Here is a 144,179-nt window from a genome sequence, read left to right as displayed (position 1 = left end):
AGAATGAAGCTGCTGAGAAAGAGCAGTTTAAAAGGCTGATCCTAAGCAAAAAGAACACAGGAACCTCATAATACTTAAATAACTTCTTAAATACAGCCATCAATCAAAACGCAAGTCTTTGTGGATCTTCATTGCATAGAAACCTACAAAAAAATGCACAGCACCTCCTATAAAAACATAGCACAGGCCTTGTAGAAAATGCTAAAAAGCTGAAGTCTTAAATAGGCACAGCTGAATTCACGAGACTGCAGCCCTGCTGGCAATGAAAGGAATCACCAAAGCTAACCCAATAAATGCCATTTTTATAACATCTTGGTTGTCAAAAACTACCTGCTGAAAGCTATGGTGGAAAACCACTAAGTCGGTGCTATTCAGCCTAAGGAGAAGCAAATGCTATCTCCCAGGTGGTCTGTCGGGGACTTGTCTAGAGCAGCAATTAGTTATTGAGTCTGCATTGTGACCTGCAGGGAACCCTGAAATACACAGAAGACTTAGAACATGACTGCAAAATTTCTAGTCAGATCAAAATTGAAAGATTAAAGTTGATCAAACCTCCTTGCTAATTGAGATGTTGGTTCAGTTCTTTATTTGGTGGTTGTCTCATCAGATGGGATTCTGTCAAACTAGATGCACATGATGTTAGAGATGACAATGTATCACAGCACCTGTGGACAAGCTCTGGATAGGCATTCTGCAGGTCAGTGCAATGATATTTCATCAGAAGCAAGGTAAAACTGGCTAATGCACTTGGCCTGAATTCTGCAAAAGATATTTGATTAAAAGGCACAGTGAGGCAGCAATGATGGACTCAGTTACCATGGAAATAACAAAATCAACAAAGCACTTTCATATCTATCATGCAATTTAATTCACACAGTGGACCAGGCATAGACATGCAGACTTGTCTTGGACACATTGTAGAGATGATCCCTACTGTGGCGAGAACTAAGAATGACCATTCTTCCCAAATCCTATGAACATCTTACCTCCCCCCCCCCAAATTCTATGGATGTCTTATGTGATTTTTTTTCATATCACTTCTAATTCAAGACTCTTCATTGGGGTTTCACTTGTCAGATTTTCTGTGTCATGATCTCCAATGTGTGCTCCATTATTTCTCCTATCCAATTACCAGAACTTCTTTCTCACAGTCCTTTGGATACATTCTTACCATGACTTGTCATCATACCTAAGTGCCATCCACGTGGCATAGACCCTCATAAATCTATACTTTTAGTTTTCCTGCCCTATGCCAGCTGTCTGTCCAAGGCTTAACACCAATTCCCCTTCCCCCAGGAGCATTTTTCTGAATCCTTGGTCCTTGCCTACCCTGTTTGCTAATGAGTAAGCCTTCATTCAGAAGCATCTAATGATTACATGTCCTTAGACGTGCTTTTAAATGTCTCGATGCTTTCATATGTGGTCACCTTTGCATTCTAAACTAGACCCAGCTTCAGGGTAGAGCAGTGTTTGAAGTTTCTTCATTACCCCTCAGGACGTTTCATTTTGTGTTGAGCTCACAATAGTGCTGAACACACTTGCTCACTCTTTGATTACTTCCCTCTTTCCATCAGGGGTGTGCACGAAGAAAAATTTGTGGTGTTTGATACAAAAGAAATTCAGGAGTAAGTTCCAGTATTCCCTTGACAACTGCCTGCATAATCTTTCCTTCATTATTTTTTAAAGTCAGTTTATATTTTAATCATTGATAGAATGTTGGACAGCTCCCAAGAGTAAAATTAACAGCACAGAGAAGTCCCTAACTTGAAGACTAAGGGGATGGTCTGGACACTGGCTCATACACCATGTGACTCAGCATGCTGCCTCCTTCTCCTGATGTTTTTGGCTTGACTTTCTCAAAGCATGAAGCTTGTGTTGATTTGGTTCCTTTGCAAGCTCCTAAGTTGTGGCAGATTAGAAGCAGAATGTGGAAACGGCCAGAGGTCTGGGAACCACACTGTAGGGAACAGTGCTTATTATGGGCCTCTGGCTCTCTATCCTATATCAGCACTGACCATCATTTAGAGGTGTTAGAAGCCCTTTTCCTGTCATTGTTAGTGCTTGCTCTTTCTTCAGCTCTTGGGTCTCTACCATCCCCCAAAGAGACCTTTCCTGACAGACCTATCACCCTCCAACCCAAAAATACTCGTCAATTTCTTTCAAAGTGTTTAGCTCAATGGGTCATTGTTTATTTTTAGTGTTTCTTTTACCAACTACGGCTATCTCCTTGCAGCCTCCATGAAAGTTCATAGAACATGATAGATACACACCCAAACAAAAGAATATATGTTGAATAGCATATTAAAAATTCCACAAAACAAGGGCTATAATTCCAGTTTTGTAGATGACAAAAATGAAACTCAAGAATTTTGGAGGGCTCTTGAGATCGTCTTTTGCAGCTCTGTTTTACCTTAAAATATAGAAAACACGTGCAGAAGTATGGGTTCTTAGTGATCCTCACTGAGCGGCCCAGTGTCTGTGCTCAGGATTTTGTTGTTGCCATTATTTTTGTCTTGTTTTGTTTCATTGGATGCTCATCCATTGTAGTATTTATTCAGAAGTTAGTAGAATGGAGATTTGAGTCATCAACTCGGGACTTTGTTAGAATGCTTAGTGCCTGTTTTTAGCAAGTGCTGAGACCTTCCATCACTGACAATGTCCAAAACCATTTTTTCTTGTTATGACTATGTGATTGAGAATGGACATTTCTCCATCTACTAAGTAAAAGCCAGGGATTCTATAAACATTCCTGAATCCAAAGGTCAGCCACTAACAGCAAAAGGATTATTCTGTTCAAAATGCCGAAAGGGTTGAAGTTGAGTGCCTCTAATACGTAGAGAAAATATTAAGAGAAAATATACACAGATTGCAAGTTGTTGATGCAGAAACAGTCTCCTCTCATGGGAAACACAAGACAGTTTACTATGGAACTCAGTATGAGTGCTCATAGCTGGGGAACACAGATATAGGTTATCTCAATACCATGTTCTGATGTGATAACAATTTCATGGTATTTTTATAGGAAGAGAAAAAAAGAAAGTCAGTCATAAATCAAAGCACATTTAAAATATGTTGATGGGAACCCTGAGCAGGTAGGATATGGCAGTGCAGCAGAATCTTAGTTGTAGGCTTCAAACATTATCTGATCAGTCTTAGTCTTTGTGCTGGTAGAAGGGAGCAGTGTCAATGAACTCTGAAATGGTTTATCTGATAGTCAACCAGGATGCTACATCAAACACAGAGGTTAATAATGGATGGCTGTTATGAGGCTAAAGACAAGCCATGATAATTTGCTCCAGAACCGCACCATCCCAACTCTCCACAATTACAGTTCCAATTAGTCAGTCACCCTTATACAATCTGCAAAATGGAGGTGAGGTGTGTTTTTTTTTTTTTTTCTAGAACCCTACTTCACAGTCACCCATGATTTTATGACTTCAATACATTTCAGCATTTTTTTTTTTTTGATTTTTCGAGACAGGGTTTCTCCATAGCTTTTTGGTTCCTGTCCTGGAACTAGTTCTTCTAGACCAGGCTGGCCTCGAACTAACAGAGATCCGCCTGCCTCTGCCTCCCGAGTGCTGGGATTAAAGGCGTGCGCCACCACCACCCGGCACATTTCAGCATTTGAAAGGATCTAGAGCAAACACTACCAAAAGAGAAAAACAATTAAAATTAAAAAATTGCCCTATTTAAAAAAAAAATAGTATGTAAGGAGGTCAGGTTGGATGCAAGTTGAGAAGTCAAGAAAGGGGTGGGCCAATGGAGCATGCATACAAATTCTCATGGGTTTTGTTTCCTTAGGAAGAATGAAAAAGTAAGTGTCTAACCCGCCTAGGGCTGAATGCAGAGCAGCAGGGTCCTGTGTGAGTCATCCTCATCTTTCTCAAGTGATGCAGAGGCAATCATAGCAGAGACAGGAAGGAAGGCCACCGAGCTGATTAAAAGGAATAACTAAACCAGTTTGGAACATTCTAATATCCCCAGGGAGCTGTGTCCTAGAATCCCTGAAGATTCAGCAATCAAAAACATATAGAATGGCCAGCTTGCACACCCCTCATCTGTTTTCCCTAGATGACACACCACAGCTGACACACTAAGACGAGAAATAGTGCAAATGTCTTTTTTGTTTCAATTGGTGAATTTTTTTAAGCTGATTCATGACAGAAACTTCTCTGTATTACTCCAAAAGGAGGAGCAGGGAGAAAAATGTTTCCTTTCCCAATAAGATCCACTCTCTCATATAAAGTTACCACATATCTATGCATAAACTGCAATTCTCAACAAGTAAGACTATTTAATTAGCGACTGAAGTCAGACACACATTGTTTTGACACATTTGCTGTCTTCATGCTTGAAAGCTTTCCCCTACATATTCATGTTTCCAGATTTAAATGTCCTTATTCTGAAATGCACAAATGATTAACAAAACCTATCCTAATGTGTCCCCAAAATCCCCACTACATTGTCTTGTCTTTTTTGTATTTTCTCTGTTTTCTAAATGGAATTCATAGAAAATAGTCTAGCAATTATACTTTAACATACTCACAGGAGTTGTTAGTTCAACAACACAAAAATGGCCAAGAGTCATCACAATTGATGCTGTTAATATTTCGCAGGATCATTACAATGGAAATATAATTCCTGATTATTTCCTGGGGCAGCTGGTTAGATAGTGGATTCAACAAGGTTTCATTCTTGGCATTTTGGCATGGTCATATTGACACTACCTATACCACCTTACCGTAGCAGATAGGCCTAAGTTATTATCATGACAAGATTAGAATATGTACTTTCAGTACATGTGTTCCAAATAAATCATCTTCTGCTCAATCAGCATAGAAATCTATGGTTCAAGAATCTGGTTTGTATTGGAACATGAACTTAATGGTTTTCATACTTGGTAGAGTATTTACTAAGATAGTGTATGTCCAACTGACAGTGACAATCTGTGTGCTGGATAGGCTGAGAACCTGACAGAAGCCAGTACACAAACCTGGATGCTTTCATGGTCCCATTAATGCTGAAAATCGAGAGGATTCCTGAAGAGCCACTGGTCTTCAGTCTGGCAGAAAAATATCCTGAATAAGTGTCATATAAATTTATGAAAAAATCCTTTGAAAATATACAGGTTCAAAATCCACCAAAAATGGCATATATGGTTATTGTAAATACAACGAGTCAGATCTCCCATACTTGGGTATGTACTCCTCTCCAGAGTGCCTTTCTGGGAACCCCTGTTCTTAAATATATTAGCAACACCTTTTTAATAACCTTGAACTCTGCTTCATACAGGTTCATCCTGAAATTCTAGCTTATTGCTATTTTAACATTTTATTTTAAGCCATTTCTATATAAAAGAACTACAGTATGTGGGGCATCCTTCACAATAGTTGTGAGTTGTGCTGGCATCATCAATTCTCAGCTGATGAATCTCTTCAGCTACACTCATGTGAGGAGCTTTTTTCTCTTCTTGTATCCCCATCATTGACCCTGTCTTTTTTTACCTTGCCTCATGTCTATATGAGAAAGCCGGAGTCAGTGAAGGACGGTGGCAGTAGCAGCACCATCAGAATTAGATGTTGCCCAGCTAGAAGTGAAGACAGGCAAACAAACAGCACCTATGTCTCTTCTGACTTCAGAACGTGATCCCCGCTATGGGAATGGCCTTCCCTCACTTAACCCCTCCCAGAAATGCCCAGCTCACTTACCCTGAAGCATGTCTTTTCCTTGAGTTCCTGAAATCAGCAGTCAAGCTCAACCCTCACACTTGACTGGCTTCACTTGGCTGAGTTCTCATCCCCCATCACACCTGAGCCTAGTTCCAACCTGATCCAGCCTTATTGGCTATCTTCTGTGTTCTGAGACTCTCCCAGGCACATTATGCCCACCATTCATGGCACACCTACTCTGTGCCATACCTCTTTAATGTTCCCAGCACATCTAAAGGAGGCATTTTAAATTTATTTTAAAGGTGAGAAAGCTAAAAGCAAATAAACACTAGAAGTACAACAATGTTTGAATTATTCTACAGAATCCAAAATCTTGCCTACCAAGACTGCAGCAGTAACAGCTCAATGATGTACTCGTAGGAAAAGCTGTAATGAGTCTTCTTTCATATAAACCCAGCTAAAGATGTCTTATTACCCCACAACTAGAAATGTGTTATTTTTAGCTCTGGAGTGATTCATTTTAATAAAAAAGGAAACTTCTAACCCTGGAAAACAATCTATTCAGTCACTTGTTAGGGTAAGGGACTAGACAATGAATTACTCTTAGTGATATTATCGTACCAGAGATGGCACACTGAAAGCATTACAGTAAATACTGATGATTGGTTCATCCCTTTATTCCCAGTACTTTAAGGGGTTGAGACATAAGATTTCTAGGAGTCTTAGGGCAACAGAAGCTGCAAAGTATTTTTCAGACTTTCTCTCAAAACAAAACACAATTTACAAAAAATTGAAACACACATACACACACAAGCATATGCACATAAAGGAAAAAGATCAAGCTGAAAAAAATGACAATTAAAACTATGAATTCAGGGACTGAGTCTGAAAAACACTGCTTACATGACCCTGAGCAAGCTATATAAACTCTATGAGTTTTAGGATCTTCATTGGTAAAATAATCACCACAACAGGAGCTAACGCATAAGTTTGATGGGAAAGCCATGCAAATTAAGGTTCTGTTTGATGTTCATAGAATCCTTCCAATTAGTTAGACATCACTAGTTAATAACAAATAATGGCTGAGAAAAATTTTAAGTCAATGGCCGAATTTACTCTTATTTGTATCCCTCCAACGCTCCACAATTATTCTTAAGCAGAACTAGAATGGGGGAAGAACCAGGCATAGGAAAGAACTCAGACAGTTGTGCAGAGTTCAAACACTTTTCCCAGGCAAAACAGAAACTCCCCTGCAGCAGTAAGAGAGCATCCATAATAAGGTTTCTGACACCCTGACCATCACAGATTCAGTTTTAATGACACCTATAATTATCTGCTGGAAATTCGCTCTGAGCTGAGAGTTTTTAGATATATGTGATGAGATTCAATCTCAAAGGGTTCTTTCTGCAGCTGTGCCAAATAAGCTGGTCGTTAAGAAACTGGGGATGGAGAGAAATTCATAGAAGTTAAAAAGCTTAGCAGTGGGCAATGATTCATAAAATGAATGAGAGAAACAGATATTGAACACGAACAGAAGATACTCTCCATGGGAAATTCATCTTACCTCCATAACAAAGTAAGAGTACACATTTAAGTGTACCAATTTGATAAGGCTAATAACTTGAGAGAAATTATAATAGTATTTTTTATTCTGATTAATATAATAACTAAATGAAAAGTAGGTGACTTGGTGACAGAATTTAATATATTAATTATGCCTGCGGTTTACAACATAGAAATATTGATCAAATTAATGTGACCTTAAACAATATACTAATTGCTAAATTCAAATTATTAGATGTTCTATGTTAAATATGTTTATATGTACAGTTATTTATAGGTACAAATGCATGTCTATGACAATGGAAAAGCCATTTCTCTAAACAGACTATATAATTTGATTTTTAACTCATTTGAATACTCTCCTTCTGGATAAAAAAGACATTTTAGGAACAGATACAGTGGTTCCCAAGGAAATGATAATTTTTCTTGTTAAGTAAATCTGAAAAACATCAGAGTCTAAGACTTCAAATATTTCAGAACAGATATCTAAAGTGCACACCCCAGACCTTAAGTCCAGTTCACTCCCACTGAGCAAATGACACCCAACTTGCAACAAGCAATTTACACATCGACCATTGGAAACTTTCTCCCGATCACAGTTCTGAACTCCCTGGTCTATTAAAATGAGAAATTTCCCTAATATTAAAACTAAATAAATTTGTGCTGTTAATATCAGTTCACCATTTTCTTACTTTTCGTTTCTCGGAAGTCAACAGAAAGTCTCAAGAATCTTTCATGACCATCTTGTGACAACCCACAGTGTCTCGAAGTAGTTTCCCCAGAAGTTTGTAGAACCCAAGACTGTCTCCACACTAAAGCATCTTTCAGAGACACCTTCTGATGAGGCCCCTCATCCCTGAGGTTCTCATGACAACCCATCACTCAAGAATCAATAAGAACCATTGTTGAAGCTAGGTGATGAGGAAGGACAGAATATTAACAAAATAACACATGAAAAAGGTGACAAAGCGAATTCTTTTTCTAGGTTCAACTATGTCTCAGTGTTTCCATTTTATAGTAGATAAATGAATTTAACCCCCTGGTCATTAAAGCAGCAAGAACTGGGAGGGGATGAGGGAGGGAAAAAGAGAGAACAAGGAGAGGAGAGAACAATTAATGGTGAAAGTGTCAACTCTAAGCAAAGCTCCGCTAGCTCAGAATAGCCAGTGCTGCCTGAATCCTTCATAAACCCAGAGACAGAATGACAGCTCTGTGGGTGACTGTCTAGGAAACAGGAATGCTGCAAGCAATTCTTAGTCTACATACATGCTAATTCCAAAAGGAGAGAAGAGAGAAAGTAATGATTTCAGTAAATGATGGGCTTCACCCTATTTTTTCATGAATTCAGCTCTATTTTACATTTTATGTTACACTAACTAGTATGTACTCCAGGCCTATCCTGTATCAAGGGCTGTACAAAGTACTTTGCATACCCTATCCCATTTGATCTTCTGAAAACTTGGTCATCTTGTGGGAGGTCCGTCTGATGGTAAAACTTGAGCTATCACCTTCGTTGTAGATGCTCCATTTCTAAGCCATTCTTAGATCAATCCTTCTAGTTCTGACTTTCTGTGTGTATTCTTAGTGCTTGTGCAGTGGATAAAAACATCAAAAATATCCCAAATGGTCTTCGGTATGTGCTTCTGTGTGTGTGTGTGTGTGTGTGTGTGTGTGTGTGTGTGTGTGTGTGTGTGTGTGGCTTTAGTCTAAACCTTGGGGCAGTTTCCCATGCGACAATGTTTTTCAGGCTTCCACTGGGAAGTACATTGATGTAACAACCATGAACCAGCATGAAGAAGCAACCCCTCTCTGCAGAGTAAATCCAGGTTTTTCAACAATATTTCTTGCCAGCCCCTTCTAGGCTTTTGAGGTTTAGAGCCGATTGCACGTGACATTTTGTTTTCTGGTTTAGCGTACTATTGGGGCACAGTGAAAATTCAAACAACTACTAACTAATGTATCATCGTCTTGTACAGAAATGGGGATTCATCAGTTGTATCTTTGCCACTGCCATGATTTGAAGGCTAACACTTCTACACACAAATCTTTGTAGTGAGTCATGTTTCATAAAGATACTGGGTATTAGGAGTAAGATCACCTTAAATAAAAGAACAGTGTTATCAAAAGTATGTAAGGCTTTATCAGGATAACAGATGTTACAATCCAGATGGCAAATTACATTAAGCCTGATGACTTTATCCACGCAATCTACTCCACAGTCTAAATTCCGCAACGCCAACTCAAAAAGTGGAAACACTGACCAGCCGTAAGATTGCCCATGATGGCTAGGAATCTTGATAATTAATTTCATCTGACAAGTAGTCAATTCCTTGAGCTTCAGTGTTGTGGTTCTTTTCTTTGGGGACTGCAACCTCTGGCTAGATCAAAGAAGCTAATTAATGAAAAACCTTGTTACAGGGAATTAGAACTGACAGCTTAATTCTGTACTCGGTTCTGACAGCTTCAGTGTTGAGAAATTTCACGGTGTCCCATCAGTAAATCTACAAGCACATCAGTTGATGTGTCCCCAATAATTGTCCTTAAGTACTTCACATGTCGCATATCACAGACTAGCCTAGAAATATAGTCATTTGTAGGTTATATCATCCATTGCATGGTTACTTATGAATGAGAAAAATAGAGATCTCCTAAATGTCTGTTCATTATCAGTGAAGATTAACCAAATTATAATGCAGTCCATCTGTTAAAAAATGTATACAAAGTGTGGATCTTGACTGTTTCTCTTGATGAACAGCAGGGGTTAGAATTTCCAAGGCGAGGTTCAAAGAATGAATGTTTAAGCTTACAGGCCATAGGATCTCTGCTTTTAACTAACTCATTCTTTCAATGTAGAAAGAAGTCGTGAGCAATGCCTACACAAATGAATATAACTATGGCCCAATAAAACTTTATTTACAAAAACATGGAGCAGCTTACTTTGCATCGAGGACCATAGTTTGCTAAACCTCTACCAACATGAGTAATAAATCATCAGTACAGCACTCATCCACAAGTGTCAATCTGTCTGCGTGACTTAGCAATGGCAGTTCACTCTTACTGAATATGTACTCTGAATCTTGTTAAACCTGTCATGGGCACTAGAGTGAATTCTATAATGAAGCAATGACGAGTTGGGTGCTGTTATTATTCCCGTTCTCCAAATGGGAAACTGAGAATTGAGTGTTACATAACTGCCCTTGTTTATGGAGCCAGGAAGGAACCAAGCACCACGCAGCTGTAAAAAGTTGGGTCATGAAAAGGGGCAGCTTTAAATCATTAAACACAATGCCAGCGTCAGTCAAATGTGAGCAATTGCTATTTTTCGTTGGAAAACAGAAACAAACGTGGAATTGGAAGATCTGTGAAGCCGATGGGTCTAGAGTGACTAAGAGACTCCTTCTCTAAACACTCCTGTCGTTCACTAACATCACAGCATCTTACAATTAAGTCACTGCTGGCCTCAAGTCAAACTACCAACTTCCAAAATTGTTCTTGGAGGGCATGACTTTGTCTTCAATGGAACAGGTCTACTCCTCAAGCCCTGGTGCCTGTTTGAGTACCACTCTCCCTTCCTCCTAACCCTGCAGATAATGCTTAGCTCTTTTAGGACAATGATGATTACACCATGGGGAGCAATGGTCATTAATCTATTAATCAAAGCTGCCAGCTCAGACCTGCCTACCTTAGTAATAAATGAAAACAGTAAGGAAAAAAAACCTAAGAACTAACTACTTAGTAAAGCTGAATTCGAAAAGAAGCTGAACTGACAAACTCCTCCTCCAAGATTCAGGCTAATTTTTCAGTGGCTATATATGTAGGAATCTACAAAATATCTCTGGATGATAATGGCCCATTAGAGGTACATTCAGAACAACTTCAGAGAGCCTCTCCCTGCTGCTGCTCTGCTACTCTCCTACAAGCCTCCCACTCAGAGCAAACCAGAACTGCTTGTGATGTCTGGAAATTAGCGAGCAATCCAAACTAGAGAATTCTCATACCAAACAGCAAATAAATCCAAGCATTCTCACAGAATCAATCCAGAGAATTTTAGAATTGGCTCATCTAGTATCCTACCTTGACTCCTAAGCACTGTGGACCTAAGATGCTCAGTTGCCAACATCCTCTTGCTCTAATTTATTTAAACTAATAATGGGAGAACCCCCTTTCCATATATATATATATATATATATATATATTCCTAGTGATGCAATCATCCTAACAAAGCTTGCATTGTCTCTGAGAGCTCAAGATGCATATAAAATTTATGATATCTTAAAATAAATATGCATTAAGACATTTATGTATTTGCAGCCATTGACTGCAATCAACAGAATCAAAGTCAGCTCCCAGGAAGGAAAGCATTTTGGACAACAAACTGTCACAGAGGTCCTCAGCCAATGGGAGATCCAGCTCCAGAGTGGGACCCCAAACAGGAAGAGGAATCCCATCCCTGTCTCATGAAGGGGCTGCTGTGAAATTGCACGACAACCATGTTTTTGCTGTGTTTGTTCCTTTTTTTTTTTCGCTGAGGGTTGGGTTCTAGAAGGAAACACTTACCTGATACCTTTAACTACCACTGGGAAGGCAGGGAGACCCTGATTTTCCAAAAGGAGAGTGTTTGCTGGCTTACTCCATCTTGTCTGCTTGCAGGGTATTGAGACCACTTTTCTTAGCATTCACAGCTTCCCTTGGGCCCTGTGGTTCTCTGTGGGAGAAAGCGCAGCGTCATTACCCCCACTTTCCATAAAAGAAAACATAAGCCCAGATGTGCTAAGGGACTGAGTGACCTAGTTTATCAGCTGCTAGGTGACAGAGTAGAGCTGGCCTCTGAGCTCTCTGACCTACTGTTCATATGAATTAAACTGAAGAGCAATGTGAGGGGAGAAAGGCTTCCTGTGGGGATTTCTTCTAACGTCTGTGGAAAGAGGAGAGTTTTTACCTTTATCACAAGTTCTACCACCACAGGAAATATTGTGGGCCTTCATGACTATGTCAGAATTAATAACAAAAGGGACCAGGGGGTTGATCACCTTCCCCTCATCATGGATCCTTGATGGAACATACAACACCTCTGGGCCTCGGTTTCCTGAGCTGGCATATAAGGGAACACTTTCCTTGCCGGTTCCTAAGTTTCAGAAGAGACAAGAAGTGCAAACGCACCTTGAGAACATGCCGGTTCTCTAACCAATCACCTGAATGATCGTTCACTGATCTATTAAGAACAGTTAGAATTCTCTAGGTCACACTCTAAATTTTCTTGTTTTTTTTTTTTTTAATCAGACAGCTTGTTTGTTTGGTAAATTGATGATTTGTTTGGTTGTCATTGTGCTTTAAGTAACATTTTCTAAGGATGAAGATAACACATATGCTTATTACTACAAAAATAAATATTTTCCCTCATAACTGCCCATGCTAAACTGTGAAATTCAAAATTTCTAGTTTGTGTAGATCTCATATACACTAAATCCTGCCATGAGTGTAACACTGTTAGATCCACCACAGCTAGCTGCACTAGCATAGAAGTAGAGGTTGCTAAGAAACCAAAGAAAATACCTAGAGACAGTATGTAAGACATAAGGGTCACTGGAACTGACAGGAAGAGTCCGGTGGTGACAGCCTAGACAAGATTGCTCACTCAATCGAGGGTCCAGAGGAGCTGTAATAGAGCATGTTGACAGGACATTCAACAGTGTCCCTTTTTGTCCTGAACTGCTAATTACATGGGGAGAGAGTTTCCAAGTAAATTAGAGGTAATGATGTCATTCATTTGCTCACTTGTACTATGGTATAATGCTCTTATACACTGTAAAGATTTGTCAGTCATAGTGGTTTAATAAAACACTGATTGGTCAACAGTAAGGCAGGAAGTATAGGTGAGGTGACCAGACTAGGAGAATTCTAGGAAGAGGAAAGACAGAGAGTCACCAGCCATACGTAGAGGAAGCAATATGAGAATGCCTCACTGAGAAAAGGTACCAAGACATGTGGCTAAACACAGACAAGAATTTTGGTTTAATTTAAGTTGTAAGAGCTAGTTAATAATAAGCCTGAGTTAATGGGCCAAACAGTTTATAATTAATATAAGCCTATGTGTGTTTATTTGGAACAGAATAGCCATGGGACCTGGCAGGACAGAAACTTCCATCTACACACTTGTTTTGTCTTTGTTCAACAGCATCCCAAGAAATACTTGATTTGTACATGCAGGAAATGAACTCCCTCTAAAGACTCACTAGTGTGTGTAGTTCCCCACTTACTTGTGATCTGTTAACCCTATCTGAACCTTGCAGTCTTGAATGACTCCCATTCTTTCCTAATGGGCACAGAAAGAGGCATTTTAGGAGTGTGCAGTTGACACAAATGCCTTAGTTTTATCTGCAATTGCACAAACATGGTCTTGATAGTCACAGGAAGTCAATGGTTTGAGGAAACATTTAGAATTTACTTAAGGTGAAGTCATTTTTCACGATCATTCAAAAACTTCCATTTCTCCCCTCAAAAAATAATATACAAGAAATCAGTCAGCATAGCAAAAGGTATGTGTTTTGGTTTTAGGCAAACCCTAACACAGCTTGTAGAAAGCTGTTTGAACTCGAGAAAGTCCTGTAACTTCTCCTGTCTTCTCATTCATAAGTTGCAAATACATAGTTCACATAACCATTACAAAGCTCAAAGAGAACCTGTAAAATGTCTGACGCTTAATACACATCTCAAGACAGCAGTCAGCGTACTTGTTAATCATCATCACAAGGATGACAAAACCAGTTCTCACAGTGTCACCTTATGAGACATGTGGTGACGATGTCTTGAAGAATTCAAATCATATGCTCAATGTTACTCACTGGGGAGTAGGCTTGAGATTAAAGCAAAGACTTATCAGAATACACACAACTAGCACTAACTTGTGCTAGCATTGCTACTGTTAATATCTTTGATTTTTTGCTAAATCCACTGTTGAATACCTATAGTAAAACTTGGCCAACACTTAATGCCATTCACAAATCTTCTGAGAGGCATTTAGTACCTGGGGAAAGAAACAACACAGGACATTCAATGATTTGGATTTAGTTCGACCTCTTCCAAGATATGTGACCTTAAATTAGTCTTTACCAAGCTTTGATTTGTTTCCCCTAAAATGAAGTTAAAAACACTCATCCATGGGATGACCTCAGATATCAAATATAAAAATGTAAATGACACATTTAATAGTGTGTAATGTTGTGAATATATACTAATTTTGTGGATTTTACTGCAATTACCAAGAACTCAGTTTTTTTAGAAGTCATTTTAATTGGGAGGGGGTTAGTCTTAATTTTAATTTCTTTTGTTTTTTTCTTTGCAATAATAATTACATCATTCTCCTTCCATTTTCTCTATCCAAACCCTCCATATACCTATTTCCTTACCCCTTTCTAATTCATGGCTTCATTTTTAATTAATTGTAATTGTAAATACAAGCATTTTATTTATATAGTTTATATATCTTCCTATATAGAGATATATGTAATATATTTTCCTATATACAATATATAAGTAGTACATTATCAATCATGTACTATACAGATATATAATATATTTTATATGTCATATCTTATATTCCTATATGTGTTTAAATATATTATATGAGCTTTATATGTATTATATTACTATATATACTATATTATATGTATCATATGTGTTGTATGATATATTTACATGGTATATATAAAACTTCATTAAGTTTATGATATATAAAATATATAACTATGTATCATATAAAGAAATATATTATTATATATCTATACCTATATATTCCTATATACATAAATACAACCTATATAGAGAAAGAAATATTACATATATTTGTACATATATTCCTTATATAGAAATAGTATACATTCATATATATACTATATTATATATGCATATATTTTGTATAATATATTATATTTATATATTTCTTTAGTAATATATAGGAATTTAAATATGTTTTATATGATATATTGTATATTTATATAGTCTATATAATATATTGCATTTTTATATAGAAATATATTATCATATCCATGCTTATACATATTTCTATATACATAAATATGACCTAATCACTCTGTACAATGTTACTTGTATGTAGTTATTTTCAGGGCTGACCACTTGATATCAGACAGCCAATTAGTGTGCTCTTCCCTGGGGATAACTACTTCACTCTAGCATTCCTTAGCTGCCTCTAGTCCTTTTTCTAGGGTTGAGGCCTAGTGAGCTTCTCCCCACTACCTCCATATCTACATTAGCATGCCTACTAGTATCATCCTTATTTAAGTCTTGTTTAAGCAGCCAAGTTGGTAAGAATTTATGAGCATAGATTCTGACATTCCCAAGAGACACTGCCACATGGTAAACTCCCTGTTTCTCTGACTTATACAAACTTTCCACCCGTCTTCCATAAGAATCCCTGAGTCTCAGGTGCAGGAGTTGGGCTGTAGAGGTACCCACTGGACTCTATCCACTTTGATAGGCTGTGGTTTTCCGTAATGGTCTTTTCTGTTACAAGGAGAAGTTTCCATGAGAGATGAGAACACTCTTACCTGTGGGCATAAGGACAAATGTTTAAAACACACTAGGGAATTGTGTTGGTTTAATAAAGTGTCAGTTGTAGGTCACCCTCTAAGATCCTTGATAAACTCAAAAAGTACCAAGAAAGACACAATGGGATAAGGGTGATGTAGGCTATTCCCTATTCCTTTAGTGGAACAAAAACTCTTTTCGTGGTACCTCTTGGAAGTAAGTTCCTAACATAAATGTTGTGTGTGCATAAAATGCCCCCTTGATGATGAGAACAAGTGCTGCAGGACCACCATCAACTGCTGACTCAGTTTACATCCCGTGAACACAGAGTCCAGCAGCGGCAGTGTGGGCTACATGGGGTGTGAGTACTGTGTAATTTTTAAAAATTGAAACATTACTTTAAACTTAACTTCATGCACTGTTCTTATGGCCTTAATATTGTATCAATTCTCTCTTCCTCATGATTATTTTACAAAACTGGAAAAGACTCTCCAAGCCTAGTCTTTAAAACCTTATCTCCCTATCAACGGAAATCTTACCGCTTAGGAATCTGGGTAATTAGAATAGATTTACCCAATTTTCATTAGCCATGATGACAGTCATTTGGCAGGTCTTGCAATTCACTGAACAGCTCTGCGTGAGCCCTTGTTCCTACAGAGCCTAGGCTCTCCAATGCGGGACAGTTACTCACACCAGCATTGACTGGTCCAATTATCATCCTAAGCATTACTGATCATAATTGCTACATGGCCTGATGGAATTCAGTAAACGGTTGAGGTCACAGATGGCCCATAGAGATAGACTTCCTGTTCCTAAAGTTATTGGGGGAGAGGTCAGTGTAAACATTTACACTTCTTCCTAATGAGAGAAATCAAATCATGCACACTGGAGGTTGGAGTAGTAACTTAGCAAAGGGCATGGTCATCTTGTGCTGTTTGTAAGGGTATTTTCTGCAAGACAGTGGGCTATGGTCGTGATAATTAATAGACTAAGGCATACATTCATGATGTAGGAACTTTTATGGGATTATATTTTATGGGAACTAAAATTACATTCTTAAAATTTCAAGAAAAGAAATTGTGGATCCCTCCACATAGGATCAAGGGGGGAAGTAGAGTAACCAATGATAGGCTAAATGAGGACAAACCTGTAGTGCAATGCCTGGAAATTACGAAAATTTTGTAAACTGAACTAATGTAATGGATAATATCAATAAAAATAAGAAAGTAAGTCAGTCAGAACTAGAGGCTAACATTTGAATGAACTAACAGTGTTCCCTAAAAAGAAAACATTCCACGGTCTCACTATTAGGCTTTGGCGTTTTATCCAAAGTGTGTAAGAAGATTACTGGGACCCATTAAGTGGACCCCATTACTGGGGCACAATAAACCTCTGTCTGGCCTTTAAACTTGGAAAAGAAGTATCTTAAGTGGCCAGTGTGGTTTGAGCATCTCTTTCAACCAGTTCTCCAGGTCATTGGTAGCTATGACTACATCACAGACTCTATTCTCCGCTGCAGCTTTCACTCATAGATCCACTGTTCTAATTACACTTGCAAAGCAAAAAAATTAAATAAATATCAGCACTCTTAATTTATGATAATGTGAAAGAACCTTTGCCAAATTGCTTCAAGATATTGCGTGAAATACATTTAAAAAAAAAAAAGAGCTTTGGAACAATATTTTTCTTGCTGTTCTTTAAAATATGTAACAGTAGCCCAGCCTTTCCAACCTAATATTGATTCACTATCCCCTCATTAGACAAAGGTCACATTCTATAATTAAATTTAATGACATTCATTAAAATCTACAGTGTTTATCTATGATAAATAACATTGTGTTCATACTTTAATATGCAAGTGAAGTTTAGAAAATGTTTCTTCTGTATAAAATGCTTATAATGATTAAAATTAATTCTTTACTATCAGGTATGTCAGAGAAGATAAATCATCTTTAAGTATGATCATCCATGTCTCAAAGCCAAGGCATGCTTTCCATAGATCATTGACACGGATTTTTCTACTAAGCAAGAACAAAATTCTAAAACTTTAGTATACATGTAATTCTCCAAGAGTTATGGTTAAAACATAAACTTTATATTACAAAAGACTGCAACTGACTGTGTGTGAACAAAAAGAGACCTGGACTGTTCTCTTAAGTAGTCATGCAATGGATTCAGTTGCACTAGGGGAGGTGTACATGTGAGCTTAGCCTTCAACTGCCTGTTTGTTCTGCCTGGTTATCTATCCTAGTCATAATTTTGAAAGAAAATATATTTGGCATTGATCCAAAATTGTAGCTAAAAAATTATGGAGAAAATTAATATGGGGTGTGTGTATGCATGTGTGTGTGTGTGTGTGTGTGTGATGACAAAACTGGGTGGCAAAAATTAATTGTGTCTTAAAGAGCACAGGACTTACACTTTGAAAAATGAGAACTTTTCAAATGAAATATCTCACATCTATTTTTATTTCTAGAATCTTCATTGTCCTGAGGATTAGTGGGAGTTTTTTATGATCCAAAAGACCATAGAAATGGAAGACCATCAGGTAAACAATTGTCACAAGTGTTAAAGCAGAGCAATACCTAATAAGCAAGGGTTTTATTTGCAATGAAAAGATGAAAAAAATGCCTTAATCAACAAACAAATAAGTATACTTCTTAAGATTAAATATATATTTAAATACATAGAATATTCGATTTAACCAAGTTTTTCTATAGTGCAATTCTGGGAACGATTCCATAAACTGTCTTAAGTTGACAATACGATACTTCGGACTTTTGCTAGAGATCTTTGCTTTGCAAAGTGGCAGAAGTTCCCGTCTCAAAGTCTTTAGTGAAAGAAATGCTCTACAGATGATGAAATTGGACTTCCAGGGCTCTATATTTCTATCTCAGGTATAGTTGAATCTGGAGCCACTAAAGATTTTCTTAAAGCTTTAGTTTTCTTATCTCTGTGCACAGCATCTGTCTGTGTTTGCTAACAATTGCGCAAGGCCTCCCCTTACTGTTATCAAGTAAATTCCACATTTCGTCCTACCAGTATCTTTACCAGTAGGAGAGAGACAAATAGAGAAGAGAAGAAGAAAGAGAGTGAAGGAGGGAGTGAGTGAGGGAGGGAGGGAGGGAGAGAGAGAGAGGGAGATTTGTATACTTAAAAGATAGTCTTTAAGCCTTCACTCTCTTACTGGACCTAATTCACACAGCTCATGCTTATCACAAAGCTACAGCGTGACCTTGCTTAAACCTAAGATATACCTGTCCTTGGACTCATGGTGTGTCAGCTACAACTAAACAATATGGGGGAGTGAGGAAGAGTTTCCTAGAAAAATAAAGTGGTGTGACCCACAGGAAAAAGGTATGCTGGAAATACCTTTAAGCAGACACTTTGCCAAATGAAACAGTAGCAATGAGCTTTAAAGAGAACCTGGTGTGAAACCAAGGGTCTGCAAAGGGAATGGCCACGCTCTTCCTAACTTCCTGGCCACCACAAGTCATCACAGTGTGAAAACATGTATGCCCTGCTCATCCTTCCTGATGTAAGTGAAGTCATCAAAAGACTGTCCCCGTGTGATGTCAATGAAAACTCATTTACCTTCGGAAGCCTCTGACCTCAAGACTCACATCTTTCTTATTTACTACTCTGCTCAGAACACTCTTCCATGCACACAGTAAATGCTCAATAAATATTGGCTGGGTTATTGTTGAATAATTGGGGATAAGTGTTTCTCTTAAGATTCCCCCAGAATCTCTTGTTTCCCCTCAACCCTCCAAGAATAAAAACTGGGTCTGTAATCAGATTTCTGAGCTTTCAGTGAGAAGACAACTATGAACAGATCAGAAAGCAGACTCTCCCTAGAGCCCATACAACTAAGATCCTGAGTTCACCAACCTCTAGAACTGTAAGAAATACGCTTTGATTATTTATTAAAGAATTAAAAGGAATATCAATCTCTGCCCTATGAGTTTCTGGAATTTACCTGCCCCACCTCATGAATGACAAGAATAGTGTACATTTTCTTCTTTGTAGGTGACACAGTGGAAGAGTTTCATCCCCCGAGAACTGAAAGAGCATCCTCTGATGGAGCTGCAGACACATCCTTCACTGCTAATGGGTATCTGCCATGAGAAGGCTTGGGATCCAAGCATCGAGATGGGCAGCTATCGCAACGTTTAAAACACACACTCTATTTACTTCCCAACTTTTTAATTATAAAATCAATGGAGTGTTAATGATTGCAGCATTAGCCTGCTCCTTGGGAATTCTAGAACTTCTCTTTTTGAGACATAAATTTGTAAGTTGCTCAATTTACCCAATTTGTGAGAACAGTTTCCATTAGTAAATATGAATATTTAATGACAAGTAAAACTGGCATAAGCCACTTCTCTTAAGTATCTAATGACTTACTGGAAGTAGTGACATTTATTAGTGAATCACCTCATTTACTGTTTTCTATCACGTAGCAAACATCTGCAGATGTCTTCAAATGCTGTCCCTTTGTTTTTGATATGGTATCTTGCTGAGATGTTATTATTTAGATATTTTCTTCTCATTTACTGGACAATGAAGAAATATTAGTAACGTGTGAGCTGTTTTTCTTTATATATGAGACATAAAAGAGTAAAGCTTTTATGTTTTATCAAAATATCCATTATTCTGTTTGTTCCTACCAGAATCCAATGTAGATGAAATAGTGGTGTATGAATGTGTGTGTGTGTGTGTGTATGTGTGTGTGTGTAAGTTAAAGAGGTTGATTTCAATATGTGCACTGTGTTTTCTGGCTTAAAAAATACCTTGTGTGTTTCATGTTCATATATACTCCAGAAAATGTACCATTGCTCCTACTTTTCTGGTGAATAAACCGAGCATTGAAAAGGCTGATACATTTCCATGCCATAACCAAGACTCAACCTGAGATCAGTGGGTAGTGAATATTTTCCTCTACCCAAAGCCTCTTCAAAATCTGTCGACCTTAAGAAAAAACAATTGCATCCACAGAATGTCTCATTTCAGCATGATTTTTTATTTATTTATATTTTTTTATTTATTTATTTTTTTATTGAAAAAAAAATTTCCGCCTCCCATTTCCCTCCCCCTCCTCCCGCCCCTCTCCCCCTCCCCCCACTCCTCTTCTCCTCCCTCTCCAGTCCCAGGAGCAGTCAGGGTTCCCTGCCCTGTGGAAAGTCCAAGGTCCTCCCCCCTCCATCCAGATCTAGGAAGGTGAACATCCAAACTGTCTAGGCTCCCACAAAGCCAGAACCTGAAGTAGGATCAAAACCCCGTGCCATTGTCCTTGGCCTCTCGTCAGCTCTCATTGTCTGCCATGTTCAGAGAGTCCGGTTTTATCCCATGCTTTTTCAGTCACAGTCCAGCTGGCCTTGGTGAGCTCCCAATAGATTGGCCCCACTGTCTCAGTGGGTGGGTGCACCCCTCGTGGTCCTGACTTCGTTGTACATGTTCTCCCTCCTTCTGCTCCTCATTAGGACCTTGGGAGCTCAGTCTGGTGCTCCAGTGTCTTAGTTAAGGGAGCCACTTAAGGGTTGGCAAGAGACTTGAACTTGGAGTGGCTACCAGATGCCCAGGGCAATGTCCCCAGTTAGTTCCTTGGGCACCTGAGGATAGGGAACCTGAAATGAACCTATTCTATAGCCATACTGATAAATATCTTGCATATCACCATAGAACCTTCATCTAGCGATGGATGGAGATAGATACAGCATGATTTTTATTATCACCATTTTCCATTTCAAGTTCAAGTGCCTGGCACAGAGTAAGTGTTCATTAAAGGATACCTACATTATTATTCTTTCTTTAAAAGTGGCTGAATAGAAATGGAAATTTACCAAAAGAAAAGTTCTATTTCCCTAAAATGTTTTTTATTGTTTTAGATATTTTCAGTCTATTATACAGATTACATAAAACCATTTTAATGTAAGTATATATCTTAATCACTGTTCTATCGCTATGAATAGACACCATGACAAAGACAATTTTTATAAAGAAAAAACATTTAATTGAGGGCTTGCTTACAATTTCAAAGGTTTAGTCCATTATCAGCATGGCAGAGAAATTTTGAAGAAATACCTAAGAGCTACATCCTGAGTCACAGGCCAAGAGAAAAAGACTGATCTTTATTAGTAGCCTGAAAGATCAGCTCTGAAGGCTACTTTCAGGGTTTAAAAAAAGTTCCACAATGTAACAACACTGAACTTAAGGTTTTTCTATCTGAGGGGTGTGGAATAAATTTACACACATGCTGTTCTGGTCATGCTTTTTATTTATTTGTATATTTTTCTGTACTCTAATTTTCTTCTAAGTTCTAATTCTTTTCTAGTTCTCCTTTGTTCCGATTCTCTCTAGTTTGAATTCTCTCTTGTTTTTTATTCACATAACTTTAAATATATATTTTACTAAAGGCTTGAGGCAATTAAAAATGTTAAAAGAGTTACATATTTTTCGGCATAGCACATTCCTTGAGTAAATGATAAGGAGCTGAGTCATTTACCATGGTAACATAAGGTTTCAAGATTCCATGTGTAAGACTGTGGCCAGAGGCTGGGGGCACAATGCCACGTGAGACAATTTGCAGAGAGATTTGCGCAGAGTCAGGTCTTTATCAGTCAGACTTGACAAGCAAGGAATTGACCTGATTGTTTAGGTTGCTTTGTGCTAATTTCTGCAACTCTGACCGTGTGCATATATGTAATGTTTTTTAACTTAAGATCCATTTACAAAAACATTCAGTGTAGTTTTCACTTGCTCTGAGGTAAAAATAAGCTAAATGTGTGCAGTTTAAGTGAAAGGAACAAAGCAGGCTTTCAAGTATCTTACATTCCTTGAGGGGCAATAGATCTAGTTATGAAGCATATCCTAATATTTTTAGTGAGAAGTCATCTTCCTAAACTCTCACAGATACATGTGCCCATAAGATTGAGTTGCAATGATGAGATGACACATACTTATCAGATGAAATTACACACTACAGTGCAGGTACTAGGGAGACACCATAGCTGCTTTAGCAAATGTGAAATGACAGACAGAAGCAACAATTTCCAGAGTCAATTGTCCCATATACCCTGCCTGGACAGGATTCTCCTCCATCAGAGAATCATTCCTTTGGTAAGTTGAGATCTGAACACTAGTTGCCACCTGCTATAATCCCCATAGCCTCAGTCGGGTCTTGACATGGGCTTTTGAAACCTCAGAGCCTACCCCCAATGACATACTTCATCCAACAAGGCCACACCTATATAATCTTTTGGGGGCCATTCTTATTCAAAGAACCACATTCCACTTCATGACCCTCTCAGGCTTGTAACCATCTCATAATTCAGTCCAGTTTCAAAGGTCCCCAAAGTCTCCCAGTCTCAAGACTGCCTCAAAATCCAGTTGCTTTGAAGACTCAGGACAATCTCTTAACTGTAACTCCCTATAAAATTGAAATCAAAAAGCAGATCGCATGCTTCTAATATACAATGGCACAGAATATGTATTACCTTCCAAAAGAGATGAAAGGGAGCAGAGGGAGGAAACACTGGCCCAAAACAAGATCAAAATTCAGCAAGGCAAACTACAAATTCGGCATCACCATGTGTAATGTCAAAACATTCCTCAGATCTCCAAATAGTTTTAACTTTGTCAACTGCAACACACTTCTCTTTCTTGGGCTGGTTCCACACCCAGTCTACAGCTTTCCTTGGCAGGTATCCCATGATTCAGAAATTTTCAGCATCTTGGGTCTCCAGCACAATCAAGGTTTCACCTTCACAGCTTTCTACAATGGCCCCATCTGGTCCTTAATGCAGGAATAACCCTGACAATTGCCTGGCCTCAGCAGCTGTCTTAGACACAGATGGGGAGATTCCACAAACCCTGTCTTGGATCCCTGACTCTAAAGCTAGAAAGACTCGACCAAAGCTGCCAAGTACTGCTGCTTGATGGGGCTTGAACTTGGTGCCCTCATTCAACTACCTTTTCATCAGCTTTTTGTTGTTGTTTTTTTTTTCCTTTACTGCTTCCTTTTTATAACTTGGAAGCTTGGCTGGATGGCCTTGCCATCAGCTCATCTTTATTCCATTTAGTATTAGGTTTTTCTTTAAACATTTTATCTCTTTGAGTGCTGGAGTTGGTTCTACTACATTTTCTTGTGCCCTTTCCTCCTCAAACTGTACATTTTGTATTTTTCTTTATTCAGCTTGTTCTTTTTCATTATAGATTCACATAAGAGTGATTACTAATAACCACACAGTGGAGTCAATAACAAGCTATCTTGAGTTCCTCTCTACCAATGCCATTAGCCCAAAACTTGCCAATTTATCCTCAGGAAAGATTTTAGAATAAAGGCAAAAAAAAAACAGTCACATTATTTGTCAAAATATCACAAGGGTCTCAGGACCACTTCCTGATATTCTTCCTCTCTGAAACTTCTTGAATTGGACTCTCAAGTTGTTGGCTGTTTTTTGGGGGGGGCGGAGGGTGGAGGAACACAAAATATTTTATTTAGTTTATGAATTGCATGTCATGTTGGTTATTTTTAACTCTTAGTTCTTTTACTCTTTGGGAGATCCACCACCCAGCTTCCAAATAAGTCACAGTCTTGTTCTTTCTTATGAATGCCCAGCCTTAGCTTGGCTTATTTCTATCCTGCTTTTCTTAAATTATCCTATCTATCTTTATCTTCCGGGCTTTTACCTTCCTCTTTTTCTGTATGCCTTTTCTTTTCTTCTTAGTCAGTGTCTGGCTGGGTGGCTGGTCCCTTCTTTTCTCTCTTCTCCTTTTCTCATTCCTTGATCTTTCTTCCCAGATGTCTCCTCCTATTTATTCTCTCTGCCTTCCTGCCCTGCCTGTCCTTTCTCCTATCTCGCTATTGGCCATTCAGCTTTTTATTAGACCCATCAGATGTTTTAGACAGGTAAGGTAATACAGCTTCCTGGAGTTAAACAAATGCAACATAAAAGAATGCAACACCTCTTTGAATCATTAAACATATGTTCCACAGCATAAATGTAACACATCTTAAAATAATATTCTAAAACAGTCTCACAGTTCAAATTACCCTTCATACTGCCTACTATGCCTATACTAGGATGGCTCATTAAACCCCACTTAAAGTATCCAACCTCTTTTGGAGTCCAAAGACCCAAAGTTTTCCATATTCCTCCAACAAATAGCATGGTCAGGTCTGTCACTACAATGCCCTACTCCTAGTATCTACTTCTGTTTTATTAGTATAAAGAGACACCATAACCATGATCTTTTATGAAAGATAGCATTTCATTGGATACGTGCTTACATTTTCTAAGGTTTAGCCCATTTTTTTTATCATGATGGGGAGCATGGCAGTATGTATAGCACTTAGCTGAGAGCTACATCTTGATCTACAGAGAGAGTATGACCCTGACTTGGGCTTTTGAAACCAAAATATTCACACATACCACAGAGACACAAGTCTTCCAACAAAGCCACACATATTGAGTCTATGGGCCCATTCATATCAAACCACAGTATAAAATGGACTTTAAGCATATGCCTTCCAATGCTCCATTACTCTCCTTATTCAAGTTCCTCTACTCCCTTTGCTCCTCTAGACATTTTTGTTTCTACTTTCATGCCATCTGTGCATAGAGGATTTTGTATATCTAAAATTCTAGGACTCACAAATGAAAGAAAATGGGTTATGTGTCTTTTAAAGACTGACTTAATTACATTAGTAAGAGTAATTCTAGTTACTTCCATTTTCTTCAAACAGGATAACTCCATTCTTCTTTATGGATGAAAAAAATGTGTGTATGAACCACATTCCCTTTGTCTGCTCTCCTTTTTATTATATGCAAATTATTTTTCTTTTAAGGAATGTAACTGGACCTCATATTCCATCACTCCAAATATATATAATTAGCCTTTCTGTGATCTGAGATTCTCTAAGTGGACTAAAAAGATTGTTGAATGATGCAGTGACAAAGACTTTATATAGACATAGTAAAGTAAAGGCTGTAATTGTGTTCAAAAGCTTCTGTAGTGCTGCCAATTATCCAGACTTCTCCTTGAGGCCAAAGAAAAGGGGTTACCTACATCCCATAACATTTGTTTTATTTCATATTTACTCAAGTTTATAATTTTCTTCACTTTCATTTTTAAGCTACTTTCTTTTCTTACATAAAAAAGCAATTTAAAGTTACTTTACATAATCATTTAAGAATTTCTGAACTTAAAGATCCTAAAAGGAATGATTTTCTTCAGTAGATAGAACTACTTTATCATTTTTCTTGAAAATATGATTTTATTTTTTTTTCATGTGTAAAGAATGCATACTAAAGTTAAGACTATAGAATTCGATCTTCTGGCCCATATTACCTCTATATTAGCCCTATACTCAATTTGGTTTGGACCAAAAGGAAAACATTTTTTTGAATAATAGGGAAGTGTGAAAGTCAAAGGTAGAGAACACAAGTAATGCATGATATTAAGTGAATAAAAACCTGGCTTGGTTGTAGAATTTCACAAATGACACAGTGTCCAATGTGATCAAATCATGTTTTGTGAGCATCATGACTATTCTGAGCTGCACAACATGGTGATTTAGAACACAAACTGTGAGTTTGAGATACTTAAAAGGAGGAAATGTATCAGACTTGAAGCAGAAATGAATGCATGAATTCCTACAGAGAAGGCCTCTGAAGGTCAACGTGGAAGTTCCTCGGGGCAGTTTATTCAGTAATCAATCACACAGCCACCGCCAATAGCAAGGTAAGCTAGCAAATATAGTCTACAAGAAGAAAAAGTAACAACACCAAATACACACACATACACATACACCACACATTCATGTCTGCTATAATCTTTGGAGTATAACAAAATTATTTGGATACAGGTTCCCACCTTGACAACAGGATATGAACAAGTAACTGAAGCTCTAACAACAATAATAAATTGTGAACATTTAACAATTATTTCAGAGAATCAAAGTAGTATCTCCACCTCTTTCCAAGTTACCTTATATAGTTTTTACATTCCATCCACAAAGTCTTATTTATCCTTGTTAGGTGACTACAAAATTATAATAAATTATAAAAGAAATGGACAATTTTTCATGCCCAGTGTGTTTACTCCTGTATATAGGATTTTGTAGCAGTTCCCATCAAAATACAGGCTCTATTTCCCCAACACATGAATCTGGGAAGTCCTTGTGATTTCTTTCAGTCAACAGAACTCAATAGTAATATTATGTTAATTTTTATCTTCCAGTAGCTGTTTGGGGCTACTGAACTACTATTCAAAGAAGAGTGGGTTTGCAGTGAAGGATGAGAGATCATGTGTAAAAGAGATGTCCTAGGTAATGTTATTTTAGACCAGTTCAGGCCCCAGGTAACTCAACAAGTTAGCCCAGACACAAGAACTAGCCAAACTGTGATGTGGGATTCCCGTCTGTATGCTATGAATATCATTGGTTAATAAAGGAACTGATTTGGGCCTATAGCAGAGCTATAAGGGAACAGAGCTAGGTGGGGAAAACTAAAATGTATGCTGGAAGGAAGAAGGCCGAGTCAGAGAGAAGCCATGTAGCCCCTGCCAGAGACAGACACTGGATGGAACTTTACCCGGTAAGCCACAGCCAAGTGGAAATAAACAGATTACTAGAAATGGATTAAATTAAGATGTGAGAGTTAGTCAATAAGAAACTAGAGCTAAAGTGCCAAGCAGTGTTTTAATTAATACAGTTTCTGTGTGATTATTTCAGGGCTGAGCAGTTGGGAAACAAACAAGTAGCCTCCTTAAAACAAAAATGAGAAAGGGCTATCCTGGTCCCGGTCAAAATACCCATCCGACCAACTCCCAGATAGATGAGCACACAGTGAGTTTTGTTTTAACCTAATTTGATATCTCTGACCCAGATTACACTAGCATACAATTAGTGAGTGACAAATCCAAGAGTAGACTCTTTATCTATGAATCAAAACCTACATCCCTAACTATACTGTATGCTCAGATTACTATTGACTGGTCAAATTGGCTGAAGTCCTCAACAACTAAAAGCCATCAAAGCTATGTTGTACTATTAAACTCTATAGGACAAAGTAGTGATTCTTTCCTCCATATCAGTTGATCGCACCTGTTTCTCAAAACCTAGTGCTGCGTCTGAAATGTGATATATCTTTTTTTATTGAAAAAAAAATTTTTCCCGCTTCCTCTCCGCCTCCCATTTCTCTCCCCCTCCTCCCGCCCCTCTCCCTCTCCCCCCAGTCCTCTTCTCCTCCCTCTCCAGTCCCAAGAGTGGTCAGGGTTCCCTGCCCTGTGGAAAGTCCAAGGTCCTCCCCCCTTCATCCAGGTCTAGGAAGGTGAACATCCAAACTGTCTAGGCTCCCACAAAGCCAGAACAATGTGATATATCTTTAAGAAGGGTTTCTTGAATAAATTATGCAGGATTACCTCCTCAGATAAAGCGTTAATGCAGCCTGCCCTTGAAGAGCTAAGAGTCTAAAATAAAAGACTACTCAGAGACATAAAGCATGGTAATTCAAAATAGGAAATCTAAATGCCACAGGGGGAAAAAATCAATAGAGCATTGGAGGAATGAAGAGGCAGAAAGGATTATATAAAGTGAGGCAGAAAAATGGAGCATTGAAGTGATAGCATCTGATTTTGTTTTCTATGCTTAGACTTTAAGCATAGGCTGACAATGAAAGGGAAACACAGGTGTGGGAGCTCAGGAACACTCCAGAGAAGTAGGAAATTGTGGTATTTATACACAAAAAAACTGCTTTCTTTGTGGTAAAAAATAAATGCCTTCCACATTACAAGTCAAAGATTCCAGGCAATGATACACCCCCAGCTACCACCTTTGTAACTCGGAATCTGACCCCTTGAGTCCCAGTTCTTCTCTTCTTTACCCAGTCAGTGATTCTTGCACTAACTCACATAATCATCCTTATAAACAGAATTATTGTATATGAGAAGATGGGCATCACTCCCATCAAAATTAGAAGGGAGAAGGCGTATTTACTCATCGTAAAACAGAACACATAATATTAAGAGAAAGGTTACTTATATTATCTCTTACAGTTTTTTTAATTCTTAGTGCATTTTAACTTTTTGTTCATTTAAAACATATTCACCGTTTTTTAACAGTTTCATGTGTTTATATGTGACTTTTAGTTCTTTTTGGACCCTGTTAATCTTTCTGGCCTACCCCTCCTTTTGTAAAACCATTTTCCCGAAAAGGATATCCCAGGGTTACTCTGTAACTTTTAAATCTACTGGCATTTGTTTCATGACATTAGATAAGCCTGTGTTTGGTGAATACCTATTTAGAATTGTAATTTCCTCTTGGTGAGCTATTTCCTTAATCAGTATGAAGTCATCTTCTTTATCTTGTCTCATAGATTAGATTTGAAGTTAATCTTATAAAATATTACAATAGCAATGGCTGCCTATTTCCTGGACCCATTTTATTTGAAATATTCTTTTCTGCCCTTTCTCCTAAGATAATGTTTAATGTTGACGATGAGATGCATTTTAGAAGACATGAAGAAAAAAAGATTTTGTATTAGGAGATAGGCTTTTGTGCTGGTTATTTTTAAATGTCAACATGAACAACCTAAAATCGCCTGAGAAGAGACTCTTGCTGAGGGGAGACTACAGGCATGGGACTTGAGGAGCATTCCATAGACATAAAAAACTGTGACATTAACAATAGGAAACCGGTTTTCTCTGGGTATGAAATAAATATCCAACATGGTAAGTGAGTGTTAAAGATGCCTGTTAACATGTAGGCCTCACTAATGAGACACACAAACAAACTTTGCATAGTATCAGATCTGAGCTGTTTGGCAGATAGAAAGGTCAATCTTATCTTAACTGTTAAATGATTTTAAAACAGGATAATTTGTATATTTGCGTAGTCAGTGGGCACTTGACTTAGGAAGTTGTCTGAAGAAATATGTTTGTCTTCAAGGAACAGAGGGTTAAAGTGCTAGGAGCTCCTCTAGACACCCAGGATCCAGTGGTGAAAGAGACAGCTTGTCATGTAGACTGGGAGGAAGCAAAATGAAAAAATACACAATTACAAAACTTTCCAGTTCTAACAAGTAATATATGATTGACAGAAGGCTACAATCTAGTTTCTTTAAATGGAGTTGAAGAAAGGCTTTCTGACAGTTCGAGAAAGGGGGTTCGAGCATGGAATAATCTGAGAACACTTGTTCTGGGCAGTGCAAACAGCCGGGCATAGGGCTTGAGCCTGGAATAAACCTGACTATCATATGTAAGGCCAGAAAAAATTAGATAAACACTTAAGAAGAACTTAGAAGGAGATACTGGCATACTATCCCATGGTTGAAATTTCAAGCCATCTAGATCTCTGTGGAGGTCACATCACTACAAACACTTGCAGAATGAGCATACATATAGAGTGAGTTTGCCTGCTCTGTTAGCCATGAATTATTTTAGGCTGTCAGCCATGAATAGCAGGCCACCTCTAACTAGCTTGGCTTCCTTTCTCACTATCTGTCATACTGTCAACTTTTTGGCATCCTGGATGCTTGTGCTGAAAATGAAGATCTTAATCACTGAAATCCATCCATCCACTCCCACCAAGTGTCTGTCCCTGGCCAGAGATCCCTGAGGTATAAAGTCATCAATGAACATACCTCTAGCCATATGGTGTGCACACATCCTTTTGTCTAAAGTCAACAATGAACATGCCTCTATCCATATGGTGTGCATGCATCCTTTTGTCAAAGTAAGGAACTGGTAGCCAAAACCCTGGAAGGTATTTTGTTAATGAAGAAAAACACAAACAATTCAATGTTAAAAGTTCAGCATTAAATGCATACAAAGGTTGTAATTGAGACTTTTAAGTTGTTCATTTAAAAAAAAATCTGTATGAATCTATCAATCTAAATCTGACTAAAACAAGGACTCCACAAGTTTTGTTTACCAATTACATGTCTAAGTCACATGCACATCTTTATATCACTGACATAGCTTTAAGGATTTCTATACATATTAAGAGATTTTAAAAGGCAAATGTGAATGGTCTTTTATTCCAAAAAGAATTAGCATGAAATGTCAATTTTTAATGACTGAAAATAAAGAATTTGTGGCTGAGAGACTCCAGTGGGACAGTCGCCTCCACATGATGAGTTGGTGAGGTGTATCTCTAGTCTTTAGGGTGGCACGTCCTCTACCTTCTTTCAATATCCCTTTTGGTCTTTGACATGGAAAACCCAATTTTTCCTTCAAACATCAATGGTATTTCATTCCATTTATTTGTTCTCCCACCCATTGGGAGATGAAGGCAGAATTAAAATGAATAGAAATGGGATTTCTAAAAACTGCCAATATATCTTCTCTGTTGGAAACAGAGTGTCAGGGGCCAGAAGGCTGAAGATGCCAGTGACCATCTAAACAGCACGTAGAGGTCTTTCTGTGCAGAGGGAAAAATCCCTAAATTATTAAACCCAAACAGGTGTTTCACCCAAAGAGAGATCAATAGATCTGGCAGTGCTTAATCTAAGGGAAACTCTCCCAGGATCCTTCTGACGCAGCAAGCAAGTCAGTGGAGACCAAGAGCCACTATATCCTTCCCACTGACTATTTCATCCTGAGGGTGGAGTCAGTTCAGTAGCAGTTGAATTTCTATTATTTGAAAGCAAAAGATTCCTGAGTAATTCAATAACTGTAACGAATAGTTACTGGATGGATTAGGACGGAAATAAAATGAAAGCTACAATTATCCATAAAATTTCCTAATTCAGAAAATTTGTAATTTGCCCATTAGTTGGCATTCATACTACATTTCACATATTTATGTATACTGTGCAATCTGCTTCCTGAATTTCACACAAGTCCTGGCATATAATAAGCACCAAGTAAATATTACAGTAATAACTTTCAGGCTTCTACATAATCAAGTTTTTTGCCTCATTATGCATAGTTCAGTGTTTTCTCACACACTTCTGACAGTTGACATAAAGGACTTGTTGCTATTTTTATTTGTTGGGGTTGAGAAATTTGTTTTTATAGTTTTCTGGACTGTGTCGTTCCCGTTTACTGTTTCTCACAGTGCTTCAATTTCCTTTAGGTAAACAAGATTGCCAAAAGAGAGAGACAGCAACCCAAAGGAGGCTGCTTCGTCATGTTTTCATTCTGGAAGCAGGAATATCCAAATCAATGAGACCAAGAGGCTTGTGTGAAAGATGGAGATGGTGGAGGACAGGAAGGGAAGGGGAAATTATACAATTATATTTTAATCTCAAAACATAAAAGAAGTAATAAAAAATTGGTTCCAGCTGGTCAATTGTAATGATGACAGGACCACCCAGAGGGAAGACACTACTGCCCTAAATTGTTCTGGTTTGTATGAATTCCTATGAGTAGACTCCCAGCCTCCTACTAAATATGTGTCATAGATAGCCTTTCAGTAATTACTTCATGATGTAGTTTATGGAGGTCAATCTGTTCTTGTTTCAATTAAAATCATTCTATATGTTTAGCAGATCATCTTAATCCATGTCGGATCCAGCTTCCAGTAATGAGTCATTTCAGACTGTCCAATAACAGCAAACCCTGTTTTCCTCAGTGACAGTAATGGCAGGGCTGTTGAGATGGAAAATTTTGCATCATACAGTTGTTTGTTTTACATACATGATCCCATCTAAGACTCGTGACAACTCTGAGGGATGTTTGTGTGATTCCCATGATACATTTGAGAAAGGTAAAGTTGCTCACATTAAAATAATTTTCACACAGACCATAAGCAGTAAATTAACAGAGGTGGAACTGTCATATTGTGTCCAGTATCCTTATGCCTAATTCTTTCTCTTGGACCTCTGAGCTGTCCCTATGCCTTATTCATCCTGAAAGGGAGAAGGAACTGGGTGCTCAGCCACCTTTGTACTCAGTGTTGCAATGTCATGTTCCCCTCAGAAAACCACCAAGTTACCAGGCAACCAGGATAAGATGAGTAGCACAATAAGAAGATGGAATACTTAAAAAGGGAATTAATTGATTCATTTTATCTTCAGATTTATGCTTCAGACTCTGTTCTCTGTCATTAACTTTCAATATTGATATGCATACATTTGTTTTCTGCAATATTAATATATATTCATAAAGGATTTGAATATATTTCATTAATACCAAATCTTACTATATAAAGATGATTTTTACATATTTTGCTTGTTTTATGATGATTACATCAAAATAGGAGTTTGGATTTCTCTGAAATGACTTCCATCCTGTCACAGGACATTCTTACTCTGTATTTCTTTAAAAGTATTGCTTGAAATAAATATTTTAGTTGTCATACACCTCCAGCTTGCTAATGTTCATTTAAAAGCAGATCTGCAAATCCTTCTGGGAAGGTGACTCACTTGGTAAAGTGCATGCCTTGCAAGCATTAGGACCTGACTTCAATGCCCAGAGACCATGTTTTTAAAAAAAGAAAAACTAGATAACATGGAAACCCCTGTCATCTCAGTGATAGTAAGACTGAAACAAGCAGATCTTTGCTTTGCTTTTCTGCTGGCTTAGCCATCTCGACAAAGCTTTCACCCAATGAGAGACCCTTTCTCAAATGAAAGGCAAAAGCCACCCAAGGGATACCACCCAAGACAATCCTCTGACCTCTGCCTGCATGTGTGCACATGGGCCTGCACACTGCATAAATTCTAAGACATACATACACATGAAAGCATACATACACATTCATATACACTGAATAAACAAAAGCAGATCTTTAGCTTTTACAAAGGCTTTTTAAGAAAACTTTCTTTATACTTTTATATTTTAAGTTTCAGCAGTTCATTATTTTTATTAACAATACTTCTGACCTTGTAATCCCAGTCTTAAGGGTGAATATAGATGAATGTCATAAACATGAGGCCAGCTTGAGCTACACAGCAAGACCCTATCACCAAACAAATTGCAACTGTTCAAAATTTCCTTGATTGAAAGCTACATAAGCATAGCACAATCACATAAAACTGTGTATATATTCTTTAAATAAATTAAAGCCTGATAATTTTCAAATACCAGTACATATAAAAGGAGTATAAAAGTAGAAAAATATGTAAAGTCTATAAAAATAAATTCCAAAATTTGAAAATGTTTGTAATTGAAAATCAGGACAAAGTGATAAATCTGAGACTTTTAATTATGTCATAATCAGTTGGTGATGGCTTAAATGAAAAATCATCAAGTGGATCGGAATCCCAACAAAGTTATAAAACAGCTGACAAGTCATAACCTACAAATGACAGAGTAAGCTCATCAAATACTCTAGAGGCCACCAGAGAAAGGAACTTATAACAAAGAAAAATGTCTATCAGAGAAAGGATAGGACATTCAAACCTACACTCTCATTAACTATATCAGCAGCAAATGAATATGTACTATGCACCACGAGATGAAATGACAAATAATAATAATCACACAGAAAATGCATTAATTAAATCATTGTGTGGTCTATTAGGTCTAACTTCTTATTGGATAACTCTTACATATTAATTTAACCCATCTCCATTAATCTGTGCATCACCATGAGGTCGTGGCCTACCATCAAAGTTTCAGCACATCTGTCTCTGGTAGTGGCTCCAAGGCTTCTCACTGACTCTGCCCTTCTTTCTCCCAGTATTCACTTTAGATTTCCCTGCCTAGCTCTTTCTGCCCTGCTCTGCTATAGGCTCAAAGCAGTACTTTATTAACCAATGATATTCACAGCATACAGAGGGGAATCCCACATCACCTCCCCTTTTCTGTTTAAATAAAAAGGAAGGTTTTAACTTTAACATAGTAAAATTACATATAAAAAACAGATATCAAGCAAGAATTACAGATACAATATTTATATCTACTTTATCTTTTATCAGAACTAAGGAAAACTAACTATAACTATAAATTCTTCAACTCCATCAAAGACTCCAGAAGGATAAAATATTACCTAAGTAAACAGGAAGTACATTGTAAGCAACTTCCAAAACTCTAGAATTGACAGAGACATCTCACTACCTACGTGATTTGGTTCCTATTCCCCATTCATGCAGAGGATTGTGATCTGTGAGTCTACCCCAAAATAAATAATCCTTTAATATACTCAATTCTGAGCTAGTGTGGGATTTCTTTTAGCGTCCTTCTTCAGTTAATAGAGCTGCAAACTAAAGAAAAACCAAATATTGTTAACTGATTTTCACACTTCTGCTTAGATGCCTTTATTCAGCCCAGGGGTAGAAAGTGAGCATGTCTGGAGCTAGACTAGAGAAAAAACTAATAGTTGAGTCTAGGAAGAGGAGTAAACAGATACTCTCTATTTCAACCCAATTTTTGAGTCAGGTGCTTGGTACAATATTGTCTTTCTCAGATTTGTCTTAAAATTACATTTAGTGACTTATTTTTGAATGATGAGTTTTACAATTCTGACTTTCTCTGTTATTGCCTCCTTCCTGTGTTGTCCTTAAAAGTTTCCAAAACTTCTTGAACAGCTTAAATTCAGGGGCTGCACTAAAAGCAACACATATACAGAAGGACTTCCCATGCCAGGCCACAGTAAACTGATGAGAGTTTATAGTTGGTGGGGCACTCACTGAAGGTCTGTGATAGCCACACTGTCCATAGCAGTCACAGAACAAAGTGATGTGAGGATGAAAAGTCTTTCTGACTACAGGAAGAAATCTCTTATAGTCAGTTGGTGGCCAGCCAATTTAGGAGTCCAATTTCCTGGAACTTGCAGGAATCAGACACTAGCTATTGACCCCAGCAACATCATCAAGTAAGAACAGGGAATGTGCTGATCCACATTGGAGTAGAAGGTTATCTGAGAGGACAGCAGCACCCACATGATGCAGATTTCGTACAGACAGGGCCTAGTTGGGACTTTCCCAGTAGGCAGAAGAAAGTCAAACCCGGGGGAAGACAGTCAGGAGGCCCCTCATGTTAAATAACCAAGGAACAGAAAATTGGGAGAGTTAGAGAAGCAGAATGGCTCCTATGCCACTGAAAGACACATAGAAGAAGAAAGGGAGATGTAGAGGGCTAGGCCAGTTTGGTGGAGGCCAGTTTGCCACCTGGGTCCAGGTGACAGCAATGAGAAGTATACTGCTTGTCCTTTCCCCACACCATGGCGATGTCTAGATCAGGTGGCTACCAAGAGTCACGGGTCTCTGGTACTACTGCAGCCAGGGTCTGTGTTTATATCCATGGCTCCTGTTGCTGCCAAGTGCCATGCTGATTCCAGTGTGCTAGGCTGTCTACTGGGACTGAGATCTGGGTCACAAGCTGTGCTGCTACTGGGACCATACTGATTAGGATGGCTTTTGTCACCACCTGGGACCATGGTGATATCTAGGCCTTGGCTGCTGCCGAGGACCCTGTCTGTACCCATGGTCTATACTGATACACCATGTCCCCAATGTGCCACCAAAGGCCACATGGAACCTGAGGTCTGAGCAGCATTCTGTGGCCTTGTTGATATCAAGGAGCCATGCTGCCATTAGAGCCATTCTGATCTGAGTGCCCAGAGTTACCACTCAGAACAAAGATGTTGACAAGACTAAGCTGCTTCCTGAGGCCATGTCTGGGTCTGTAGCCCAGCTGCAGCTGGGGTCTATGTTGAACTCTGTGGCAAAGAATACCACTAGGGTCCATACAGGGTGTATCTATATCTGAGTGGTCTGCACTGCTACTCAATGATATGGCAATGTCTGGGCCAAGCTGCAGCTGAGGACCATGTCAGGGTCCATGGTTCCACTGCAGTCAGGGTATAGCTAATGTCTGATTCTCCTGCTAGCATCGAAGGCCGTGCAGACACCCAAGATCAGTCTTTTGTCTTCTCTCCCCTTTTGGATTGGGGTATATAACGTGTATGTGTTGTGAGGAAGCTGCTAGTTAGTTCCCAGATGCTCAGCCCCAAATTTATCACACAGAAACCATATTATTTAAATCACTGCTTGGCCCATTAGCTCTAGCTTCTTATTGGCTAACTCTTTCATATTAATTTAACCCATCTCCATTAATCTATGTATCGCCACATGGCAGTGGCTTACTGGGTAAAGTTCCTCTGGCTCCAGCAGGATTACATACCTTCTCTCTGACTCCACCCTTCTTTTTCCCAGAATTCAGTTTAGTTTTCCCCGCATAGCTCTGCTCTTTCCTGCTCTACTCTAGGCTCAAAGCAGTTCTTTATTCATTAATGGTAGTCATAGTATACAAAGGGGAATCCCACATCACATATGGAAAAGAAACATAGGCAAATTCAGTATTCACTGGGTTGCCCTCCTGACTCTGTTCTGTGTCTCTGTCTTTTTCTTTTGTATCTCTGTTTTTTTTTTCCTGACTAACATTTCTAATCCACATGCAGTTACCCTGGAATGTACAAACCTGTCGAGACTGAACTCAGATAGATATCACCCCAACATGGGGTCACAAAGAAAACCAGAGGCCCTGAACCAGACCAGTGATTCATTGTAGTAGACAGTTGTCAATCAAGCTGATGCAACAAAGGGGTATATTATATGACACACTGAAGCCTCCAATACCATCAGGATTGATGAAGAGGTGATAGAGAGGCAGAAGAGAAGGAGAAGCAAAGATTTTGCTGTTTTGAGTGTGGTTTTTTTATTCTGTTTTGGTTTAATGCAGTTTTGGGGTTTTTTCTCTTCTTTTGTTCTTGTTTTTGTTTGCTTACTTTGTTTTGTTTTCTTTCAAGAGGGGATGCAACAGGGATGAGGAAGGATATGGGGGGACCAGAAGTTGAAAAGAATTGGGGTGCATAATGTGAAAGCCCCAGATTCAATAAAGAAGTAAAAAAAGGGGTGATCTGAGTGGCATGAGCATGAATCTAGCCTAGTGCCAGGAGACTCCACTCACCCAGCATGAAGAAAATTCCTTCCCCATGCTCTGCATAGTGATAAGCAGGCTCAGTGTATAGTCTGGGGATAAGAACATGCATAATGGGAAATTAATTCCTCATCCTCATCAGTTTTCCACAGAGGACTCCACATGATCTTATATGACTATCTCAGTGCTGGAGGACGGGAGGAACTCCAAACACAGTTTCCTAAGCACCAAAAAATGACAGAATCTGCTGATGCTAAGGGCATTTTCCATGCTTCTAAGTGCTCCTTGGTTCAAGGACTTGTCTGTGCCTGATTGCTTAAATGACCCTATTTTTTGTGCTACAGTCTAAGCCTGTGTAGATGACAAAGATGAGGTGTAGACCTCGTTTTTAAAAGTTTTTTTTTAAATCAACTACTAGCAAAATCTTAGTTATGCCTTTTTGTCCGGCCCCTAGTTCTGGATCATCTCCTCAAAGAATAGTTGCTGCTCTGATTGCTTATGCTTTTGTTGAGACACACTCCAGCTTTCCTTTCTCAGCTCTTTCTGAGAGGCACAATCAATCACATGTATTAGGGATGAAGGTACAATGTTAGGGTTTGCTGGAGTAGCTGACGCTGGGTGTATGTATCTAGTACAGAATGTGCAAGTCCCTAGTAGCTTGTGATGATTCAAATGTTTTAACAGTGACATGAAAACCCCAAGGTTCTTCAGGTGGTGACAGGTTCAGAAGAAGAATGATGCTATAAAGCAAGAGAGTAGCTAATAGGAATATCAAATTTCCAGCCTAAGATAGAAAAGCAGAAAGAATGGCAAGAGAGTTCACAGCCCTGACATCTGGGAAGTTGAAACCTAAATAAGACACAAGTGTTCTTCTTTACTCCTGGATTCTAGGCCAATCACCTAAACATTTCTGGTATTTATTAATAATCATTTATCATTTGCATATGGCATTTCACATTCTAATAGATAACATAATAATAGTATACATTGTAGTGGCATTTCATTTGTATTTTAATAAGTAAAGCTTGCCTGAAGATCTGAAATGTAAACAGCCACATTGGCCAGCCTTACAGACCAGGCAGCAATCACACACACCTTTAACTCTAGTAACACAATAACACACACCTTTAATCCCAGTAGCCACACTAGCTTGCCATAGAAACCAGGTGATAGTAGTGCACACCCTTAATCCCAGAACTAGAGAGGATTATAAAATGAAAGGAGACAGGCTCAGTCTCATTCTGAGGTTTCCTGGGGATAGGATCATCATTTTTAGACTGAGATCGAGGTATCAGTAACTGGCTGCTTTGCTTTTCTAGTCTTCATGTTGAACCCCAATATCTGTCTCTGAGTTTTTATTAATTGTGCTACAGTACATTTTATATATGTAGTCAATATCCTTAGGGGGAAAGGAAGAGACATATAGGTTGAGCAACTCTTAATTGTTCTGAAACCATTGATTGGCTGATGACTAAGGAACTTTTGAGAGTCTGGTTGAGTATCAGAGTGAAGGTCACAAGGGCACCCTCTAGGAGATGTGCTTCAAGACTTCTCTCTCAGCTTCTTGTCTTTGTTTCTGACCTTCTCTGGGCTCAAGAGTCAAGTTAGAGTCACATCTCTCTTCTGCTCTCACTTTGAGGGTTTGCTTGCTTGCTTGATTTTGTTTTGCCCTCACTGTGGAAATTGCTTCATGAGCAAGCTTTCCTTTTGCATCCTTGTACTCCTGGTTGTTGCTTCCTATCAGATTCCAGAAGACAGGGTCTTCTTTGCAGCATCAAGATGTTAAAAATAGGCCCTGCCAATTAGGAGACACAAACAACAGGCACGTAGAGTGTGCAACTGAATGTAGATTCTGTCTCCTCTAGACATTGGTCACCATCCTTATGACCATTCTCTGCTGACTTTTAATCCTTGGGACATGCAGACATCCCAACATCTTGCTCTTAAACATTCATGAGAACACTGAGAATATGTTCTGTCTTCTCTTCTTATTCTTTGCAGGTGCTAGAAACAAGGACTCGCTCTCTAACACTAACTTCTGAGTTACTGGTAGTTCTATCCAGAGAGTGCTTGCCTGCATCACTATCATCAAATGTCTTCTGTAACTTTGCCCTCTGCAGTTTTTAGTTTCATGACTTAATATTTGGATACACCTGGAGCTTATTTTGTTATGGGTTAAGAAAAAGTGGTCTGTCTTCCTTCTTTTCCATGTGAAGCACCACTGTGTGTTTACATTTGCCATTTAGTAGAATACAAACTTTTAAAGTATATCTTAAAGGCTTTCTGGTTTTCCGAAGTCTCCCTTACCATATCTCATTTTTAAAAGTAATTTATTTTTGTTTAACGTTCATTTGTGTTTTTCTTGTACGTATGTCTGTGTGAGGGTGTCAGAAGGCCGAGAACTGAAGCTCTGCTATGTGGGTTCTGGGACTTGAATCCCAGTCCTCAGAAGAACAGCCAGTGCTCCTACCTACCAAGCCATTTCTCAAGCCCCACCCAATCTTATTTTGATTATTCGAGTCTTTTTTTAGTAGTTTTGTTTATCTATTATATTATAATTTCATATATATATATATATTTCTTTGAACAAAGCCCCGCCCACATTATCTTCTCTTTTCCCTGTCACATTTACCAAGACCTTTCTCCTTCCCCAATTCCCCTCCTACTTTCATCTCTCTCTCTTTTTTTTTTTTAGTGGGAGTGGGCATACACACACTCAATTAAATTAGGGTTGCCTATATGAACATGAGTGGATTAATTTTCCTTCAGCGGGGGCAACATGACAGTGACTAAACCACTAATTTGGGTTTGATGGTCCTGTTTATATTTTTCAGGAACCAAGTCTTTGTTTCATTGATTCCATGAGCTTTTTCTTTACTTCCCATTTTATTGATTTCTACTCTGATTTTTATTTCTTTTCTTGTCCACAGATTTTCCTGTGTTTGTTAAGATTTGACTTGTGTCCTGTTTATATTTTAGAGAAAGTTCTGTACTGGGAGAATTGTGTATGCTAATCTATTTTGATGGAATGTTTGTAGATGTTGGCTCTATCCATTTGGAGGATTGTTTATCTCAAATGTTTTTCTATTACCAATCCAAATATTTTGGCTGAGAGAGCCTGTCTATTGGTGAGTACATGGTATTTAAGTAACCCTCTGTTATTGTCCTGAGGCTAACCAATGTCTTTACATGCAGCAGTGTTTGTTTTATGATATTGAGTGCACCAGTATTTTGTGAATATATGTTTAGAATTTTAATATCCTTTTGGAGGATTGCTGTATTTTTAAGTATGAAATAACTCTATCTTGTATGACTAGTTTTTGTTTGACCAGCTTTGTCATATATTAGATGAGCAATGCCTTCAAAATGGGGAAAGAATCTTGGAGGTAAATGCTAGGATAGTGTTAGGATCCACATATTTTAGAAATTGTTAGCTAAGGAAGCTGTGCTGGATAGTTTTATGTCAACTTGACACAAGTTAAAGTCATCTGAGAGGAGGAAACCTCAATTATGAAAATACCACCAAAATATCAAGTTATAGGCAAGCCTGTAAGGCATCTTCTTAATTAGTGAGGGCCCAGACCATTGTAGGTGGTAACATTTCTGGTCCGGTGGGTCCTGGCTTTCATAAGAAAGAAGACTGAGCAAGTCAAGGGAAGCAAATCAGTAAACAGCTCCCCTTTATGACTTCTGCATCAGCTCCTACCTCCAGAATCACACCCTGCTTGAGTTCTTATCCTGACTTTCTTCAATTACGGGCAGTGTTATGGAAGTGTAAATCAAATAAACCCTTACCTCCTTGGCTTGTTTTGTTTTTGTTGTGGTGGTCGTGGTGTTTCATCATAGCAATAAAAACCCTAACTAAGATAGAAAATTATAGTTAAGAAATATAGACAGAGTATGATATGGAAAAAAATAAGAATAAGAGGGAAAGTATATGGATTGTGCACGGGAAGAGGAATAGAAAGCACACAATAACAAGCTGGGTGGAGAAATGTAAGAGAACAATCCTAAAAATCTGGCTAAGCAATATAAAATTAAGTAAAAGTCCTATGAGATATCTATATGAGAGTAAAGATTAAAATTTAATACACTGTACATTTGGAGTTAGGTTCTGGCACAACTGTGGTGAACCAAATGATGTTGTTCATAGATCCCTCTAAGTATACTTTCAAAGTAACCTACTTTAGGGAAAGAATTAAATCATAGATGACTGAAGTCAGGGTGACAATACTCACCACACACACACACACACACACACACACACACACATATCATTGAGAAAATGGGAAATTATTTGCTCAACTTCATAATCTAGTCCCATTTTAGAAAGGTTGCTTGTTATTTCAAGCTCTTAATTTTTTTATTAACTCTTGGTTTTTCATTGAATAAAAATTCTTCATTTGTGTGCCCATTACCTCATCCCATGGGAGAGATTTACTTATCCAGTTACTGCATGTTCCTTAGGTAATGCTAAATGGTGTCACAGCTACAGCCCAGATTCTATTGTCGACCTCACATTTGCTTAGCCTAAGGCCAAAGGAATATCCTCTGCATTTGTCCATTTAAGCATATAGTAATGTGTACCATTTTGGGGGATGCAGAAGTTGAAAACTAAAGAAAAAAGATCTTTGTCTTTATGTCTTTCACAGGCATTATATTCAGAAATTGGTGAAAGATAAACACACAAATATGGACTTTATAATCACTTAAGTCTTTTATGACTGTATTTTGGACTTGTTGAACTTGAAACATATATTAGATATTCAAATAGATATTTACATATATGACTGGAGAAACCAGGTGCCGAGTCTGGAACAGAGTTATAGACATGTAATTCTTAGGTATGTTGATGATATTTAAAGTCAACACCAGTAAGAAATTTGGAAAGTGATGAATATACAGGAAATAAATCTTCCTGTAAATCCAGCACGTGAAGACCTGGAACCATAAGATAAGCCAGCAAAAGATGCTGAAAAGGGAATAGCCAGCAAGTTCAAAGCAAAATTGTGTTCTCGATCAAGAATAATCTTCACCTTACTTACCACACCAATAACTAGGTACAGTCAAGATACAAAATGTGACACCCCTCTTTTCTAAAGGGTTGTTCAGGCTTGTGGATACTCTACCTTCTAGTTGAGATTTTTCCAGATACTGTGCAATGGCCCAAGTTCACTCTTCCACATCCCCCCCTTCCTTTCTTTTTTCCAATTGTTCCAGCCCTGCCTCATGGTCTCCCTTGTCTCCCTTACTACTCCTGCTAGCTTTCTTCGATCTTGCTGTAGGTGTTGACTTCTATAAATTGGTCACAAGTCTGTTTCTACCATCATGGTTGTTTTCAAACAGAATGTCTCTCAGGCTTGAGTTTTCCTTCTGTTTCAGACTTTCCCCCAGAGCATTAAAGTTCTACCCATCCTAATATTCTGCCCTAATAATAATTTTACAAAGACTTTTTTTTTACAATCTTCCCTTTCTTGTACCATTTACACCAAAACAGCCTATCTCTCTTGAACCGTGTAGTAAACTTCCTGCATTTTAAATTTTACCTCTGGAGAAAACTACTGGGATAGACAGTATGAACAGGAAGAACAATACAATATGTGTTTAAAATATTTTCTGGCAATAATTTAGGAGGACTTGCAGGTAAATAGAAATGTCTTTATACTGATGAATAGAAATTGTCAAATGGCCACTAACCGGCGTGACTACCAAGTTAACTGTGTTCACAATGTCAGATTGCTCCACACTCCCAGTCTCAAGAGGTACTGGCACAGCAGATGGCTAGAATATTCTGGGGTTTATTGACATGCAGACACTATACCGTTAATGGGAAGAAACTTATCAAGTGAGCCAAATTCTAGAGTACACATCTGGATGAATGCTTTGGACAGCTGGGCATAGATCAAGAGGATTATTACTGTTGTCAAGAAATGAAGATTGTTTCATCATTCTCATAGGCATCCATGGCACTGTGATGCTTTTGAAAGTTTTAGCCCTGGCCTTGAAACCTGGGTTGTTGCTTGTCTATACTTCATTAGCATTTCCAGTCCCTGGTTAGGTTAAATTAAGTCCTAAAAGCTGTCTTCCCTGAACTTTGCTGATAACTCCATAAGACACTGAATTTTAGTCAGTTCTTCATAGTATATTCTTCAGAGTATCGAACTGTCTCATACTACTTGGCTCCATCTTGGCTTCCTTATTAAACTACAAAGCAAATTAATGAAAGTCGAGGAACCTCATTAGAAAATTGACTCTTCTAAAAGACTCAACATTTCTACTTTTAAGAATATATCTAAAGGAAATAAAAATCAAGTAGAGTAACATTATTTATGGAAGGAGGAAGGGGAACAGAAATGCTTAATAGTTTGATAGATGTTAACTGAATTACAGTGCATCCGAATGATCAAAATACTACACAGTCATTAGAAATCATGTAGGAATAATGACAATACATTATTGAGCAAAATATATAATTAAATAAGACATGAGATTTCAAATAATCATCTGTAGTTATAGGTATACATAAGTCTGCAGATAGAGAAAGGGACTAGAGAAGACCTACCCATGGTGGTTTCTACATTTAGCATTATTACTGATTATCTTCTACATATTTTTCCTGAGGTTCATAATTACTTGGCAATCAACTTGATTTATTTCAATACAAGTAAGTAAGTATGAATAAAATTAGCTTTAGTTATAAAAAATAATTTTTATAAACTTGTATACAACAATTTTATCTCAAAAACTGTGGGAAAACTACATTAGAGTTCTAAACCAAAAAACTCATAGGATATAATTTTCCTATGAAAATCATGTTTCCATCCTCCTGCAACTTCTCCCAGATCCTCTTCACCTCCTTACCCACCCTACTCCACCATAGTCTGTGCTCTTTCTCTTTCTGTCTCTCTTTCAAGGAAAAAAAAACCACAAAGAGTTACAAAAATTAAAATCAAAGCAAATAAGCAAAAGGCCAATGATACAAAAATATGCCAAAATGAAAGGAAAAGTACACACACACACACGTACACACACACTGGGGTGGTGCACTGGGATGGGGAGGAGCACATTCATTTTGTATTGGCCAACTACTTCTGGGCCTAGATCCTGCCCTGGAGTACTTGATATACCCAGTACACTCTGCTGGAGAAAGCAGATTTTCCTTTTGACAGCGGGTATCAGTTGAAAACAGCTCCTTGATTAATGATGTACATTTTCCCCTTTCAGAACTGGGATCCTGCCTGTCCTAAACTTGTGTATGTATTGTGTGCTGCTACAGTCTTTAGAACTAAGGCTTCCAAAGTCCCTCATTGTCAGTGACAATTCCCATCTACTGAAAGAAGATTCACCAATGTGGGTTGAGCAAGTATTGATCTACGGGTATAGCAGTGTATCAGTAGGACTCATTTCATTCCTGTATTCCTTTATCATAATAATAGAATTAGGTTTTCTCCTAGGTTCTTGATCTATCTAGTCTCAGGTTCATGGCCACTTTAGCAATGTCAAATAGGGCTTCCATCCCATGAAATCCATCAAATCCAATCAAAAAGTGGTTGGTGATAAAATAGTCTCTAAATAATAGGGGAGACAATGCCCCAACTAGACATCTCAAGTCACCAAGTAAAATCTCCTGTGCCAAGAATGGGTTATATCCTATTGAGTCACTGGCCAAGGGGATCCCATGAGACTCTGAAACATCACAGACTATTTCCAAGGATTTCAGTTGCTCCTCACAAAGTGATGCTGAAGCCCCATTGCAGAAGACATCACTTAGCTTATATCACTGACCATGAAGAAGTCAAGTTGTTCCCTAACCAGAACCTTCACCCCTACTGACTATCATTCATGCATGGTACTGGAAGGTAATCTGCATGCTTACCTCCAACGGGGAAAGACCATCATCAACATCACTCAGGTATAAATCCTCTGACCTACAATATCTACTCATGGAATAGTGACCTAAAAATTCTTTTTTTTTTTTTATTTTTTATTATTTTTTTGGTTTTTCGAGACAGGGCTTCTCTGTGGCTTTGGAGCCTGTCCTGGAACTAGCTCTGTAGACCAGGCTGGTCTCAAACTCACAGAGATCTGCCTGCCTCTGCCTCCCGAGTGCTGGGATTAAAGGCGTGCACCACCATCGCCCGGAGACCCAAAAATTCTTAATGGATTCCAAAGACACCATGTCATCAGGATGGGGTAGGGTGGGGGACTGGAAGAGCAGAAGTCGGATACATATTGAGACAGCCAAAAGAAAGAATTTTCATTCTTCCTTTTCTTTTCTTTTGTGTCCTAAAAACCTGCAGAGCCCTAGAAATTGTGGTCATCTGGCTCAGCAACCAAAGAATTAATGGCATAGGGAAGGAATCCTGAGGTGTCACCTAGGTTTTGAGAAAGAAGAAAAAAAGACTAAAGAGTATGTGTGTAAACTTCTGATCACAACAAAAGGACACTGGGAAGGAATTCTAGGCAGCTCCCCTGTCATTTTCTTCAGAGTAAAGGAGATTAAAATTCCTTTGAAGAAAGACCACCAAGAGCTTTGTGCCTCTATGAGGCTGAACCTTCTGCTCCCACACACTGGCAACCCAGACACTTGGTTTTAATCCCAGATTAAAAATGGACAAACTCCAGTGCCTTGGGCTAGTCACTTAACCTCCCAGGGCTTTCCATTGTGGTACTGGGGAAAGCGTGACAATTATCCTGCTTTAGCTTTGGAAGAAGTTATGTATGTGACAAGGTGAAAAACACAGCTATAAAAACATACAACCCTCTAAGTGAACACACTGGTTCCTGCAAGGAAAAGCTTGCTTTGTGATTGCTAGGCCTCTGAGCTAAGAGTTTCTGCTCACAGAGTGGTGAGGAGCACTTGGTCCCAGGGTCAGTTAAGGTTAGCAAGCAGAAAACGATCCTCTTCTGTTTACATGAGAAGGGTTTGTTGGAAATCGTTCAGAATAGGAGAGAGAAGGAAAAGTGGCTGGGGCATTAGTCGCAGAAGCAACAGGGGCTTTGTTAAATTTGCATTTTGGAGAAAAGTGACAACTGCCTTGTAGGTGGAAGAGCTATAAGGTGATGCCAGATCCACTGTATCTCAGGATACTGCACAATTGCGGGGACAATAAATCCTCTACAACGCTGCTGGTGTCCTTGGGTCATCCACGCAAGTCATAATGCTCCAAGTGGCAGAGCATACATCATGTGTTGTCTGGTAATTTTTATGAAGGCAAAAAAAGAGGACCTGGCCTCCTTAAATCCACTGTAGTGAAATCTGGTTCCCTGGCATTGTGCTACCAAGGTGCCCATGCATGGGAAGAGAATTTGTCTGAATGTGAGTGTAACTCTTTCTCACAATCGTACAAAAGACAAACTAATAGTCTAGGCATCCTTATCATCGATTCTCTGAAACATTTGATGGCGAATCGATGTATTAATTCACTGTCTTAATTTGGTTTCTATTGCTGTAATAAATTGCCACATCCAAAGGCAGTTTGGGAAGGGAAGGCTTTATTGGGCTTACATGTCACAGTTCTTCACTGAGAGAAGTCAAGGCAGGAACTAAGAATGCAAACTGAGGGTGGGCGCTGATGCAAAGGCCTTGGAAGATTGCTGCTTACTGACTTGATCACCATGACTTCCTCAGCCTGCTTTCTTACTTAATTCAGGACTATTTGCCCAGAGGTGGCAACACCCACAATGGGTTAGCCTTTTCACACCAATCATTAATCAAGAAAATTCCCTACAGGTGTGCTTATAGGAAACTTTATAAAGTTTTTTTTTTTTTTTCCTCAATTGACGTGTCTCTTTCTAGATATGTCTAAATTTGTGCCAGGCTAACAAAAAAAAAAAACAAAAAACAAAAAAAAAAAAAAAAAACCAGCATGTATACTGAATTCTGTCCTTCAGGCCTTATGTTATTACTGCCTATAAACCCCCAAACTACTTGCAACTATGAAGACAGATGCCACTATTCCATCTTGATACTTTTTTTTTTTTTTTTTTTTTTTGGTTTTTCGAGACAGGAGGTTTTGGTTCCTGTCCTGGAACTAGCTCTTGTAGACCAGGCTGGTCTCGAACTCACAGAGATCCGCCTGCCTCTGCCTCCCGAGTGCTGGGATTAAAGGCGTGAGCCACCACCACCCGGCTTTGATACTTTCTTTAAAAGGTGACCCATACCTAAATTATAATATCTCTCATTAATCCTTATATTTCAACAGCTGTCTGTTCTTTAACTTTTAATTCAAAAGCATTACCCTAGGTGACATTTTCCTTGGCCCTCTCTGCTTAATCGTCTTTATGTCTCCTCTGAATTCCTATGATTATCCAGATTTAAAACTCTCAGAAGACTGAAATGCATCAGTGATGTAACTTTTGAGGAACTCTGGCACACACAGGTAAGAAATTCTTTCCTACAATACACTCAATAGAATCAACCAGCAAACACATATTACATCGTGAAGCATCTTCTGCTTTACCCTGCAGCTTCCTTAGTTAGCATCTCTCTTTTGTCTAAGAAAACCGAAACTTTTCCTCTTGTGAAGGAAAACTTAAATCAATCAGAAAGTAGTTGGTCAACCCTATGATGTTCATACCACTATTACATCAGTGGGTGGGTCTTTCTGAGTCAGTTATGAAACCCATAGTTGGTACTATTATCAGGCCAAGAACCTGTGGCTAGAGAGAAACTTAGTCCCTCGGGTGGAATATACTACCATTATGCTTCTAAATGTTTGGATATAGTATTAAACTGATTTTAATGGCATTATTATACCAATAGGTTAATGTATATTTCAACTCCCATCACAGAAGCTTCTATTTTCAGTAGATGGCAATTAACACCAAGACCCACAACTTGCCAATCTACAGAGAATAAGAAACAGCAGAAAGCCTAGATCTAAATGGGATATCAATACCACACCCCCTCCTCCCAATTGTCAAGTATCCTTGCAGTTGAGGGGATAGAAAGAGTATAGGAGCTAGAGACAGTAACTAGCTACAAGGAAACAGTTACTTGTAGACACAGCAGACAGCTATACATATGAACTCACAGTGGGTTGCAACAGGATTCATAATATCTACGCAAGCCCAATCCAGACTCAACCCAAGCAGAGAGAGGAGTCAGGCAGGAAGTCCCACCGCTGCTGAGAGGCTGTTGGAAATTGCAAAGGTTGGGAGAAGAGTCAGTTTTCCCTCAGAGTGTGCTCCCCGCCCCCAGTATGTAGACTAGACTCCAGTAAAAGCTACACAAGCACAAATATTGAGCAGCATGAATTATTCTTGATGGTGGCTTTTTGTCTTGTTTTTTGTTTGTTTATTTGCTTTTGTTTTTAAGACACAAAGTCGGGTGGGCATGAAAGAAATAGTGGATCTTGGGAACAAAGTAAACACCATCAAACACATTGTATGGTATTCTCAAAGAATTAATAAAAGATATTTAAGTGAATTAAGTTTTCCAACAAGCCTTTTTTTTTATTTATTCTTTTCCTCTGTCCATTTGTTGGGTCTATCCCACTCTTCTATCTTCCTTCTGAAGTTATGTGGAAGAGGCAGACTCTCTGGGCCCTACATGTAGAGAAGTCACATTAAAGATGGCAGGAAGCTGTAAGAGAGGGGAGGGCATGCTATAACTACCAGCCCAACAAACGTTTTCCTGCCATATGTCCATTACCTACTTAAAAATTAATCAAGATTATTTGTACATGTCTGCTTCCTTCTTTGAACTTTGAGAGTTTCTTTAATGGCAGGAATCAAGTCTTGTGTGTTGGTTTTGCCCTTATATAGCTTGAATTGGTACTTGGTACCCAGCAACTTCTCAATATGAATATAATGAATTAATGTGCATGCTAATTAGTAAATTAATTAACAGTAATAGAGGGCTCTCAAGAGCTATGACTGTACTCTCCAATAGTTATGCAAGGAAACAAACTAATGATATCCTAAATCTTAATCCCCAGGAATTTTGTTTTTTGCGGTATCTGTCTGTCTAGTTATCATTTTAAAGCCTAATAAACATCTTTCTGAGGTACAGGCTCATGGCCTGGATACCAAAATCAATTCGGGTCTTTTTTCTGAAAGATGGGTAGATATGACTCACAGAGCATACTTTGGTAAAAATGCCTTGGGCACTAGCTTTTAGAAGTGGCAGAATGAATGACTGAAGGGGGGTTCACAGGGGTAAAGACTGAGAGACCACCAAAGATGGAGGTGAATGACGGCAGGCCCCTCACCAGAGGTGCTGACACAGCCCAACCCTCCTATCTCTTAGGACCTGAAAGTCCAGAGCAGAGTGAGTGATAATCTCCCTTTAATGGGCGTGGTGCTTTCTATGATCCTGTGTGCATCCCCATGTAATCCTCTGAGCCATTTTGGTGTTCTTCGCAATCTGTGTAATTTCACATACACTAACAAGCTGTACTCTGTAAGAGCAATGATAAAATAGAGAAACAGATACTTGGACCACAGAAAAACATACAGAGGATGATAGGATTGCTCAGGTTTTGTACAAAATACTTGTGGTAATAATGAGCTCACATTTACTAAAGACCTACTTAGTACATACATTTTCCATGCATTTCCTTCTCCACTCTACCCTGTGGGCATTCTTAACAATGTTCCTATTTTAGAGATAAGAAAACTAATAACTAGAGGCTGAGATCCAACCAAGGAAAAAGCATAAAGTATTAAAACCTTATGCTTTAAAGGTTTAATTTAAAACCAAGTTTAAAATTTAAAGTCAGTTTACAAACCAAGACTTTCCCTTTCCAGTGTGCAGAGCAACCATCTGGAATGTTCTATGGTCTAATCGCTTTAGGAAATAATGATGTAAATAATACTGAAGGGGTAGGAGGGGTCCCAGATTCAGAACTTTATGGCAACCAGAGGGCAAGGAGCTAGCAGTGGTGAACTGCATCTGACAGCATCCTGCCACGTTTAAGGGAAGGCTCCACCTGTCAGCAAAGTTGCAGCCAGGAACCAAACGTGAACATCCTGGCTCCACAGAGACTAATGGGAAAAGCCCCAAGCCCCAAGCCAAGTGGGACCAGGAACAGGCTTTAGACCTAGCCCACAAGGGTGGATAATCAAAGATTGAAGTGCCCTTCCTACAGTCATCCATTGGAGCCTAATGTTGACATCAGTGGGGCAGTTCCAGGCTGAGATCATTGCAGGAGCTCTACAAAGGTGATTGGACTGTCACCATAGCAAAAATAAATAAATAAATAAATAAATAAATAAATAAATAAATAAAACCAAGGGAAACTTCTGAGTGCAAACTGTCTTGCTAGCTGATTATCCCTACCACCATCATGGCGGGAAAGGAAGAACACTAACCTGATTAGGAACATTTTGGGGAGGTTCAGCTGTCACCCCAATCCCTTTTCAGACTTAACACACTTCTTTCTGATTGGTTCCAATTTGCACCTTATTTGCATGCATACATATTCAGTCACTCAGGGCCCACTTGGCTCTATATAAAAGGGTATGTAGGCTCCAGACATGTAGACTAGAAGGGTCCCTTCTCCAAGGGAGAAGAGAAGGAAAAAGGCTTTTGAAACTTTCTGGAGACAGACCCATTGGAGCTCACTTTGTCATAGATTTCTGTGTTATGCAAGTTACTTGCTTGGGCTCCCACTATTCGAACAACCAAGACTTCTCTTGAGTAAGTAAGGGGTATCATTTCTGCCCCAGACTCTAAGATCCCATATTCTGGTTGTAGACAGGAATTCACTCCTACTGCTTTTGCGCCCTTCCCAAGACCCACCAAGTTTTGAGACCTCTGGCTCCAGCCTCTCTGATCTGCTGCTCCCAAGACCCCCAGGAGTTGAAACAGTTCCCGAAAACTGTAACACTTCTAACTTATTGGCAAGCTCTCAGCTAGCATCCCACGGCTATCAAGAATTCAAATTTCTCACTTTTCATTCAAGGTGCATTCCCCCACAGTGACCTGTTTTCTCTTCTAAATTGTTAATTCCTGATTAATGAAGTTCTCATTTGTTTATGCTTTACTATCTGCTGATTTCATTCTGGGAGACAGAAAAATGAATCTAGCTGGAGACCGGAGAGTTAACCATCTCAATCCTTCTCAACTCCAACATTTATTTTAGTCTTTAACATGCTGGCTTGCATTACAATGCTATAAGAAATGCTCCCTAAATTTGTTTGATCATGATTACCTGTACTAGCTTGTGGAATATGCCATAGGTTTAGACTCTACCTTGAATTCAAAGTCTTTGCAAAACTGTTTGATGTTTCTAAGGAAGAATACGTGAGCCTTTTGACACATTGTAGAAAATTAGAAGAAAAAAAATCTCCTGTCATTACATTTATCAGACCGCACTAAGTTTTTATTCCATTTTGAAATGAAGAAACTGAGGCTCAAAGTGTCTTGTCCAGTTAACCTAGACTGTGGTGTCAGAATTAAAATCCAGGAAGACTGACCTCAGAAGCAATGCTTTGAACTAGCAGGCTATCGTGCCCCTCAGAACACTGAACAACCAAGAAGCTCTCAGCAGAGTGTTACCATGACAACAGTACTTGCTATCAGGACTGAGCCAGACTACGACCTTGGGCTAGACCAACTAAATATAACCAAACCTGGAATCTCCACACCTGGAAATTTCCACTTAGAAAATAGAAGCAGAACTGTTTACACTCTATAGGTTGGTGCAACGTTTTGAGTGGGTATATAGGTCCTAGAAGAGTTAGTAGCCCACAGAAAATGCTTAACAAACAGGAACTAATCCTTTTGACTTCACAGTAAAGAATGTCTTCTAGGAGTAACTTATTTTTCATCATAAGATATATCTGCCCAGAAATTTCTTTCAACGAACAGATGACAATAGGGCGATAGGTAAAGCCAACACAGAATCACAAACCCTGGATTCATTTACCTACTTGGGATAATTGCCATGGACAGACACATCTAACCCTGCTGGCTCCATACCTTTTTTTAATTTAGTATCTGAAGCCTTCATCGCCTGCTGTCTTTGGTTTCCTTCTAGGCTCTCTGTCAAAATTCCATGTAGACCCCATCAAAGAACAGGTGACTTTCCTTCATGCATTCTTAACTCTTCTCTTGATTATGGCTTACCTCATTTGGCTTATCTGCCTATTATCTAGGAGATTACCTGTAAAGTGAGCTACAGGCATTGTGACCTACCCAGTTAATAACCACCCAGACTCTGTCCAAATAGCCAAACTCCAAAATGTTATTTGTGTTTCCTATTTTGAATGTAAGAGCAGGCATACTCTTCAGCCTCTTTGGCCCTGACCTCCATCATCATGTATCTGAGCAAGCACAGCATAATCTCTCCAGTCCCTAATTTGATGTTTTATTCTCTTAAGAACATAATATCCTCACACACAACAGCAAACGCTGACCTTTGAAAACATGGCAGCTCTACACATCTTATCTGCTTAATCCTATACATTTTCTCCTCGGCAGCAGATTTCCTGGTTGATCAATAGAACCCATCAAAAAACCAGAAATGAGAAAGAAATAGATCAAATTTACTACCATTCAATAAATGAGACACTGCCAACACCAGTCCCTGTGGCGGTTTTGCACAGATTTCCCTCTGCAATGCCACAGACACATAGCAAAGCACAATGGCATAGCAAGTGTGGGTCCTCACAGCTTTGCTTTTCTGACAGTCTCCAGTGAAAATCCCTAATTTCTCCATGAGACCTTGATCACCTTTTCCTTGATTGTTGTAATAACTCTTATCTCTTCTCTCCTCTTTCTGTTCGTGACAACCCATGCTATTTCCAACATGACACTTTAACTGATCTTTTCAAAATGTGAACCAAATCATGTGACTCTTCGACTTGAGATCCTCACACTTGAAATAAAATACAAGTTCTACCATATGGTCCAGAAATCCCATTTCTGAATGTTTATCCAAAAGAATTAAAATCAAGATGTGGAAGAGATTATGCATTCTGTAGTCACTGCAACATTATTCCCAGTAGCAGAGATATGAGATGGCATAATATGTCCCTTAGTGGAAGAACAAATAAATCATATGTGGTACTTACATACGGTGTCTATTATTCACTCTTAAAAGGAAAGGAAAGCCTACAGTGTATGACAATATGGATGAAACTTGAGGGTGCTATATATAGTGGAAAAAGCCAATCACAGAAAGATGAAAGTTCTATAATTTCACTCATGTCTAGCAAATTAAACACCTAAAAACAGAAAGTAGAAAGAATAGCTACCGTCTGGACCTGGGAGGAGGATTGGGGAACTCATGTACACTCCAGAGATCGTCTGTATAGTATCTTATCTGTGGTTAACAATATGTTGTCGTACAAGGAAAAGCTTGCTACATATCCCTACTGCAATTACAAGTTTATAAAAATCCTGGTATAGCCCATGAGACTCTGCCTCATTCGTTCATCAATCTCTCTCCCAGACAGATCATTATTAGTATATCAAAATGCTGCCTGTTGATCTTGTGTTCTGCAACTGATTCAATTCTCGGTTTGAATAGGTTGTTGTATTGTTTTGTTGGTTATTGTTTTTGTTTGTTCTTTGTTTTTTTAATCTTGTTTTTCTTTGGTGGAGCCTAAAACTAGCATGTCATTTGCAAGCAAACAACTACTGACTTTCTCCTGCCCAATTTGGATTCTCTCTCTTTCTTCCTTTTTCCTTCTCCCCTTCTTCTCCTGCTCTGCTTCCTCCTTCTCTTTCTTCTTCCCTTCTCTCTCCTTTGTCTAATTCCTAAGGTTAGGATAACCCATACTGATTATCTTAGGCGCTTTTCTATTGCTGTGAAGAGACTCTATGACCCAGGTAACTTATAAAAGAAAGCATTTAATTGGGGGCTTGTTTACAGTTTCAGAGGATGAGCCAATGAGTCCATGAACATCATGGTGGGGAGCATGGCAGCAGGCAGGTATATATGGACCTGGAACTGGGGCTTAGAGCTTACACCCTGACCCACAGGCAGCAGCCAGAGAGAGGAAGACTGAGTCTGGTGTAGGCTAGTGAATGTCAAAGCCCACCCACAATGATACACCTGCTCCAACAAGGCCACACCTCCTGATCATTCTTAAACAACTCCACCAATTGGGAATCAAACATTCAAATATATGAACCTGGGAGATTCGGAAGAAGGTTAGGGGATTCTCATGCAAACCACTACAGTGGTAGAATCTTGATGACTCTTCCTTTTATTTTCACTTTTCTAAGCTTTGCTTCAGGTCTAAGAGACTGTATCCAAATTGTTTCTAAATGCTATGGCCATCCTTTCCAATTGGAGCCTGACAAAATTTCATTTTGAGACTATGGAGCCAGACCCAGTTCTTGTCTTGGTTCTCTGCCCATGATTTTTGAACAGACTGCTTCTTTAAAGAATTGTATCAGCTAATTAATTTCTCCAAACAACAACAACAAAAAAAGGTAAGACAACCCTGTTTGGAAGAGTAAATTAAAGGAAAGATCCAGCATTCATCCAAAAAGTGTCAGCCCTCACAGTCAGTATGGGCTTATTTTATTTTAGCACTGATATCATAATAGTCTTGGCCTCCTAGACAGTCAATCCTCCCAAGTGTATTAAGATCACCAAAATTTAGTAGACTAATAATGCTTTTGTGGCAAGAGTCTAAGGAAAGAATCATTGTTATTTATTGGTAATGAAGCTACAATCTCTCCCAAGAGTAGTTTGCTATTTCCATTTGAGCTCACGGAACACATTTCCTAGAGATGAGAAGTTCCCTTTCTAGAACTGTAGTCTACAGTTGCTCTTACGCAAGGTGTGTGTGTGTGTGTGTGTGTGTGTGTGTGTGTGTGTGTACAAAGGCAAAAGTAGGAAGATGCAGAGATTGAGTGATAAATGTTGTTTTCAGCAGTGCTTCAAGTTGACATCAATGAAAAAGCATAAATATGTGTGTATTCACTTAGACAAAAATGGTCAGCCCATAGACTGGAAGGGATTGCTCAGAGGTTAAGGCACTGGCTCCTCTACTAGAGAATCCAGGTTCAGTTCCCAACAACCACAGAGAGGTCCACAACTTTCTATAGCTCTAATTCCAGGTGATCCAATGCTCTCTTCTGACCTACTGAACAATGAATTCATGTTATGCACTGATAAATGCAAGTAAAACCACCATACACATAAAATGAGGTATGTTTTTAAGGTGAGGCCTGAAAGCATACATACAGGTAACATTATGTAGATTGAACAGAGTACATTTATGTATTTAGAAATATATGTACATAAGCATATATACATAATAACAATTAAAGTAAAAAGAGGTAATGAATTTGAGAGAGAGCAAGGAGAGGTATGTAAAGGGGCTCAGAAGGAGGAAAGGGAAGGGAAATATGATTTTATAACATTATAATATAAAAATAAAAGATCAAAAAATAAAAATTGGAAGCGTGCACAAATAAACTGCCTAGGAGTGGCTGCTGGGAGTTGAGATGCTGCAGCAGCAGAGCACAGATAAACCCCGCCCAGGAAGATAGATGTTGCTACTGTCGTCCCATGGGATAATAATTAAGGTTCTAAACAACGAACAGGTTTCACTTTCACTTCAAAATATATGATTAGTATAATAGGAAATGAAGAAAGTGCTGTGTCTGTCCGCATAAGACCGTATGACACCATCCCATTAGACACTACCTGGGGAACTACGAAGCATCCTTTGGGTCACATCCTTGGCTTATTTGCTTTCTTGTCACAGGAACAGCACATTCTCCTTAAAAGAAAAGACCTGACTGGTATTACAAGTTCACCCAGGGTCAATTAGTAAAATTCATGACCAGCATGCACAAAGCCACGGATTTGATCCCCAGCCCTGTACAAAACCCCATGTGGTGCAGGTGCCCATCAGGGAAACACCGGGGAGGTGCAGGTGGGGAAAAGACTGCAAGGCCAGCCTCTATGCTACAAGATTCTGACGCCAACCTGGCTACACAGGACTCTGTATTTCACACAAAAAGAAACGCAGTGTCACCTGACTGTAAGCGATCCAGGCTGGTCCTTAGATTATCTGTGTGCTGAGATCTGCCTCTTCTCACTGGAATTGTTGGGGCCTAACTATAATACTGAGTCCAGATTCATGGCTGGAGTCCAGCCAGTAGATAAGGTGAAATGAAGGCAGTCAGAATCAATTTTAATTTCTGTTTTAAATTTTATAATTTGTACTACTTCAAGCCATGGAGTAGATATTACCATAACCTACTGGAAAAAAAAATATGTGCATGTTCCAGGAAAATTGACTCTGAATATCCATGGTACAGATTGACCAAAACAACAAAAAATTAATAATGACTCCATGCTGAGTATGTACTGTGGACCAATTACACTAAGTGCTGCACATGCTTTCTCATGGAAACTGCAACAGATTACAGATTAAATGCATTTTACAGATTAAATGCAATTCACAAATGACCAAACCAGGAATGCCACCACATTGGCCTGATTTCCTGTGCATCAACTCCCTACGGTAAGAGGCTTTTATCTTTAACTTGGCACCCTATGTGGCTTCTGAAAGAGGCAAGATCACCACAGGTACCTCGATGACAAAAGGAAAATTCACACATCTGAATCTCCATTATCAAAGCCAACTGGGCCAGGGCTCAGGGTGGAAGTCAGGCTCTTTCCCCTTCATCATACTTGGTACCAGAGCTATGGCAGAAGCAGGAGTGTAATACCTCCTTGCAGAGTGCACAGTCAGCACTGCCAATCCTTCCCTCAGGTTGACTGGATTTTCCAAGGTTCTCAATACAGAAAAACTACTTTTGTTTTCCTTCACTCTTTCGTTTTAGTGCACGAGCTACCACGACACTAGAAAAGAGACCTGTGGCAGGTCACGCATCCTGTCCAGAGACACATAACTAATTCCTCCAGCTCTCAGAATCTTGGTTTCCCCACTTAACTGTGGAAATGGTACGAGCCAGCACTCACAGTGGTTGAGAGGGCATTCAGGATGTTGTAAGCACCAAAGCATTCTGTTGAGTTCCCCTAGCTTGTTGTTAAGTAATTATGTCACATTATGAGGAGCTGGGGAGCCGTATAAAACCTACCTGACCCTGCACATGTCACATGACTTCCCTACCCATCATTTGTCCACCAGGAATAGTATCTATCACCCAACAGGCATGGCTGTTTTGAGGACTGATTTTTCCACAAAGAATAGCTACACTAGTGCCCGTATCCCACTCAAAACAATAATCTCCTTCAGAAAGAAGGCTGCTACCTGTGGCCACCCCTAGAACACCAACAAAGCTAAGCTGTCGTGTGTTAAAGCAACATCTTCCCTCTCCTTTTTGTTCTCCAAACCCATTTCCCTCATTCTCCTCAGGAGGATGTAGAATATTAAATGGGAACTCCTCCCCGACTTCTTCCCACACACATACACTTAGCATTTCCTTCAAAGGGGTAAACATCCCGACAACAGGCCTCAGCTCTCACATCTTCCAGTCTTCCAGCCACAGATGGCTCCTCCCAGTGGCCTGCAGCTACATGCCTTAGAAGAGGCTGCATTTTCGTCCTGGGTCTTACTCAGAAACACTGCCGATGCAATTCTTGGTTCTAACCACATGCTTGATTGCTCTCCAGCACAGCATTTGATGTGAAAGGGGGGAAGGCAGACTCCCTCACACCCACAGCTAAAAATAATTTCAGAGGGCTGGAGGCGACGCAAAGGTGATGGCAGCCACCTCCCGGAACAGCTGATAACCCGGCAATTGCCCGCTAGTCAATTTCATGCTTTTTCTCTCCATCATTTCCTCCCTGTACATCCTTTTCCTTCCGTGCATGCTGAGGAGAGCTTGACAGATTAAACTAGGAAGACTCTAGGTATCCTGCCATCTAATCTCCAGCCCGGGGTTGTAATTGCCCTTTACAGAATCTCTACCGTGAGTCACCACAGATGGTTCTAAGATCTGTTGCCTTGTGCATGCAGCCTTCAGGTGACCAGCCCTGGAACTCAGCAGCTCCTCATGAAAATACGTCAGACTGGTGAATAAACAAGATGGCTCACAGACACCTGGAAGAATGAAGCAGTATGCTAGGGCATGTGGTGCAGGATCGACACAAATAATAGCAACAGGAGGCTGAGCAAACAAATTGTTTCTGCCATGTGGCCCTTGAAGCTGAAGGGCAATGGCTTCAGCCTCTAACTGCTGTGCTTCAGGCCAGTCAAGCAGAGGTCGTCCCAGACAGCAGCATGAGGTTCCTTCACGAGGTCACGGGAAACTCTTTCCATCTGCCATTTGTGCTGCCTTCGTTTTCATTAAATACATATGCACAGATCTAGCTGGATTCTAAACAGATAACATGCTCACATTCTCTAATAAGAAATTACCACTGAATATTTATTAATTGCCAGGCATTAACTTTTTAAACTTTCATGTAATCATGGCAGCTAAATATTAGAAGACTATCTTTTTATAAAGGAGAATATCAATGAATGGAGAGTCTTTGTAAACACCTATTCAAGATAACGAAGCTGCTTGGTGCACGCTAGTGGGAAGGTGATTCATTAAATCTTCTGTGGGAAGATAATGAACTGCTACTCGGAAGATCCCAGGCAGAGCCACACAGAGTGTAAGCATTCTCAAGGACCTGCTGGTCTTTTATCCCAAAAATATGAACATCCCTCTGCAGAATGAAGAAAGCAAAAGTAAGGATGTGTATACCAAGCTCTCTTTCAACCTATGCTATTTCCTCTGCTTAGGAAATAGGAAGGAACTATCACACAGAATTGTTGAGAAGAAGCTGTCTATCTATCCCGTCTGTGTGTCTCTGCCAGCGTCTCTCCTTCACGGGCAAGGCTGGGCAGTGGTCCTGCACGCAGGCAGCCCAGGGTCTCAGGAAGCACAGTGCAGTGGGAAAAAGCTGGGCTGAGGCCTAGGTATGCATGGTGTGGAAAGATTTTAGCCAGTCTGTGCTCAGCCTCGTTAGGAAACTCTCTCAGACTAGAGGTGGTTGGTCAAGAGTGCCCAATAGAAAGTAAGTATTCACCGTGTGCCAGCTCTTTGCTATTCAGATACTGGCTCGTTCCCTGCCCTCATGCCTCTTGCCTCAAGCCTAATCATTCAGGCTATGGCCTCTAGGGGAGGCCTGAGATGGCCCAGCTCCTCAACAGGGCCTAGGTTGGTAAGATAATTAAGATGAGGCAATAGAAATAAGAAGCCCATTTGGGATCTGGGACTAAACCGCATATTCCCACGTCACTTTACCAGAAAAACAGCTAATAGCTGAGTACCAGCGCCAACAAAAAGATCACGAAAGCAGTGACTCCGTGCTCAGTCAGAAGAGTGTCATGGAAGGACTTGAAAGCTGCTTCTGCTAACAAGGGTCATGCTTCTTATGTAAAAGCATGATAGACAGCAGCAGCTGTGGCAGGGAGTCTAGTGGTTAAGAAATGTCAGACTCGCACTCTGTGGACTCCAGTGGCCTTTTCTTCGGGGTTACAGGATGATTGTTTCTGTTCTCAGCGTGAACTCTGTCTTGGAGGCAGCTGGATGATTGCAAGGGACAATTTCAGCATCTCTGTGACTTCTATTAGATAATGGCATCCTTCAAAACCCCTCTGAAGGTGTCCTGGTAGAATCTCATTAGTCTGAAATGAGTCACACAGGGTACCCTCAGCGGCAGAAGGAGCTGGAAGCAAAATATGTAGCCTTTCCAGATTTTACAGTGGAGGCTCACAGAGAGATTATGCCAACTTGACCACAGCAGCAACAGCATTGGGAAGTATTTGAATTCAGGAGATATTTGATGGTAAGAATCACCAGTGTATTTTTTTCTGCATATATTTTATTGACGTATATCAATTATGCATGGTAATGTGTTCCATATATGCCTATTATGTGCTTTGGTCATGTCCATCCTTTCATGCCTCCCATCTTTTCTCCTCCCGCACCTCTAATCATCTTCATCTGACTTTTGAATCCTGTTCTCCCCACGAAAAAGCAAGAAAGACACATATTTGTGTGACTGGCTTATTTCATTTAATATGAAAATCTACAGTTTTGTCCATTATTATGAAACCCACATTATTGTACTCTTCCTTATGGCCATGAGCCAGGTCCTGATGACTGGGAATGAGGAAGGGGGAGCAGCCAAAACGAACTCTAATTTTCTAACTCGGTATAGTCACTGAGATCTGGAGTCCTGAAGGAAAGATATGTTTTGGAGATGGGAGGCCATCTTTGAGACTTCTCCACAGAGATGGCAGCAGCCCACAGCAGAATATGAAACCCAGAGAAGCTGTGTAGACTGATAATGCGGGAGATCCCCACGTGACCAGTCATTTGTATAAAGTTAGGGCTGTCTACCATTCTTTACCGATGACTCCATTCTCTTGTTTCTTGGTAAGAGTGGCTCTCAAACAGGAGCAGTTTTCTACTCTAGGAAATAACTTTTGGTGTCATGACTTGTGAAAGAGGGAAGCTCTTGGCATCTAGTGTCCACTGATGTCACTAAACATTCTACAGTGAAGAGGACAATCTCCCCCAATTACAGATTATCTATCCAGTCAATATTCAGTAGTATCGAGGTCAAGAAACTATGCTGTACGGTAAACTCATCTCTGATCTCAACTTTCCTCTTTCCAAAAGACCCCCATGTGTCCCACCTTCAAGGACCCCAAAGCTCCTGATGTCTAGCACAGTAGCCTTCTTTGCCTTCGCTGTCTATACTGTCATCAGTGGCTTTCACAGCAGTCCTTCCCACATGAGGTCCTTGGATGGTCTCACACAGAGAAAAAGACCACTTTTGGTTTGACTGATGCTGAAGTTAAAGTCATCCTTGGACCAGAATATGCCTGAACACTGCAATCTTACCAAACCTTCTTCTTACAAAGGAATTCAATTGCTATTTTTGAGGTCTGTATTTAAGACACATCTTTAATGGGTTCAAACTAACTTTTAGGACACACACAGAGACTTGCTATTTCTAGACACATTATGATTTAAAAAAAATAGCTAAGATCAAAAGTCTGCATAAATTACTGAAACCAATGCATTGATAACAGGAATCCGGAAATGGTTGAGCTTCGTTGCTCTGTTTCTGAGGCCGATCTCACCAGCCATGCATCCTATTAGTAATACTTGGTTGCTCACTGACAGCCATTTCATGGTTTTTTAACCATTTTAACACTAGCTTCCTTGGCCTATAAAAGCCATATGTTGTTTCTCTGAAGCTTTGTTAAACACCTTAACTTCAGAGATATACTTTCAGGATAAACTGATTAAAATACAAACTCTTTCTTTTTTAATATGAATCTGGTATAGCCTAAACAAAACTCTTAAGACCTTATTAAAAAGTTCAGCCACACATCTAAATTCATAGGTTCTGATCCAGTGACACAGAGACCAGCAGACCATTAAAATTAATTGAAAGTGCTAAACCATTCCTATATTGACTTTTTTTACTTTAAAAAATTAAGTAAGATGGGAGGTGTAAGTAAGGGCTAGGTTAGGCTCTGCCAAGAAGAACTAGTTTAAAATTACAATTGAAATACCTCAAATGAAATTATTGTAAAATTCATCCAAACATGCATTAGGTTTCCACACCCCAGATAATCACATTTTCAGATAACCTGCAACCCAGGACCAGCAGGTAGCATGGTTTCTAATCTACTTCAGTTCACAGTGAAAACGTGAAATATGTCACTCATTGAAAGTCATTAAGTCTTCTTCCTTGTAATTTGATTGAATTTAGAATTAACTAGAAAACAAACCTTCGGAAACATCTTCCAAGGAGTATCCAGAAAGGTTTAATTGAGGAGAGAAGACCCACCTCGAATGTGGATGATACCACATTCATGGCATGGGGTTCTGCACAGAATAAAAAAAGAGAACAGGCAAAACAAGCTAAGGACTGATATTCATCTCTCTCTGCAGATGAAGTGTGCGCAGCCTCCTTGTGTCCCTGCCAAGAGGATACCCTACCCCAATATACTATATCCCTCGCAGGCTAGGAGCCGAAATAAACCCTTACTCCCTTAAGTAGCTTTCATTCTGGGTTTTGTCACAGCAAATAGGACAGTAACTATTACAGATATCCATAATCTATACTATTTAACAGTTTTGTCAGTTATGGGCAGCATATATGATAGCATATATCAGACAGTCTATGTATATAGTAAGTTACATCACCTACTTTTTGCAATTATGTTTTTGTAACTATGCACTATGGCATTTGAGGGATGGTAAAATCGTCTGGGGATGTATTTTTCAGAATGAATCCCTATTGTGAAGTGACATACAGCTGTATTTAACTAAGGTTTTGCTGGTAGAGGAGGTAGAAACTGTTATAAAGCAGAAAGCAGTTTGGCCAGACTACAACCAGAATATTTTGCTGTTTTTAAGCATTAGTTTTGTTGTTTGGTGCTCAGGACAGGAAACTCAACAGGGCATTGGTGGCCCGGTCCACTCAGCAGAAAGTCAGAACATTTAGCCACATTTTTACTGACATACATAATGTGATTTCAAAAGCTTTCTTATCTCTTTTAAACTTATCATAAATACAAAGAAAGGCAGGGGAAGAAAAGTTTATGTAAGAAAAATGACAAGTTAGAACCCTTGTCCTTGCAAGGTCCACCTTGGTTACCTCTCAAGCTGTCTTTTCAGCCCCGCCCCATCCTCCCTGTGCCACAGACACACAGGCTTTTCTTCTTTGTCCCCAAACACAGTGCTTTGCATCTGATTGCCTCCACCTCCTCTTTTTTGTCAAACAGATTGCTTCCTGTTCAACTCTCTCAGAAGGCTGTCCTCTCAGAAACCTCCCTAGCTAGCTCACATTAACTTAACTCTTAGATATAACCTCTTAGCTCTCAGGAGAAAATGTAATCTTAAGTAATAGTTAACCATCCAAACGTGTTTGGAGACATCTTTTTTACTAGAACTGAAATCTCAAGCAAACAGGATTATCTTTGTATTATCACCTCATTCCTAAAAGATAGCACACATGCCTGGAACTTGGTACTCAGTGTGCACTGAATGAATTATTAAAGATAAGCTTTTGGGTTATGGATATATCCCAGTGATAAAATACTTGCCTAACATGCACAGGGCCTTAAGTTCATCCGCAACATCACATGGAAGATCAAACTTTGAATTATTCTTAACTATATCTTTACTGTACTCATTCCTTTCTTTTCTAAGTACCCATAATTGAACAGAGCTTGTGTTAAAAAGTGACTCCAGGATCACGCATAATAGGCTCAACGTCCCCTATTCATGGCTAGAAACCAAATATGAGTGAGTACATCCCATGTTCCTCTTTTTGGGTCTGGCTCACCTCACTCAGGATAGTGTTTTCTATTTCCGTCCATTTGCCTGCAAAATTCAGGAAGCTAATTAAGAAGGTGAACCCAAAGAAAAACATTTAGGCGATGAAAGGAGACAGAGACAAAGACCCACATTGGAGCACCGGACTGAAATCTCAAGGTCCAAATCAAGAGCAGGAGACAGAGCACGAGCAAGGAACTCAGGACCGCGAGGGGTGCACCCACACACTGAGACAATGGGGATGTTCTATCAGGAACTCACCAAGGCCAGCTGGCCTGGGTCTGAAAAAGCATGGGATAAAACCGGACTTGCTGAACATAATAGACAATGAGGTCTACTGAGAACTCAAGAACAATGGCAATGGGTTTTTGATCCTACTGCACGTACTGGCTTTGTGGGAGCCTAGGCAGTTTGGATGCTCACCTTACTAGACCTGGATGGAGGTGGGTGGTCCTTGGACTTCCCACAGAGCAGGGAACCAGGATTACTCTTAGGGATGATGAGGGAGGGGGACTTGGTGGGGGAGGGGGAGGGAAATGGGAGGTGGTGGCGGGGAGAAGGCAGAAATCTTAAATAAATAAATAAATAAATAAATAAATAAATAAATAAATAGTGACTCCACTGACGGTCAGGCAAAAGAGACACTCAGATTTCTCCCATGGGGCATAATTAGCTAATGTGCATATAAGTCCTAAGCTTTGGGGGAATTAACAAATATAAGCCTTCTTGGGTAAGGACAATGATTAATTTATGGAAATTAAAGATGAAGAATGTCAGTTAGTTAATCTAAAGTCAGAGAGGGGAGAATTGTGTGCTGCTGAGAGTCTAGTCATTCATTTGTGGCATGTTTAAATGTTCCAACCATTTATTTATAATTAGGCACAGTGGGGAACTAAAATGAATTTTCCTCTGCGATGCTTTGCTGGCATTTCTGTAAAAGATGGACACAGGCTATTGGAAAAGCTTAGCTATCCTGCTTGTCACATGACTAACTCGACATGAGGGAAGGATGCCCAGATTCCAACAGGCGCCAGTTAGCACCTGAGTGAAGTTGCCTGAAAGGGTATACTCTGCAGCCAACTGAAGAACCCACACCCCATCAGAAGCACGCTTGATGGAGCATCCATGAAAAATACACAGGGACCTAATGTAGCTATAAAATGTTCTCATTTATAAATGATGAGTCATTTTTTTAAAACTACAGTATATTTAAAACTCATGCTGTATACATATTACTTATATGTGTATGACACACATAAAAGCTGCCAATCCACTAATCTTTCTCTACAACCTAACTTTTGCTGGAGAGTGGGAGCTGACCACATTGAGAAATGCTTCCTGCAGCCCTAGCTGGGTAGACCAGAAGGATGAAGCACCACCAGGCATCTTCTTGGCTCCAAGTTCAAAGAAAATTGTTTTAGCTCTCCATTGCCAGCAACTTGTCAACATTCCCTCTCTCCCTGAAAACACAGCTGATAACATCAGTCTTAATTTATGATCTGGATGGAAAGCATTCATCCTAACACGAGGGTGTCCAAACAGAAGTACTTTGATGGAAAAAAAAAACATGGTGATTAATTTCTTCTCTTTCCCATATAGCTTATTTCTTGAGCAGAAGAAAGACAGTTATCATGCTGCTCTTGACCCTGTCTTTCATTTGTACATCAGACTCTTTAACTAGATTCAACATGTGAATGAGACAGGTGTATATCGCCACTTTTGTTTCATGTCTATTTTTTTTTTCAGATAAGTAAAATAACATAGATGTAGGTAAAAAAATCTCTCTGCCTAAATATCTAGTCCCTTAGACACCCCCTTTCTTCAAACCATGTTTTTGTTTTATAATTTAACTTTTATTTACAAATTTATAAAATATATTTTGATCATCTTCTTTTCCCACCCCAACTCTACCCAGATCCTCCCCCACTTCCCAACCTACCCAACTTTATGCTCTGCCTATCTCACTCTTCCTCCTTCTTCCCTTAAAAAAATCAAAAATAAAAATAACAAAAAGAAAATGAGACAATAAATGTCAAAAGCATACAAAATTAAGCACACACTAAAACAAGACATAGAATCTGTTTTCTGTTGGCTAGAAGCTCTTGGGCATGGCACATGCCCTAGAATGGGATTGAGATATCCAGTTATACTCTATTAAAAAAAATTGACCATCCCTTCCCCAACAGCTATGAATTGCAAAAAGGTTCTTGGTTCACAGTGAGGCTTTGTGTCCACTTTCCATTTGCCTTGCTGAGATTTTGTCTGGTTTGAGCCTGTACAGGTCTTGTGTGTGCTGTCAGTCTCTGTGAATTCATATGTTCATCAGTTCTGCTGTATCTGGAAGACACTGTTTCCTTGGCATTATCCACAACCTATGACTCTTACAATCTTCCACCGTCTTCTGCATAGACCCCTGAGTTTTGAAAGGTATGTGTTGGGGAGGGGGGTCAGTGGCTGATAAAGACATTCCAGTGGTCTGAGTGTTCCAAAGTCTCTCACTCTGCACATTGACTAGGGTATAATAGTCCAATCTTCCAATTACTTTATTTCAAACCACATATTCTAGGAAAGACGTATTTTTCCAAAATTGTTCTGTACACTAATGTTAGTTTCTGAAGGAGTAAGATGAGGAGATGAAGACGAGAGACAGAGAATCAAGAGAGAAATTTAACACAAACCAGGTAATTATGAGTGGAAGACATCATAATTGCAAGTGTTGTGGGCCATTACGTGGTAAAAATCACTTGGAAATAATGCAGGAATTAGCCGTGCTGTGGAGAGCAAGTGTATAATTACAGGACAAAGGGACAAGTCAGTCATTCTAATGTTAGGCACACAAGTTCCTACAGTCAGGCAAATTTTCCAGAAAAATCTATGAAAACCAATTCATAAACTGCCAATGATGACATGCCCTGGGGAGCGATCAGTGTCTCTCAGAAACGAGTTCTTCACTGAGGGTCAACCTTGCATTTAAGATGTCACTTGCTAAGATGCAAAAAGTAACATTTTAAATTGTTTCATGATTTTACACAGGCATATTTCACCTGTTCAGTGGATATTTGACTCCTTCGCATCCTTAAAAAGTTATATATTTAGTTTCACCCTGAACCTTTTTTTCCAGCATTCTTATTTAAATGGAAACACTATTGGTCAGCTCCAACTGCACTAAAGAGAGAAGTAATACCACAGGGCCAGCTGTTTAACTCAGTAGAGAGACAGTGCAACATGCACAAGGCACCAAACACATTGCAACATCATAAACAGCTGCCAAAGACAAGGTCGTTTAAACAAGAGATGTTTTCCTCACAAATCTAAAGGCTGTGAACTTCAACATAAAGATGCCAGCAAATCGCATGTTGTTCTGAGCTTCCCCGAGCTTGTCAGTGGTCAGTATCTTTCACATAGTGCCCTCCTGTTTACACGTTTATGTGTGCAAAGAGGCAATTCTGGCATAGTAGAGTCCACTCTGACCTCACTTAATGTTTAGCCCTTCCATAATGACTCTGTCTCCAAATATTGCAACACCGTGGGGTTCGGGTATGGTATGCGAATTTTGAGAAAGCACAAACATTCAGACTATGGCAGGGTGCCTATAGGTAGTCAAAGTTGTATTATCCTAAAGTTTGTGATAATGACTTTGATGGCATTTTTATTATAAACAATGCCGCTAACAAAAACGACTAACAAGAATTTCTCTAGTGTGAACACCTAGGAGGACCATATCCCTTCTTCCTCCAAGATGTCATTAAAATTCTGTGCTGATTCTGAAGGGGCTATTTGTTTTCTAGAGGTCAAAGGGACACCAAGGGACAGACTGAAATCCCATCTCATTTCCTCTCACCCAGTGTCATGGTGGCCCTCTCCTCTTTGTAGCTCCCTCACCCACCCTAATGAATTAGGACCTTGCCAGAGTCACCATCTCAAAGTGGCATTGACAAGAATGGATCATGAGTCTGATTCGTCCTCCAGCTTTCTGCATCAATGCCAAGCTGGTACCCTGTCTCAGTAGCATCAAAGACAAACTCTCAAGCAATTGGTCTGAGTGACTTTGCATACCTTGGCCAGGAAGTCTTTTGCCATTGTCTAACTCAGAGGTATCTCCAGAGGCAGAAGGACCCTAAATTGAGGCACCCCCATAATTAAATTAACCTGTGGAACTAACTGGGGACCTGCTGTGTAAGCAACCTTGAGTAACATGGAGAATCAATAGGCAGGGGCAAAGTAAAAAGGCTTCCATGCTCTGTGGTAACTCTTTAGGTCAGCTGCTTGATACAGTGAAAGTTCAAAATCTGGCATAGCTGAAGTACCAGTGACTTCATCCAATGTAGTAGAGGGTACATAAGCCCACATAATTAGCAACCTTCTACCCCAAAAGCCCAAATCTAAGTCCTTGGAATAACTCAGGGCCTATCAACCACTCAAGACTATAGTCATAGGATTTGAGCAGCAGATCTCAATAACTGTGAGAGAGGTTGCTTAGCCTCTGACCCTGGGTTTTCTCATCTACAAATTAGGAATAATATCTTTCATATGGGGTTGCATTGGGAGCTAAATGTTGTCATGCTGGGAACAAGCAATACTGGGGACATAAGTGTTTGGCAGAAGGTCTCTGTCATGTTTGGCTCTTCCTGCTTTAAACGTGACAAGAAAAAGTCTTCTCCAGGAAAAGCACACCAACTGGTAATCCGATACCAAATGATCAACCCTGAAATCACACATATGAGTGACATTATACAAACCAAGCAGGTTATATTTAGGAGCATATGTATATAGATATGCGTGTATGCATATGTGACAGCTAATGGAAAAAGAGGCCATGAGTCTGAAATAAAGAAAGGAGAAATATGCGGGAAGGTTTGGAGGGAGGGAAGGAAAGGGAGAAATAACGCAATTAAATTATAATATCAAAAATAAAATATAATTTCAAAGAGTGACAAGGACCAGCGCCGATTCTGGTATCATTCTAATTCTAAAGGTGTCAGCCATTTGTTTGGTACCTGAGCATGCTTTTTTCTCTGTCACTAGGGCTAATTCATCTCATTCAACCTCAGTCAGAATGTGAAAATTATTCATGTTCATTTTACAGAGGAAAAAAACTGTGACACAGAAGGTTAAATAATTTCCCTTAAACATAAATTAAGTTTTAGAAATTGGACGCAAACTAAATTAGACCAGTTCTGCTAACCCTTTCAGCGCCATGAGAGAGCCTCTTCCCAAGGCTCCTTCCAGGCAAATCAGGGTACAAGCCGCCTCTAGGAGAATCTAATGTGCATTCATGCACCTACTCCCCAGGACACTAGAAGTCCCCAATGACACGGGATTTTCATTTCCTTAATAGAGTGCCCTTTTTCTCACTTTGAGGCATTTGGAAAGTTGATTCACCTATTTCTTCTTTATCTGCAGATGTACCAGCAAACGCCCACTGAGAACTCTCTGCTCAAGCACCATCTTTCCTCATTCCCTCCCTCCCCCCAGTCTCTCTTCTTTCTTCTTCTTTCCATCCCTCTCTTTCTGGTTCTATTTCTCTCTCCCCTTCTCTCTCTCCCTGTTTTCCTCCCCCACACCCATTTCTGCCTGGTGTTTCCTCCCTCAGGCATAAAATTCAAGCTTTGGTTCAAAGGCTCAGAGGATTCAATGTGTTCTAAGTACAATCATACAAATATTTTTAAGTACTGTACAAAATTTAGTGATCATTTCTACTGAAACTTGAAGTTGATTAGGGGAGTGCACTCAGTCAGCGCATGTGTCTAACATTCTGAACTCTGTCTTGAGGCTGTGCACTGAGGGTTGGACTCTGAAAGGATGAATTGGAGCAACAGAGATCCTGACCTCTCCTCTCTCTTTTCCTGTTTTACTCTTTTCACCGACTGTGGATATTCCCATACTGAGGAATGTGCGGGAAACCTACTTTTATCGAATCAAACTCCCTAGGGAAAGTTGCCACTTGATGGACATTGCTCATTGCTCTGCCAGAAAGAAGCTTAGACACCAAACCAGTGACAAAAGTCACCAGCTCTGTTCCATGACAAGCCCAGTCCTTCATGTGTTATATTCTTCTATCCTAATGATATGATATGGACCTCGTTAATGCAAATACGGAAATGAAAACTCAACTGGAAAGCTTCAACTATGGCCATGCATTTATTAAGCGGCAGAATTGGGAGCTAAAGTCTACACACACCTGGCTATAATTTGTCCTAAGATCACGCAAATGCAAATATCACCATTGAAGGAACCAGACTGGAGGGAACACGAGATCTGTGTATTCTTTCATTTTTCTTACAGATCTTTACAAATTACTTCCTATAACATCATAAGAATATAAGGTTTATTTGCATTTACAAAGTTAAATTATACAGATATGTGATTAATGTTTTTTGTGAATCCTAGATCCCTTTGAGACTCTATTGGAAGTTAGCTGCTTTCATGCATTACAATTGCATACATTTTTTGTATGATTTTTACAAAGTGCCTTAGGTCCCTACAGTCTCTCCAAATCTCTACACTTTGCTGTAATACAAACCCATACAGTGACACCTGGAAAGCTGCTGCTGTGCCCTTCCAAATTGTGTGTTCAGAGTTTTTATTCTAGAGAAAGGCCATGTTCAAACCCCCCTCTATTACTGGCAGAAGTCTGCTTCTCTAAGTTCCTTACCCTCCCTGTACCTCGGGTTCCCAGTCAGGAAACAGATCTCCAAGGGCACCTGTTTCATGTCGCCCCATGATAATTAATCAAGCTAATATGATCAAATACTTAGAAGACTAAATAACACATAGCAAGCACCCAAAAGGTGTTACTTCTACTCTCAATGTGGAGGCTGCCAAGTCACCATTTCCTCTGGTTTTTCCAGCTTCTTCTCGCTTGTATCCCCATCCCCACACTCCGCTTAACACTAATCAGAACCTTGTCCTCAGCTGTTGCTCCTCCTGACCATCACCTCCTCACCTTCAGTACACATGCCAACACTTCTACTCGTCCATGCCAATCTCAACACAAGCACCGTCCCCTAGGGAAGACTTCTATGATCTTCCTGGTTGCTTGTGTAAGCTCCTGTAGAGCATGGCACATTCCTGTATTTATCCTGGATATAGTTCCCTTACATACTTAGAGAGCTATAAAATTGACATGAGTCTCTCCACCAGATTTTAACCTGGGGTGGGGGGTATTGATCCAGTTTTGATCTCCATGCTGTCCTCGGCGTTTATCACAGCTGCCAGCTCATCGCCATAGACCCTTGGCATCTGTGGAGTGCTAGAACACGAATGAGTACAGCCTATAATGGCAGAGCTGACAGACATGTAAAGAGGCTATTCACCCAATGAGAGCGGCTTTCTCTCTCCGTTCACAAGAGAGAGCACTTGTACTAAAGTGGATCTGATATTGAATGCTTGTCGCAGTTTGCAGCTTCAGCTTGTATCACAGTTAAACGAGATGCCAATTCAGTTACTCTCTGCAGGACACAGGCGAATCCTTTTTTTTTTTAAAGAGAACTGGTGGAGTTTCAAAAGCCCAGTCCTCACTAAACCATTCCACTTTGTTCTAAAACATATATAAACAGCGAGAGGGAGAGGAGAGAGAGAGAGAGAGAGAGAGAGATTCCCCATTCTTTTCAACATTCAAATCCACATCCCATCAAGGCATCTTCATTGTCCTACTGATTCTCAGGAAATATATGATATTTAATGAGAAAAAATAACTCAGAGCAAAGCTAGAGCTTGCTGTCAGGCTCTCCCCTATCCTGTCACACACCTAATCTTTCCAGACACTTTGCTCAACTTTGCCCAACCCTTGGGCTTTCCCTGCTGGGGCATATTAGCAAGGAAGTCCCCCCATTGGATTAATTAGATCTGTGTTGAAGTTTTCATTTGCTCCGTGAGTTTAACAAATTAATCTGGCATATAATGAAATGTTGTGAAACAGTTTTAGAGTGAATATTGCAAATGCTGCCTTGTTCAATTACTGTCAAAATGCACATACAAGAAAGATATGAAAGTCTGAACATATAATTGCAGACTTAATTACCACTCAGTACTAACCAGAGGTAATCATATCAAATTAGTCAAAGTATTTTAACTAAATCTAAACTTTTTAATTCCAAAGAAGTAGAAACATGTGACCAAATAGTACAAGGAGACAACTAGCTAGGTCTCCTTTATCTTTCTTGAATTAATAGGTAACTTATAATGGTCAATCCAGAGAATTTATAATGGACCACAATTATGAGTCAGTTTTTATAATGTATCAATGTCTAAGCTACTTTCATACACATTATCTATTTTGGATCATCTTGAGAGTTATATTATGTATGAAATTAATCCTCTGTTGTCCTCACAGATTATTTATTGATTTAATAAACATTTATTGAGGCTTTCTATGTCACATATGTTATTCCAGGCATTATTGTAGGTCCTAAACATAGCTATATTTTTTTTTCTAGAGAAGTAGATTCTTCTCTAGCAATACATGTATGTAAACCATAAAGAAAAACTAATATTTTGATAACAAACTGCTGCATGTCTATTTCAAAGATCTTCCCAGAGAAACAATTTTGAGTACAAACTTTCCCATGCATGCATGTCTAAGATATGTCGTAGCCCACACGCTTAGTATATCCTTGATTAAACTACTCATGTACGTTGGCACATATCTTATGCCATGGAGAGTGGTCCACAGGCCCAGCATCACTGTGTGGTTCAAGCTCCTTCATCTTCATACCTTGACATGAGGAAGTGCTACATCACACAGTGATAAGCTTAGCTAAACTGTGCTTCTGGGCTGTGCTGTTGCTTTTTCTTTGCATCTGCTTCCCTCTGACTTTGAGAAATGGGTATTGTCATCCCTTCCTTCAGGTGAGAAAGTTGTGGCTCATCTCAGGACATAGAACAGGTGAGTGATCCAGGATGATGAAGACCATTCAGGATAAGAAAGATACAACGTTCAACCTTACAAAGTTCCCTCTTGGTATAGCACTCACATAATAAAGTCATCCTGCGTCCTGGATATTTTTTTTCAGAATTTCGGTTTGGGTTTGAATCAACTGGAAAGAGCCCACTCAGCTCTGCTAGAGCGCCTTTTGGTCTGGCTCACAGTATGGGTGGTGGTCATTCGCTGCACAGCTCTATATTAATAAGTACAGACCATGTCAGGAGAGGTCTGAAAGGCATACGTGTGCAGCATCTCCCCTCTTCTGCCTGCTGCAGAGGTCTGGGCTGCGCAGCTCCTGAGTCCCACTTTACATTGTTATGCTGGCTCTCTGGCCTTACCCTGCTCTGACAGACAGAAAAGCATTGCCTATTTCTGCTGCTTTCTCTGCCCTGAAAGAGACTGGTTTGACAAGTGACGGGTAATTGTTGTTTACTTCTGGCTAGTGTCAAAAGCTGCATTTTACTGGTCACATATGGCTAAGGGCCTTGCTCCCGAAGGGTGAAGGTTCAGAGCCCTCACCTTGATAATTGAAGAAAGGGCCAATGAGTGGTCTGGCGTTTGGCCATTCTGTCACTTTCTGTGGGAAGCATGACTCGCCTTAAAGCACTCCTTGCTCACCTCAGACCAGGTGAAGGGAAAGGCCAAGAATCTGCAGCGCCCACTGCTCCAGAGAGCATCAGTTCCCTGAAGATGGGTGCATCAATACAGTCCTTTCCTCATGCTCCTCATAGCCACTGTGCTCAGATTGCAAATAGAGATTATTTGTTCTGATAAAATGTTTCACTGTGGGATTAGAGCAGAAGCTACCCCAAACTTCCTACCCAAGGCCTGCTGTATTTGTTCTATGATCTCATTGTGTGTACCATTAAAATAGCTTGATCTATAAAAGACTTGGAATTAATTCTAGCTCCGTCAGTTAGTAAGCATGGTGGTGGCCTTGAGGGAGATAGCATCTTTAAGTTAGTTTATTGCTAAGTAAAACATTGATGGTAATGGCAGCTATTATATAGAGACAGTGTAGAAATTAAATGACAAAATACATACAAAGCATTTGATAGTGTTTGGAGCATGGCAACCGTCTGTGAGTGTGACCACCAACATCATCATCACTATAATTATTCTTCCTTACCTTACCTTACACATTTAGTATGATTGTTAAAAACTTGGCCTTTGGAGAGGCAGGACAAATGTTACAATCCTATCCATTGTGTGTGTGATTTGGCTTCTCCATCCACAGACTAGAAATATTAGCAGCAATGATTTATGACTTTAGTACAGGACTGGGTAAATCTTGGTGGTCCAACTTTGGTCCAGACTATGCAAAGCTCTGGCTTCAGTTTTAGCACCAAAAAGAGAAGGGTGCAGTATTTGCTCATAGAGTTATGGAATAAATAATTAATTTCAAGAAATGTAAGGCTATCCGTTTCTTTGTTTTTCAACTAAGTTGTATATATTTATGTTATACAATGTGATAGTTTGATATACCATTGGAATGACTATGTGTAGCTAATTAGCAAGTCTATCACCTGACATCCTTGTCATTTCCCAGTGTGAGAACGTGTAAAATCTACAACCTTAGCTATTATCAAGAATAGAATAATTTACTATTACCTAGGTCCCCATGCTGCCAATAGATCTTCATAGCTTTATCACCTTCAACGGGTGTCTCCCCATGTCTTGAGATGAACGATGTGTAACTCAATGTTTCTCTTTCCATTTGCGTCAATCTATTCAGACTGACTTAGGGAAAACACTCAGCGAGCTGGATAGCCACAGAAGTGTCCAGCAAACCATTCAGTGATTCCATCCCTGAGGAAATTCCATATTAGATGTGGAAATTGACTTGAGTTTTAAGCTCTTCCTTTCTAATAGACATTTTTGTTGTTTTGTTGTGATAAAGGATATAATATAGCCAATTTTCATGAACAAGGTTACATAATTAGAGAAAGAAATCACCCCTCCCATACATCTGGTATCATGCTGAGATGGCAAGATCGTTCTAATGAACAAGTGCATGATACTGGAAGGGTAGGCACCTCTCATGACCTACGGGACATAGGATCTCTTCTTCAGTCATGATTCTTGGGAGTGCATGTGTTTCAGAAAAACACAAGGAACATTTACTTTATGATTATGTAAAGGAAGACTAGTTATAAAATGTCTTAGGAACTTTTTAACTTTATGAATTCACCAAGCCTTTTGCCCAAGAGGACAAATCTCTAGAAATGAGCTAGGCTATGCACCCTTTGCCCAAATTATTTGATCCCAGAGCCTTTCAACAGAACCGCTTATGAAAACATAGATGTTCTTAAAAGCTCATAAGTCTGGGAGAAAGACATAGCCAGGTTGCCTCACCTCTCACCAGAAGCTCACCTATAGAGCCCAGGGCCCTATTTCTTTATTTGTGAAAGGATGGGAAACTCACACAATAGCTGAACTTTTAGAACACTGGGAACACTATGGCAACTGTCTGCTATGTACTAGTTTCTTTTATTTATTTGTGTGTGTGTGTCTGTGTGTGTGTGCGCGCGTGCATGCACAAGCATGCAGGTGCACGTAGATATTGAGAAGAAAGATGACTCCCATCACACGAGTGCATCATGTAACTTTCTGTATAAGATAAGTCTCTGCTGAATGACAAAAATGTCTCCAGACTGTCCCTGGAGTCATCTCTTTATACAACTGACTCTGAAAGGCTTTCTGTCTATAGGAAACATCAGAGCGCTCACGTTTTACTATTTTAATGATCTAAGACTAATAGTGTCATTCTAAGCCCTGGTTTGTCTGGCAGATTTTTCAGTCTCCTTTGACATTAGGCTTCCACACCACACAGGGTATAACAAGCTCATCTTTGCAGCACCCCAGAGTTAAGGACACTACAGATCTTTAGGACTTTCACAGGCCCCATCTCTGGTATAGACAAACTTGCCTTCTCCCTTTTCTATTTCCGTCTGAAGCAGGTATCTCAACGTCACCTAAACTTCTAAGACATCTTTTTGCCTATTGAATGTTCCTCTGCATACCAGTTTTATTATTTTCATGTTGTTTTTATATTTTCAAGGAATTTGGGGTAATTGTGTTCTTGGATTGCCATGAAGCAGATAAGTTAACACTATTATATTGCTACTAGGAGCATTTTGTTGTTTTCTCAGAATCATACAGCTAGTTCTACAACACTGTGTAACTTGAGTCTGTGTCTTCCCAGCCTTGTCCCATTCCAGTAGTCAAAAGAATACAACTCAATTAAATAAATGTTTTGTTTACTATTTGTCCTGCCTGCTGCTGTTGTTGTCAACATAAGATAGGGTCATCTGGGAAAGGAACTTCAGCTGAGAAAATGCTTCCATCCGACTGGCCCGTAGGCAAGTCTTGGGAGGGCGTTTTCTTGATGAGTCATGGATGTTGAGACTCCTGGACCATTGTGGGTGTAGCCATCCCTGAGTAAGTTGTCCTGGGCTCTTTAAGAAAGCAGGTCGAGCAAGCCATGAGGAGCAAACCAGAAAGCAGCGCTCCTCCAAGTCTCTGCATCAGCTCCTGCTTCTAGGTTCCTGCTTTAGTGCCTGCCCTGACTTCCCTCAGTGATTGGCGTGACCTGAATCTGTAAACTGAAATAAACCCTTTTCTCCCCAACTTGCTTTGGTCATAGTGTCTATCACAGTAATTGAAACCTAACTAAGACTATAAAGTACACCAGAAATATATCAGGCTTTATGGGGTTCCCCAGTAGGAAGAGTCTGATGGTTTTCCCCCAAAGAGTAAGCTCCCTGAACCCATTTTGAAAGAGCTCTACTGACAATCAGCTTATTTTAGGAAAAGGAAGTCCTCTAGAGTATGGGAAGAAGTAGAGTGGAAGAAACAATGAGCCATGAGCATTACAGCCTCCATTGTTCTGAGAACTGCACATTGGCTGTGACTTTCAGGGAAAAGATGACCCTGCTCAGGAAAACCATGAGGTGACCTCATCCTCTCACGACATCTAATTGTTTCCATCATGTCCTGAGCAACAGTCCACTTCCCTCCCTACTTCTTGCTTCAGCTCTGACATTTTGGCACACTAGAATCTAAGAACGGGCAAAGTTACATCCGCAACCATATGCCTGTATGATATTTAAAGGTTCGATATTTAAAGGGTCTGACATTTCCATTACAACCAATTCCTCTGAAACCAATTTTAAGGGATATAAAATGGTGGACCAGCCCTCTGTTTCACATCTAATCGAGGGCGGTTATATGTTCAATGCAAAAACACCATAAAGTTTGTGTTGGCCTTGCTTCCACAGTTGTATGTCTCATTGACCAAAACAAAGCTCTTTAAAAATAAAGACAGGTTTGAAAAAAAAAAATGACCTGTGGTTCTCTCCACTGCTCTGTTAAGGGAGGCTGAGAAATGGCGCTACAAAAAGAAATGGGTTTGAAAATTGCTGATGCATCCTTTATCACTGCAATTTCCACACGGTTATAAAAGTCATGCTTGGATAAAACCTTGAAAGTGCCAAAGCAATGGTCTAGGAAATGAATGCAGATAAGCTTTCTCCACTGCAAACTACAAGCAGCGGACAGAGACTAGAAATGATATCGCTACCGAGGAATCTAAAATTAAAGACGCGATTTTGCTGGTCTGTAGACAACAGGAAGTAAATCATTTCGTGGACTTTGCGCAAGGAGTTTAAAAGGCAGCTGCAGAGTGCTCGACCCTCCCCGCGCCGTGCTTAGCTCTTGCCTGTAAAGGTCTTTATGCCTCCAAGCACTTGCAGTTCATTCTAAGAGCGTATTTCATGTGTGGGCTGGAAAGGCTGGTATTTGTGTTCTGCCTCTTTAAAATGGCAGGGGAGGGAGAAAGATACAGTGCCTCTCCCTGCTGGAACCCAAAGGGACCAAGACACTTCTATGCGGTTCAGAGCAATTAACTTGGTCCTGGCCCCTTGGAGGCTGTAATGAAATATCTGCTTTAACACCGTGTGAAAACAAAGACACAGCTCTTTTCCCAGGGCCTAAAAGATAATAAAGTGACTCAAAGGGTGAGCAACAGAATTTAATATACTTTCCACTTCTTTTCCAGTTTCTCCTGGAAAAGAAGAATTTCAAGAAACTCTGGATCCAATGGAGCCTTCGAAAGGAATTCACAGCACATCCAAATGAAAGCGAAGGAAGCCTAAGCTATAAGAACTTTGCTGTGGAAGACAGACTTGAAAAATCTCTATGTTTTTCTTCAAACTTTCCAAATTACAAGATGGCATGACTATTCTTGTGATTTGGTTTCCTTGGTTTTATTCAAGGATTTGCTTCAGGCACTATTTTAGAATCAAGCATTTTATAGGTCAAAACTTAAAAAAAAAAACTCACAAATATGGCACTGACAACAGAATGATTGTGTTAATAATGTAAATTATTATCCATTTCTTTTAACATTTACATCTATTATACAAAGAAAAAATTAAAAGAAACTAATTTGGCACCAAAAAAAAAAGGAAAGGAAATCTTACATCTATTGCCAGTCACCAGTTAAATGAGACCAAACTCGGGGCTTTACAAACTACACTCTCCCGTTAGTAATATATTTTGAAGCTAAAGAAATAAAAAGGTATAAAAATTCGGAAAAGGCCTTAGGAGGTGTGCTGGCTAATTCTTTGTCAACCTAGCATTAGCTAGACTCATTTTGATAGAGTGAAACTCAAATAAGAAAATGCCTCCACAGGACTGGCCGTAAATAACGTACGTGGGAGAGCTCAGCTCACTGTGGGAGGAGGCACCCCTGGGCTGGTGGTCCTGAGTGTTACAAAAAAGCAGGCTGAGCAAGTCATCGGAGCAAGCCAGTAAGCAGGGTTTTTCTATGGCCTCCACATTAGCTCCTGCCTCCAGTTTCCTGTCCTGACTTGCCTCAGTAATGGACTATACTGTAGAACTGCAAGCTGAATGGACCCTTTTCCCCAGGTTGCTTTTGGTCATGGTGTTTTTTTGTTTGTTTGTTTGTTTGTTTTTGTTTTTGTTTTTGTTTTTATCACAGGCTAAAACCTAAAGAGGGAGAAAGAGTATGGACACTATAAAGGATGATTAAACAGAAAATTAAACAACTCAGAACCATCTTTTAGAGGATGGATGTTAATTATTTTTATGAGTATTTTCCTGGGTAAATGTATGGTCCATGCACATAGATGGTGCACTTGCAGGTTAGAAGAGGATGTCGGATCTCCTGGAACTAGAGTTAGGGGATGGTTGTGAGCCACTATATGAGGGCTGGAATCCAAACCCTGCTCCTCTGTGAGAGCATCTCACCAGCCAAACCGTACTCTGGTTGATCTTGTCTCTAATTGATTCAAAGCTGTAGGGATGTCCACTGAACAGTTTAAAGAGTACAAGACCCCAGATAGCAATTACTAACTACATATAGTTACTTCTGCTTAAATTAAAATTTTAATTTCTAGGTCACAGTTAAGCACATTGTAAGCTGTAAATGGCTACAGGTGGGAACTTACTCCTGCACAGGACATACAGACTACAGAAGACGTCTGTCACCTTGAGGGTCTTCTATTAGACAGCATTAGTTTAAAGCATCCAGTTCCCAATGTGGCTATGGTCACAGAAGACTTCTTGCTATCTGTTAGCTGCTATATTCTTGAACCTTTTACATTCTGGATATAGCAGGTGTTGAATTATTGCTAATTCCAATTATTCTTGCTTCTGACTCACAGAGTCACCTGGGGAGACCTGAAAGCCCCTTCACATAACATAGATCAGCACTTTCTATGCCCAGTGATATCCAAAGTAGAGGAATGTTCCAAGCAGCCAGCCTTCCCTGCACAAAGTTTACTGATATGAGCTTCAACAAGTGAAATAAATCTTTGAAGTCCTTGTTAAAGACGAGATTTACTCTACAGAGGCAATTTCCTACTCAAAAGTACATTCTTCAGAAAGCCTCACTGAGTAACTGGCATCACTCAAATCATCGTGATCAATCAAATAAGAGCCTCCCGGTGGACCAAATAACAACTTTTCCTATGGAATTGACTGCTGGATGCTGAGCTTGTGAAGAGCATAGGAGCAATGAGACAGATGACTGAAGATTCTCCTTCAGGGGAAAAAGGAGGGACAGTCACTGTAGACGGCTAGCAGAGGAGAGGACTAACAGTGCCAGACTGGGTTAGTTCTCAGGTGGTCACTCCTATTCCCAACCAATCACCACATTCTAGGTTCCTGTGATCCTACAATCACAGGATCACTGGGACCCAGAGAAGCAATTTGGGCATCTTTTTCAAAGTGTGTGCCACAAACCACTTGTACCAGAAATTTGTGCGGATGCCAAGTCGGTCTATTGACTTTGTCCTATTTGCTGGAGGTAGAGCCCAAGAATCTGTGTTTTGTAAACCCAAGGATGCTTATGCACCTTGATATTTAACGTCCCCCCCTCCTACTTCACCATCTTCACCTCACTTCCTCCACTAATTCTTTCTCCTTCTTTCTTTACTTATGAAGAAAATACTGAAAAATAGGGAAAGTTTTATCTCTGGCATAAATATATTGTAATCACTAAAAAATTAATAAGGGATGTTGAGCCATAATTACATTTGTGAAAATGTTTATAACACTGAATTTATAGTAAATAGTAAACAAATATTTCATAATAACAGTTAGGTATTAAGTCAACTCTGTGGTGTTTTATGTATTTGTAAAATATATCTACAGAAACATCTTAATAATGAGAGAAAATATATTGTTAAGTAAAAACTTTTTCATCATCTGTATAAGGTATGACAGAACTATGAAAATATTAATATTAAATTAAAAACACTACAGCAAAATATTAATAAAAACGACTAGTGTTAAGCAATAAAATTATGGTGGTGGCTATTTATTCCTTATCTTATTTTCTCTTTCCAGTTGTTCATTGTTCTAGTTGGCTTTCTAATACTGTGATAAACACATGACCAAAGCGATGTGAGGAGAAATTCTGTTTACATCTCCAAGGTCACAGTTATTACGGAGGGAGGCCATGACAGGAACTCAAGGCAGGAGCCTAGAAGCATAAACTAAAGCTTTGTTTATAGGCTTGTTCTTCGTGGGGTGTGTGTGTGTGTGTGTGTTTATTCCTAAATGTACAAACACAACTCGTTTGTGTGTGAGAGAGCATGCACACATGAGTGTGCACGTGTGTATCTATTCCTAAATGTACAACTACAACCCGTTTATGAGCACACGCACATGTGTGTATGCACGTGTGTGTTTATTCATAAATATATAAACACAATTTGTTTTATGTGTGTGTCTGTGCATGTCTCTGTGTGTGTTTATTTCTAAATATACAAACACACCCTCTCTCTGTGTCTGTTTGTGTTTATTCCTAAGTACACAAATACAACCTGTTCAGTCTGTATGATATTATATATGTAGTTTTTCAGGACTGACCATTTGTTATTGGATAACCAGCTGGTATTCTCTTCTCTGCTACTTTTCTTATATTCCCGGATGTGGCAGCATAGCTCTACCCATAATGGGCCAAGCCCTCTCACATCAATTGACTATGAAGAAGCGCCCTTAACAGACTTGCACACAAGCCAGTGATGGAAACAGTTCTTCAGTTGAGGTTCTCTTTCCAGGTATCACTAGTTTATGCCAAATTGATAAACGTTAACCAGAACACTCATCTAGTATATAAAAACTATAATTAGGAAAAAAGCAGGCTAAAATACTGCTGCTGTAGATGTCTACCATGCCTCTGCTTTTACTGGACTGTGCATTTGGAGCTGGGACATGTGCAGTTCAGCCCTCATTTTCAATCTATTTGTATGTTCTTGGTTTGCAATTGGTAGGATTAGGCTCCTAGTTTTAACATTTGGGGATCTGAGCTCTACCCAGTCTGTTTACTTTTATTGTCCTCCAGTCATACCTAATTTAGAAAAGGAGTGGGAACCTATCAGGAGGAGGAGAATAAAAAGTGCCAGATTTACCGATCTTACATGTGCTGTCATTTGGCAGCATCTGTACTTCCAGGAACACCAAGGGTGCAAAGACACCTGCTCAGAACCCTTTGAGGGGACAACCCAAAGAGGAACAACTGCTACAGATATGGGGCACCCACTCCAAGGAACACTGTGTAGTGTTTGGAAAAGCGAGTATTTTCAGGAGACAGCAGGATGAATACGTCGGAAGTGTGCATTCTTGGGACCCCAGCTCTAACAAGTTACAGGAAGCATTGGGAGTGGAGCCACGCATTAAGGAAAACCAAGTGGTGGCCTTTGGCCATCTCCAAAATGTGGGTCTTCATATGAAGAAGTCAATGGGAAGGGAAGCAGGAGAGGGTAAACTCTTACAGGAAAAACTATGAAGTAAAGATGCACAGCAGCCAAGTGCAATGAGTTATATTTGAAGCATGATTTGAAGAAACAGAATGAAATAAATGATGCTTTTGAGGCAACTACAGGAATCTGGGTCAGATTTTGTTTTCAAAACCATTAAGGAATAAGATATAATAATGGAATAAATGTTATTTTAAAAATAAAACTGGAGCCGGGCGATGGTGGCGCACGCCTTTAATCCCAGCACTTGGGAGGCAGAGGCAGGTGGATCTCTGTGAGTTCGAGACCAGCCTGGTCTACAGAGCAAGTTCCAGGACAGGCTCCAAAGCCACAGAGAAACCCTGTCTCGAAAAACCAAAAAAAAAAATAAATAAATAAATAAAATAAATAAATAAAACTCCTTAAAAAAAAACAAAATAAAATTACTTACCTACAAAATAAATTAATGATTTGTATATGTATGTGTCCAAAATGGAAGATAAGGGTTGGAGAGACTATTTTGTTGGTCAACTGTTCTTGTACACAAGTCTAGGTTTACATGCCCAGCATCCATGTAAATAGCAGGCATGATGGTAAGCTCCCATGTCCACAGCACTGGGAAAGCTGAAAGCACTCTCTCTCTCTCTCTCTCTCTCTCTCTCTCTCTCTCTCTCGCACACACACACACACACACACCTCAGAGGCACTGAGGTACTCATGGGTTAAGTATTATTTAAAAAGTCTTGGAACTATTAAGCAGTAAAGCTGATATTTAAACTCAGGATACACAGAAGCAGAGTTCATGCAATAAAGTGCTGTACAACCTTTGCTTTTTAGGCTACAGAACTATCCCAGGATGCTTTGTGAAGGTAAATAAGCAGGGTGGAGACTACGGACAGCAGTATGGATATTTGCTGTCTATATACTTTATGTGACTTACACAGTTGTGGTTCGTGTGTGTGTGTGTGCGTGCGTGCGTGTGCGTATGTGTGTTTCACATATATATCTTAGTTAGGGTTTCTATTACTGTGAAGAGCCACCATGACTTCAGCAACTCTTATAAAGGAAAATATTTAATTGTAGCGGCTCACTTATAGTTCAGAGGGTTAGTCCATTATCATTATGGCAGGAATTAAGGTAGCACGAAGGTAGAAGTGTTGTTAAAGAAGGAGCTGAGACTTATTACATCTTGACTCACTGGCAGCAGGAAGTGGTTTGAGATAGTGAGTGTGACTTGAGCATATATAAGTCCTCAAAGCTTGCCTCCGCAGTGATACACTTCCTCTAACAAGGTCATACCTCCTAATAGTGCCCATTCCTTTTGGGGGCCATTTTCTTTTAAATAAGCGGTGTGTGTGTGTGTGTGTGTGTGTGTGTGTGTGTAAACTAAAAAGGTAGTTCTGAGAAGAGAAACTAAAGCTGAAGATGTTTGGTTTATAAATTTTATGAATTTCCATAGTTGGAGTGTATTTTTTACTACACATGAATGCCTTTTTAGACCAAAAAGACAATGTGAGTTTTGAGATAATAAACCATTCTATTTCTTTGTTTACTTTTTTATTAAAGAAAAAGAAAGGGCCTGTAAAATGTTGCTGAAATATTTATAAGTAAATAAATGGCCTTAACTTTTAGACCTATCTATTGCATGCGTGTGAGTGCTTTGCATGTTTGTATGTACACCAAATGTATGCTAGGTGCCTGATGAGTTCAGCAGCATGGTACCCCTAGAACTGGAGTTACAAATTGTTGAGAGCATCCATGTGGGTGCTAGGAATCGAACCCAGGTCCTCTGCAAGGGCAGCAAGTGCTCTGAACCACTGAGACATCTCCCCAGACCCTGTAAGTAAGTAAAACTGTAACTCTATACATGGCTGTGTATAAGTAGAAAAGAAGGATGAGAGGGATCATGATGTCACACATAAGAGGAATGTCTTGATAGGTAAAACATACATTTGTGTTATTGTTTAAGAAATCAATACACAACTATAAACGGGCCTTTTAAATGGTTTGGAAGATGTAGCAAGTGGATAACAGTAGTAATCCTGCCTTGGACCACTCATCTGATCCCTCCAGTCCTAACACCAAACCATCTAATAACCAAGTCTTCTTCCATCTCAAGACCTTTCCTACAACACGTTAGTGTGTCCACGGTGATAGCTGTCGGCAGACACAGCTTCCCTTGTGCTGGCATTGAATTGTTCTGAGTGGCAGGTGAAGACAGAGCCTCCTCTCCACATCTGTTCTCTATTTCCAGTTGTTTAAGAGTGCAAAGGTGAGCCAGGTGTACAAGGCATGCCTATGACCGGAGCCTCTCAGAGTGCTGAGGGAAGGTGATCACCCGAGTCCAGGAGCTTAACACCAGCCTGGAAAACAAATCGGCCCGAAAGCTTGCAGTGAGAACAAAGAGCGTACATTAGAGATGCATTGAATGTCACATATTTGGTTGATACTGGGCCTTTTCACTGATTGCAACTGGTCCACCATAGTGCTCAGTATTCTCAATTCCTCTGCTGGAAGAGGACATGACCTCCTTATCCCATGTCCTGAAAAAAACAAAACAAGTAAAGATTGATAACTTTGCCTAAGGAGCACATGAAGGACCAAAGTAACCGGAAAGCAGTGTGCCAGGTATTTTTGCTCGACTGAAAAGGATGTCTTGTCACTGTTTGTGATGCACTCATCCTCTTCTCTAGTGAAAACTGGCACTGTGTCAATAATCGATGCACATTTTATCTTCTCTTTTTCCGACCTCCTTAGTTATATATTAATTTATCTTTCAGACATGGCATGGCTTCGCTAAAGCACCTGTTTTATATCCTTTCATGCATGATGTGAATCCCATTAGGTCACTCACTAAGGCCCCAGCCTTCAGCCCTACTCACCATTCTTGGTCCCTTGAACTCTTGCCACCCTTGAGCTTGCACAGTTGGATTTTCCTTCCTGCTCACCTAATTCGCTGCCACTCACATCCCAAGTCTCAGCTTATTTCTTACTTCCTGGGATACATATTTCTTTGGCCTCCCTCCCTGACAGATACCCTTCGCAACACAGAACCCTTGAAATTTCACATGAGCGAGCGTGTGTGGTCATTTGAACACCGAACTCGCCTACTAGGCTGCACTCTCCATGAGGGCAATAATTTCTACTCACAGTATATCTCTAGGGTCAATCTGGCACCACTTCTCATAGCATTGAAATAAGAAGACATTTAATTTTATGTTGCTTTCCCTAAATTTTAACGTGTTCTATATTGGCCTCAGAGAACTTAATTAATTCCTGACAGACTTTGAATTATGTCTCTTCTTCTCTGTATAATAATTCCTGTCAGGCAGGCAGGCCTTTGACGCCTAAACATGCAGCATGTCTGTGTACTTGTCAGGGACTTGGATGGCTTCGTTCGAATTTCAGCAGTGCACTGCAATAATTTGAGGAAACTTTTTCTTTCTTTCTTAAACTTCCTTTCTCTTAGAAAGAATGGAAGTCAGTAAAACCCTAGAGAGGCTTCATGTAGCATCTGTGAAAAACACGGGGAGATTAATGAGGTCTCGAAAACAGTCACTGAGTTGAAATTGGCATTTTCGTCTTCTAACAGCCCTTCTATCTGAAGCCGTGACTATCAGTAATTGTCACATTTGGAGGCCATCTAGAGAGGGATGGGACAATAAGGCTTCACTTTTCTCCTAGAAGTTAAACAGTCCATAAAGTTGGCCATTGAGTTCTTTTATGGGACGAGAATTTTCCTGCCGACAACTGTCCTTTCTGAGAGCAGGTAAGGCAGTGAATTTTCAATTTGAAGTTTGAGTGGCTTGGAGGGGGTGGGAGTGACAGTGAGATGGACTCCGAAACCCAGGAAATAAAGAAGATTGGATTTTCTAGCGCAATTCCAAGTCTATAAAAAGAATAAAGCAGAGCAGAACAGGATTTTACAGAAGGTGAGGTCAGCGAATAAAGAAGGTGTGAGAAGCCACAGAGCTGTAAGTTGTCAAATGAGACTCTCATCTCAGATAGGCTGAGGGGAGAGGTCCCGTGCAGAGTCACTGAAGTGAGCTCTCATTTGGGTACACAAAGCCAGCTCACCACTTGCCCACAAAAGAGATGTCTCCACCATATTTGTTTAATTCATTGCCCTAAAACTCAAAACCAATCAACAAAATTCAGCTTTCTTATCCCACACTTGTCACTCAAACTGGGAACAGTATTTTTCTTTGAGTATTGCTCTTTGGTAAAGTACAGATGTGATACTTGCATATATACACATGGCGTTATCAGTCATATTTCTCTGTGAAAATTAATAGTTTGGCACAGTTCTCCTATACATCACTTTTTACTAAACTTAACTCTTGGTATATTCTGGAGACCCCTTGCTGGTTACTGTCAAGTTTAGGAAAAATTCTAAGGGACATCTGGCATCTTGAAGTGAATATGTATTCCTTTGTGTGGTTTGTATCTCATTAGTTGCCCACAAAATTAAATACAGTTCATTTTAAGTTCACAGACTCTATACTAAAGCCAGAGATAGGTCTTATTATGGGCATTAACGGAACTCAAATAGTTTAGAATGTTTCTCAATCATCTTCCTTGCCAAGGGCAAAGGGGTCAAGGAATGGCCAATTTGGAGGGTTTTTTAGCAGTCAGAGTTCACAGAAAGGCAATGTGAAACACAGAAAGATCAATATGCTTAATAAGGGTGACTCAGCCCTCAGCAAGTCTGTTGCACTAAATTCCATAATAGGTGTACAAGTCGAGTTGTTTTTGTTTTGTTTTGTTTTGGTTTTTAGTTTCGGCTTTTTTTTGTCTTGTTGTTGTTGCTGTTGTTGTTTCTTTCACAAACAGACATTCTGATAGTCATTTGCAAGTCCAAGTCAATTGGAGAGCAATGAATTCTTACAGAGCTCAAAGAGAGTTTAAAAAAATCACAAAGTATTTTGTGATTTAGGTCAATAAATTTTGCACTGGATAGCTTACATCAAAATGGCTGTCACCTTGCAGGTGAGTATTAACCTTCAGAACATTTTTTCAGTCTCCAGACATCAAAGACATCTGATTTGGAGGTGTAGGTCAGTGCATCAGATGGCAAATTTACTTAGTTTTCTTAAATCATAATTCAGAAACCAGAAAGGAATCTTTAGAAGCATCTACTCTATTTCAAACTCAAACATAAAGACTGTTAGAGCATGGTACATCAGGGATTGAAGCTATGGGAGTTTCCATTTTACTCAATAATATTTAATGTTAAATATTCCATCCACACCAAAGTTAGCCTCTATTATATGATGCATAGAAGAGCCCCTCCCCCCAAAAAGAATCTTGATTTTCAAAGTAAACTATGATACTTCCAAAAAATAACATTTAGAAGGCTACTTTAAGCTGTTGCTAAATATTTTTTAATAACCTAAATACTTCCTACATGCCATTGTGATTGGGATATGTAAAAGGTAGTACCATTCAAACCGAGTCTGAGATGAGAGCGCAGTCAATGCTACACAACCTGTACTTTGACAGAACCAGGGCTGCTGCTCACTCTCACTCATCCATTGGGCTCTCCAGGATCCAGAAGCTGCCTCTGTATCTCAGAAGGTTCTCCATTGCTGCTTAGTTCTCACGAACCTTAAGGAGAGCATTTCTCTAGACGGTCTTTCAAAAACAAGAAAACTTCAGTTTCAGGGTCATGATGAGTGACCATCCATTTTCAGAATTTCCCCTATTCTTTAAACTTCTTCAAAATTATTCACCAAAAAGTGAAAAATACATACAAATTTATCACAGTATAGATACTCAGGATTTAAATGAAATAAAAGCTATTCTTCTGTGAAATACGTAAGATTCATGAAAAGAGTGTTTTCCCAAATATGTTTCCTAGATCTCCTGGCTCATTTTCTGTGATGGTAGTTAAAAACACAGATGACTAGTTGACTTAGTCCATTTTGGTTGCTATAATAAAATACTTGAAGATTAAGAATGAGCAGTTTATAACAAAAATACATATATTTATATTTTACCTTTATTGTGGGGAGGGGTGGTCATGCCATGACCCATTTGTAGAGGGTCAGAAAACAGCATGTAGGAGTTGCTTTTCTCCTTCTACCAAAGACTGAATTCATCATCAAGCTTGGAAACAAGAACTTTTACCAGTTGGGTCAAATTGCCATTCTGAAAGAAGTAAATATTTGTAATTCAGAGCCCTTGGGGTTCAAGAGCTTAATGTCAGCATTGTGTTCTGGTGAAAGTCTGGTGGACAACATCACATGATAAGAAATCATATGAGAGAAGGAGAGATCTGGCAGGGGTCATATAGAAAGAAATGAAGAAAAACAAGTAATTAGAGAGGAGGTAACAATCAACTCTGAAGAGAATCATTGACTTCTGGAAGATCTAACACACTCTCACAAGATAGGCATTACTCCCTTCCAAGGTCATGCACCCGGACCTCACTGCATCCCACAATTCCTCACCACTTCCCAATTCTGTTAAAATTGGGAGCAAGCCCTCAGCTCATGAAACCTCAGAGGCAAATCATATTCCACCCAGAGAATAGAGCCTCATTTCTCTCACTACTCATAAGCCCTTGGGGACAGTGCCTAGTGACCTCTATGCTGACCCAGAAGACATGAAACCTTATATGCTATAAAGTTGGAAAACTGCCCCTTTGGAGGTGTCCCAGGAGAAGAGTGAATAGGAGTGGTTAAAATAATATTACAAAGATTTACATTTGCAGAACTGGTGTATCAAAAGATATCTATTTGTACATTCTACTTTGGTTCAAAACATGTATGTGAACCAAGGAACTTGTGTTGATTTCCTGAAGGAGGAATTTCCTGAAGTGAATGTCAGCTGATCAAACTGGTCTCAAAGCAAATACGAAAGTGGAAGAAAAACTCCCAACAAATACCACAAGAGGTGTACCAGCAAGAAGGTCAAGAGACAGGTGAGGTGCTTGACTTCCACTCATGCTCAGCCTCCTTCCCCTATGTATAAATTGAAACTCTCATTTATCACATTTGTAAAGACTGTTTCATAAAACATAAAACCATAGAAAGCACATGACAAAATTATTATCATTATCTTTCCAGTCTTGAAACCATCCTATAATTGCTGTGTTGGAATAACATCAAGGAGACAGCACAAGAGCATAAGAAAAGGTGATTTCTACAATAACCAAGGAATAAATAAGTTGACCACCATTATTTTAATATTTAATATCTCCAACAGATACAGATAAAAATTAATGAGAGTACTCAAAATTAAAACGACACAATTACAGTGCTCTCCAAGAACTGACCACAGTTTGAAGGGAAGAGCTTATTGTGTCCTGCAGCATGTAGTGATGTGGAGGAAAAGAAGCTGAGTGTGCCTTTTTCCAAGATATAGGCTATGACTACAAGAAAGTAGAAAGGCTTCATGGAAATCCATGAACTTAAGCAAGCAACACACAGAGGAGTGAATGTAGTAGACGGGGGTTTATGACATAAGCACATCCCAGACTACCTACACACCCTCAATGAAAACCTCTGCCTCAGGCCCTTCTGCTGGTGATGTGTACAGCTCAGGCCACTGACTTTGAAGGGAGTCTTTCTCATGCTGGATAGAAGAGTAGCAGAAGGAAAGGGGAGAGAGAAGGCTGTAGTGTGAAGGGGCCATGCTTTGCCCTCTGGAGGAAGTCTGCCTTTCTGTGCTAGTCTTGTATTCCGATCAAGAGTGGGGAACACTGCTGCGCTTTCCATAAGGACTGGACAAGCTTAGAAAAATGTCTCCCCTCCCCAAGGACTCAACATTCGGTGTTATGGGTAGACCTTGCCAAAGAAACATCTCCCAACATCTCCCCCTCCCCAAGGACTCAACATTCGGTGTTATGGGTAGACCTTGCCAAAGAAACATCTCCCAACATCTCCCCCTCCCCAAGGACTCAACATTCGGTGTTATGGGTAGACCTTGCCAAAGAAACATCTCCCAACATCTCCCCCTCCCCAAGGACTCAACATTCGGTGTTATGGGTAGACCTTGCCAAAGAAACACCTCCCAACAGGAAGATCATCTGCCTTGATCTGGTTCTCACAATTGGACAGCCAAGCCTGCTTTTGTCAGCTGATTAGGGAACTTTGCTTGACTGGAGTTATTTCTGGGAAGCCATTTTCTATGACCTGCCCCTCCCCAATCCTTATGAAGAAGTCCATCCAGATACAGGGACAGTTTTTATCTGGTACAAATCACAAAATAGGCTGAATGCAAAATCACCAGACTGGCCAGCCACGTTGTTTTCATGTCCAGTGCTCCACAGTCAAAAGACACCTGGAGCGCTCAGGCTTTGTCCTGAACTAACATAAATTGAGGTTAAAGAAATTGCTTTGTTTGGGGGCATTTCCATAAGAAAGAATAAAGGGTTGATTTAAAAGTTAACATAAGAAATGAAATAAAATCAGTTTCAAATAAAAGGGATATTTATCGCCTTTTGTACCTGTGCTCTCTTGAAAAGACCATCAAAGTGGATTTTTTTTCCCAATGGGTACAAGGTATGTCAAATAAGATTTTTATACTTATATGCAAGACTGCAAGAGAAGAAAATAAGACCATATAACAAGATGGAGGTAATTATCCACCAGAATCAATATCCACTCACAGCTGCAAATTCTGTTCCTCTCTTCCCTCCAGTGCCTTGCACTGGTTTGGCTTTATCCTTGCTTCTAGAAAGTTATCTGAATAAATTAGAAGAGCCAGGCAGTTCTTTCATCAGAGTGTAGTCACACGGAGATCATCTGCCAAGTGTGGTGTTTCTTTATCCGGATCCTGGAACGTTTTCACCATGCAAGAATCTTCACGCTTCTGACAATCAGTGTGGAGAGAATGCACCGTAATCAAGGAAAATGCCTAGCAAATTGACTCCCCTGCTAAAAGCCATCTGTGTGTAACGACTCCCCTGCAGCAACAGCAGAGCCATAAGCCGTCAGGAGAGTTGCTCAAGCCTAGAGAAAACGCACATCACAGAATTGAGAATTATAGAACAATAAAGCCAGCCTGACCACAGACGATCTACAATTACCCAAGTTAGAAAACTCAGAATAATAAAATTTATCTTATAAAATATAGTGTATATAGCAGCCGATGCTGGCTCACCTCATTTCCTTTTGCTTAAGTACTAAGGAATACAAAAGTGTCCTGTTCCTTAAGTTTAGTTAGTAAGTAAAGGCTAGAACAGTTAGATGGCTGAATTTTAGGAGAAAATGGAAAATATTTAGAGAATTGCTAAATTTGCCTAAATAGAAGTAAAATTGCTCTCTCTCGGAAGATAAGATAAGAAAGTCATAGGATTTTATTATTAAATCTAGCTTTTTCACTTAGCTCTCTTCTTTATTTTTTATTTGGGGTTTTGATGGTGATGATGGTTGGTTGGTTTTTTATTATGTTTTTATATATTCATTTATTTTGTGTGGGGGTGAGTGTGTGCCACGGAGTGTATATCAGGGTCAAAAGACAACCTGGGGGTTATGGTGCTGCCCTTCTACCATGTGCGAATCTAGAGTTGAGCTCAAGTCATTTTTACCAATGGAGCTACTTATTGGTCCATTGTTTCTTTTTGGTTTTGTTGTTTCTTGGTTTGATCCTTTTTGGTTCTATTTGGCTTATTTTAGTTTGGATTTCAGTGTAGATGACTGCACCTAGGACGTGTCCTTGCTCATTAGGTGTGCTCCCACTGAGCTAAACCTCAGTTTTTACCAATGGACAAACAGTTCCTCATCTGCCCTGCATCACTCCTACACCCCCCCACCCTGCCTCAACCTATGCATGTATCCTATCTTGGTGAGAAGCAATTGTCTGCCCCAGAGACATGGGCATCATCTTGGCTGAGTCCACTTGCAAGTCTCCTCCACTGGTGCTATTGAGAGGAACTGTTCATGCTACGGCACCCTCAAACACTAAGATGCTAAGATAAATCTATTTGAATTCATTATTTTCAGCTGGAGTCAAGAGAAAAAGCCAACTTTCAAATTAACATGTAAACTAAAAGGGAGAGGGACTACCAGGCATTATTAGAAAAAAGCACTCTGCCCTGCCACTGCTCATGTCCTGAGGTAGAGAGTCTCTGATAAGGCAGCTGAATCAGATTATCACATTGACAAAAGGAAGCTCTATTTCCTTCTAATTAAAGAACATTTACCTTTAGCAGTAATGGAATCATTCTAGCCTGGAAAAGAGGCCATGCAGTGATTGAAAGTGTGAGGAGAGAAATGGAGAAATGCTTGGCCGCTCCATCAGTAAGGGTCTTGGCAGAAAGCAGATGGCACACTCTGGTTAAGTAATTTGAGATGAGCTTACTGAAAACAAAAATCATTACAAAACTTTGGTGGAGTTTGGAGAAATCAGCAGTGCAGAGCCCCAGGAAGTGAGGGCCTGAGAAAGCAAAGCAGGCAAGGGGAGGAGTTATTTGGGACCCAGAAGGAGTAGGCATGGTGGGGGCAGGAGAGGGGAATGCCTACCAGAAGCAATGATAGGACACAACCAATCAGCCCAGCAGGAAGGGGGCCAAGGCATATGTATAAGGGGCATACTTTCTGGTCTCCCAACTGATAAACCCATCCTGGGTCTGCAAGGCTCATCAATTCTCACCATGGCCGTAATTAGACCGCCATGACAGAGAGTGGAGGGTTCAGCATCCCTCCCTGCTCAGATGCCATGATGACACAGCAAAGCGGTACAGTGTTCTGTGTGTCCTGCTCCTCCACAAAACCGAGTGTGGGTGTTTTGTGAGGAATGGCAGCAGCAACTGCAGGAGATTAGAGCCTCTCCATCTTTTATCGTAGGGATCACTCATGGTGTATTGGTTCCCCATCTTACATTTGCCCAGTGCTCTGTATCTGCACCCAGGTTTTTGCTAATGATTCTGACTTTCCTCTCTGCAGTCCAATTATTTAAGGAAAACTGACTCCACATCAAATTCATGAGCTAGATGGAGAATAAATAGGAATGCCTGGTGACTGCATTTGACACCTTTCAATACACCTGACCCAAATTGATCAAAACAGAGAGAGAGAGAGAGAGAGAGAGAGAGAGAGAGAGAGAGAGAGAGAGAGAGATGCATACACAGAGGGGGGGAGCAAGAGATGCATACACACATACACATGCACACACATAGAGAGACAGAGGGAGAAGAGAGAGATACATACACACACACACATACATACACACACACACACACACACATTTTGACAGAATGAAAGAGCCATTGTGTGGCCTTAGGGCTACCACAGGGAACACTTGCAATGCCAAGTGAGATCGCAGACCCTCACCAGGTCAAATTCTTCCCTGCTCTATTTCTATAATACAAAACAGAAAATACCCTTTAATGAACAGTAAATACCCTTTTGTGGGCTTTCTGTTGCTTAGCACTAAGAAGTGTCTCATTGAACACCAAATTTACTCATCACATCACTACCAAGACTCTATACTTTCTGTAGAGGTAACTACATTCAAGGTAGTTTCAATTAATGTTCTTGAAAACACCTGTCCGCAGTCTATCAGACACTCTGATGTGCCTGCTGAGAAGACTTAATGTTCAGGTGTTAACACCTAAAATTATTTTAATTAAAATAAGTGTTTAGATGAATCACTAACAATTTAATAAGAAATTGGAAATATCCCTGCTCTTCTGAACACATGGAAGATATAAATGATTAAAGCATGAGATCTTCACAGAGGTCCCAACCTAAGTTAAGTGGAGACCCATTGAGAAGCTTATCTTAGATTATGTGCTATAAGGTGGGGATAAAATGAGAGAGAAGATGCCCATGATGGAGAAACACTAATGAAGGCACCCTTGACTCTATTATGATGCAGCAAATCTGATAAAAAAAATTTTACAGACAGGAGAATTTTGTAGTAAGTTCTCATGGGCTGTTTAATAAGGAAATGTATCAATGAAAGCAGGGAAGGTAGCTTGAACCAGGGCACATTCATAGGCACGGGCTCAACATAGCATGTAAAAGAGAGTTTAGTTGAAGAGAGGGAGGAAGGGTTCTATGAGCAAAGGGGTCAAGATCATGATGGGAAAACCCACAGAAACAGTTGACCTGTGCTAGTGGGAGTTCACTGACTCTGGACTGACAGCTGGGAAACCTACATTGGACTGAATGGCAGTGATAGTTCTGTAACTCTGAGGCTACTGGCAGTGGGACCAGGATTTATTCCTAGTGTATGAACTGATTTTTCGGAGCCTATTCACTATAGAAGGATATCTTTCTCAGCCTTGATACAGGAGGCAGGACTTGGCCTTGCCTCAACTTGGCATGCCAGACTTTGTTGCCTCCCCATGGGAGGCCTTACCCTTTCTGAGAAATAGGTAGAAGAAGGTTAGGGGTAGAGGGAGGAGGGGTGAGGGAGAACTGTGGTTGATATGTAAAATTAAAAGAGAACTTTTAAATAAAAACTTTAAAAAAAAAAAAAGAAAGAACGTGGCAGCATGACTCAGCAGAGTGGGGATCCTCTTCCACCTGCTGACCTAAGCTTGGACAAGCCATACAACTTTTCTTAGTATCACTTTCTTCATGTTCAAACCTAATAATACTATCTTGTTTGTGCTTCGCTGTCTGAGGATGAAAGTCCTATCAGAAGTAAATGCCTTATTTATGTTTATATTGTTGTGATAAAACACGATGACCAAGGCAACTTACAAAAGAAAGCTTATGGCATCAGAGGGGGAGAATCTGTGACCATCAGGGCAGGGAGCATGGTGGCAGGCAGGCAAGCATGGCACTGGAGCAGTAGCTGAGAGCTCACAGCTTGAGACATAATCATGAAGCAGAGAGAGCTAACTGGGCATGACATGGGTTCTTGAAACCACAAAACCTCAAAGCCCTCCAACAAGGTCACATTTCCTAATCCTTCCCAAATAATTCCACCTACTAGGGACCAAGTATTCAAGTATATGAGGGTCATTCTCATTCAAACTACTGCAATAAAATACTCATCACTCAAGACCATGTTATAAGAGAGAAATCATTGCTTGAAGCTAGGAATGATAGATGGTGCCAAACTGTAAAAAAAAAAGGTTCTTAAGTTCTGCTAAATAATGGATTTTATATTATTGTATAAAATGTATCAGAATGCAGTTAAGGTATAACAGACATCAAAAGTTGTAAATAGGCATACGTAGGTTTGCATTTTGTACCAGTAATTGTGATAATGACATTACTCTGGAATTGAAACAAAGGATGATTGGAAAGAGAGAAACTGGGATATTGGAATACTCCATATCTAGAGTCTAAACTTGGCCATCAAAGGGGATACTGAGAAGAACTAACAGAAATGAAGAAAGACAGCCAAGTTTTCAGTGGCTACTGGTATGTTGAGTCATTAAATAATAGAAAGTAAGGATTAGGGTGGGCAAATAATACAAGCCCAAATTTTGTCCTGTTAGGTGTCAGTTGTCCATATGACAGATAAAGGAAAACTTCCAGATGTTGCTGAAACATTAGCTCAAGAGAAAGTCCATGACTGAGGAGAAGTGGGTGAGATCCCCTGCAGGTGCATGATAGCTAGATAAAGGGAGATGCTGAGCTGACCTACAAGGGAGAAGGACTCTAGAAATCACCAAAGAAGAGTCAGTGCAGGAACTCCATGATAACTGTCGGTGTGGGATAACATGGATCAGAAAAGAGGAGAGATTTCAACAACAATAAGAAAAGAACTTTGCAGAAATTTTAGTAAATGAAAGTCTCAGAGAGCTAGTCCTTAAAATGCATGATTCCAGGGACATTTCCATACTTAGCAAACAAGAATCATTTTCAGCTCAAGGAAGAATTTTGATAGAAGTGATAGACCTGCATCCTCATTACAGTGACCAAAAGCAAGAAGAAATGATAAGCAGTGAAGTCACAGGGACACACTTGTTGACGGCACTAGGCGGGGACCATTCCGGAGACCTCGCACACTGATATTCCGATGACCTAGAAGTTGGGCCCTGTTGTAATTGAGCAATATGTATACTCAAGCTGACATGTTGGGGGACACTCCTCAGAGATCAGAAATGCTTGTTTTTAAAAAGTCAGAAAGTTATAGACAGCATTTTGTTTGACTTTCTAAGAACTTACTTCCATTCTCCTTGAAAGAACTTTAGGAGGAACAAGTTACAGTGATTTAAGAGCTACAATTTCAATCCCTGAATGTAGACTATAAAATACTGATGAGATCTTGTTCATTTTGAGGTCATCATCAGGAAAGAGCGACTACAGGAAGAACTTGTAATCCAAGTATTATAGAAACTGCCTAGATATATATGTTTATTATAGTCATCATTCATGTTTATGGTTTTAGGAAAGAGAAGTCCAAGCTTATTTCCAAAGTCATCTTATTAGCCATCAGATTTACTTTTTTAAACAATATTTTTAGTTTTACAAATAATAATACGTCATCATTTTATCTCTTCTATTTCTTCCCTCCATGAACCCTCCTTTTTCTCTCTCAAATTTACAGCCTCCTTTTATTTAACTGCTGTTTTACACATATGACACACACATACATATTCACACACATGATGTGCATGAACCACGACAATGACCTGTGTGGCACAATAACTCTAGAGAACAATAGTGGTGTTCATGCTTGGCAGTAACCAATAGCTCTCCAATTGGACTTAAGGCCCACTCAACAAGAGGGATATCATGCCTGATACCGGAAACTTAATCAACAACCCAAGACTAATAAGGTCATTGATCTTGGGGGTGTCAGAAAATCTACCCACTGCCACTTTACTAAACATAATAATTCCTAACTGTATCTAAATAGTTATCTTTATACGTCCAGGTAAATCTGGTTCTCACCCCTCATCAAAGAAGCTTTTCTTTGCAGCAGAAAGAGATCATTGTTAAAAGCCCGCAGATTTGTCTTTGAATGAAAGACAGCTGACCCATTATATAAATGAAGAAATAAAGGGCCAGTATTCTAAAGGAGTTCAGTGCCAGAGTTCAAGCCAGAGATTGCTGGGTGTTTCCATAGTCTAGAAAAGTATCCATCAAAGGAAGAGCCAAGGACCAACTGTGTTAAATTCATGTTGTGTCACTTTTTTAAATGAATAAATATTCCCTTCTTCAAACGTACTGATTTGTTTTTTCTGGAGGTGGATTTGAGCTCTGAGTTTTTAAAATATAATCAACAATTCGTAAGAATTAGAAACTAGCCGGGTGCTGATGATGCACTCCTTTAATCCCAACTCTCAGGAAACAGAGGCAGGTGGATCTCTGTGAGTTTGAGGCCAGCCTGGTCTAGGAGAAACCATGTCTTGAAAAAAAAAAAACTTAGAAATCACTGTCATGGTCAGTCAGTGGTGACACATGACTTCAATCCCAGTACTCAGGAGGCAAAGCAGGTGGATCTCTGTGAGTTTGAGGCCAGCCTGGTCTACAAAGTGAGTTCCAGGACATCCAGGGCTGTTACACAGAGAAATCATCTAAAAAAGAAAAAGAAAAGAAAGAAAGGAAGGAAAAAAAAGAAGGAAGGAATAAAAGAAGGGAAAGGAAAAGAAAAGAGAAAAGAAAAAACAAACACTGATTGTTCAGCAAACAGTCCAGCTTATTAGTGCAGGAAACACTTTCCCTAACCCTACCACCTCTCTCTGAAGTGGGATATAGAAACTATAGACAGCTAGCTGCTGTGGTTCTAGTGAACCCTATACAAACAGAGCTGGCAAAAATTAACCAGAAAAACAACAATAACGGAATGTGACACAGGATAGAGAGAAGACATTAAGGTAAAGCCTGACAGCTACAGGAAGAACCTTCTCTTCCCAAATTTGTATTTTCTCCTGGTTCTTCTAATATAGCTTATGCAAGGGGACCTAAATAGTTACTTTAAATTTTTGAGAATTTCATACTTAAATTTTTTGAAAATTTCATACATTTACTTACATCATTTTCTGACCCCTTCAGACTCTGCCCATGGCCCCCTCGACTCCATCTCAAATTCATCACATATTTTTCTTTAGTTACTGTCATATATACACATACTCATATATACATATATATGCATACACACACACACACACACACACACACACATATATATATATATATATATATATATATATATATATATATATATCCTACTGAGTCCATTTAGTCTTTTTTAAGTTACTTTGAGTGGGCTTCTGCTCCCACTCAGAAGTTATAATAAAACCTTATTTGGAGCAATTAACTTAAAAACAAGCAAACTCTGGGAGAAGATCTTCACCAACCCTGCAACAGACAAAGGTCTGATCTCCAAAATATATAAAGAACTCAAGAAACTAGACTTTAAAATGCTAATTAACCCAATAAAAAAATCGGGCACTGAACTGAACAGAGAATTCTCAACAGAAGAAATTCAAATGGCCAAAAGACACTTAAGGTCATGCTCAACCTCCTTAGCGATAAGGGAAATGCAAATTAAAACAACGTTGAGATACCATCTTACACCTGTCAGAATGGCTAAAATCAAAAACACCAATGATAGCCTTTGCTGGAGAGGGTGTGGAGAAAGGGGCACACTCATTCATTGCTGGTGGGAATGCAAACTTGTGCAACCACTTTGGAAATCAGTGTGGCGATTTCTCAGGAAATTTGGGATCAACCTACCCCAAGATCCAGTAATACCACTCTTGGGAATATACCCAAGAGATACCCCATCAAATGACAAAAGTATCTGTTCAACTATGTTCATAGCAGCATTGTTTGTAATAGCCAAAACCTGGAAACAACCTAGATGCCCTTCAATGGAGGAATGGATGAAGAAAGTGTGGAATATATACATATTAGAGTACTACTCAGCGTTAAAAAACAATGACTTCTCGAATTTTGCGTGCAAATGGATGGAAATAGAAAACACTATCCTGAGTGAGGTATCCCAGACCCAAAAAGAGGAACATGGGATGTACTCACTCATAATCGGTTTCTAGCCATAAATAAAGGACATTGAGCATATAATTTGTGATCCTAGAGAAGCTAAATAAGAAAGTGAACCCAAAGAAAATCGTATAGTCATCCGCCTGGATAGGGGAAGTAGACAAGATTGCAGGGCAAAAACTGGGAACTTGAGGGTGAGGTGGCATGGGGCAAAGGGGAAATGGGATGAGAAACATGAGAAGGGGAGGATGGGAGGAGCTCGGGGTATTGGGATGGTTGGGATATAGGAAGGGTGGATACAGAAGCAGCGAAGTATATATCCTAACTAAGGGAGCCATCTTAGGGTTGGCAAGAGACTTGACTCTAGACGGGTTCGCAGGTGTCCAGGGAGATGTCCCCAGCTGGTACCTTGGGCAACTGAGGAGAGGGAACCTGAAATGACCCTATCCTATACTGATGAATATCTTACATATCACCTTAGAACCTTCATCTGGCGATGGATCGAGGTAGAGACAGAGACTCAATTTGGAGCAACGGTCTGAGCTCTTAAGGTCCAAATGAGGAGCAGAAGGAGGGAGAACATGAGCAAGGAAATCAGGACCACGAGGGATGCACCCACCCACTGTGACAGTGGAACTGATTTATTGGGAGCCCACCAAGGCCAGCTGGTCTGGGACTGAATAAGCATGGGTTGAAACTGGACTCTCTGAGCATGGCGGACAATGAAGGCTGATGAGAAGCCAAGGACAATGGCACTAGGTTTCGATCCTAATACATGAACTGGCTTTGTGGGAGCTTAGCCTGTTTAGACGCTCACCTTCCTGGACGTAGATAGAAGACCTTGGTCTTCCCGCAGGGCAGAGAATTTGGACTGCTCTTCAGTATCGAGAGGGAGGGTGAATGGTGTGGGGGGAGGAGAAGAGGAGTGGGGATAGGGGGAGGGGATTCGGGGGAGGGGGCAATATTTGGGAGGAGGGGAGGGAAATGGGAAACGGGGAGCAGTTGGAAATTTTAATTAAAAAAGAATAAAAAAAAAAACAAGCAAACTCAGTGACTACAATTCCCTTCTCTCTACCTCAGTGGCCGTCTTTGGCCCATTGTATGACCTAGAAACTTTGAAATCATCTCATCTCATTCCCCAATATATTGAGTTCAATATCACTAAAAGTTGTCTCTTTCACTTTTAATAATATTCAACCTTGTCTATTTTTTTCTATAACTATTATCCTAGCTAAAGGTATTAAAAAGTCTGCCTCTGGTATAATCAGTCTATCCACAACCCATGTTGTTGTGCCCAGGGAAAATGAATCTGAAAATATACCACACCCATTAACCTGTTGCCATATCCACCAGTATCCATGGTTTTCCCTTTTGCATGTCACAAAAACCAGGACCCTTAAAGAACAGGGTGAACTCACTCTGACTCAGCTCCCTTCTTGCACCTTGTATTCTTTTCTTCTCTACTCAGCTCTTACTGGCTATCTTCGGGTACATAATATTTCCCATGCTTTTTACATTATTCCTAAAGATACATTTCTCTCAACCTAAAACTGCCCATCTTCACTTTCTTATGTAAGTCCCAGCATGATTTGGACTTTATCTTAAACATCATTATCTCAAGGAAGCCTGTTCTTGCCTCCTTGTCAAAGAACAGTACTTCTAAAGTAAACTTTTAGCACCTAATATTTATAACAATTGCAACTTTAAATATATGTGATTATTTGATCATCCAGTGATTACATTCTAGGCTATCAGTCTTGTATCTATTATGTCTACTACTGCATCCCTAACATGGTGTGGGAAGTCTTTCTGTCTATGTGTTACTTTTATAGGTTAATGAATAAAGAAACTGCTTTGGGCCTATAGCAGGGCAGAACAGAGCTAGATGGGGGAAACTAAACTGAATGCTGGGAGAAACAAGGCAGAGTGGTAAGATGCCATGTAGCCACCAGAGGGGAAAGACGTGAGCTGCCAGCTGTAACCTTGCCAGTAGGCCACAGCCATGTAGCAATACACTGATTAATAGAAATTGATTAAATTAAGATGTAAGGCCTAGCCAATAAGAAGCAAGTGCTAATAGGCCAAGCAGTGATTTAATTAATACAGTTTCTGAGTGGCTATTTCGGATCTGAGCAGCTGGAAACAAATAAGCAGTCTCCTACAACATTAGCACCTAGCATATTTATTAGAGAAGTGTTTAATGACCAGAATTGACACAAAAAAATAAGAACAGGTGCATGAGAATCATATTTTTCATTGATCAAATGAGAGTAGAAATTATAGAAACCAGTCATATTTCTACAAGGTTGTTTGACACAACAGAATGCTTGAGTTGGTGGGGGCATGGTTAAGTTTTGCAACAGAATTCTTAGTTAACTGTGAAAGCCCATGTTTTTTGATCCATTCCATCTTGCCTAGAGTTCAGAGAGTTCAAACCTACTCTTGACCCTCAAGGATTAACAATAGGATGCTTTGACAAAAGGCGTGGACCATTTGTTCCTCAAAGGCCAGATAACAGGATGTTTTACTTAGGGCATGGTTACTAGGTATTTTTGAAATGTAAGGAGATAATTGCACTTGCTTGTTCTTTGTATCATGGAAATCTTGTGCCCTCTCCCCTTCTGATTAGGGTATATAAGGACTGTGAGTAATAAAATCAGGACTTATGTTACAGTATTTACTGGAAGCCCTTCCAACTCTAACTTAACAAAACAGAAATGAAAAGGGGAACATAACAGTTGACACTGAGGAAATCCACAGATTCATTAGGTCATACTTCGAAAACCTGTACTCCACATAATTGAAAAATGAAAAAGAAATGGACAATTTTCTGGATAGGTACCACATACCAAAATTAAATCAAGGTCAGATGAACAATTTAAATAGACCTATAACCTGTAAGAAAGTAGAATCAGTTATCAATAACCTCCCAACTAAAAAAAGTCCAGGTCTGGATGGTTTCAGTGCAGAACTTCAAAGAAGTTATTAGCTATACTCCTCAAATTGTTCCACACAACAAAAACAGAAGGAACATTGCCAAACTCTTTTTTATGAGGCTACAGTTACCCTGAAACCAAAACCACACAAAGACTCAACCAAGAAAGAGAATTACAAGCCAATCTCCCTCATGAACATAGATACAAAAATAAATAATAAAATACTGGTAAACCAAATCCAGGAAAACATCAGAAAAAATCATCCACCATGATTAAGCTGACTTCATCCCAGAGATGCGGGGAAAGTTCAACATATGAAACATATGAAAAATTAAATTTTTAATTTAATCCACCATATAAATAAACTGAAAGAAAAAACATTATGATCATCTCATTAGATACTGTAAAAGCATTTGACAAAATCCAACACCCCTTCATGATAAAGGTCTTGGAGAGATCAGGTATATAAGGAACATATCTAAACACAATAAAAGTAATATATGCAAGCTGACAGTCAATATGAAATAAAATAGAGAGAAACTCAAAAGTGATTCCACTAAAATCAGGAACAAGACAATGCTGCCCACTCACTCCACATCTATTCAGCATAGTACTTGAAGTTCTATCTAGAGCAACAAGACAACAAAAAGAGATCAAGGGATACAAATTGGAAAGGAAGAAGTCAAACTTTCACTATTTGCAGATGATTGATAGTATACATAAGTGACTCTAAAACTTCAATGAGGGAACTCGTACCACTAATAAACACCTTCAGTAATGTGGCAGGATACAAGATCAAAAAAATCAGTAGCCCTCCTATATACAAATGATAAATGGGCCAAGAAAGAAATCAGAGAAACATCACCCTTCATAATAGCCACAAATAATATAAAATATCTTGAGGCAACACTAACCAAAGAAGTGAAAGACCTGTATGACAAGAACTTACAGTCTTTGAAGAAAGAAATTGAATAAGATATCAGAAAATGGAAAGATCTTCAATGCTCTTGGATAGATAGAATCAGCATAATAAAAATGGCAATCCTACCAAAAGCTATCTACAGATTCAATGCAATCCCCATCAAAATCCCAACACAATTCTTCACAGACTTCAAAAAAACAATATTCAAATTCATATGGAAAAAAAACAAAATGGGAAAGCCAAAACAATCCTGTACAGTAAAGGAAGTTCTGGAGGCATGACCATCCCTTACATCAAGCTCTATTATAGAACTACAGTAAAGAAAACAGCTTGGTAATAGCTAAGAACAGAGGTGGACCAATGAAATAAAACCGAAGACACAAATATTAATCCACACATCTAAGAACACCTGATTTTTGACAAAGAAGAAAAAATATGCAATGGAAAAAAAATCTTCAACAAACAGTGCTGGCATATCTGGATGTCAGCATGTAAAAGAATGCAAATAGATCCATATCTGTTCCCTTGCACAAAAATTTCTTGTATCTTTCTTCAATCCAACTCCCCTTTTCAGAAATGTAGGGACAGGTCAGGTGGTACTGATAATCAACTTGAAACAAAATATTAGTGTGACAGAAAACAAGTTGCAATTACATGGTAAGAATCTGAGTCAAAAGCCAAAACAGGAAAGTAATAAGACTTTTGTCTTTTGTTTTAAGAATCACACAGAATGAGGATACAGATAAAGATAAAGATGAAGCTCTTGGACTTGGTTAGCAGTATCACAGGAAACAATGTAAAAAACAGCAGAAGAAATAGCAATAGAAGAGTTGACTCTTTGCTTATACATACCATGGGCATGGTGGTTCCGCCACCCACTAACTACATGGCTGTTATTTAAACTCTGATATTTGGCATTTCCATTTAATGAGAATAATAATGTCTAGTTCATATAGTTGTTTAAGGTTAAATAAGTTTATGTATTTGTGAGTCCTCCATATAAAACTAAATAATCCCATACTGTATAAATAACCATGAAAGAAATTTTTACAGACTGAACTGTTAGAGTTGAAGGAAGAGGAATATCAAACATTTTGCTGCTGCTGCTTCTCTATCTGTGAAGTGAATGCCTCATTACCAATGACTTGACAGATACATATATGTGCATGGATAACCTTCTTTATTGGTTAAATCTCTCCTGAGGGGAGAACAAAAATTTCCTAATGAAGCTGTTGAATGAAGCTGATAACTGTGAAGCTACATTTTGCTCTCAGAAATGCTGACAGCTGAAGTGAACTCAACTTGTGTTCCACTCACAGTTCTCCCGGCCACTTTAAAGTTGGGTTTAGAAGTATTTCTGGGAGTCAAAAGCTTTACTACTTCCATTCCCAGGAAGTATCTTGGTGTAAAACCCTCAGAGCTACTCATCTGTAAGGCAGAAGGACCAGACTTGAGAAGATTATTGAACCCATTCAGAAAAGAACCAAGGATTTAAGAATTGGAATGCAAATTCACCAGTAGATGATTTTATGTGAATATAAAAAATATCCATTCTCAAACCCTTTAGCAGAGTGAAATGACACATTGGGAGAAGGTGATTTGGCAGTCTGTGAAAAAATTTAATGCACATTCCCTATGTCCAGGAAAACCCTTCTCCAACTTCTACAAAAATCTAGTCTACAAAAAAAAAACTGTTTGCATAGATATGAAAAGATATGTAGAAGAGTTGTTTTTTGGAATGCAGTATTAACAAAGGTATAATTTTTAATATTACAGTATCTATTAGAGTGAGGATAGTATAGAGATATGTATTTTACTACTCCAAAATTATATTCTTAAGTTTTTTAAATGGAGATCATTAACTGCATAATATAGTATATTTTTTAAAGGTATGTCATACATATTTGCATACGTGTAATATAATAGTTGACACAATGTTTCTACTTCAGTGTGCACTCTCTTCTAGTATATTGACAGTGGCACTAGCTACTTCTCAAACAATATTATTATCATATGACATGAAGAAAGGGAACAAGGCAAGATAACTTTTGCTTCTTATCATATCATCTTTCATTTCACTTAAATTTTTAACAATAAACAGCTACCTTTGTTGTCAGTTTTTTCTACAAGTGATGAATGGTAAAAATACACAATTATCTTAGCATTTTGGGATTTCTAAGGCAACTTATTTTGGATTCAGCAATTTAAAAACAACAGAAATTTATTGCTCAGTATTCTGGATTCGGGGAAATCCAAGCTCAAAGGATCAGCAGACTCCCTCTCTGGTGAAGACCAATTCTAATCTAAGGATGACACTCCTCTCTCTGTGCTCCCTTATGGTCAGAGGCAAAAAAAAAACTCTCTTCGACATGTTTTATAAGGGCACTAATCCCCCCAGCCTCTTCCTCCAAACATAATTACATTGAATATTGGGTTGTGCTTTACAAATTGGAAAGAAGGGAGTCCCAACATTCATACCAAAACAATGATGCATCATTTTTTAGAAGAGAATACGATTAGTAAATGATGGAATTAATAGCATCATATGGAAAATAATATGTCACAAACTGGGTCACCAATAATAAATGAAATGTAAGTATCAGCTTCAACATGATCCACAGATATGCAATTTGTAAAAAATAAGACAGTACCAGAAAAATGGAAATCCACCAGATCTGCACTACTGGTGCTAATATTAGCGGAGCCACTCTAGAGGGCAAGATAGGCACTAAGGCTAAATTTGAAAATACCTGAAATTGGTGCTGTGGGAGCTCACTACCTGTGCCCAGAGGCCATGTCCAGAGAGCAGCATTGCACCTTCCTCCCTGTGCCCTTGTCATTCTCCGCCCATGAAACCTCTGTTGCCTTTCTCACCTTCAAATTATTTTACTATTTAATTATCTTTACTGGGTTTGTATTGGTGTTTTTGCCTGCATGCATCTAAATGTGCCTGGACATCTAAGTGCACACTAGAGGAAGGTATCAGACCCCTGGTCTAGAGTTACAAGACTTGCTTAACTAATTTAAGGATTTTACTTCAAGAACAGCAAAAGGTTCTAACTGCTGAGCCATCTCTCCAGTCCCCTAGCCTACATTTTTTAGAAAAACTTATTCCTTTAACACGAGTGCCTAGAATACGAAACTTTGGGTTTCTTCCAACCCGCATCCTTGCTTCTCTTTTTTTTTCTTTACCATTTTCGTTTCTTTTTCAATTCTGCATCACCATCCTAGAAAAATCAGACTATAATATAGAAACAGGTGCGTGAAGAGAGAAGATGCTGAGCATCATGTCTTTGAAAAATTAAGACAAAACCATTGCTGAACAGAAGAGAAGACACTAAGGTACCAACAAAATGTTGTCTTTTCTCTCTCCCCACCTCCCACCAACCCATCATTCCTCCTCCATCCCTGTCTCTCACTTGAGCTCCATGGGAATAGAAACTATGGCTTTATTGTCCTACCCCACTGCCCAGATTCCACCTGACACATAGTAGGTACAAAGTGTTTGTTAACTATTACATTTGAACAAGCAATGCCCTCAAGTCACTTGTATGCTTTTAAGAAGGTTTTATGACTTGTAATTTCAAATAATTCCTCCTTAACATCACATGAGTCACTAACTTAACTCTTAGAACCTGAGAAGCAACAGCAGCTTTTAAATAAGCCACCAATAGCTGAGGGCTTATTTCTGCAAAACCATGTATGCTAATGCAGACTGTCAACCACGGAACCCAGCAGAGCTGTGCTTAGCAACCAGTCCCCTTTGCTATCTATTTTGGTTAGTTGTGTCAAAAGCTATTCTAACTTCACTCAATCAATGGCTTCGTGTTGTGAAAGAAAGACACCGTGAAGAGATGAGAAGAGAGAATCAAAGATATGTATGTTCAACAGCTCTAAAGGCTGTTTCGGAAGCATCTTTTCCCTGTGCAGCTGGGGCTACCCTGTACATATGTTTACAGCCCATTGGGGAGGGATATGTCAATCAAGAGAAAGGGTTCCTTTGACATTCATCTCCAGGGAAGGAGAAATACAGAACAACTGTCTATTTACCATTCTGACCTCATTTCTATGACGCCGAACCACTCATTTGGGAAACACAAAAAACTGAGTTCATTCCTTTCTCCCTCAGTGATGTCCTCAAAGACACTGGGCTCTTGTGGATTGAATGATAATTAAAACTACATGAACCCAAATATCTGGCAGGTAGAAAAAGAAAGGCATTCAGTTTCAGAGTATAATGTAAAATCCATACTCTTTTTTTTTTCAGTTTGGAGACATTACTTCGATCTGCTCTTTGAATCATAACTTAAAAAATAAAAACATTCCTGGATGCAAACTATGTTAACTTCAAATATAATAAGCAACAAAAAATAAACTCCTAAAGTTGTAGTTGAAACATGACCAAGAGCAACATATTCATAATTCAATAATGCCACCATGGTTCTATTGAGTCTCCATATGACTGAGACAGTCCAGATTGCACACCCTTTAATCACTGGAGGGGAGTGACTTATTCCCCAATAAAAATGGAAAGAAAAACTGCTGTGTTCACTCAACAAATTACTTTGCTCCTTGGGTCAGTCTTGAACTCAAGTGCCAGTTTAGACTGGTAGGTATTACAGAAATCATCTGGTCTATGACCCTCATTTACAAAAAGAAAAATCAGGTCTAAAGTCAGGGAGGGAGGTAGTACCTGAGGGGGTAGCTGGTGTCAGGAGAGCAAAAACGGCCTCTTGTCTATATTCCTCCACAAGAGTTCATGGCCTCTCAGTCTTGTGTAGAGTTGAAACAGCAATCAACGTAACGACTTTCACTTCAGTGTGTTTCTGTTAGTGCCTCTTCTGGCCCCAGAAGTGAGCTAGGCTTCTGTGAGAGAAAAGCAAAGAATTGCAGGTGTCAGCAACTGCCTTCAAAGAACACACTTTAGAGACAAAAGTCATGAATCTCTGAGGGTCAAAATCAAGTGATTGCATGTTCTCGTGTGATTTTCTTTTTATGATAATGCAATAGTTTCTGATCACAGAGTGGTAACAAAGCTGTGCAGCCTTGCCAATGTGCCAACCAATGTCATCTTGTATTCATTCAAGGGGCAAGTCTTACAGTGTTGTGAATTAGTATTGGGTAGATTTCTATTATTGTCATAAATACCTCAGAAAATCCATTTATAGAATTGACTCATGTGTTTTAGGCTGTGATCCACTGGTCCCATTGCTTTAGGACCTCTGAGGTACAACAGGTTATGGAGTCAGCTCATGAAACAGCAAAGTTTGTTAACCTCACGGTCATGCAAAGAAAAAGAGTAATACTGAAATCCCCAGCCCCCTTCCAGGCATGTGTCTGTGACCTAAAACCTACCATAAAGCCCCATAGTGTAAGAAATTCTACCTTCAAATAGCACTAGGCTGAGGACCAAGTCTCCTGCACAGAACTATTGGGGAATATTATTTGAAGGTGTGATACTTTGTTTATGCTGCATTTGTTTAACCCTATAAAGCTGTGATTGTTTGACTGTTAAAAACATTTGATGGTCTAATAAAGAGCTGAATGGCCAATAGCAAAACAGGAGCAAGGATAGGCAGGGCTGGAAGGTAGAGAGTAGAAATGAGGAAGAAAAGGAGCAAGAGAACAAGGAGAGGAAGACATCAAGGGCTAGCCACCCAGCTACACAGCAAACCATGGAGAAAGAAGTAAGAAATGTTATGGAGCAAGGTCATTGGTTAATAAAGAAACTGCTTGGTTTGATAGGTTAGAAACATAGGTGGGTGGAGTAAACAGAACAGAATCCTGGGAGGAAGAGGAAGTGAGGCAGACTCCATGCCTCTCGTCTCCAGGGCAGATGCGATGAAGTAAGCCACCAGGTCAGACATGCTGAATCTTTCCGGTAGTACTGGTGCTACACAGATTACTAAATATTGGTTGGGCAAGATGTGAGAATTAGCCATAAATAGGCTAATTCTAAACTAATGGGCCAAGCAGTCTTTAAATGAATACAGTTTGCATGTTGTTATTTCGGGGTATAAGCTAGCCAGGCGGCCGGAAGCTGGGTGGCAGGAATGCAGCCCACAGCTCCTTCTACAGAAAGGTATACAGAAATAAAGAAAGATAAAATCCCAGAGGTAAAATGTAGTCAGGATCATTTAAGAAAAATTGGCAAGAACAAGTCAAGCTAAGGCAGGCATTCATAATTATGAATAAGTCTATGTGTATGATTTATCTGGGAGCTAGGTTGTAGGTCCCCTGCAAAAGTCAAAATAATAAAACATCACACAACACAGGACAGGTTCCACACCCCAAATCTAGAAGTAATATATACCTCACTAAGAACTAAACTACTTACTTCAATTAGTAATAGGTTGGGTTGGAAAAATTAAAAATGCCTTGAAGAACTAAGTAGCAAAGAAAACTCAAAAATGCTTCAAGAAGAAAATAGGTTATGTCAAAACATTACTGTACATTTTGATAGGAAGCAATATCACAAGAGAGAATACATGGTTGGTCAATTTTGAAGTGGGATTGGTGTTTTTAAGTATTTCCAAGTTCTATTGAAACTACATTTCTCAGGTTTGGATCTGTGGTATTCCCCTATGGCTCATGAGTTTAAGGGTTTGTCCCTGGCCCCCTTTGCTATTGAGAGGTAAAAGACCCCTGAAGAGGTGGAGCCTAGTAAGAGGTTTAAGTCATTTGGTGTTCCCTTACAGAGGACTGTGAGGTTCCTATCTGACAGTTCTTTTGCCTTCTGACCCTCATGTGATGTACACTGGCCATGATGCACTACTTGATCATAGCCCCAAGCACTCAGCCAGCCAGCCATGGACTGAGACCTCCAACACTATGCATGAGATCAGCTTTGCTCCTTAGAAGCTCATTAACTCAGGCATCAGTTACAGCAACAGGAAGCTAGCACAGTGATATATAATAAGCCCACTCTAATTTCCTAGCAATTAAACCTAGAAATTGTAACTGAGGAAGTATCATGAGTTCTAGGCCCTATCCACCCAGGAAGCCAACAGGAACACCGCTTCAAGGTTCTTCTAATATACACAAAGCTTTATGAATCTTGGGAAGAAACCACAAGAAAAAGTTCAAATGTGTGCAAAGTCTAAATACATGGAGATAAGGTTGAAGGAGGCATTTGCTACAACACCATAAATGTAAGAATGTAATCGGGCAACTCTAGCACTTCGGGCTTGACGGTTTGGGCTATTATTGTTTGGCTGGGTCAGTGCCTAAAACCCTTTCCCATAGAGCCTTGTTTTGCAGCCTAGGTACGATACATTACTGTTTATCTATGACAGCAAGTTTACTGTCTGCCTCGCTGACAGACTTGTGTGAACAGCTACACATTTCTACAGTAGCCAAGTGGAACTCCATTAACCATCGCTTAAAGGTATTGGATAAATATTCAAGTTGATGTACTAAACAAACCTCCAATTTTGCTTACAATTTCTTCCCAAACAGGTCTTCATTATCTTTACCCCAACACCCAAAAGCTTTAAGGTCCTTCCATTACAATTAAAAAAAAGAAAAAGACTGCAGGAGCAAGGAGCATTTTTGCTATTAAGATAGCTCTGAATTCCCACACTATTTCTTAATCCTAAACCGGTGGCATCTCATATTCAGACAAGCCAAGTCTTTCAGGGTAGCTCTATAGTCCTTTTGCCAGTGGCAATAAGGCCTCAGTGACTAAATAGCCCTGCCATGCGATTCCCCTGCTTCTGTTTTGACAAGCACCATTAAATTAAGGCTGACATTGGCACCACTTGATGTGTCAAACCAGGTGGACTTGGCTGCCAGCTTGAATAGCTAAATATTATATTTTAGTTCATGTCAATTGCAAATCTCAAAAGCTAAAGCTTCAGAAAAGGCACACTAAGCCTCGCATGGACTGCAGACCGTGGCTACATTAGCAGTGCTGACAACCCGAAGCCAAGAAGCTTGGCCATCCCTAATCAGCTGGCAGAGAAATCAACCCTTCACCTCGTATCGACACTGTTAGGATCTTTTGTGTTCTGAAAGACAAAATTAGGAACAATGGCACTGGGTTTTGATCCTACTGCACATACTGGCTTTGTGGGAGCCTAGGCGTTTGGATGTTCACCTTAATAGACCTGGAAGGAGGTGGGAGGTCCTTGGACTCCCCACAGGGCAGGGAACCCTGACTGCTCTTAGGGCTGATGAGAGAGGGGGAGTTGATTGGGGGAGGGGGAGAGATATGGGAGGCGGTGGCAGAGAAGAGACAGAAATCTTTAATAAATTAATTAATTAATTAATAAAAAAGAAAAAGAAAAAAATAGGTGGGTCAAAGAAGAATAGAAATTTGTAGGTTTAGTTACCTAAAAACACCAGGAATAAACCTGAGCCTGGATCCACAGTCACAAATGATGTCATCCTCATTGCTGCTTACTGACATGCTCCATCCCCAGGCCTCTGACAGTCATGCCAGTCCATCATGCTAACAGGCCTAACCCTAAGCAAGCATTTCTGTAACTCCCACTGGCTCCTAAAATGTCCTACGTCCTTTCCTAAAACAATGATTGTATCTAGAGGTAGGGGATTCCTGACTGTGCAGGCAGGCTCACCCGGCTATTCTTAATCTTTTGAGTAGAATCAACTCCACTTGAAGCCTCGCTTAAAAATTAAAGACCGGATGATTTCCCCAGGGGAAATCAGAGTGCTGTAAAGAGAAGTGGACGAAAGACGAGCAGCGAAACAGCAGACTTCCGCATGAGAGCTTGAGTCACTCCGAAATATTACGGCAATGTCGGCAGCTGCTCCCAGAGACCCAGTGTTCTTACTAAGCCTGTGTCAACTAAGGAGAAGTAAAGGATGAGGGACTGTGTCATACAAAGGACTGTAGAACTGGCATCTTCTCGATACGTTGCAGGACAACCAATGCTTCTATCTGTCTCACATGAGATTGTTATATAAATCATGCGTCCTCTTCCAATGCCACGGGGTTGGTGGGCTGATGCACAGAAAGGATGCCCTCAGTGCCAGCATCCTGCTGTCTACTCATATATGCTTCTACACATATATCTGTATAGTGAAAGGTAGTGCAGAATGAAGAGCAATGAGGAGGAGAGAAGAAATGGTGCAGACAGGCGAGGAAGGAAGAAATAAGTTAAAAAGTCAGAGTAGACAACAAAAGCAAATGTAAAACCTAAAAAATGTTGGAGTGACTTTTTGTCTAGAATAAACATATAATATTTGCACTGTGTTCTAATTACCCAACTGTTTATCCTAAGCTCTCCTTCATAGTCAGAGTGAATATTCCATTTGCATATATGTATTATCAGAGTTTAATAGTGATAAGAAACAACGGTAACATCTCTACATTTCTTCTAGCAAAATTCAGAGTCATTAGAGAGAGAAAAAAATCACGGGATTCATGCCAAATTTGAAAGTATCAGTCTTATTGTCAATAAACCTAATTTAGGGGAAGTTTCTGCTTTCCAAATGAGTGGGCTCATGGATACTTCATCCCCTATTTGATACACTTTCTCTGTCTAGTGGCTGATGAAGGGCAGTAGCCCTTCCATCCTTACCGAAAATCCACGCCACAAATGTAATAACAGAAAGGAGGTGCATAGATAGAATGCTGGAAACTGGCCCAGTGCCCCCCCAAACAGAGAACATAGGACAGGATCAGGTCACACACTCTTAGGTGCTTTCCCAGAATCACCTAGTAACTGTTGGAAAACAGTGAGGGATGTAATGAGCAAGAGACCACGTATGTTCGAGTGGCCTAGAACACACTGCCAGGGCAAAGAATGCCTACGGGGAGACGGATAGTGTGACCTGCTGTCAGCTATCCATCATGTGCTGGCTGCTACCTCTACCAACTGGATAAAGAAAAGACAGGCTGTTCAAGTCCTTGTTGCCCATGTCTGTTCCACATGACTGGAATCAATAAGCAACCTTTGCTTTAAGCCAAGCAACCAAATAGACCAGTGGCTGTGATGGATAAAATCTTTTCAGGGAAAGCTTGCAGGACCTGTGTTATGATAATGAGTTTCTGTTATTTACCACACACAAAATAGAAAAGGTAACATGGAAATGAATGTGGCGCTAGCTAGCTCCTTTTCTCCTGAAAGACCCACACAGAGACACCATCCAATCATCCCACGTTCCCCAGGAAAGATGCCGCTTGTTATTGCACTTTTAAAGCCTTCTTCTCGCCAGCCTATCTCATAAATAATGATGAAGCCTTTGCTACTTAGACTTATGATGTAGCCAGCTGCTTTTATTTATGAACAACGTGGGTAGCCAATCATTGTCTGCCTGTTAGCACAATATTGCTCTCAAAGAGGAGACATGGGGTCACTGGGAAAACCTGGGGCAGGTTGTAACACACTGTGCCTGCCATCCACTCCCATCTCAGAGCAAAGATTTATTTAGCCCACCGGAATTGGCATATATTTTATTGCCTCTATCATGAAGAAACATGGCAGACAGCTCCTTCTGGTCTGTAACTATTTGGAACTTTTCCCACTTACATGCTCCCTCCATGCAGTTTTAAAGAAACATTGCAAAGATTTTTACAACAGTTATCAATTACATCATTACCTAGAGCATCAAGTCTCATCCTTGCCGGTTACCACACACTGAAGGATGACAAGTGCAGGCTGAAAAACTGACAAGAACAGTTCAAGCTGAAGCCACAAAACAGTAAGATGAGGTTGAAAGTAATTTAGAGATGAGGTGAAAAATTCAGATTAATTCCTATAGCTAAATTCATGACAAGGAAGCGTATTAATTGATTACAGGTCATTAAAAAAACATCTGGTTCTTCAACAGAGTTTGCAGTTTAAACTGTTTTTGACATAATACATCTTGGTAGGTCAAGCCCTTAATTACAAGTTGTTAAAAGACTACAATTAAGTTGCTAGGGTTTTTTTCTTCCTATTTCTGCGCTTTCCATTATTCTTGTTATTGTGGTCCATGAAGACAGAATTTTTTTTTTGTTTTGTTTTTTGTTTTTTTTTTGTGAAGCAAATCTGGAGTTTTTTTTGGTTTTTTTTGTTTTTTTTTTTATTGAAAAAAATTTCCGCCTCCTCCCCGCCTCCCATTTCCCTCCCCCTCCTCCCGCCCCTCTCTCCCTCCCCCCACTCCTCTTCTCCTCCCTCTCCAGTCCCAGGAGCAGTCAGGGTTCCCTGCCCTGTGGAAAGTCTAAGGTCCTCCCCCCTCCATCCAGATCTAGGAAGGTGAACATTCAGACTGTCTAGGCTCCCACAAAGCCAGAACCTGAAGTAGGATCAAAACCCCGTGCCATTGTCCTTGGCCTCTCGTCAGCTCTCATTGTCCACCATGTTCAGAGAGTCCGGTTTTATCCCATGCTTTTTCAGTCACAGTCCAGCTGGCCTTGGTGAGCTCCCAATAGATCGGCCCCACTGTCTCAGTGGGTGGGTGCACCCCTCTTGGTCCTGACTTCGTTGTACATGTTCTCCCTCCTTCTGCTCCTCATTAGGACCTTGGGAGCTCAGTCTGGTGCTCCAGTGTGGGTCTCTGTCTCTATCTCCATCCATCGCTAGATGAAGGTTCTATGGTGATATGCAAGATATTCATCAGTATGGCTATAGGATAGGTTCATTTCAGGTTCCCTATCCTCAGGTGCCCAAGGAACTAACTGGGGACATTGCCCTGGGCATCTGGTAGCCAATCCAAGTTCAAGTCTCTTGCCAACCCTTAGGTGGTTCCCTTAACTAAGATATGAGTTTCCCTGCTCCCCTATCCAACCTTCCTATATCCCCAATCATCCCGTTTCCCCAAGTTCCCCTCATCCTCTCCTTCACACTTTTCTCTCTCCATCTCCCCTTACCCCCATCCCACCCTACCCCCAAGATTCCAATTTTTTGCCCAGCAATCTTGGAAGACAGAGGTTTGATTTTGCCTTTCTAAAAGTTCTAATACAATGCTAGATTATAATGTCTTGAAATAGTGAGAAGATATAAAAGGGGACTACATGTTCTCTTGGTAAAAAGCTCTGACCACGCTGACATTGCAATAGCCGGTTTTCTTTTTTTTTTTTTAATTATTTTTATTCTTTTTTTAATTAAAATTTCCACCTGTCCCCGTTTCCCATTTCCCTCCCCCTCCTCCCAAATATTGCCCCTCCCCCCACTCCCCTTTCCCTATCCCCACTCTTCTTCTCCTCCCCCCACTCCATTCCCCCTCCCTCTCGATACTGAAGAGCAGTACAAATTCCCTGCCCTGCGGGAAGACCAAGGTCCTCCCACTTCTATCTGGGTCCAGGAAGGTGATCGTCCAAACAGGCTAAGCTCCCACAAAGCCAGTTCATGTATTAGGATCGAAACCTAGTGCCATTGTCCTTGGCTTCTCATCAGCCTTCATTGTCCGCCATGTTCAGAGAGTCCAGTTTCAACCCATGCTTATTCAGTCCCAGTCCAGCTGGCCTTGGTGGGCTCCCAATAAATCAGTTCCAATGTCACAGTGGGTGGGTGCACCCCTCGTGGTCCTGACTTCCTTGCTCATGTTCTCCCTCCTTCTGCTCCTCATTTGGACCTTAAGAGCTCAGACCGTTGCTCCAAATTGAGTCTCTGTCTCTATCTCGATCATCGCCAGATGCAGGTTCTAAGGTGATATGTAAGATATTCATCAGGCCGGGCGGTGGTGGCGCACGCCTTTAATCCCAGCACTTGGGAGGCAGAGGCAGGCGGATCTCTGTGAGTTCGAGACCAGCCTGGTCTACAAGAGCTAGTTCCAGGACAGGCTCCAAAACCACAGAGAAACCCTGTCTCGAAAAACCAAAAAAAAAAAAAAAAAAAAAAAAAGATATTCATCAGTATAGGATAGGATCATTTCAGGTTCCCTCTCCTCAGTTGCCCAAGGTACCAGCTGGGGACATCTCCCTGGACACCTGCAAGCCCCTCTAGAGTCAAGTCTCTTGCCAACCCTAAGATGGCTCCCTTAGTTAGGATATATACTTCACTGCTCCGGTATCCATCCTTCCTAAATCCTAACCATCCCAATCCCTCAAGCTCCTCCCATCCTCCCCTTCTCACGTTTCTCATCCCATTTCCCCTTAGCCCCAAACCACCTCACCCGCAAGTTCCCAGTTTTTGCCCGGCAATCTTGTCTACTTCCCCTATCCAGGCGGATGACTATACGATTTTCTTTGGGTTCACTTTCTTAGTTAGCTTCTCTAGGATCACAAATTATATGCTCAATGTCCTTTATTTATGGCTAGAAACCAATTATGAGTGAGTACATCCCAAGTTCCTCTCTTTGGGTCTGGGATACCTCACTCAGGATAGTGTTTTCTATTTCCATCCATTTGCACGCAAAATTCGAGAAGTCATTGTTTTTTAACGCTGAGTAGTACTCTAATATGTATATATTCCACACTTTCTTCATCCATTCCTCCATTGAAGGGCATCTAGGTTGTTTCCAGGTTTTGGCTATTACAAACAATGCTGCTATGAACATAGTTGAACAGATACTTTTGTCATATGATAGGGCATCTCTTGGGTATATTCCCAAGAGTGGTATTACTGGATCTTGGGGTAGGTTGATCCCAAATTTCCTGAGAAATCGCCACACTGATTTCCAAAGTGGTTGCACTAGTTTGCATTCCCACCAGCAATGGATGAGTGTGCCCCTTTCTCCACACCCTCTCCAGCAAAGGCTATCATTGGTGTTTTTGATTTTAGCCATTCTGACAAGTGTAAGATGGTATCTCAAAGTTGTTTTAATTTGCATTTCCCTTATCGCTAAGGAGGTTGAGCATGACCTTAAGTGTCTTTTGGCCATTTTAATTTCTTCTGTTGAGAATTCTCTGTTCAGTTCAGTGCCTCATTTTTTAATTGGGTTCATTAGCATTTTAAAGTCTAGTTTCTTGAGTTCTTTATATATTTTGGAGATCAGACCTTTGTCTGTTGCAGGGTTGGTGAAGATCTTCTCCCAGTCAGTGGGTTGCCTTTTTGTCTTAGTGACAGTGTCCTTTGCTTTACAGAAGCTACTCATTTTCAGGAGGTCCCATTTATTCAATGTTGTCCTTAATGTCTGTGCTGCTGGGGATAAACGTAGGAAGTGATTTCCTGTACCCATATGTTGTAGAGTACTTCCCACTTTTTCTTCTATCAGGTTCAGTGTGTTCAGACTGATATTCAGGTCTTTAATCCATTTGGACTTGAGTTTTGTGCATGGCGATAGATATGGATCTATTTTCATTCTTCTACAGGTTGCCAACCAGTTCTGCCAGCACCATTTGTTGAAGATGCTCTCTTTATTCCATTGAATACTTTTAGCTCCTTTATCAAAAATCAGGTGTTCATATGTTTGTGGGTTAAAATCAGGGTCTTCTACTCAGTTCCATTGATCAACTTCTCTGTTTTTATGCCAATACCAAGCTGTTTTCAATACTGAAGCTCTGTAATAGAGTTTGAAGTCAGGGATGGTAATGCCTCCAGACGATCCTTTATTGTATAAGATTGTTTTGGCTATCCTGGGTTTTTTGTTTTTCCATATAAAGTTGATTAATGTCCTCTCAAGATCTGTGAAGAATTTTGATGGGATTTTAATGGGGATTGCACTGAATCTATAAATTGCCCTTGGTAGAATTGCCATTTTTACTATGTTGATCCTCCCAATCCAAGAGCAAGGGAGATCCTTCCATTTTCTGGTATCCTCCTCAATTTCTTTCTTCAAAGACTTAAAGTTCTTGTCAAATAGATCCTTCAATTCCTTGGTTAGAGTTACCCCCAAGATATTTTATGCTATTTGTGGCTATCGTGAAGGATGATGCTTCTCTGATTTCCCTCTCTGCTTCCTTATCCTTTGTGTATAGGAGGGCAACTGATTTTTTGGAATTGATCTTGTATCCTGCCACGCTACTAAAGGTGTTTATCAGCTGTAGGAGTTCTTTGCTGGAGTTTTTGGGGTCGCTTATGTACACTATCATATCGTCTGCAAATAATGAAAGTTTAACTTCTTCCTTTCCAATTTGAATCCCTTTGATCCCCTTATGTTGTCTTATTGCTATCGCTAGAATTTCAAGCACTATATTAAAGAGGTATGGAGAGAGTGGACAGCCTTGTCGTGTTCCTGATTTTAGTGGAATAGCTTTGAGTTTCTCTCCATTTAATTTGATGTTAGCTGTTGGCTTGCTATAAATAGCTTTTATTATACTTAGGTACGACCATTGTATCCCTAATCTCTCTAAGACATACTCAAACCTATGGGACACTATGAAAGCAGTGCTAAGAGGAAAGTTCATAGCATTAAGCGCCCACTTAAAGAAAACGGAGAAAGCACACATTGGAGAATGTTGCGGGAGGTCCTTCCGCTCCTCCAGCCAATAGCCGCCGAGATACCAGCCCATTGGGGTGTGGTATCTTTCCCTTTAAAAAAAGCGGCTACTTCCCTCCTCTCTCTCTTTACTTCCTGCTCCAGTTCGGTGACTAGACTTCTTCCTAATTGCGTGCGCAGAGGGCTATTGTCTGGGACGGTGATCTGTAAGTTTATTCCCTTTTAAATAAATACCACCCTATTAATCACAATTCCAAACTAGTGTGGGATTGTTTATGACTTGCGCCTTCAGGAGAATTAATAGCCCACCTGAAAGCTCTAGAAAAAAAAGAAGCAGACTCACCTAGGAGAAGTAGAAGACTGGAAATAATCAAACTGAGGGCTGAAATCAACAAAATAGAAACACAGAAAACAATCCAAAGAATCAATGAAACAAAAAGCTGGTTCTTGGAGAAAATCAATAAGATTGATAAACTCTTATCCAAACTAATCAAACAGCGGAGAGAGAATACGCAAATTAACAAGATCAGAAACGAAAAGGGAGACATAACCACAGACCCAGAGGAAATTCAGAGAATCATTAGATCTTACTACAAAAACCTGTATGCCACAAAATTGGAAAATGTAAAAGAAATGGACACTTTTTTAGATAAGTACCATATACCAAAGTTATACCAGGACCAGGTGAACAATCTAAATAGACCTGTTAGTCGCGAAGAATTAGAAGTTGTTATAAAAAACCTCCTTACCAAAAAAAGCCCAGGTCCAGACGGCTTCAATGCAGAATTCTACCAGAACTTCCAAGAAGACCTAATACCTATACTCCTTAAGGTATTTCACAATATAGAAACAGAGAAGTCATTGCCAAATTCCTTTTATGAAGCTGCAGTTACTCTGATACCAAAACCACACAAAGATACAACCAAGAAAGAGAACTACAGGCCAATCTCACTCATGAACATCGAGGCAAAGATACTCAATAAAATACTGGCAAACCGAATCCAAGAACACATTAGAAAAATTATCCATTATGATCAAGTAGGCTTCATCCCAGAGATGCAGGGCTGGTTTAACATACGAAAATCTATCAATGTAATCCAACATATAAATAAACTGAAAGAAAAAAACCATATGATCATTTCATTAGATGCTGAAAAAGCATTTGACAAAATTCAACATCCCTTTATGATAAAGGTAATAGCTGGTTTTCTAAAGGGATTTTAAAAACATTATTGCAATTTATGCAATAAATTTAGATCTGAAGAGTCCCCAAAAGCCCATATGTCAAAGGCTTAGTTCCAGCTTTGCCCTAGTGAAGTGGTTCTAACCTGGGGCTGCAATATCTTTGAGGGTTGTGTATCCAATATGCTCCGTAGCAGATATTTACAATACAATTCATAACTGTAGCAAAATTAGAGTTATCAAGTGGCTACAAAATAATTTTATGGTTGGGGATCACCAGATCATGGGGACCTGTGTTAAAGTGTCATGCCATTAAGAAGACTGAGAACCACTGCACTAATGGCTAGAAGTGAAAGCTAAAAGGCGGGGCATGGCCAGAGGTTTTCAAGTCATTGTAGGCATGCCCTGGATGAGGATTATGGAATCCTAATCACTCCTCTCTCCATGTTTATCAATTTCCTGGGCATTAGGGGAGCCACTTCATTCCCTCCCATTTTTCTGCCTAATGTGCTGCCTTATGATAGTCCCAAAGGGATCAATAAATCATAAATATAGAGTCCTAAAAGCCATATGCCCAAACAAAACATTTTCCCTCATAGGTTGATTTCTCAAGTATTTTGCTATAACAGAAGACTAGCAAAATTGTCAGTGGTTTCTAGTCCTCAAATCAAGAAAATAGTACTTATTTAGTGTCTATTAAATATTATATATTGGTATGAAACAGACATCTACCAGGCCCCAAATAGTTACTGAAGATTCTATGCATGCCTGCCTTGGTTGAGGCACTGTAGTAGTGACAGCTGCTTAGTCATTAGCAGATAGACAGCTTAGCATCCATCTTAATATCTTGGTCATGGGTCTCTTGCAATTCTTTCTCCAGACCTCCATGACAGTCCAGATTTTATTTTATAAAACCTTTTCTTCATCTTCTAGCGTTTATGTCACAGAGAAAAGAAGTATATTTGTCATTTCACAGTTTGGAAGGCTTGGAGCCCAAGATCAAGGTGTTGACAGAGTTCACACCTCTGAGTAGTGTGAGAGACATCTGCTCTGAGCTTCTGTGATAGTTCTGGTACTGCCTTGTCACTCTTTGGCCTACAGGCTCATCATTCAGACCTCTGCCTTCACACCACCATGCCCTTCCCCACTGTGAGAACATCCTCCTTTATGCAAGGACATCAATCATATTTATTAGAATCCTCCATAATAGACTCAGTCTAACTTTATTAATTTTGCTAAGACCTATCATCAAGTAATGTTGCAAAGTAAGACTTCAGGGACAAGAAGATAACATATTGGGGGGGGGGGGTAATTTCAATTCATATGAAGGTCCCCTTGACTTTTCCATTAAGATGTGTGAACAAGATATTCATAGAAAGAGCATAAAATGATAGGACATTTTGGCATAACCCATCTCTACCGATCTGAACTCTTTGCTCTCTCCATTATCAAGATATTATACATAAGCACTGCTTTCAAACTCAATAACACTACTCACTAGGCACTGCAATCTGAGTCTGGTCTCAGCTACTAAAGGGTCTGGTGCTACTGAGATGAACTTCAGGTTACAAAAAGTTCTTCAAATTGGCAGTAATTTCATCCTTCAACCTCAGATCTCAGAACCAATCCATCAGTAAGTCACCTTAATTCTACCTTCAAATATATCCATAATCTGCCCACGCCTCTCTCCTGCTGCTCACTGGTCCAGCCATTAGTCTGTTGTGGACTATTGTAACAGCCTCCTAGCTAGCCACACTTGCATCATTGTCGTGCATTCTCTCAGACTCTTTTTAATACAAAAGCCAAATATCTTGAATTATACTCCTCCAAAATTATATATATATATAATTATAATTATAATAAATAAATATATAAATATATAATATATATAAATATATATAATAATATATATATGGGTGATCATATCTCTCTTCTGCTGAACACACTTCCAAAACTTTCCACACTTCTGGAGGGAAGACTAAGGAATTTGAAGAAGATTCGAGGAACTACATGATATAAGCCATCACCCTATAATATCATCTCCTGCAGTTCTCTCTTGCTGGCTAGCAATTCTTTAGACTGGCCAAACCCTAATGAATACCTGCTGAATGAAGGGATCTAAGTGGGAAAATAGAATGTAAGCGACTCAGGAAAGCATTTCACACTAATTATCTGCAATGTTCTCTGCTGGTTTTTAAAGTCCCTTGAAAGTATTAATGTTTCAGCCATATTTTTATATTTAATTTCCACTTCTGCTATTAATGTCTGTATGATGCTACACACATTATTTCTTCTGTACCTTTAATTCTTCATATGAAAAAATGGGTATGACCCTAACTCTCATAATTCTTCAAAGGATTAACTGAATTAATATAAAAACACTTTAAGTACCACGTCTGAGTGCCATATAAATATCAGCTATCATTTTCCTATTATTTCTGCTATAAGACATTTAATGTAGATTAATTCTAATATTAAATGATCTATCCCTATAGCTGTTACCAGCTCTATGCTATCAAAACCTTCTGCACCTCCTTCATCATTCCCGGTATTAAATAAGAATCATAGGCCTTCCTGAACGGATATGTAGAAAATAATCCTTATGACCTGCCTTTGTTCAAAGACCCATACTCTGTGATGCTCAAGAGAAACTGACCTTAGCTCCAGTCTAAGTGCTCTGATCTTCCACAAGACGATCTGGAAATCAACTTCTGCTCTGTAGAAGGAATTCTAACTAACATAGGATGTACTTTGTGATTATCCTTCTAGAAGATGAAAAGTGTAGAGAGTGCAGGAGGCTACTTGCTGATGTCACTCAACTTAAGGAAACCACATATGCTCTTATCTGTTGAAGAGTGAAAGTGGAGAAAGGCCCCATATATATAACTCCCCATGCCACCCCATCAGTCCTCTACCATCCTTTCCTTTTTATCTACCATCCCCAGCCTCGTGATAATATTCAGGTAAAAGATAACCCCCAGCCCCCAAGTAAGTAGAGAAGAGATTTTCAGGTTCCTTAAATAATGAGAGTGGAGGGCCATGCTCAAATACTAACCTCCAGGAGGAAGAGAAAGGAAAGGCATTACCAAAATCCTGTAAGCTCTGCATTGCTTCTAGTGAAAAGAATGCTTTCTATCATTGTCACAGGAAAGTTTGTATGTGTTGTTACATGGCAATGTTAAAATTGCACTTGAAATTAAAGCTATCAATTATCCACCAAAACCTAACAAACCTTGCAAATGTAACCTCACCTCCATTTGGCTTTCCTGTCTAAGGTGAACCCAACAGTGCTACTAATGCAGGTTCTCTCCACAACGTAAAAGATGACCAACCTTTACCAGTGGGAAGTTCTCCAAACTGAGGTTATGTAGTCTTTGTTAATTTTTTAGCTCTACTGAAAGCCTCCTCTATTGATCCCAGGACCCTCATCCTAGGCTGGACCAGCAATGAATAACGATGCATGTCATGTTTAGTGACAGACCTCTAAGGAGGGAGTGTTACTGAACCCTCTTGTGGTAAGGTTCTCGGGCAGCTTTTGAATTTCTCCCTACTGCAACTCATCAGACCTGATTCAGGACAAATGGCCTCTCTGTAATTCCACACCCAGAGCCTATCTGATTTCAGTGTCTATGCCCCCAACTTTCACTTTACTACTTTCTGGTACCTAGATCAATAAAGCCTAATGACGCCAGTCTTTTCCCATCAATCTGACATGTGAAAGGAAAGACTTAAGGAGCTCAATGCCCTATCCTACCGGAGACAACTAATTTATCAAAAATTGATTGGGCAAAGGAGCTACAGTACATGGGTTGGATGAGTGGTTCTTAGATCACATGCTGGACATTCCTCCAGACTTTCTGAACATTTCCATTCTCCATGTGACCCAACTAATGATTCTACAAAATTAGACAGTTTCTGGACATATGACATTGGCATGTAGAGACATCTGCATCCAAGGCTTATGACTCTTTGGTCCTTACATTGTTTCACCAAAGTGGTCAATGAAAAATTTGAAATAAAAACTGGACGGGATCTTGTCTATGCTCCATCAGTGCCCTTCAGTGTCTTCAAGAGACAAGTATATGGTGAAGACTGTCCTTAAGGTGCTGCATGACTTTCCTATCTTTAATGACTCTCACCTCTTTGACTAATGGGGAATGACATTAAATAATACGTGTGTTACATCTTGAGCCTCATATTGGCACTATTAGCAAAATGGCCTCTCCAGCCCCTCTGTATCACTCTCTTCATCTCAAAGCTCCGGCAGCTCTGGCCTTCTCTCTGCTTCTATTATGCCTCACTGCTCCTCTTATGTCGTGAGGTGCTCTTCCCAACTTCCCAGCTCCCTGTACCTAGAGAATTCCTATCATCTGGAAGATCTCCAGTTATTCAAGGTAGCTTTCTCTACCACCGTGAAAACAGTTCGTCTGGCCTTACACACTCCCATAGACTTGTACAGACACACTGCAGCTTTGTCGAGATATAGTTCACATACCACACATTTCCACCACCTAAGGTGTCCAGTTCAGTGTTCTTTAGTAAATTCACTTCAGAATTGCCTGTTAGATTTTAAAACTTTGTCATTACTCATTAAAAATTCCCCACACTCGAGCAATAATTCCTCATTTCTTTCAAGCACTTGAACTCCTAGTAGCTAGGAATCTATATTCTGTTTCTATGGACTTGCCTGCTGTAGACATTTCATCTAAAGAATCATATAACACACACAGTATTTTGTGCCTTGCCTCTCTCATTTAGTCAAATGTTCTCCAGACTCACTCATATTGAAGTACACATCCATATTTTATTTCTTTCTATTGACAAATAATATTTTGGGCATGGATTACCACATTGTATTTACCCATTTATCATGTCATATAAATCTGTGTTGTTTTAATGGACCTGTGAATTTAACACATGGTAACTATGGTGTGTTATTTTTCAATATCTGCTTTGTGTGTATGTGTGTGTGTGTATTTGCAAGCAGTATATGAGCACCTGTGCATGTGGGTGCAACTTTCTATCTTCATGCATGCAAAGGTCAAAGGAGGGTGTCAGATTTCCTACTCTATTCTTCTCCATCATATTCCCTTGAGACAGGGTCTCTTGTTGTATGGGAGCCTGTATTACCACACACACACTCACAGAGGCTAACTATCCAGGACTTCCCCAGGATCCTCCTTTGGTTTCTCCCTACCCAGCACTGGAGTTACAGGTACCCATAGTTGTGCTTGGCTTTTAACTAGGTGCTATGTGTCTGAACTCAGGTCTTCATGTTTACATAGAAAGTGCTTTTATTAGGCCATCTCCCTAGCCTAATACCTACTTCTTGGAATAGGAAAAAACATTCTTGAAAGCCAGTACTACACCTGCCATGTGCTCCCATCAACCAACAGATATTAATTGAATAAGAAATAAACAAATGCAGGCAGAAAAGAGAAAAGGGAGAAGGAAAGGAAGGAGAGAGAAATGAAAGAAAGAAAGAAAGAAAGAAAGAAAGAAAGAAAGAAAGAAAGAGAGAGAGAGAGAGAGAGAGAGAGAGAGAGAAGGGAGGGTGGGAGGGAGGGAGGGAGGGAGGGAGGGAGGAAGGAAGGAAGGAAGGAAGGAAGGAAGGAAGGAAGGAAGGAAGGAAGGAAGGACCAGAGGGATGTTCATCAAAAAGTTGGAGCAATGAAACAGGGGTAAGTTCTGTTCACAATGTGGGATTTTCCTCTTCAGACATTTGGGAACTCTTCCCACTGCCCCACCATTTTGCAATTTCACCATTGGACATAATACTTTAGGCATAATATTAGCTTGGACTGTATCTGTTAAACTTGACTTTGTAGCCATGCAGCTTCATGCAATGAAGTGGCCCTAGGGAAGATGCACCCCACCTTGCCATGTGTTAAAATCAAGCATTTCTAGCCCGTTTCAGCTGACTACAGGTACATGCAAGGAAGCTGGCATATACACCCCCAAATACCTCCTACACAACACATGTGCTCTGTGGTGTCCCAGCTCTCACTCCAAAACTGTGAGAAGCCTTTGAAATAGCAGCTCTCTCAGGCTGCAAGCGGTGGGAGTGCAGAGAAAGTGCAACTCAAGGCCTGGGCTGCTGGCCCTCTAGCCCTGCTCAGACACTTCCAACTCTCCTCTTTCCGCGGAGGTCAAAAGTAAATGTGACCAACTTTGGAGAGTCACCACAGCCTGCTGTGCTGGAAGATGTGTGAAAAGCAAAACCTTTGCCAGGAGAAAAGAGGAAACAGACTGTCCAGAGCAGTCCCTGCTGGGAAAAGCAGTCTGGGTGAGTGACAGTTGCCTGCCACTAAATGATTAAAGAAAGGACGATTCACTTTCCGTTTTATCTGGTGAAGCAGTGACTCTTCATACTTAGACTACAGACTACAGCACCTCACTGTGTGTAAGCAGACTGCGAATTAGCGGCAGTGAACCGAAGCATTCGTGTGCGCTCACTCAGTTGCAGACACTGGGCTTAGCAGATAAGCTGCTGCTGTAGCCTCACAATGTGCTGTGACGTAGGTTGTATCACTAACTTCATATGATAAAGGCAGAAACAGACAGCGAGAAAAGTTATGGATTTTAATATTTGTAACTAGTCATGGTAGAACTAGGATTTGTGATGTGCGAGTCCCCTCTGTATGCTGTGAATACCATTGGTTAATAAAGAAACTGGCTTGGCCTGATAGGGTAGAACAGAGCTAGGTGGGGAAAAGTAAACTGAATGCTGGGAGAAAGAGGGTGGGGTCAGGAGAACCCATGTAGCCCCATCAGAGACAGACTTCAAAACTTTACACAGTAAGCCACAGCCTCGTGGTGATACACAGATTAATGGAAATTGGTTAATTCTTGACGTAAGAGCTAGCTAGCAACACACTTAAGCTATTGGCCAAACAATATGGCAAATACAGTTTTCTGTGTGCTTATTAAAGAACTGGGTGGGGCAGAAACCTCCTTACACCAAATCTGATCCGGAGGTAAACTCCATGTTTCGTCTTCTTGCTGTGTTCTGTTTTGATGGGTTGTGGTCATGAACATTGAACCCCGGGCCTCATGTTCACATGGCAGGCACTATGCCACTGAGTTGAACCTGGAGTCCAGTACTCTGTGCTCTTAAACATCAGGATAGAAACTTGCTTGTCAAAGAAGACGCTCTAGTATGAGTGTTGGTCTTCAGCAAGTGTGCAGACAATGAACAACTCATTCAATGGCTGTGTGCCTTCACTTTGGAAAGTAAGAGAATTAAAGACTGTTCGGTCATGCAAGAATATGAACACCAGTTTGACAGACAAGGATATCAATTCTACAAGGCAATATAAAAATGCAGGAGCATTGGGATATTCATGTAAATGGCACGGTAATTGTCATACATAGGGTCTGTACTAATTAGTAATCTGGAACCTGCACATAGTAATAACTTGGAAGTGATTCATTTCGATGTGGAGAGTTCACAGTTAAATTCTAGTGGGAAGGAGGCAGCACCACAGAGGCTGTATAATTCTGGTGATTTCATCTTAGCTAATCCTTATCATTCCATCCATCAGTTTTACTGCTCTCAGTTTGAGCAATATTGTGCAATTGTATTTTCTGGTCCATTGGCGTTTAAGGATACTGTCAAGCTATGACAAGAGGAGTCAAGTGTCAGGTTTATTGGATCTATAATTTAACTATGTGACCTACACCTCCATTTAAAGTCAGAAAGAACCCACGCAGTTGTATGTAGATGCTGATCCACATACACAGCATCTTGTGAAGCTCAATAAGTACTGTGTGACTTCTCAGAAACCTCACGCACTGCTATACAGAACAGAGACAAACCAAAATTTCTTTGTCTTAGGTGGGTACCTGAGTATATTTCATGATAATTGATGCTATTAAGTTATTGGGTCTTACCTGATGGAAAGAAAGGAAGCTATCTCCACATCTTACCAGCATGTCATCTCTTGTAACATCTTCTTCCTCTCCCTTTGGCTCACCCAGCATGAGGGCCTTCCTCGGTGCACCTTAGATTTCACTAACACATACAGCATGAGATGCTGTGCCACACTTAAATGTAAACTCTGCACAGAATGAGTATATATAGTGACTCATTAGGAGTGAGCTAAGCTCAGTAAATAACTTCCAGATAACGACTGGAACTGTCTTTTTCTCTACATAATTAAATCTCCTGGCTATCTGCCATAGATAGTTTCTGTCAAGTTGACAGAAACTTAGACACAGCTAGGAAGAGAGAACTTCAATTAAAGAATTGTTTCCATCATATTGGCCTATTGGCATGTCTGTGGGGCATTTTCTTAATTGTTGGTTGCTGTGGGAGGGTCCAGCCTAAGTAGGCAGTAACATCCCTAGGCTGCTGGGTTAGGTTGTATAAGAAAGGTAACTGGGCAAGCAAGAAGGAGCAGTAAACAACATGCCTTTAATGTTCCCTGTTTTAGTTCCTGCCTGAAGATCCTGCCTTGGTTTCCCTTAATGATAAACTATACTCTGAATGAAATCCGTTTCTCTGGAGTTGTAGGATTTTTTGTTGTTACTGGTTTTGTTGTTGTTGCTTGGGTTTTTGCAGGGTGGGGGGTATTTCTTTCTGATCAGTGTTTTACCACACTAGCAACAAGCAAGCAAATGAAGACATCATGCTCATAACATTTTGAAGTTATGCTTAGAAACAACTTGAGACCATGGATTTCTAACCAAGATTGTGGCCCTGCAAGAATCTGTCACAATAGCATGCACCACTTTCATTAACACATGCGGCAAAGGGCTACATTTTTTATGATGTAAAATGAACTACAGATAACCTTGAGCAATGAAAGAATGAGAAGGTGAAGTTGGAAAATACTATCACAAGAGTTACAAGGTGAATAATAGGTAAACCAGTATTCGGAGGCCACTATTAAATTGCTTTATTAATAGCAGAAATGGCACTCACTTTCCTGCCCATGGGTTTGTGTGGATAAATTAATCTAGCCTTACTAACATGCTCAATTCTAGATCATGAATCCTCATGCACATTTCTCTAATGTGTGACTCACAGACCCAAGCTAACTTTCTCAGGCTACACTATCAACTAATATCCTTTTCTGAGGATAAAGTTAAGTTCAGTCACCCCACTATCTCATCTCATTTTTATGAGGAACAAGAGAATTAATCTCTCAGATTAAGACCTCAGATATCAGAAGACTTTGAAAATACCCAGACTATATGGAAAGCAGTCCCCCAGCCTTAGTTATGTCATGTTCCAATCACTAGAACTTGCTAGATTCCAACATTGAGGTATGAATTGGAACCCCAGCTACCATCCCAAATGTGAAGTGTTCTGTAACAGCAGAAAATGGAAAGCACAGGTAGATGACCCAGAAAACCCACTGAGAGATAATAAACTCTGGTCTTTGGTTGCTGGAAAAAGCTTTTAGTGCCCCCTTGTTTTCCAACCTCCAAATAAAATGTGCTTGGCTAAGCACCTGCTTGAAACCTTCCAGTGTCTTCCAACCCTACCAGAATACAATCTCCAAGTGCCTAGAAAACATGCAAACCTTCCTATAACCTACCCCTGCCTGCTCACAGACTACACTTCTTTTCCTGCCTTTACCCATTTTCACCTTCTGACATGCCAATTGCACTAGTAAGCCACCAATATTATTTTTACATATATCTTCCCTCTGGTTAATACATAGCTACCAACTCTCTATCACTGGGCAAATCTCACACAAATCTCAGTTTGAATATAGATTTCCCTGTCTGAGAATGGTCTTCAGCAACCCCTGTGCCATTCTCTGCTAAGCATTGACATAATATCCTATCCAATTAACATACACTGGCAAGGCCATCCTAGTTTTTCCAGAAACTCATTGCATCTTCTCTCTCAACTTTTCCTAATGTCTAGCATAATGTTTACTACTTTATAAACTCTAAATGAAAATTTACCAATTACATGTCTAACTTAGTCATACAGGTATATTTTGTTCCAGGTTGGCACTTACGTTGCATCTCTATTCATAAGGCAGTTTTCTGCCATTAATTGAGTACAGAGAGTCTCTTGTTTTATTTTAATCTCCTCAAGTCCACCCTTTGACCCCTTTATTACATACCTGGGTATTTGCTGCCTACCATGTCATAGCCTCTTTCCTCCCTAAATACATATACCAGTAAGTGGTGGAGTCCCTAATTCTACCTGGATTAACCTAACTCCCCAACATTTTGGTTGAAAATACTTAATCAAAAGATATGTTAATTATTCTGCCTGCATGGCCTAGGGCACCTAACCAGCTGGTGGAGCCTGGGGTCACTTGGAAGCAGCCCTCTTGTGATTTTATATTAGCCTAAGAGCTCCTATCAAACCCAAGTGCATCACCTGTGTTCTGCACAAGATAAATTGTGGGCCAGTTAGGCACAACTTACGCAGGGAAAACATCATTATTCTCGTCATTATTCCAGGCAATGAATGTGGCTGCTCAGCAAGTCATGAGTGCCCTCATCTTGCCAGTTATCTTTTTTTTCTCCCAAAATTGGCTGATTAAAATTAGGCATATTCAGTGAAACTTAAAAGACATCACAGAAAACAATCTCCCAGCCACAGAGATAGATAGCTCTATTTTTGAGTCAGATCCAGTGCTGAGAGACACTTCAGGTATGTTTTTTTAATTCTGATCATTATAGCTAAGGGCATAGTCTCTCGAATGTGAAAACTGGATTCAGGTTCCAGTTTTTCCACTTAATGGCAGGAAAAGACATGTGCAGCCCTCTGTGCCTCAGACTGTTTCCTTATTTGGAAAATGGTAGTCACAACATAGTTTATAGTGCTGTGTTTAAAATTAAAGATATCAGTCCATGCAAAATATATACAGGGATAATCCTATGAAGGGTGTTATAATTGTGCTTACCTTCTGGGGTTCTTAGATGCTTACATTATAGACTCTATCCGATACACACAAAACACAAAATAGATGAAATTCATCTTATTCCTAACTGAAAATAGTTTGATGGTTAATGCCAGCAGAAGAATCTTTTTTATTTAATTAAATGCATTCCTTGACAATTTCACACATAGTGCATTCTGATTCCACCTATCCCCAATCCTCCTATTGCCCTCCTACTCCTATTAATTCCCCCTTATGTCTCCCTCTTGTTTTCTTGTCATTTTGTTTTGATTTTCTTTGCGACCCACTGAGTTTAACCAATAATACTAATATGTGTGTGAGCTGTCCACTGGGCGTGGGGGATGAACCTGTGGTTATATCACTAAAGTCAATGACTCTTCCTCCTCCCACATCCAACAGCAGCCAATAGTTCCCCAAAGAGAAGTAGGGACCTCCTCTATCTGTGACTTAATGTTGTCAGGTCCAGAACTGTGCAGGCCCAATACAGAGAGCCACCATTTTGTGACTTCATAATTCCAACACCACATCATGCCCAGAGGATAGTGTTGCACATCCTTCCTCCCCATCTCCCTTCCCTTAAGTTCTTTCTGACCATCTTCAGCTGTGTACCCTGCATCTTGATCTAAGGCTGAGCATTCAATAGTTGCTTTTCTCAGCTCCTTGAACAGCTGGGAGTCTCTGTATTCACCACCATCAACTAGAGAAGGAAGCATCTCCGATAAAAACCCAGAGAAACATATTCTTCTAACTTTTTATTTATTTGTGAATGTGCATACATGCATGCATCTGGAAGCCACAGTGCACCTGGAAGGAGTAAGTTCTCCCTACCTTGTGGGTCTTAGGGATCAAATTCAAGATTTCAGGGTTGACAGCAAGCACCTGTGCCCACTGAACCATCTCACTGAAGCTAAACATAGATATTTAAACGGCATCGTGACACCATGTTTATTTAGCAAAGCAACAATAGTAAGAGGCCCCTAGGGCTTATGATCTCCCCATCCATAGACTTTTGATCAGGCTTAAAGTACAAAGCATGAAGTCCCTCCTGTGGAACAGACTTCAAATCTAAGTAGAAAGAAATTGGTTATGTTATTTGGGAACCCCTGTGCCATTTGCAGCAAAATACTCATAGGGTGGTATGCCTTGTCCAGCACTGGGATATTTGCTAAATCACTCATAGCCTCCGACATTAACATGCAGTGTATCTCCATTGAAACACTTCTTAAAATTAGCTTATAGAGTAGTAGGTTTTCCAATGATTTATGCAAGCATCGTTAGTGTCTCCCTACCTACTCTCCTCTGTCCTGTTCCCATGCTCTTGTCCCCATTTAAACCTCCCAGTATTACTCTCCCCTACTTTCATTCTCAATGCCTTCCTGACCCTTCTAATTCCATGGTCTTTACAGACAATCCAAGACAAACACATAAATCTAACAAATCAAAGCAGTGATCCACACACGAGAGAGAACATATGGTATTTGTTATTCTGGGATTGGGTTACTTCATCCAGTAGAACATTTCCATATCCTTCTATTTTTCTGAAAATCTTTTATTTCCCTTTTTCTTGAGGCTGATTAAAATTCTCTTGTGTATGTGCCACATTTTCATTGTGCACTTATCAGCTGATGGGCATCTAGGCTGGCTCCATTCCTCACTATTGTCAACAGAGTGGGATGAGATGAACACAGCAGAGGCAGGCTCTCCATAGTAGGATCTCCGTGTGTTTGCCAAGGAGCAGTGTAGCTGGGTCATATGACAATTCTCTTTTTAGTCTTTCTGAGGGAATTTTACACTGATACGCACACTAGTTGCACCGGTTTACACTCACACCAGTAGTAAGTTCTCCTTACTCTACACCCTCACCCCCGTTTGTTACCTAATGATATGGCCATTCTGACTAGGGAGAGATGGGATATCAAATAGCTTTAATCTTCATTTCTCTAGTGGCTAAGGATGGTGAAAGCTATTTTTAAATATGCTCTAAAATTTAATAAAATCACACAACTCTCCCCTCCATTTCCTCCCTCCAGCCTCTCTCTACTCCCCTCTTCTAAACTCCCCATGCCCCCATTCTTAAGGTGATAGCCTTTTTTCTTTGCTTGTTATTTTTACATATGTGTGCTTGCACAAATAGATATAAATACAACACATTCAGTCTGCTTTTGTTATTTGTGTATAAAGTTGTGAATCCAGACTAATCACTGGGAGAAGTTAATTCCCTTTCTCCCAGCATTAATTAGTTGTAAGAATGGGACTCCATGCATTTTTCCCTTTAAAGTTAATGTGTTCGTTGATATTGCCATGTATCTGGTCTTGTGTAATCATTTCCAAGAGAAACTGTTTCACAGCAGACTTCCTGGTATTCTGGTTCTTACAATCTGTCCCATTTTTGCAATATTACCTAAGTTAAAATTGCTATGATCAAAAACAAAAATAAGCAAACAAAAAACTGACCATAAATGCTGACAAAATTGTGGAGAAAAGGGAATTTTCATTCACTCTTGGTGGGATTGCAAGTTGGTATGACAACACTTGAAATCAGTATGAAGAATCCTCAAAAAATAAAAAACATTACCACATGACTCAACTATACCAGTCCTTGACATATACCCAAAGGGCTTGACCTCCTACCCTACAGTTATAAGCAATGTTCATAGCTTCCCTATTCACAATAGCTAGAAAATGGAAACAACCTAAATATCCTTCAACTGATGATGAATGATGAAAATGTGGTACATATACACAGTGGAATAATATTTGGCGGTCTGTAAAGAGAACAAGATCATGAAATAGTCACGTAAATGGATGTACCTAGAGAAGATTGACCAAGGTTAACCAAGACCCCCAAAAAACAAACACTCTGTGCTCTCTCATCTACAGTTCTTAGCTCCTGATCCTCAGATGTGAGTACCAACACAGAATAACGCCCGAAATTGGTCAGGGGCTAGAAGCAGGAAGATAATGGCAGGGGACTGGTGATATGAAGTGAGGAATGAAATAATGGGGAGGGGAAAATAGCCCTTTCATGAGTGGTTTCTTGCCATTTGTATTGAGAAATCTCCTGTCAGTTCAATAGGCCATTTTTATTAGGATTTTTGTTTGTTTTTGATGTTTAGGTTTTTTGTTTTTGTCTTTTGGGGTTTTTGTATATTCTACATACTGATTATCCATCATCTAGTGAAGATTTCCTTTCTTTTGAGGCTTACTTTTTAATTGATTGACTGCTTCTTTTGCTGTAGAGAAACATTTTAGCTTTATGAGATCCTGTTTGTTGATTGTTGATCTTATTTCTTGAGTTACCAAAATTCCACCCAGAAAGAACTATGACTAAATGTTGAAACGTAATTTTTCCTGTAGCACTTTCAGAGTTGGTGGTCTTAGGCTGAAGTCCTTGATTCATTTGGTTTTGATTTTTGTGCAGAGTGAGAGAAAAAGCCCTAGTTTAATTCTTCTCTGTGTTTCCATTCAGTCTGCACAGCACCGTCTGTGAAAGATGGTGTATTTTCTCTGCTGTGTGTACTTTTTATAGCTTTGTCAAAAATCAGGTGACTATATTACATGGATTTTTATCTGGGTCCTTTATTCTATTCCCTTGAACAGTGTCTGCTTTCTACCAATACCATGCTGGTTTATTAAGATGAATCTATTATAACTTGATAATCTTTTTCAAGGAAACAAATTATGGTAGTTCCTTTAACTATGTATGTTTTCTTTAATGAGAAAGCATTTAATGTTATGCCAAATCACAAGCCAAGGATACTGAGAGGCCTTCATACAATAACCACAGTATACCTTACATGTGGGAACTTCTCACAGTGACATCAGAACTGAGAGGTACATGCATCACTACTATAGATCATTCCATGAATCTGTGTTGCCGGACCACTCTCATCTAGAGACTTCAAGACCATCTTACCAGTAATCCTTGTTTAGAATTCTAAAGGCAGAGAATGAAAGAAAAATTCCCAGAAAATTGTATTTTTCATATATCAGACTACATTGGAGAATGTATAGGACACAGAAAGGTAGACAAAAACCAAGTCCACCGTGATCATTCTGTGTTCTCATGTTTGCTCCTACTGAGTCTTCTGAAAAGAAGGCCACTGTCACTCCAGCCTATATGCCTATCATATGTCTACCTATATAAATCATTCTTTCTGTCAGACATGTTCCCCACCAACAGAGCTCATAATAACTTGCCCTTCCCTGATGACTCCATTCATTAACATCATTATTTAAAGAGTCCTCAGCTCGGTGTCTAATGTATCACTTCAAAACTGCTGCCAAGTCATTAACACTCACTTTAACTGTATGGAGCTGGGTTTGTTGTTTAATAAGTCCTTCCACTCTCAAGAAGAATATAAGCTCCCTGTGAGCCTTCTGCTGTCTTTTCCAGACCCCACTTCTCTGCACAGGAGGTAGGTCAGCAAACCCCATTTTAGAAAGGAAAAGAAAACTCAGATGTTGTTGACTCCAATCCTCTACTGATAAGAAAGCTCAGGCCCAGAGCATATTTGTGACGTGTGATTACACCTTCCTGATCCACAATCTGTTGTTTCTCAACAACCCCTGGAAAGAATTGTGACAAAGAAAGAGATAGGGAAGGAAAGAACTACCTTTATCTTTTACACAACATACCCCTGTGCATACACTACATACCCCTGTGCATACACTACATACCCCTGTGCATACACTACTCAATCTTGAGCATCAGTTAATGTAAAGGATAAGTCATCCTCAGGTACACTCTGGCTCAGAGCATCGTGTTAGCATTGTGAATGAATGTAGACTCATTGCCCATGGTTGAGTAATTGTGGTCAATAAAAGGAAGACACGGCACTGAGCCAGCCAACGCAAGGAAACATAGATCTAGCCACATCCCACTAATGACCATAAGCAATCAGCTCTACCCTTGGGAACGTAAATACAGTCACTCCCTGGTACCTTGCATCTGGGAAGTAAGTGTTTGGGGTGTGATGCATTTGTGGCAACAGTTCTGCTTAGTGTTGGGAGAATGACGCTGCACCCTGTGGCAATGCATTCACTTCTAGCCTTGCAGCTCTGGGGGATGGAATGCTTTATACATGAGCTAGCATTAGAGAGACGATGATGCCAGTCTGACTTTCTCCTCTTCATGCATCTTCAGTTAGCATCTGCTGACAGAGCAAATACCCATGAAAAGAGGGTCATAAAATTCAGCTCTAATTCTGCAGGAGATACTAAAATATATCTTTGGGGCAATACAGAATCTAGTCTTAACGATGTTTCCATAGGATCATCGATAGTAACATTTAGCTTTTCTGTAGCACTTTGCAAAAGCATGATACTTTATATCAAATTTTATTATCTTTTTTTCTGGGTTACCATTACATAATAATAAGGTATCGCAGGCAAACTTTACAAATAGCCCAATCAAGTCTTCCTTAATCAGATGCAACCTAACTGTAAAGTATCATTTCCATTTCCTTGATTCCTTGGTAATTAACTCAGATTTTTTTCTTTAGATGACTCAGTTACTCTGTGGAGGGAAACTCTTTGAAGATAATTTTTTTCAGGCCCCTGAAGCACCACCAAGTAATTTACTCTGAAGCATGATAACAAATGGGTAACAATTGGAAGCTTGGTTTATGTCACACTGGTAACCACCAATTCAGAAAGCACAGAGGATGTTTCCTGCTGCTTATGTCTGCTTGAACTCTCACGTGTTTGGGACAAGAAGTCTTGAGTTGCCACGTGGAATAATGGGAACGTCCCATGTCTTGTCCAGCAGCTTACTGATGTCAAATACCTTTCCACTTACTTGAAACTGCTCTCCCAGTCGACCTCAATAGTAGCAGCAGCATCTCCGGTGACACTACCTATTGAATGTGACAGTGTCCTATAGGCATGCAGTGTCCTATAGATGAATGTATTTCCCATTTTCCATGGCACAAGCAAGGAAATTCAAGCAACTTCCCCTTGTATTTGTGTTGCCATAGGCCCTGTTAGAAGCACACATCCCTCTGAGCTCCCATTGACAAAGATCATGATATGCCACAATCCGCGCCTTTGCCCTGACCATACACACACGAAGGAAGCCCCTATCCCATAACATGTAAATATTCAATATGACTGCTTCAGTCCTAGAACATATTAAAGCATAATGACTTAGTAGCTCTGCATTCTACCAAGAAACTGTTCTTGGATTTGTACTGGTGCTTATATACAGGAGATTATTATCCAGAATTAATCTCGGACAGAATTTTAAGCAATGCGATAAAGTGGCATTAAGATGATTAAATGAGTAAATAAAGTTATGCATGTGCTAAAATGAATTGACGTGATAGATGACCCCAGGGCACCCACATCTTGTTCAGGTTCCACAAAATAATTCTTTTTACACCTTCACTCACTCCTTTCCCTGACATGGAGACCCTAGATAACTGAAAATATTATCTGCAATATAATAATAATAATTCCTTCATATCCATTTTTATAATACATGACCAACAGCAGTCAGGTATAAGAGGAAATGAACACATAACAATATAAGGACTGTTAAAATGAACAAAGCTGTCTTTCAAGGGATGCATTTGTTTTAAAAATAGTAGTGATTGTCTACTGACTGTAAAAGTAATATACACTTAGTATAAAATATTCAGACGATGAGAAAAGAAAATCATCTCTAAACTTAGCTCGAGTTTACCCCCATGTCAATGTCTGCTTGTATTTTTCTTCCAGAGAGGAAGATCCAGAGCAAATGAGCTGTGGCTGGCAGTATAAACACGAAATTAATGTCTTTGCTCAAAATCCTTACTCACAAAAGATTGAAGGTTCTGGATTTTATGCCTAATATTGTGTTGCAAGCAATTCCCCTTATCCAGTAAAGTCTGCGGAAGTGTGATCTCCAGCAATTACAGTCTCAGCTCTATGCTCCTCCCCGGTGCCAAAGATTTAGATTGTGATATATGTACCTCCATTTGAACCTTTATCCCCATCTCTGCTCAGTTTAGAAAGATTCCTAGATGTAAAATTTCCCTCACACAGGCACACTTTAGCTTAATATTTTCAATGTAGCCTCCAAAAATAAAGATGAAAGGTTACAAGAGGATTCGTCACACAAGAAGCCCCTGAACCTGGCCGTGTCACACAGCAGCAGCCTTGCATAGAATCATTTTTCTCTACTACTATAGCAGAAAAAAATATATATGGCTTTTCTCTTCTCTATAAGATTCACCTTATTTCTAGCAAGTTTTAAAATGTTTCCCTAACTTCAGTATCCACCCTATTGTAAGACATCTGTCCCTGTCTTTGCCATCTTCCTAGAATTGGTGTGTCTCCATTTTGTTTTATGAGCTTTCTGTGCATTGGCATATTTATTGCTCACATTTTCTGCTTTACTTTTTGACTTCATATAGGTGCTTCATATTTAGAAAATTATTTCCTACTCTAAAATCACACACATGCATTCATGTTTGCTCTAAGCTCTCAACTGATGAGTGATCTCTTTAGCCCACAAGACTATTTATAAAGAAAGCTCAAAACAAATAGATACAGCGCAGGGCAAGTCTGGTTGGAATGCACTGTACATATCACAACCAACCTACCTTAGTCCCGGGGCCTCAAAGCTGAGGACAGCAAACAACAAATCTCCTCTACCTCTGTAAAACCATGATTCCCAGGTGACTAAGTAAATAAGTAAATCTTTTAAAAAAGGGAGAGCACATACTTGTCTTTCTGAGTGTGTCTAATTTTGTTTAAGGTAATATCCTCAGGTCCAGGTTTCTGCTGCAGATAAAATGGTTTCATTTTCTGTATATAATTAAAAACATATTATGTGTAAGCGCCATGTTTTCTTACACACGTATGTTGATGGACATATATGTTAGATCCTTGGTATTGTTTCCTCTACCTGAACTATGTCTTTCCCAAATCATGGTGTTTCTTTACATGGTGTGGATTCTGTTCTATGAATCATTTCCAGAGACATTTCAGAATTCCTCAGGGATTTTGCTTTCTTCATAGCACTTATCACAATCAAATATTTTCCTTATGTGTGTGTATGAGTGTATGTTTTGTGTGTATATGTGTGTGTTGTGTGTGTATGTGTGTATGTGTGTGTATGTGAGCGTGTGTGCATGTACACGCCACATGAATGCAGGAGCACTCAGAGGTCAGAAAAGGGCACTGAGTCCCTTACCACTACACAACTACAGTTACAAGAGGTTGTGGACTGGGAACTGAACTTGGGTTCTCTTAAAAAGCTGCAAGTATGCTGAACCACTAAACCTTATCTCCAGCCCCTACAATCAAGCAGCTTATTTGTTTGTTTCTTTGTTTATTGTTTATGAATTACACTTGCTAAACTCAGGAAGAGTAACAACCTGAGCTTTCTTGTGCACTACTGTATTATCAGAGCCTGCAACATTCCTGAAGACTGAACCAGCACAGAGATGGTCAATAAAACTACATTTTAAAAATCCATCATTAAAACAATCCTTTTTATATTTATACCTCCCTTTTAAAGTACTGTAATGCAAAAATTTGCATCTTAATATTCTTCAGAAAACTCTCATCCTATTCTTTTCCAAATTATCTTGACCATTTATTCAAGATAATCTTTAGAATCTTTTCACGATGTTTTCTGCCTCATTTATAGCCCATATTATGTCCCTTCCCTGAGGAAAATACTGATGCTAATTACAGCCTGTGAGTACACTAGGGTCCAGCTGGGACTTCTCAGAATGCTGGAAGTGTAAAGTGGCTCAGTGACCTCTCCATGCTATGGAAAACCAGCTGATGTCCAAGCTTAGAGAAACATGGTTTCCTAAGTCTAGAAAGATAAACTTTAACTTCGGCAGAAGAAATTGAGATGCATGTTGATTTGACCATAAAACCATAGCACTAGACTTTAAAAAAAAAAAGCAGAGGACCAAAAATCGACTCTGAACCATAGAGATGAAAACAACAAAGCAAAGTTTCCAGTGTTTTCCTACATCGAAGGGGAAAAGGCCATTGCACAGGAGAAAGGAAGTGAGAATTCAGCAACTTCCAGGGACAGTGGGCTGTGAAGAGTTAAGTGCTGTCATTTGAATGTTAACATGAAATTAGTATGTTCACGGTAGCACCATGCCATTTATTTTAGGCACTTTAATTGACAAAGCACTCAGGCCTCCTTGATTACACAAATACTCTTGGGCTTTTTTTCCCTAGAGAATAGTCACACATATGTCGTGGTAAATAGCGGAGAAACAAAACAAAGTGAGCTTGCTATGAGAGGCACTGTCCCAGGAAGTGTGTCTTTACCAGATCATTTGAGTGGAAGCATTTTGCCCATCCTCAGGTGAGAACATGAGTCCTGCACTCAAAAGTTATCCCTGGTGCTCATGGCCTCTGGGATAAAGCTCAACATTTATGACTGCTTGGCATCGAGTTTCTGTACTACGGTGGAGACCTACTAATGGTGCCAACACACAACTTGATAAAGATGCCCCACTTCCACCTCGCCCTTCACTCAGTACAACTTACCTTATTATGCACAAGATGGTACATAATAAATATAAAAAATAAAAAGAAATACCTTTTGAGATATTTCTATCTGGAGAAAAGCACATTTGAGCTGGCTAAAAAGTGGCTCGTATATTAAAGGCAGAGTGAGCTATAATTGCAAAAGACTCAAAAGAACTATATTAGTAATTGGCAGAAGGCCTGTTAAATCCAGTGACTGTCATGAATCGATAAATGAGGAATAGGGACTAGCTATACATACCACCATGGAGAGAGCACCACAGTGAAATATAAAGCTTAAAAACTCAAATTGAGACCAGGGTACAAAGCTTGTTTTGAACATTTAAGAACACGGATACCATTAAATCACTGCTTATATTTTTGAAAATTTGAAAATCAAGCCTTAAAAGTTTCATAACCAGGCTGTTACAAGTAAAGGATGTGAACAGAGTTTGGGGAATAAAACGGAAGCTGTGCACCTCTTAATCGTGTTTTACGGCTTTAATATCAAAAATATGTGTTTGAGAGGGTGCTAGGGAGGAGAATAGCAGGATATAGATGATATGGAGGGAAAATTAGAAAATGGGTGGACTTCAGTTGGAGAGGAGAGGAGGGATGCCAATACACAAGGAGAGGGCAGAGGAAAAATAACATTAAGAATGTTTGAAAAACCCATAAAGATTCATGTTGTTTTATGCATACCTAAAATTACATATAGTACATATATTGTGTAGCTACACACACAGACACACTGTTGTGTGTGTGTGTGTATTCAATGAAGTTGTGCATCTTGGACTGGCAATGCTGCCCACAACCCAGCCAAGAGTCATAGACTATCTAACAATAAACCCTAAAATTCTAGTACAAAATTTGAGAACCCTCCTTCTGAGTTGTTGGCCAGGTGAGCCCAATAGACTCTCAAACAATATTGGCTATTGCTGTTACACTTGGCTGCCTTCCAGAGGTTGACGTTAATTAGGTCGCTATGTCCGAAAGTACCATGCATTTTGAAGATAGGATTTCATAAGATTTAAGCTGGATCTGCCCTAAAAGCTTCTTCTATGATTTCATAGAAATGGAAATTACTATGCAAGCTACCAAAGGAGGGAAGGAATCAATAGTCGTACCCAGCTATGACACCTATGAACCACAACAATGACCAGCATGACATATATTCTTCAAGGTAGAATAGTGGACCTTACATCTTGGTGGTAACCAACTGCTGTCTAATTGGACTGAAGGCTCACTCAACAAGAGATAAATCATAACTGGAAATGGAAGCTTAGCCAGTCACCTAGTAAGGTCACATACACTACAGGAGAACATACTAACACTTTCCTAAACTAGTATAACACCTAACTGCATCCTAAACAGATCAGAGTGGCTCTCATCCTTCATCAAAGAAACTTCTCTTTACAGCAGACAGAGACAACTACAAAAAGCCATAGCTGGTCAATACGTGGTAAACAATTATTGTGGGATGCCCAGCCACAATGACTACATCTACAACACAACTCCAGAACCTGAGGCTTGGGAAACATTACAGAAAGGCTATAAGCTATTGGAAGCAAAATGATCATAAGAGCTAGAGAACCAGGGAGTCTGTGGTGAAGTGCAGACTGCTAGAACTGATAAAGAAGCTACACTCACCATACGTCAACAATATAACTGCCTACACAGGCCTGAACAATGACAAGACCAATAGACACGCTGTTATGGAAGGGAGATATCTCAGAGTTCTACCCCTAGAATAAAGGCAACCAACAGCTACTGAAAGAGTAGGAATTAATTGTTCCCAGGAGAGCCCCCTAATAGGTTATCCAATTCTAAGTGATCAGTCCCAAAATAATATGCATACAAGGCATACAAGCAACACTAAACAGGCTCAGCAGGTCGTAGTTATATATTTAATGCATTTTTTAAGACAGGTACTAATAGTAATTAAAGAAAAGGAGCCTAGGAATTTGAAAGGGAGCAAGTGGGGAGAGGGGGATGATGAAAGATGTTGGAAGAAGAAAAGAGAAAAAATGATGTAATTATATTTTAATTTTTAAAAATTTAAATTTAAAGAGTATACTTGAATAGTTATACAATTAATGTAGCAGTGCAGCCTATAAACATTAAAATATGAACCATAATAATAAGCTAGTTACGTAATGAAAAAGAACAACTATCCAATTAGTTTATCAGAAACAGTCATCTGACTATATCTTCCCAATGGAATAAAAGAAAAGCTATTTTTGGAAATCACATTCTTTTTTTTTTTGATTTTTCGAGACAGGGTTTCTCCATAGCTGTTTTGGTTCCCGTCCTGGAACTAGCTCTTGTAGACCAGGCTAGCCTCGAACTCATAGAGATCTGCCTGCCTCTGCCTCCCAAGTGCTGGGATTAAAGGTGTGTGCCACCACCGCCTGGCTAGAAATCACATTCTTTAAAATAGGGTTAATATTCTTATTCTAATCCTATTCTGAAAAAGCGTGTGTGTGTTGTGATTAAACAATAAGAAAAGGTGTAATAGCATTCATTGAGTATTGATACATGCAAGATAGAAAACAGGAAATGGATCCAAAAGTGTTTAGATAAAGTACAAAGCTTATACTCTAGACTTTGATTTGGGAGTATCAGTAAAACTCATAATATACTTTTACTTTAAAATAATCAGTATTTCCTAGGTTTGCCAAAGAGAAGTTGTAGAAATAATGATAGGCCTAGAAGCAAACAGCATCTCCAGTAGCAGAATGTGACTTTGAAATATCATTCCCAATGTGAAGGATCAGAGCTACGTGGAGAAATGGTTTAAAATATGCAGTACAAAGCCCATTAAATATACCGCACAGCACATAGGAGAGTCTGCTAAATTAATTTCAAAAAGACTCAAGAGCCGATCTGAACAGACATAGGGCAATTGATTGACAATGCAACAAGTTAAAATATCCAACAGTTTTCATCTCTACATTTAGGAAAGAAAAAGCTAAACTTACAGACCATTTTTAGTGCTAAGTAACAAACACATCAAACTGAAATCAATTTCCAGAAAGAGAGAGTGAGAGAGAAGATGGAGAAAGAAAGGAGAGGTATATCCTCTGCTAATGCCATACACATTAGAATGATCAAGTAGGCAAGGCTTGGTGGGAAACCAGCAAAGTAAAATGTGGAAAATTTAATCAGAAAAGCAAATCATTTCTTAACAACAACAAAAAACAAAAAAAAAATGTGTGACAAATGAATTCATTGATTAAAACAAATTTAAAGAAGAGGGTGAGAAATAAAGTGAACTTGAGGGTGCAAAATTGCAGTTGGCTAAGAACAAGCTCTGCTGGTACCAGCCTGGAAGCGTCAACCCAACTGGCTAGTTTGCATACTGCCAGAGGGTCTACTTATACCTCTAAGAGAGGAGAGTTTTCAACAATCGTGTCTGTTCACTCTAAAAGCTACAAAACTAACTGGCCTGGCAAAATATACCCAATGGTGCAATAGTGTCACAAATGTTATAGGGAGTAACCAACCACTTTCTAATTGGAATTATAGCTTGCTCCAAAAGACAGAACCCATGTCTGGTACTGTTAACTGAACCAAAAACCCATGACAAGATGAGTCATGGGCCCTAGGGAAGAACCTACTTCTATTCTGCTAAGAGGAGAGAGTATTAAATTACCTCTTAAGTTCTCTTTTTGGAATATATCCCTCATGAGTATATCCCTCATGTTTTACCAGAGAAGAATTTTGTTCCTTACATGGTGTTTGATATGGAGACCCACAACTGCTGAAACTGCATAGAATAAGACACTGGTAAGTGTTCAACTATATATTTTTCTTTTGAAATCTTTCTCTTCGTTTTTATTTTTATATGCATAGGCTGCATGGATGTCTGTCCTTTATGTGCAGCACCCATGGAAGCCAGAAGATGGCACTAGATCCCATGGGACTGGAGTTACAAACAGTTGTGAGCCACCATGTGGATACTGGGAACCAAGACCAAGTCTTCTGGCCAGCTCTTAACTTCTGAGCCATGTCTCCAGTCCTGAGTGCTCAGCCCTATATAGGACATCTATATCACAACTTCTTAACTTCTTCCCACAAGGCTTATGGTTTATTGTGGAAGATGGAAATAAAAGATCATAAGAACTAAAGACAGTGGATATCTACAGTAAAACATTGTTTGCTGGACATAGGAAGGCCATCTGGTGCACACATGAACTCACAAGAGCTATGACTACATGCACAAGACCTACACAAGAACAAACTAGTCAAAATTCCAAAAAGAACAAAGCAGAGAATCTACTGACAATTTATGGCTGCTGAGGGAGGAGGCTACCCAAGTTCCAGTAGATGATTCTACACTCATGCACTTTCAGGCAGAATTAAGTGCAACATGGTGGGTTGTTTCTAAGAGAGAGAGAGAGAGACACAGAGAGAGAGAGAGACAGAGACAGAGAACATGAAGCTGGGGAAGAAAAGGAAAGAGTAGGAGAAGAATTGGAGGGAAGGGAATGAGGGTAGATTTGATCAAAACACCCTCTATGCATGTAGGAAATTTTCAACAAAATGTTCTCAATTTGTATAGTACAGCAATTTTAATTATAATTAGCAATATTTCACTGAG

The sequence above is a fragment of the Chionomys nivalis genome, chromosome 14 (assembly GCF_950005125.1).
Source record: "Chionomys nivalis chromosome 14, mChiNiv1.1, whole genome shotgun sequence".
NCBI lineage: Eukaryota > Metazoa > Chordata > Mammalia > Rodentia > Cricetidae > Chionomys > Chionomys nivalis.
The sequence above is the reverse complement of the archived record's forward strand: the minus strand, read 5'-3'. Positions refer to the sequence as shown.